Source organism: Thermobia domestica, chromosome 10 (genome assembly GCF_964235325.1).
Source record: "Thermobia domestica chromosome 10, izTheDome1.hap1.1, whole genome shotgun sequence".
NCBI classification, from domain to species: Eukaryota; Metazoa; Arthropoda; class Insecta; order Zygentoma; family Lepismatidae; genus Thermobia; species Thermobia domestica.
Window position 1 is genome coordinate 90,960,994 of NC_137463.1, and position 121,896 is coordinate 91,082,889.

General features: G+C 35.4%; 2 protein-coding genes across 3 annotated transcripts in view; both read left to right on the plus strand.

The window, feature by feature from the left end:
- LOC145662559 (galactose mutarotase) overlaps positions 1–22,484 on the plus strand; it is a 46,378-nt gene extending 23,894 nt beyond the window's left edge. For both annotated transcript variants that reach the window (XM_081728239.1, XM_081728241.1), the window contains exons 5-7: positions 9,638–9,785; positions 12,872–13,052; positions 17,245–22,484. In XM_081728239.1, the coding sequence (XP_081584365.1) occupies positions 9,638–9,785; positions 12,872–13,052; positions 17,245–17,325 (410 nt within the window). In that variant the 3' untranslated portion in view covers positions 17,326–22,484. The remainder of the gene's footprint in view (positions 1–9,637; positions 9,786–12,871; positions 13,053–17,244) is intronic.
- Positions 22,485–67,029: 44,545 nt separating this feature from the next.
- Positions 67,030–121,656, plus strand: LOC145662028 (uncharacterized). The gene is made up of 4 exons (XM_081727364.1): positions 67,030–67,184; positions 96,407–96,476; positions 110,354–110,594; positions 120,749–121,656. The coding sequence occupies exons 2-4, from the start codon at positions 96,425–96,427 to the stop codon at positions 120,879–120,881; spliced, it is 426 nt and encodes a 141-aa protein (XP_081583490.1). The 5' UTR covers positions 67,030–67,184; positions 96,407–96,424; the 3' UTR covers positions 120,882–121,656.
- Positions 121,657–121,896: the final 240 nt, after the last annotated feature.

Here is a 121,896-nt window from a genome sequence, read left to right on the forward strand (position 1 = left end):
TACCATTACATAAAGTGTATTTGCAGCCAAGATACTCGAAAGCTTCATCTACTTCTAAATTCCTTATATAACTATTGCCCAGCTTAAAGTTACAACCATCAATAATCCACGATTTTCTATGTGGCTTAATACCAAATGACAAACATTTATCCACAGCAATTTTCATATCAAGTTTGTCTAAAAACTCACATACGAGTTGTAACATCTCCGCAAGTTCATGCTGCGAATTAGCAACTAGCAATGCGTCATCGGCATATGCGAGTAGAGGAATACGGGCATTTTGAAAACTAAACCCCATCTGCTTTATATCCAATTGCCTTATAACACTGTCTAATACCAAATTGAATAACAATGGACTAAGTGGGTCCCCCTGACGAACACCGCGCTTAATCTGAATATTAACATTAAAATTACTCAATTCAGTTTGATTATTTTCATATAAATTAGCAACAGTGTTTACATAATTTGCTGGTATAGCTCTATTTCTCAAGGCATCTATTATTGCTTGGTGTGGAATTGTATCAAAAGCCTTGGAAATATCTAATAAACAACCATAAACAGGTTTAACAGTTTTTCCCAACTTCAACACAGTATCCAACATGAAGCAGTTAACAAGAGTTGAATTACCTGGTATAAATCCTTTTTGAGCATTATGTATATGGATAACTGATCTTAACCTGGTATCAATAATTCCAGTTAGAATTCTACATAACACTGAAGAAATTGTCAACGGACGCCAGTTAGTTACCTTAGTTAAGTCTTTACCAGTTTTAGGAATGAGTACAGTTTTGTTCTGTTTCCAACTCATTGGGACATATCCTGAGGTTAAAATTAAATTATACAATTTTACCAGCACATACATAACCTCCTCTCTATCGATATCTTTTTTACTAATTTTATCTAATCCAGGTGATGATCCAGATGGAACACTTTTAATTCGTTTCTTAACTTCTTGGAAAGTAATAGGTTGTTTTAGTTTGTCCTTTTCCTCGTCGGTTAACTCTTGTTCAACCATTGTTAACCTGCTCCTACCTGATTTGCCCCATAAATCATGATATAGTTTACGAACTTCCTCTGACTCTAAAGTAACATTTTCCTGTTCAAATATATCTCTATCGTCAAACACAAATTTAGCCAATTTACAGGGATCTTTACTGTACATGTTCTGTAAATTGGCATACTTATGCTGAGCATTATACCTATATGTTTTACCTGTATTTCTTTTTTCCTTTTTATTTTCCTTATTTCCCACCATTGCCTTTCCCATATATGCATTTAACCGTTTCAAAACCTCTTCGATTTTCTCCACAAAATCAATCCCTGTCTTATCCCAAATACTAGCAATAATTCTATCTATCTCCTGAATTTCCTTATTACAGGCATTAATATACAATGAGTCACAATACTCCCTAATACTCAGTAAATCTGTGTCATCCAATCTTACAACCTCATTAATAACAGCAACTTGTCTTTCCTTATCATCTACACATAACACTTCATTCACAATCTGTTCTAGTTGTTGTGTTAAAATTAGGCTATCATTACAAACACCTTCACATAAATTATCATTTCCTACAATTTCTTTATCTAAAGATAAAGTTACTTCTGTCAGTGTTGCAACACTATTGTAATCTTTACCCTCAGCTATTTTTTGATCGTTAATTTTATTTTCTAATTCTTTAACCCTTTTTTCGTAAAATATGATTTGATCTTTCAATTCCAATAACGATTTAGTACACTTTTCTATTTCATTTTCTTTCTCTTTAACTATGTCTGTAATTCTTTTCTGATAGTTATTATCAATACCAACCCTTTCTTGTTCAAGCCCGATAATCCTGCTTTTTAGTTTTTGGTTGCTAATTTTAATTATGGAAATTTCTTTATCTTTATTTTCTATCTCCTTTTGAGCAGACTCATTTACCGCACACATTTCATTAATCCATGCTTTCTCTTTGTCAATCATCATATCCTTGTTAATAATTTCCCTTTGCATATTTTCTACCTCAATTTGTAGCAATTCAATTTGATTTTCTAATATTTCTATTTTATTCTCTTTCTCATTTTCAAAATCACTTAGTTGTTTATTAACATCATTTACAGTTTTCTCCCTCAATACATTTTCAGTATTAATCATAATCTGCTGTAATAAGCTAACCAGGAGACTATGTAAAGAAATGTTATCATCTGCAATAGGACTACCCTTCAAACTTTCAAGTTCTTTAGTTAATTTTGCCTTAGTTAAAGCATAGTCATGATCAAACCACCTATCCGTGTTAACACCAGTCTCACATGTTTCTTTCCTACTCAAACTGACTGCATCTACATGATAATTATCTATAAAAACATTGTCATTTTGAGAATCAGTAAATTCTATTTCCTCATATGTTTCGGAACCCAATTCTGAATAAGTTTTATCCTGTGAAATAACTTCCCTCGGCAGTTTTCCTTGCATTACTAATCTATACTTTTTGTTTCTAATATCCTCTAAGGTTCTTAATGGAAAATAAGTATGAATTATTTCATTGATGTTTTGTTTCCCTATATTTTCTCGAGCAATTTTCACAAATTGATCAATCTCAGTGACACTCCAGTTTCGTCGTTTCGAATTAAGCCTTTTTAACCTTTCTTTTTCAATCTTTTCTTTTTGCCACTCATTTGGGTGTTTCTTGACCTTGTGAGTTGCAAGGCCACCTAACTTGTCGAATGTTTGCTCACACCACGGGCATGCATGATCTCCTATAGGTTTAGGACCTGTACATTTCGGTTGATGACAATCTGCTGAGTGTGTCTTATAGAATATAGCTTTACATGATTTACATTGTAGCGCAAATTCATTAATATGCCTTTCTTCTAAATGTTTATAGAAATTCTTTTTTTCATGAAAAACTGCTCTGGGATGTAGCTCACATTCAAAAATATCAACAGGAAAGGCAATCAACATTTTATCTTTCTGCGACTTTGCCATTCTATCATTATTACTACTACTAGCCATCATAATCATAAAAATAATAATATACCAATATTCCTTACACTTCATAATAACCCACTATTCCAGTATATACACCAAACTAAAAAACAAAAATCTAAAATTAAAACAATAAACAATCAAACCAGTTATCAATTAACCATTTGCATACCACTATATCAAAATAAAAACATTAAACATACCTTACACAAACAAGCAATTTAATCGGAATTCAAAATTTCTATTGTTGACTATTTATCTTATTTTATTTTATTACTCCTTCCTGTCCGTAAGTAGGTGTATAATTAGGTATCTACTGGATATTCCCCAACAATCTACTGTCTATATAACCAAAACCTACAGCACACCTCTTTGCATTGCAATATTTATATTGTTCAATATTCCGTAAATATTCCCAGTATCTCCGCAGAATATTCTATGCACTAATTGAATGTCCTCAAGTCAGTATGGAAGTTCTAAACAGAAACGATGTGGCAACCTTGTGTAGCAACTTGCAACGTTTACCCATAAAGTCTCACTCCCATGATTCTTTGCCAGCTGCACGTGCTTGGATGGAAAGGCATAAACCGATACTGTTTATTTCTTTATTTAACAGAATCTTGATTTTACTAAATAATCCTTCTATTTAACTCATTTTAAACTAAACCATTGAATATTCATAATTAATCGGCTAAAATGTCACAGTTTATTAATCCACTAAGTACCTATTTAAGCCGAGCAATTCGTATTGTTTATATATAACTATTTCCAGACCAATGACTGTTGTTTATGTACATAGAACGACGCCATATGGAAAAAGTAAATTTAATGTTTATTGCCAAAGTAGTAACACTAGTACTTACGTGATAGTATATTATTAACGTATCATGCACTATTATCACTTTAATAACGTTTTGAATATACACAGCACTAATACACACTAATATTCACTTTATCCTTTAAATAAACTTTGTTCCTCCGTGTTCACTCACAAACCACCATGGCGCAACGTTTACTTTTATGTACAAAATGTACTAAATTAAATATATATGTATTGTTTAAATAATATATCATCACTAAACAAATTATGAACCATAGACACAGCTGGGTCGACATAAATCCAGTATCTTCTATATATCCATTCCACCTTCCACAATCACTAGCCGTTAACATAGCAAAGTCCAGAGCTCCGAACAGACACGTCCGTCCAATCCAAGAACTGAGAAGTAAGCTGAGTCGTAGAATAACCTTTTGTGTTAAAGGATTCCGAAATACAGATATGTTACTAGAAATAATTGCAATCCCCACTCCCCTTTCTTCTTATCTCTTTTCTTCCCTTTTAGGACAAATCGACGGTACTTTGCAGCTACCTCGTATCTCAAAAACAAAGCACTACTTTACAAAAGAAAGAAAAGTTTGAAAAAGTTGGAAATTAGTTGAAAGTCAGCGACTTTTCTTATGGAGAAGCCAATTACAATAACAAACTGACCTCTCCATAAAAAAAAAAAAAAAAATAAAATAAAAAAAGTCGCTGACTTTTAACTAATCTCCAAGTTTTTCAAACGTTTTATTTCTTCTTTTGTCAAGTTGTGTTCTTTTGAGATCTGTCACCACGGCATGGCGCGTCCTCAGGTTGCGGATCGAGGAGAAGGCCTCTAGATATAGAGGTTAGCTGCGAATATACTGAATAAGCAGTCGCGGACAGACGACTAGGAGTGGTCCTCCAGCTTGGGGGTTTGGGTAAGGCTAACACCCTCATCCTGTAAAAAAAGGTACTTGTTCAGAAACATTCACAAAAGCCTCGGACAAGGACTGATAACTTGGCACGACATCAGCAAAAGAAAATGGACATGAGATTTGGAACATGGAATATTAGAAGTCTTTATAGGGCAGGCGCGTTAAAATCTGTAACGAGTGAGTTAGAGAAATACAGGATGGACTTAGTAGGAGTTCAGGAAGTTAGGTGGGAAGGAAATGGATCTGAGAATTCCGGAAATTTTACGTTCTTTTACGGGGAAGGAAATAAAAATCACCAGTTAGGAACAGGGTTTTTCGTTCACAAACGAATATTACCAGCAATTAAACGGGTTGAATTTGTTACTGACAGACTTTCTTTTATTACTCTTAAGGGACGGTGGTGTGATATTATTGTTTTAAATGTACATGCTCCAACTGAAGATAAGGGTGACGATATAAAAGATAGTTTTTACGAAGAAGTGGAACGGATATTTGACCAACTCCCGCGATACCATATGAAGATTCTATTAGGGGATTTCAATGCGAAGGTAGGACGAGAGGATATTTTCAAACCGATTATAGGGAACGAAAGTTTGCATAAGGAAAGTAATGACAACGGTGTTAGACTCGTGAACTTTGCAACATCCAAAAACCTAATCGTGAAGAGTACAAAATTCCCACATCGCGACGTTCATAAATACACTTGGACATCACCAGACGGAAAAACACATAATCAAATTGATCACGTTTTAGTAGATAGAAGAAGACAATCTAGCATAATTGACGTCCGGTCGTTTAGAGGGGCTGATTGTGACACTGATCACTACCTGGTAGCAGCGATAATACGGGAGAGATTATCGTTGAATAAAGGTAATATTCAATGTCCGAAAACGGAGAGATTTAATTTAAAGAAATTAGAAGAGAGCCAGGTAAGAGAGGAATACCAGATTGAAGTTTCGAATAGATTCGCGGTTTTAGAAGACTCGGAGTGCACTAGTGTTGAGGATACTTGGATTGAAATTAGAGATAGTATTAAAAGTTCAGCAATAGAAAAATTGGGACACGCGGAAATACGTAGGAACAAACCATGGTTCGACCAAGAATGCATTAAACTAGCAGAGAAGAGAAAACAGGCAAAATTACGGTGGCTACAAAATCCGAATGAAACAACTACACAAAATTTCGCAGATATCAGGCGGGAAACTTCCAAAACTTTTAGAACAAAGAAACGGGATTTTTTGAAAGCTAAAATTAAGGAACTTGAAGATAATAGTAAAAATAAAAATATTCGGGACATGTATAAGGGGATCAGCGAATTTAAGAAAGGCTATCAACCTCGTGCTTGTATATTAAAGAAATCTGACGGAACAGTTCTCACCGATACGGATAGCCTCTTAAATAGATGGAAAGATTTCTTTGACGATTTGCTGAACACGCAGCCAAAAACTAATGTGCGTTGAGAAAAGGAGATACACACCGCAGAACCGTATATTCCAGAACCCAATCGAATAGAAGTGGAAGCCGCTATAAAGAAATTGAAGAAACACAAATCTCCGGGTGTAGATGAAATTCCGGCTGAGTTAATTTTAGCTGGAGGCGAAAAATTGTGGAACAAGATACACAAACTCATTCTACTTATCTGGAACAAGGAAGAATTGCCACAAGAGTGGAAAGAATCAATCATTGTTCCAATTCACAAGAAAGGCGACAAAACTGACTGTAATAATTATCGAGGCATTTCTCTTCTGTCAACATCCTATAAAATCCTTTCAAATATTCTGTTAGCAAGATTGACCCTATACGCAGATGAAATTATTGGAGATTATCAGTGCGGATTTAGACGAAATCGATCAACTATCGACCAAATATTTACCATTCGCCAAATACTCGAAAAGAAGTGGGAATACAATACCCCGGTACATCAACTATTTATTGATTTTAGAAAGGCGTACGACTCGGTTAGGAGAGAAACATTATACAACGTTCTTACAGAACTTGGAATACCGAGAAAGCTAATTAGATTAATTAAGATATGTTTAAGTGAATCCCAAAGTAAAGTCCGGGTAGGAAAATTTTTGTCCACGAGCTTCCACGTCGAAAATGGCCTGAAACAAGGAGATGCGTTGTCGCCATTATTATTTAACTTTGTGCTGGAATACGCCATAAGGAAAATCAAAGATAGCAACCAGGGCCTAGAGTTGAACGGCATTCACCAGGTTATGGCATATGCTGATGATGTAAATTTAATAGGGGATGATAGGAGAACAGTAGAAATAAATGCAGAGATCTTATTAAACGCTTGCAGGGACATGGGTTTAGAAGTAAATGCAGGGAAAACTAAATACATGGAAGTGCGTCGGGACCGTAATACGGCAAATTGTGGAGGCGTTAAAATATTAAATAATGCTTTTGATAAAGTGGATACTTTCAAATATTTAGGATCAATATTAACAGACGAAAATCATATTCACGAAGAAATTAAATGTCGACTAAAAGCAGGGAATTCGTGTTACTATTCGGTTCAAAATCTCTTGTCGTCGCGAATTCTGTCGAGGAATTTGAAGCTTAAAATATATAAAACGATAATCATGCCTGTTGTTCTGTATGGTTGTGAAACATGGTCGCTTACTCTGAGGGAAGAACATAGACTGAAAGTATTTGAGAACAGGATCCTGAGAAGAATATTCGGACCCAAGAGGAACGAGAATGGGGAATGGCGGAAGCTTCATAACGAGGAACTACATAGTTTATACGGTTTACCCAACATTGTTAGGGTCGTCAAGTCTAGGAGGCTTAGGTGGGCAGGTCATGTAGCTAGAATGGAAGAAAGTAGAAACGCTTTCAAAGTCTTGACTGGTAGACCCATAGGAAAACGACCAATAGGAAGACCTAGGCGCAGATGGGAGGACAATATTAAGATGGATCTCGCAGAGATAGGAATACAAAGTAGAAACTGGATGCAATTAGCTAAGGATAGAAGTCAGTGGAGAGCTTTTGTGAACGCGGCACTGAACCTCCGGGTTCCATAGGCCATAGAGTTAGTTAGTTAGTTAGTTAGTTAGTTAGTTAGCTGCGAAGTACCGTCAAAATGTTAAAAAAAAAAAAAAAAAACCGCTGAAACACGTGTTTAATTACTTGAAATATAAAGTCAAAATACCGAATTTCAAGTCTAAGGAAGATACGGTCATCTTATTTATAATAAATATAATCCCACTCCTTTATTTCCTGTCTACCCTATTTTCTTCCTTTCTAGGTCTCAATAATCAAAAAATGCTGAAACATGTGTCTTATTAATTTAAATTACAAATCTAAATACCAAATCTCGTGCCTCTAATCATATAAGATTCCGAGTTGTGGACTTTTATTATATTAATAATCCCCACTTATTTTTCCTTCTCACCCTATTTTCTGTCGTTGTAAATCAAATATAAGAAAACACCGAAACATGTTTCTTGCTATTTTAAATGAGAAGTCCAGACACCGTGTCTCTTATTATAATGTATTGCCTACCCATTTTCTTCCGTTCTAGGTTAAATATCAAAAAACGTTGAAACACTTACTTAACTATTTTAAGTAAAAAGTCTGTATACCAAATTTCATGTCTCTAATCTTTCAGGAATTTGGAGATATTGACATTTTAATTTATTAATTGCTACCACTATTTCCCCCTTCTCCGTCGAATTTCCAAAAATCCTTCCTTAGTGATATCCTATGTACTATCTCAAAATTCGAAGCTTGCAGCTTAATCGGTTTGACTTGGAAGTTGATTAGTCAATCACTCTCTCACTCGGAACTTTTTATATATATAACATTGTTTCTTAAGGACTGGATTGGTTTGAATTTAAGTTTAACACCCCATTCAGTAGCATGGCTATAGTGAGGCGTGGACCTACAGCTTAAAGTGGGATCCGAACCATGTGAGCTCCCACCAGTTCGCTCGACTGGGTTAAAGTGGGTACTAGAAATTCTTAGGGGACTGCGCCAAACCGTTATGTTGTAATATCGTACTTGGAGAGTTCTTAACTTTGTGGCAATCCACTGTGCACCATATAATATATATATAATCTGTTTGTACAAATTCACACGTATTATAAACCGAATAAGAGTATATGCATACATTTTATGACACTTTATGCGGTTCTGTTCATAACAATTTTTTAGGTTCTTTTCATTTGTGGAGCACAGTGAAATAGATATACAAAATGGTTAAGCACTGGAATTCGTTTTTCAGTCTCTTAACAAAAAACCTATTCGACGTGCTCATTCTTGTCATTTTAATTAAGTTTTGAGAGTGTTCTAGTGAAGTGTTTGCCTCTTCGTTTCGGGGTAATATTCAAAGAATCTGGTTACGTTTCATGTTATGATGCCGTTTTCTGTCAAATCGGGATGGATTCTATCATGTTGAAGATACCAGAGAAATTTCTTTCCAGTTGATGTTTTGTTAGTGAGCGAGGATTTTAGAATTGTTTTCGTGCAGAATTTGCCTTGACCGTCGCGTTATTCATCTGAAGAATATGTACAATCATGTTGATGTTTAGTCATCGATTTAGAAGAGATTTCGGAAGATATTGAACCAAGGCTTACTGGATTGCATTCATTAGTTAGGGGTAGGATCCAATAATGATCTCGTGTTTCTGCAGTAATATACTACGAGTTTCGTAAATCCTTATGGCAATATAGTTTTAAGTTTTATAAGAAAGGAATAGAAATCCAGTGCTTTTTTTTTCCCCCTTTCTTTCTACGGCAGCTTACATCGGATAATAGTATAGTCTCTGAGTAGAGGTGGGAATTTAAAGAAAATGACTATTTTATTTTCACCTCAAAGGCTAAGTTGGGTTTCCAGCATGTTCTAAAATTTCGTCCACTGTTGTAGTGTAAGCCATATTTATTTTGATTGTGTATGTGTGATGCATGTATATATTAATTTTCTTACAGGTGAATTAAAGTCTGTAGGTGATACAGTGTATGACCTTCGGATCCCTAGGAACATCTGTGATATTTTACCATTAACCCCGGACAATGGGTTTGATACAAACTTTTGCATCAATGCAGGTTGTGAAGGAGGGAATAGTTTTGTAGCCAGGTGTGTATTTTAGTTTATCTTGATCATTTCAGGGATCGGAATATGATGTTTGAAATATACTTTGTGGATTTTGTTAGTAACGACAATCAAAATTTAAGTTTCTTATATTACACTGTACTTGATTCATCCTAAGTGTGCAAAAGCATCACGAAAAGATTCTACACGTTTTACTATTTATTTATTTATTTATTTTTTCATCTTGTAAAGGTACAAAGTGTATATTAAAGATTAGATTTATCTAGCTTTTAAAATAAATGAATAATCTAAATTTCATTTGGTTTAGAAGAACAAAAATGGAGCACAGCGTCAACTTCTATTATTTTTTATTTATTTAACTATTTACTGTAAATACAAAATAAATAGATGTTCGAACGCGATAACAATTTTACTCCAGTAATTTAGTGTAAATTGTTGTCAGTTGTTTTGCCTCATCTGTAACTTCATTAAATGTAAACACTTTCGGCTTATATCTTAAGCATGAAATATATCTGATTGCGAAAGAATTAAATGCAGAGTCTTTTTTAGTTCGAAAACCCAGGAACTCGATAAAAGTTCGAATTATTCGAAAATATACACTGTTAAATATACCTTCTAAAATTAGGCGAACGAGACTACAGTATCTACGTAAAAGTCTGTAGATTTCACCTTTAAGGGAGCATATTATTTGCGTGATACAATACTGGAAACCAACAAACAACATTTACTCACACATAAATATAGCTACACGTACAACGGAAAATACACTTAAGTCCAGTACCACATACACTGAATTAATACGCAGAATCACATATAGAAGTAACAGTCTTAATTATTTGTTCTCACTTAAGCAATTCCGTGATCTTCGTTTGTTTTTACACGATCAAAAAAAAAAAAAAAAAAATCTCTGATTTAATTTTTTGCATGAAATACGTTATTACTTGCATTTGATTGACATTTAATAGACTTATTGTAAATTTCCAACCGTTTGGGAAGCTTCAGATACGGTTGCATACGCTGTTTCTTTACTTAATTTCCAATCTGGCCTTCATCATCTTAATCATCATGTAGATTGCACTTTTGTGTCACTCTTCCTTACGGCTGTTTCTTGATAACTGAAACCAGTTGAAACTGTTCTCTTCTGTTTGCAATCAGTCCAACACTAAATATTCTTGTACTGTATATATTAATTCGAATTATCCAAACAGGCGGTTTAAAAGTTTGATTTACTCTCAATTTTTATCATTGTTTTGAATGATAGTTTCGAAGGCGAAGACTTTTGTTCGAATTATCGAAGTTGGAATTAATGATAGTCCACTGTATATTTTCCTAACACACCATTGTTTTTATCGTTACAGCTTGTTAGTATTATTCAATGACGGTCAGTGATAATAGTGTAATAATAATAATATTAATAAGTTGATGTTTAATATTTGCGTTCTTTGAATTAAATGATAATATTTTGTAATTGGTATAAAAGATCAGATCAGTGACGTACAGTTCTTTGTAAGAAGCATGTAGAATGGTACAGATTTAGAAAAGGCTAAAAAGATCGCTTTTCTTGTTCATTGAAACCGAAAGAGCATTTCTCAAATTGCAAAAGTGATGTACGCAGTCGTGAGTCCTCAGATGCTTTCAGAATACATGACAAGTTCACAGTGTTACGAAACCAAGCAATCTGCTGCTGGAGCTGTTTTCTATCGTATAAGTAATACTGCTCTACACACTACCATGCATCTTAAACAAAATTGATAAACTAGAGCGGTGGAGACAGTCACGATGATACGGCGGTGAACCACGTTGCAAGAGACTCTAGTAAACGGAAGAGTTGAAAGTTAGAAAGTGAGAACGTGCTACTAGAGATCGAACTCAAGTCTCCTGCTTACTATGTAGGAGCGTTAACGACTATATTACTTCATCCTTCCCGAGACAAAGAGCTCCTTCGTGGCTAAGCGGTTAGCGTACGCGCCTATGGCGTGGGAGACCCGGGCTCGATTCCCGGCGGGAGCTCATGTGGTTCGGATTCCACGTTAATCAGTAGGTCCACGTCTCATATAGCCTCGCTGCTGAACGGGACGTTAAACTCAAAGAACCAACCTTCCCGAGACAAAGTTGCACGTTCTCACTTTCGAGGTCGAGGTTCAGCTAGCTAACTTAGGTAATTATTTCGCTTATTTAATATTTTTACGTTATTTTAGAAATAACTATTTTCTTAGTTTGACGTCCTATGATGGTGCACTGAGGCAAAGAGAGATATTGATGATGGAGAGAGATGGATGATAATGGTAGAATAACAAAAATGGGCGTAAAGGCGAGAACCCCGAGAAAATTCACGCACATGGTATTTGTTCACCACAAAACTCATGTGACGGAAGCTGGAATTGAACCAGGAATCCCACGCGCCAGCGGTGAGCACTCTACCACTGAGTCACCGCAGCCCCTTTTCCTTTCATGTCAGAAGTGAAATTTTATTATTGGATTACTGCGGCCGCCATTGTTTAATAATTATTTTTAATATCCTTTCTAGGACGTTACTTCTGTCATAATCTTAGTTGAAATAATAAAGTATTTGATCGTTCATATGGCTACTGTGTAGTAAAATGATAAATATGTCGTACTTTAGTGTTTGTAATTTTAGTTCATTGCGTTGTACATAAGCAGCTATCTTTTACTAACGATTTATTGAATTTTATTTGGCCGAACCAGAGCCATGTCCTAAATTTTGGCTCATCAATTGAGCTGATGGAATATTCTTTTATTTATCTTGTATTTTCATAATTGATAATTTCTTTATTCGTGGTAATTTTGAACCTCTACGGTTTCACCTAGTTTTCTTTTTCTTTTTTTTCTTTTAACATTTTGTTTCTTTTGTTTCATCTTTTAATACTTACTATTTGTAATTTTAACATTTTATTTCTAGTCATTTAAGCTTTTAAATGTTGTTTCATCCCAATAAACCGAGTTAATATTGTGACTTATGGCGTATAGCGTGCAGGGTAAATGTCCCATTATGAAACCTCTATTAATCTCTGCAATTAGTGAACCAATTATTTTAGCTTTAAACAAATGTAAATGCTAATTTGATATTTCCTTCTCTTTCAATTGTTTAGAGTTGTTCATCCAGGAACTGGAAGAGTCCTTGAAATGTACTCTAATCAACCAGGTGTTCAATTTTATACAAGTAATTTCTTGCCAGAGGACGATTCGCTTCGAGGGAAAAGTGGCGTTTGCTATAAGAAACATGGAGCATTTTGTTTAGAAACACAAAACTATCCAAATGCAGTGAATCAGGTAAAAATATTTATTTAAAAATTCAGTAACTTAAGTGAACAGGATTAGTTCTTAATAATTATGATAAATTTCGACTGTTAATGTCTCGTAAGAATGTTCCTTTAAAATTCTCGTGAAATTGGGTACTTAAAATACTATATTTCATAGAAGACAATATTGTTTGTGTCAGGATTTTATTTAAGTCAGAGAAACACAGAAAGGGAGAAGCCACTTAGATCGATTTTTGTTAAAGCAGAAAATACAAAATTAAACTTGTATCGAGGAAATTTAGACAAAATATGATTTTCTTTATTACATAATTCAGTTGTACAGTCAGAAACAATATTAAGTATAGGTTAAAAGTATAATAAATGATAGTTCCAACCTATACATAATAATGTTCCTGAGTACACAAATACGAAAATTCAACACAGCTGAGAGCACTAAAAAGCCAAGCACTCATTTCCCACACATTTTGTCTCGTATTCTGTAACATAGACCCATACTTATTTTTAAAAAGTTTGCATGAATCATTGTACTCCCTTTTAATTGCTACCTTTTCATCTTAACAAGACTAGATCCAAAATATAAAATTTCAGATAAACAGTAATGTAGAAAAGATTAGTTTCTTTTTCCCTATTATATTGAGTACTATCAGGTTAACCTAGGAGTGTTCAACCTTATAACTGATTTTCTGCGGCCCACATGTTGTACAAAGTCAATTAAAACATATAACATGTGGGAAGGAACAGAAAAGAAAATTGTAACTGAACAGCTCAGTTAAATTTAAAGCCTATTCTGCGATGTAAAAGAGACATGTTGCTCTAGCATGATCACATGTACGAGTAATCCATTTTATGTAAATGTTACAGAGAAAATGAAATGAAATTTTTGAGTTTTACGTCCCACGGTTATGCCGGTTAGGCTAAAGGAGACGGTGATGATGAGTAATGAATGAAATGGTGGAATGAAGAAAGTGGGAGGAAACGAGAGAACCCCAAGAAAACCCACGCATACAGTGTTTGTCCACCACAAAGTTCACTTGGCGGGGACTGGGATCGAACCCGGGACCCCAAGTACCAGAGGTGAACGCTCTACCACTGAGTCACCGCGGCCCACAATGTTACAGAGATTTTAAATGTATATTTGATGGAGAACTGCGACCCGCGAAACCTCTTTCAATTTTATTTTTATTTATTATTATTATTATTATTATTATTATTATTATTATTATTATTATTATTATTATTATTATTATTATTATTATTATTATTATTATCTAAGAGCAAAAGATTGGACTTTATAGGCTAACATAAATTCACAAATATTGGTGATGGTTTGGTTTTTAATGATCCACTTAAATAATAAAATGATCAGTACGCATTTGTATTATAAAATGTTTAGGTTTTATTGGTATGCATGGTTTCGGTTAGAGTAGATAAGATTCTCAAAGGCATTAACTTTAAATACAGCTCTTGGATTCATAGACGAACTCGTGATTTTAAGTCTCAATGTATAGTATTTGCATGATAGTAATGAAAAAAGGACACTAAAAACATCCTATAAAGGTACTCTTAGTCTTCAAAACTGAGGTTTCATCATATTAGTGTAGAAAAAGTTCAGAAAAAAAAAGAATATTGAAAGAAAAAAGCAAATGATGTATCACAGTCAATTATCTGGAATATTATCTTTTTAGTTTGAACTTATGTGTTGTTCCATAGAAAGGAGAGAAGCCAAATTTTGATAGAAGAAACTGTTATGGTGAATATAGAAAGTAGACGCTAGCAAAGTAGAGTAATACCGTAGATAAAGAGGGCCAAATGGAAAATCAAAAATATTACGAGAAAAGTAGACAATAGTAGACTATAGTGCACGGGTAGCCAGCGCATCGATTGGGAAGTTGTGACAGGACGCCCATGGTGGTCTATATCGTACAGTCTGCATCGATCACAGTTATTGTTTTACTATTTCCTCTAGCGGGCTAGTGAACAAATAAGTACACTATCAGTGATTTCTGAAATGAAGAGTAGCCCTGAAGCCTAGGTTGATCATTCCTGCTACAATGTAATAGAAATAGAATGAAGAGTGAAAGTAAAGCTTTAAGCAAAGAGGTAGGCATTTTGAAAGCATTCAAAATGGTCGATTGTGACATGTGACCTTACTTTTTTGTCATATTGTTCTTTGTCTTAACGTTTTCCCCACACTCTCATGATGAAACTTCACTATTGAACACTAAATTCCTTTTTGGTCCTAACTATATCACGTAAGTATTTTTTCGTAACAATGTGAATGTAAAGTATAGAATTTAATTCCTATCAGATCATTAAGGAAGGGCAACGTTCAGTGCAATTATATTTGCCATAAGACAGAGGGTTGCAATTTGAGAACCACAATATCGGAAAAACATCATCAGTACTTCAAAATGTTTCTCTCTATAAATTGGTCTGCAGGAAATTATTAAATGAATTACAGACGATATTCTCACTCTTATTCCCTATAGGCTAAAGGAGACGAATAATTACTAAAGAATCTGTGAAATGAGATTGTGGGAGGAAACAGGAGAATCCAGATAACCTCACAGACACGATATTATCTACCACAATTCACATTCCCCGGGATCGAACCATGGACCTTTCTCCAACCAGAGATTATTCTTTACCACTGAATCACGGTAGTGTCAGTAACATGTTATACCTAGCGTTTTCATAATTACTGTCAGAGGTTTGGAAATGAAATACAAACACAATGTTGACGATATATTAATATCATTTAGCAAGATGATACATGGAAGTGTGGAGCATTTAGAGCCAATCAGTTTTCAAAATGTCCACCTTGAGCCTGGATGCAGGCCCGAAGTCTGGCAGGCCACACGTCAGTGGAATTATGAACAATGTCTACGGGAAATGGCAGGCTGCCCTGACCAGGGCGGGCTTAAGGGAGTCCACTTTAGGGTATCCCTTCTTGCATGCCATGGATTGAAGCACTAACAACAGTTTGTAGTTGAGCGGGTTCAGATCCGGGCTGTTAAAGGGCTAGTCTGGTATGAAGATAGTCTGGGACGTTGGCCAGTAGCCACTTCTTTGTTAGCTATACCTTGTACGCGGAAGAAGAATCCTGTTGGAAAGTCCACTGTTAGTTGAGAAACATAGTGGTACTCAACGGTTTCACAGTGGACTCTAACATTCTGGTCTGGTACACGGTAGCCGATGTCTTCACTCCTTGTTCCCAAAAATGAAGGTGTATTGTGCTATTGAAGCTCACATCCCACCACACCGTGGCTGATGCTGGGTGATGGAACTTCTGCGCCCTGGAAACATGTTGAGCAGCTTGCACATATCATTTTGAGCAGTAAAAAACTACGGAACTGTGAACAACTTTTCGCCGGAAAAGAGAGTTGTCCTGTGTCCATTTTCTGCGTAACGCTTGAGGAGACATTTGGCCTCCACTACTCTCTCCTGACGTAACGTATCAGTCGAGAAGTGACCTATATGTTGCATAGGCTGAGTACCAGGTCCTGATTGAGCACTCGTGACATGGGTGGTCTCGAAATAAGACATCATTGATTGAATCCGGACGGGATCTCGCCAAATCCTTGCAGCAACTGCTTTAACTACCCGTAGTGTCCTCACTGTGTATGGTTGCCACTACACTGTCGGTCATTGATACTTATCATTTCATTATGACGCTGGATAGTGCGGTAGACAAATTGTTCACTGATTTACAGGAGTTTCGGAGTGACGAAGATTCGTGGTGGTGGTGGCATGCCCACCTTGTATAGCGCTATGACTGCAACATGACTCTTGTACTCGCCTTACTCCATCGTTACACGTCCCTATTGCCACGCGTCTCACCATGGAATTAACGGCTTAGGGATCACTTTGTCAATGATACCCAGATGGCAGCACACAAACAAACTGCGATCAAAATCTCTGACAATATTTATGAAATTACTGCTTAGTTAACAAAGTGAGATATTGCTACGTAAAACGCTAATCATCGAAGTTTTAAGTCTCAAAATAAAATATGATCTATATACTTTTAGTCAAAGGAGGGAAGGGGAAATTACGTGTAACCACCATTGTGAATTTCAGCTGTTTAAGATGGACTATTAAGTGTTAGCCAGTATTAAATTTACTATTAAGTGAATAATAGCTTACTATTCGCTATTACGGTAATTAGATAACTATTATGTGGATTTCTTTTATACTTTCAGCCAAACTTCCCTAACAGTATCTTGAATCCAGGAAGTGTGTATACGCATACTGTAATTTATCGATTCGGAGTGCAGAACTAATACATTTAAATCGGTTATTAATATTGTTACAGGTAGTAGAGAGTGCCTTTATCAACTGTAAGTAACTAAGGATTTTTAAAAAAATGCTAAATGTATGACATGTGATAAATGATCGTCAGCAAAATAATATATATGATATGATATGTTATTTAATTATACCGGTGATAGTTAAATGGTAGTATTATTTAATATGAATTTATATGGGGAATATATAATATGTAGTTTACAGTGACATAATATTTTAATAATTCTAGCATGCTGGGAGAAATTTAGCTAAATCAGAAAGCAGCATTTTGTAGGCAATATATATATATATATATATATATATATATATATATATATATATGTTGTTGACGGAGCGATAATAAACTTTTGGAATGAGAAATAACAGATCAGCGATTTCATCTTTTTGACCCCATACCAAAAAGAATAAATAAAATAGACTGTATATATATATATATATATATATATATACACATGCCAAGCATGCTGGTGTTATTATCTATTTATTGTTATATTCAACATACTAGTGTGTAGTAAAATAAAGGAATTTACATTCCAACCAACATGTAATAACGAAAACTTTGGATCTTTTTCCAGTTAATTGTATGAATTTGTAAAATACTAATTTTGTAACAGTATTTATTTCATAATAAATTGGATGTTTTTGAGTCAGGTATAGCATAAGGTTGTGTTCTAAAAGTTATCTTTGTAGCTCGTGTGTACATGCACGAAAAAATCTTAAAATATTCATAATTATATTTTTTATTTGTTATTTTTTTAAAGAAAACGCTATTATCGCATTATGTAACAGAATTCTTCATTTTTACAGTTGCAATAAGTGAGAATCATGTAATAAAAGTAGCTTTCAAAGTAAAGTGTAGATATAGACGCGAAGACGTAACAGATTTTCTTTTAATCATACACATGATACATATGACACTGTACAGGCGTTACAATACCAGATAGTGTTAGAACTGATGCTCACCAATACTGCGATATTAAGATAATTATGCTAGTAGAATTGTCAGTTTATCGAAATCTTCGGCGAAAAAGCGTTCAGTTTCTTATTTTATCGATTGTTGTGTGATATTTCGCATGTCCTGATGTAAGTGAACCGACGTATCCTTACCTTCTTCTTTGTCGATTGAAAGATACGAATCTACTAAGAGTGTTTGATTTGATTTGATTTTCAGTTTAGCATCCCTTTCAGCAGCGAGGCTATATGAGATGTGAACCTACAGCTTAATGTGGGTTCCGAGCCACATGAGCTCCCGCCGGGAATCAAACCCGTCTACTAAGGGTGTATAGGATTTGGTTATGAATGTACTGTCCTAGCCATTTGTCGTCTTTTAGCACAAATTCGTGATCCTTTTCGCATTTGTTTATTTTACATACTCTGATTCTGGTACACTGATTAACTTGCACAATAGTGTTGCATCTTAGCGACGTCTACAATAACGCGCTTTTTTTAAAACCGTCTGTTAGCACAATTGCCAGCGTTAATTTTCATTTAAAGATACCTTATTGTTTACTTCGAGAAACTTCCTTTTTATCGCTAAAACATGTTGTGAAGTTGTTCTTTAGCTTTAACAGTATATTTTCTTATTTTCACATAAGCTGTTTTGTTACTAAGGCCTGTTGATTAGCATTAATCTAATATATGCAAGAATAATGTCAGTTTATTAAATATATAAATGATTTAATTAGTGAGTTTCTCTAAATATATTTTTAAACATCACTTGTCGTAATATTGTCGTTATTCAGAAGGTGTCATAATTTTTTGTCGATATCGTTGAAAATCGCATACCCATTATCATAATTGATTTATAATAACTTATTGTGTACAAAGTTGGGCGAAGCAGATTGATTTTGTTCTTCAAAGATAACTGTGATTAGCAATATTTCGAAAATAATTTCCTTGATAATAATCCAATTTTCTTCTTTTTTCGTCATTTTAATTTCTTTTCAATGCTTGTAAAATTTACTGGATTATGGGCTTTATGTAGAGTCGTTCTGACGCATGATTAGTGCCATATTAAAGAGTTCAATTAACGTATGTTTCCTGTAGTAGTCAGGCCTTTAGTATGACGCTAATCATACGTCAAAACGACTCTGCATAAGGCCTTCTATTTTTAGGGTTGAATGAAAGTGTTTCATTTTTATTGATAAGTCAGGAAAGCATGAATATATTTATTCCTATATATAAATTAATAAAACAAACATGAATTAGTAAATTGCGTTTTGCGTTAGCATCATCAAGGGGGTAATATACATCACATCTGCGTTCCAGTGATCTTTATGTAGCTTACGCTGCTACAAAATTGAAAACCTATAGACTCGCAAGGAGTTACTACTAGTGTCACCTGTACACCGTATGCTATTAGCATGAAAATTACATGATTTTTGTGGTAGCATTATTCCCTGTTAAAGTGGAATTTTACTTTCCGAATTGCCTTATTGTAAATGTCACTATACGTAGCAATTGAACGCTTGTATAAAAATCGTGTCCATTTTGAAAATGAACTTTGGTGTGGTTATGGATGCTTTTAACACTGAAATGCCTGTTAGTTCACGTTTTTAGAGATTTCATAATTAAGACTTATATGTAATTGTGACTTATGGAATTTTATGTACTCACATTTTGCAGTGTGTAAAAATGGGTGTGTTGGTCTGTATGTTGTGCTGGTTTCAACATGGCTAATAGTGGATATTTTTATGTAATTAATTAATAACGTACCGTATTATAGGTAATAATGAATGACTAAGAAACAAAGTATGCAATTAACTGAAATGAGTAAATCTTTGCTGTGAAATTTGATGTATACGAAAATAAATATTTAATACTGTTACTGCTGTCAATGTAGTGTGAATTAGTACACTATTCCAGGCTTGTCTTTTAAGATTAGCGGTCTCGTGTCTATTTTCTTTTCAAGTGACATCTATATTCAATCTAGTCAGAACATGACTTCGATGTAAACTAAAATGTTAAATTTATTTCCGCCATATTTTTTTTATTTCATTTACATTGTGTAATCCACTATCGATGTAAGCCAGAAGTATTGAATTTTCACAAGCAAGACACTGCTATCAATGTGTATAAGTGTAATCAAATATCTATACAAACAGCTCAAATAAATTATTTATACATAGCAGTTCAAAATGTAACTTTACGAAATGTACTCTCAAAGACTCACATATTTATATCAGGGACTTTTTAAAAAATATTGTTGTTATATTTATTAAGTTTAATGTTGATTAACTGCTTTATATTTCCAGTATTTAAAGTGCATACTACACTTTATCGTATTGAAACAAAGGAAAATGCAATCGGGAAAGTGGAATTAACAGGAGAAACAGTACTAATTGCTTCATGGGAGGTTAAACTTCAAATAAGCACATAAACACTTGGTATGTATTACATTTTTTTAAAGAAAAGTATTGAGATCTATTGGGACTGAGATGCTTTGTAAACCAAATGATTTCATCAAAACGAGGGATCATTTATTTCTCTGTGGTATAGATGGAAACTATGGTCTCACGGAATATCCCATGTATACATAGGACTTGCCTACCTCTTTAGGAAGAAGTCAAAGAGCGTCTTTATTATTGTTGGTTTAAGTGAGTAAAAAATGTGTTAAAAGTGACTAGTGACTGATTCTTTAGTTAATCGTATTATAACTGATCTTTAAAATAGGAAAATTTCGTTTCAAATGGGAATCTGCGATAGACTTACAAACTGTAGGGATTCTATATTGAAATCGGAAGTTATAGAGCAACTATGTCCCGTTTTAATAGTGAGTTGAGTTGATTGTGAGTTTAGCATCCCTTTCAGCAGTGAGGCTATATGAGATATGGACCTACTGATTAACGTGCAATCCGAACCACTTGATCTCCCGCCAAAAATCGAACCCGGATTTCCCACGTCAAAGACGCGTACGCTACCCACGTAGTCACGAAGGAGCTCCCGTTCTAATAGAGGGATAAGAGCGTAGTCTATTCTTGGAACGGAGATGAACCTATTTAAATATACATAAAATCTTTCTCGCTACTCTTGCTGGGGGCGCGGTGGCGCAGTGGTAGAGCGTTCAACTCCGGTGTTTGGGGTCCCTGGTTCGATCTCAGCTCACGCCATGTGGACTTTGTGGTGGACAAATATCGTGCTCGTGGGTTTTCTCGGGGTTCTCCCGTTTCCTCCCATTTTCTTCATTCCACCATTTCATTCATTTCTCATCATCACCGTCTCCTTTAGCCTAACCGGCACACCCGTGGGACGTAAAACTGAAAGATTTCATTTCATTTTCATTTTCTACTCTTGTTATTTTCGCTTTGACAGTGGTCTGCAAATAAACGTACAGAGAATGAAGTCGTTCCGAAAGATTTCTCATACGTACGTATAGCATAATTTGGAAGTTTAGAAAAAAGCTCTGAATCCCATGAATGCATTTGTTCACCACGATGAAAGTAAGAACTGCTATTAGTGCTGTATTAAGTACAGTTTTATAACGACAGAAAGCTTTCCGAGTTTTAAACACCATTCGGTAATTCCGGTATTACTGGAAGGAATATTTAACTCCTGTGTAATTCCATTTTCCTTGTTTGCATCTTAGCTATAACAGGGAAATGAAGGACCATGCGTATTTGTGTGTCTTCCTGTGTGAGAACAGATTCTTAGAGATGTAATACTTTCTTTTATAGAGAAAGTAAAATTTAAAAATCAATTAATAAATAAATAATACAACTATTTTTAGGTGATATTTCAAATCATTTGCATCTTCAATGTAATTTTCTAACGTTAATGATTATAATAAATATGAAATCTTGTTTGTGGTTCAAACTTTGAACATGACAAATAAAAACTTTTGTAAAGCTTTAGTATTTTGTAAGTGCAATGTGTGTTTGCTATAGTACAGAGAACAATGAAATTTTGTCTACTAATTACTACATCTACAGAGAACAATGTTATAATTATTTTGTTCACTACTTTACGTTATATATATATATATATCATTATGTTATTTTTCTATGGTTATTTCATAGTATATGATATTTGTTCAATACAAGGTTTGGTGATTACTTTGTTACTTTTTCGTAGTGTTATCTTGTTGCTTTTAGTTAAATTTGTATAAATAAAGAGATTAATATATATATACACATTATATCCTGTTTAACTATACTTCCGGGTTAACCGAATCATTTAAAAACAGCCTTTACTCGTGCGCGACTTTTATTTAAAAACATCCAACAATATGTACAATATTTATTTTGGTCTGACATTTATTTATCCAAGGTCGTTGTTACGATGTGTCAGCTGTATTCATCCATTCCCCATCCCAGTCTGTTTTTAGAGAACATACTGTATTGTAAAAGTCAAGAAACACCTGCCAGTTGAGATTTATACACATATATATATACTGTATACTGTATACAGTAATACTGTATATCAAAAACCTTTATTGCGGTTTAACCGGATTTTCGTTCAACCGAAGCACCACTGTTCTGTCAAATTCAATTAAACAGGACTCTAGGTTATAAATTTTTGGCTGATATGAATGAAGTGTTGTATTGCTTGTCTTCGGTTACTTCGATTGTTTAAAGGGTAGCTAAAAGTCTCAGAATAAGTAAGTAGTCATGAATGCTATATCCCGTATTAAGTAGTAGTACATCAGGATGGCTACCCATCTGGAAAACCGGGAAGACATGGAAAAGTCAGGGAATTTACAAACATCGCGAAAAGTCATGGAATTTTGAAAGTAACCGGGAATTTCTGCTTCGATGAAAATATGAGTATTTACTATCTTCCTAGCCATTTAGCCTGTTTTCATTCAAAATCCTTTCGGTCTCTGGGGACTTCGCCCCCAGACCCTCATTCGGCTACAGTTAGGGTTGCAAATACATATATTAATATCCTAGCTGAATGTAGCTACGCTGGACACACGAACAATTACAAACTGCCGCTCGAGTCAACTCTAAAGTTTAATCTGTTTTTGCCACAATCTTCGAAAACATTTTAAATTCTGTCACTAACCAAATTCACCAAAACAGTTTTTGGTTTTAAACCGGCTCGTTTTTCTACCAAAAAACGGTTTGGTTTTCTATTAAAAATTGGCTTCAGTTACAAACGCAACAGTTTTTTTTTTTAATTCGAAACAATTTTCTCTGAAAATCGGAACTGTTTTATAATCTTTCCGTTTTTTAAAAAATCTCTGCCGGTTCTTTTAAAAACCGAAAACCCGTTATTTCTTTTCGCATCAGTAGTATGGAATACCACACAAGATAGTGGGTGATCCGGGAACCCTCGTCCGTAAACGGCGTTTTATGCTTTATTTATTTATTTATTTATTTTTACAAATTTTAGCCTTTATATTCCCCCATCACTTCAATGACTTGCTCAAGCAACTTTTGTTTTGCTTAAAGACTTTCCAACGAGAAAGGGGCAAGCGCTTTTAAACAGGTTTTACATCATACTGTAAATAACAATAAAATACATTTTTTAAAAAATGCAGTGTACTGAAAATAAGAAGAACATAGGCTATTAACTTTCACAGTTTTAAAATTTGCTAGATATAACTTTGCCAAAAATAATAATGCAGGAATTAAAAAAAAAACAACTTTCGGGGGTGTATAGTCCCGGATCCCTCCCTGGTCACATTACTGCTACAAAAATTAACGTGGTTTAAATTTTTGTTATACTACATCTTTCGTAAACCTCTCAAGATTAGGAGATATCTCATAAATTATAGATGAAAATAAGAAGAAATTAGTGCATAAATTCTGTACATAAATCTACAAAACAATCCGAGATGAGACGAAAACCAATCTTTCGATAATCGAGACGAGATGAGGAAACCTTATTTCTCGTCTCGTGAGCAACACTATTTGGACAGGTTGGAGATTGTCACTATTCATCTAGCGACCCCGAAAACTATGAGTATGACATTAATTAATCTTAGTGAATTTGAACATTTTAATTTTCATCTCTACTATGTCGATGGGGGTTAAGCTTAGACTTGAACAGCTTCGGGTGAGTTACTATTCATCCCAGTGACCCCCAAACTATGGATTCGACATTAATATCACTCGCTTTCGATTATTTTTACATATCATTCCGCTACGAACTCGTCATATACTAAAAGCGTGCCCTCCCATTAAAAAGGGAATTAATAAGTACGCCAGGAACTTTTACTTAGGGCTGAACCTATTAGGGGGATCTTCAAAATAAAAGGGGGTGTATTCACAAAGCAATATATTCTATGAGCATATCTATTTTGTCAATTGTCTTCATCGAAACTCAGAAACAATGAAATCATATGTTTTACAAAACCAAATATGAGAATGTGTTTACTTCGTATTTTGAAGGGTAATAAATAAATCAGCAAACCTAACACTTTTTTAAATTGATGCAATAAACATATGATACTGATTGATAGAATTGGATTTGAAGATAGAATTGGATTCCTTTTTTATCAAGGGGTGTGTAAGAAAATTGAATGTTAGAAGGGTGTAGAATCTGAAGGGAATTATCAAAAACTCTAAAATTGCTAGGCTGTCTGCTTATTATTATTATTATTATTATTATTATTATTATTATTATTATTATTATTATTATTAAAGCCGAATTTCAGCTTTCTAAGTTGAGCGGCTAGTGAGATACTCATTCTTTTTCTTACAAAAATTCGGCTTCCTCCCCACTTCTCCTTGGTATACTATTATAATCAAAGTGATATGATAACAATCGCAATTGGCATTGAAGTCTAATACAAATCGAAAATCTTTCCATTCTGCTTTGCCGTTTGGCCATACATAAAATTGGATTACACACAGTATTAAGTTATTTAATTAAAGATACTGTTATAATTTACTTGTACAGAAAGTGACTTGTGTCATTCACTCCCCACTTGTTCTATGAATAGAGACAACCGTAACCTTGTTATACGAGACTATTTGCACATGTCTTTAATCTTTTCTGACAGAAAAGTGCACATTTTCTACTGGCTACACCATGGGCGCTCGAAGGTGGGGGCAGGGTGGGGCCCGGGCCCCCTCTGGCTCACGAAAATGTATACTTAATATAGCAAACAACGAATATTAAATACCAGACGCAATATATCAACCTTGGAGATGGGGCCCCCCTCTAGAAAATTTTCTTCGGGCGCCCCCTGCGCTACACCGGTTTGACGCGTCTGACGTACTTCCGTTTTATAATCTTCCTAGGGTGAAACAAAAAATAGTAGAAGCATCCGTCAGATTCTTGAAGTAATCTTTGTAATGAGTCGCAAATTGTTTGAGTTCGTGTGACAGGCTTTCTTTACACACGCCCGTATTTTCTGCTTATGTTTTCAGAGCTCTATCTGGTAATTCATTTTTCTCTATTTGTTCAAATCTCTTTGGGTCCAAACAGGCACAATCTTTCATTAAATTTTCACTTGGAATAAACCTCTCCTCAACACTTGTAAAAGCGTGTCACAAATTCTGTATAAGGTTTCTACTTGGAACTTCGTCCACTGGTCTTCTTCTCAGTGTGACCACCGCTAGTACTTTCGTACTAGATCTAGTTGCTTTTATAATAATTTAGTGTTCCAGCACGTTCACCAACAAATCTAGTACTTTTCTCCTTTTCTTTTTTCATAAATACATTTGGAAGAGAAAAAGGAATCTCATGAAAATTTGGCAACGTACGAAAATTTCACAGTTCCTGGTAACTTTTTCTATTTTTTTTTTTTTTTCCAGCAGTGGTATTTGCAAGAGCGGAAGCGGGACCTAGGTGCCGTCCGATCGCCTCCTCCAACGAGAATGAATTCTGGTAGTTGTTCCTTGCTTGATAATTCATAGGGCTCGGGAAACGGGAAGATAGACCTAGTGCTCCTTTATGAATTGCGGCAAGTGCTTTCGGGTCGAGTGTTAGGGTAGGGAGAAGAAAATTAACCATTTAGCACTATTTACAATCTTGAAAGGCGATCCGTTTAAAGAATAGGCCATTAAGGAATTAAAACTCAATTTTATCAATAAACCCATTTTATGATATTTCTTGTTTTCTCCTGACATACTCTATATTTGTCATATTTGTATTACCTTAGTGGCTTTACAGAGTTATAATACGACAATTAAGCAGTGATTCCGCCAGAATTTTTAGTTTGGGGTTGTGAAGTAAAAATTGGGAGGGTGTAAATGGTTTGCACAGTTTGTTGTATCGAATTTTCACTGTAAAAAAAATTCAAATTCAAATTGGGGGTTCTTTCAAGAATGTGGGGGCCACTTCCCCACCCACATGGAAAGGGAAGCTGCCGGAAACCTTCTAGTAAGATATTAATATCATAAATGTCATAAACAGGGTGAAACGGGAGCAGATAAAATTTTATTACTGGTACCCCCTCTCCCCAGATCTAGTACTTTTTCTTCTGCATGGGTTAGTACGAAATATTTTTGCTGGGTAGTCACACTGAGTAGGTTCTACACTGAGAAAACAATTGCTTGGCCGACCTCGGACCGTAATAACGCCGGAAAATGTGGCGCGTGTGAGAACGTCTATCCACCAAACTCCAAAGCGTTCAGCGCTTAAACAGGTCGGCGAGGCAATTTGTTTTTCTTAGTGTACAGTCTGTTGCTCTGAAGTTTTATATCCAACTTTGATTTTTTTTTCTTTTTTTTAATAATCCAGAACAGAATCATGTCGGCGAAGACGGAACCGAATGCGAAAGGCCCGTTGAGTAGTAATGACAGAACCACCATTCAACGTTCATAGGTTTCCTTAACAAAATTTCCCTCGACGGACAAAATTTTCCCTTTTCTTATCAAATGTTTCCTAGTTTGTTGAGTGTTCAATTCCTATGACAGAAGTTATGTGATAAGATTAACTTAGCTATATTAATGGAAGTGTCAACAACATATGTTTCATTCATTTGCTTTTTGCTTCTGTTTTTTTTTTTTTTTTTTTCATTCATTTTTTTAACGATACCCAGCCAACAGCGGGCAATGAACATACACAAACTCAAGGTTGTAAACGAGCTTAGCTCAGCTCAAACTCAGAGTTTAAAAAATGAGATAACTCACTCTCAAAACTCAGCTTTTTAAAAGGAACGATCAACTCAGGCTCTTTTTTTTTTTTTGTCTGAACTAAACTCAAAAAAAAAAAAAATCGTTCTGATCATTTCATAACTAAAAATATTTTCAATGAATGTAGATTGAGAATGGTCCGGATTGCAATTGGAAATATTGAGGTTTACAAAGAAAGAATAGTATCAAAGGAAATCATTTATACAAGCAGTGAAGCTGTGATTACAGTAATAAGATACGGTAAGAATGACCTCCATAAAAGCACTCTATACATTTTATGTACCCTACACCTCATAAGTACTTGTCTGAAGTATTGTAAAGCTCTGCGAATTCGACGCCTTTATATTATGCCACTTGGTTGCCTTTGCTCCGTCAGCCCTTGTACAGCCAACCACAAAAGTAACCCCCCCCCCGTAAGCGCTCTAATTCCATTACTTTGGTCCAGGTCTTTTGCAGTTGTCAAAACGCCTAAACAGATGCAACCCAACTTACACGTAACTTTGCTCGGCACTGACAGCAATTGGTACAACTGAGTCAAGTCTGTATGGAAGTAAAATGGTGAGTAGATGACGCATGAAAGATTTCTCCATTCTGAGATTAATCTTTCTGGTTCGGAGCGTGTTGTCCAATGAACATCATATGTTAATTTCAATATTGTTGTGCATGTAGTGTATTTTTCATTATATATTGTATGTTCAAAGATATAGAAACACTGATCACATATGAATCAGAAAATGCTTGAAAGTAGCTGAAAATATCAAATCTAGAACAACTACTGGAAATAACTTTGTAAATAATTGCCTCCATTGAGAGATCTTCTCCAATTCTCCTCATTCCAACATCTTTTTCCTTCTGGAGGAGAGAAGATCTTGCATGTCACACTGAGTATGCATTTCAATTGAAATTGAAACACAAACAATTGAAAAAGTTTCAGCCTCGCCGGGATTCGAAGCCGGGTTCATCAAATAGAACTTCAATGAGCTAACTACTCACCCACCGCGCCATTTAAACTTACACTCAAACTAATACCTAGCTAAAGTCGTTTCATGGTAAAATATAAACAAGATACTCAAATATAACAAACAAATATAAACAAAATAAAAATATAAACAAGAAAATATAAGCAATTTGTGTGTCTTAATGACTTACTCGAGATTTCCTTGTTTAACTCAAAAACAAATTATATACACGTTACTCAATGAAGAAAATATCACGAAATGTTCTTCAGTTGAGCCTACGTCATCGGCAGAGCCGTAACTTGTGGGGGGGGGGCAACTTTGCCCCAGAGAAGCTCCCCACCGTTCGAGGGGCCCCACTTTTAGACAAAATTTTCTTACTCCATATACGATAGGAACGTGAAATTAGAAACGAAGCATCAAATCGGGTCGCTACATTACATAAACAAAATAGCACACAAAAGGTAAATAGAACAAAAATGAGTCGTGGACCCAATTGAGTAATATTTATTCGTATGGTTTTGAGATTTATCACAATATTGCCATGTATGTAATGGGCCCAGGTAGTAACTAACGGAACCGCAGACCTTCCCGTGCGGGAGGGCCCACAGGCTCCGGTGGGCTCATAAAGATTAAGAGAAATTTGGAGAGGGGGGCCCAATAATTAGAAATACAACTTTTTCTAGGGGCCCAAATAAGCTTATTAATGCTTGCCCCCCCAGAAAAGAGTTGAGTTGATTTTGAGTTTAACGTCTCGTTCAGCAGCGAGGCTATACGATACGTGGACCTATTGATTAACGTGAAATCCTAACAACATGAGCTCCTGCCGGGAATTGAACCCGGGTCTCCCACGCCAAAGGTCCCCCAGAAAAGAATCTAAGTTACGGCGCTGGTCATCAGTTGCAGGGATGGTTCCGACTTACATTACATTTCGTCTTTAATATAACTTCTAATTTCCAAAGAAGAAAAGACGACAGAAATTATTTTCACATTCTTTAAGTTGTATCAAGACGTGTAGAAATAGACAGTTCTACGTTTATGTTCCATAACTACACTCTGTAAAGAAAAAATAGCGACACTCGCTCGGATATAGTTTTCACAACATACAATAACCAATATGAGTTTTTACATGAATTACTGAAAATATCACAAAGCATATTCTTAGTGAGCAGTTCATTCTTATTACTTGCGCCGCCGTTTCAGGTTTTTTTATATGCATATAATGAATGTATATGCATATATTAGTAGCTATGTGTGTTTTCAGCAAAACCGGCTGTGGGAAGAATTATACATAAAAGTATGAAAAATCAACAATAAGAGCACAAAACAAAAAACGTAATTTCTTAAGAGTAAGACATATTGTGTACGAACATTGAGAGGTACAATACATCAAACTAAATTTCGCATGTGGACCACGGGCTTTAGGACTTGCAAGGGAATCGTCGAGGCCTTTTGGTGACAAGGCTATTGCAGAATGCAACCTTGATTTCATGCAATCACTCCCGGATTATGTGTTCCGTGAGTTCCATTCTATCCGAGATAGTTGTCTATTGAGTCTTCTGTTCATATCGACCCAAACTTTAGAATTGGATCAATGTCAGGTGAGTTTGGAGGCCATATGAGTCTTTGAATAGTCATATTCTTGCACCACGTATTAACGATTTTCGTTCACTGACATGAAGCATTAACGTTCTGGAAAATGAAGTAGTTCATATCTTCTTCAGGAAAGTTATCTTTAGCTGTTTGAAGAATTTTACGTACCAGAATTTGAAGACATTTTTGTACATCAAATGACTCTTTACATATATCCATTGTTCTGACGTCTTTGACAGTGAAGCAAGCCCATACCATCACTCAGTAACTGAATGTTTGCATCTCTTAGCCAAATCCGTATCAAGTTTGTCGCTCATTTCGTATCCACAACTTCACACCACTATCGTTTCCAACTATTCTAAACCTTTTTCAACGGAGAAAACAACATGCTTTCAGTTATCATAAGTCCAAGTAGCACATAGCCTCACAAACGTACGTGTTGAAGTCTTCAGTGTTTTTGTTAGTTTCGACTTTCCAGGCGGTTTTCTCTTCGTAATATCCTCCTCATACAGTTAAGACAATACAGTCGTACGCCTGACTGCAGTTCCAAGATCAAAACGATTTTTGGGGAAGCCATTCCTTTATTCTGCATTGCCATTGATTTTATTTGGCGATCAGCTCTGGGTGATGCTTTCTGTTTTCTATTACATTGTTGACGAGGGGATGATTTCTTATACTATTTTTGCTTCTGAATTACTCTTTCTGCCGTCGAATGGTAAATTCTGAGTATTCTAGCCATCTCCCTTAGAGATGTAACTTAGCTGTGCAAAGCAAGAAGTATGTCTTGTTCACGTGACGACAAGTCACATTTCTTACCAATCATACTTGTTTTCAGTTCACATGTAGCAACAATTTCATACAAAACAACGCTGCACAACAACAATATTGTCTCTTCAAAGCATAGAATAATCACAAAGTGCTAATTACCTGGGCTTACACATCACAAATGCAATGCAGAATTCTCACCCCAATAATTTACGAGACGCTCTCAGGTGCCATCTGGAAGGAATATTACTGATACATAAATAATTAGCAAGCGCTATTGTATACCATAGGTGTCACAGATAATGGAAAGGAATTATCACACTCATAATTTCCTTCTATTCCTCTTCTACCCGGCTGCAACTATGGTTTTCTGTGTAAGGTACCTTGAGAATTGAGGTGTCGCTATTTTTTCTTTACAGAGTGTACTAGTTTATTTTCTTATATTCATATGAGGAGTTTGTGGCAAATTGAGGCCATAATGATCATGATGCTGCTGATCATGAGGCGCAAACCACTAGGGATTCGAATTCCTCTGAAGAGCAAGGTCGGAATTTTAATTGTCCTCAGTATTTCTGTGTTCGTGTTCCTGTAGTGTTTGGAATACGTCGAAAGGAGATGAGGTAGATACCAGTGGCGAATAATACTCCGGTTGGGGAGATTTGTTTAAAAAAAAAATGTGAAAGCAGGAAACTCATTGCAGCTACCTGGGTTCAAATCCCGTCGTGGTAATTATTAATGTGTAGTGTATTTTTCATTATATACTGTATGTTCAAAGATATAGAAACACTGATCACATATGAATCAGAAAATGCTTGAAAGTAGCTGAAAATATCAAATCTAGAACCGCTACTGGAAATAACTTTGTAAATAATTGCCTCCATTGAGAGACCTTCTCCAATTCTCCTCATTGCAACATCTTTTTCCTTCTGGAGGAGAGAAGATCTTGCATGTCACACTGAGTATGCATTTAAATTGAAATAGAAACACTTGAAAAAGTTTCAGCCTCGCCGGGATTCGAAGCCGGGTCCATCAAATAGAACTTCAATGCGCTAACCACTCACCCACCGCGACATTTAAACTTCCACCCAAACTAATACCTAGCTAAAGTCTTTTCATGGTAAAACATAAACAAGATACTCAAATATAACAAACAAATATAAACAAAATAAAAATATAAACAAGAAAATATAAGTAATTTATGTGTCTTAATGACTTACTCGAGATTTCCTTGTTTAACTCAAAAACAAGTTATATACACGTTGCTCAATGAAGAAAATATCACGAAACGTTTTCCAAGTTGAGGCTACGCCATCGGCAGAGCCATAACTTATGGGGGGCAGAGGGCACCTGCCCCCTCCCCAGAGAAGCTCCCCGCCGTTCGAGGGGCCCCATTTTCAGACAAAATTTTCTTACTCCATATACGATAGGAACATGAAATTAGAAATGAAGCATCAAATAGGGTCGCCACATTACATAAACAAAACAGCACACAAAAGGTAAATAGAACAAAAATGAGTCGTGTACCCATTTCAGTAAAAATATGCATACTATTAGCGGCTCTAGAAATAATATTTATTCGTATGGCATTGAGATTTATCAATATTGTCTTCTTAATACTTTTGGCATGTACGGAATGGGCCCAGGTAGTAACTAACGGAACCGCAGACCTTCCCGTGCGGGAGGGCCCACAGGCTCTGGTGCCCCCATAAAGATTAAGAGAAAATTGGAAAGAGGGGGCCCAAGAATTAGAAAAACAACTTTTCCTATGAGGGCCAAAATAAGCTTAGTCATACTTGCACCCCCAGAAAAAATCTAAGTTACAGCGCTGGTCATCGGTTGCAGGGATTGTCCCGATTTATTTACATTTCGTCTTTACCACAACTTCTAATTTCCAAAGAAGAAAAGACGACAAAATTATTTTCACATTCTTTAAATTGTATCAACACGTGTAGAAATAGACAGTTCTATGTTTATGTTTCATAACTACTAGTTTATTTTCTTATGTTCATATGAGGAATTTGTGGCAAATTGAGGCCACATGATCATGAGGCTGCTGATCATGAGGCTCAATCCACTAGGGATTCGAATTCCTCTGAAGAGCAAGGTCGGAATTTTAATTGTCCCCAGTATTTCTGTGTTCATGTTCTTGTAGTGTTTGGAATACGTCGAAAGGAGATGAGGTACCAGTGGCGAACAATACTCCGGTTGGGGGATTTGTTTTTAAAAAATTTTGAAAGCAGGAAACTCTCATTGCAGCTACCTGGGTTCAAATCCCGTCGTGGTAATTATTAATTTTTCTGAATGGGAAGATAATGTTTATGTAATTGTTGTTCTAATTATGTCCTTGATTATTATTATTATTATTATTATTATTATTATTATTATTATTATTATTATTATTATTATTATTATTATTATTATTATTATTATTATTATTACCACAGAATGAAAGAAAAAGTAACATAGTCGAAGGTAGTCGAAGGAACAGAAAAGATATGGAGTATGTCAGATGTATGTAAGATGTCTATTATTACGTTTATGGATTTACAGATAGAATTATCATTTTATGACAACAAGAAATGGAATATAAAGATTTGTTAGCTGATAACAGTCATGCATTTTGTTTCGCCCTTCTTCTAAGTAGAAAGGAGAGGTGACATCTGAAATAGGATAATTCTCGTGACTAGCGATTCCTATTATTAGTTCGATCACTATTAGCAATTTGTGCACAGCTACGAACAATTCCCTTGGAACTCATTTTTGGCCCATACTACAGCAGTAAGGACGTGTTTAGCCCTTATGTGTTCATCAATTCTTGTCCAAACACGTTACTTGCTAGACAGTTACGAAGGTTGATATAGATGACGTAATTTTGTGTTATTGGCGTTTCACCTGTGAAGGAAGATGTCCCATTCTAGACCCCTTAAAATTAAATATTTTTCATGTTAGTATACATCAGAAGTATCAGCTTTGTAGATTGTAAAAATTTACTGAATTGTCACACCCGGAATCGGTCTCGCGTCCTTAACATTAGGAAACTAACGCTGAAGCCAGTACTCTAAGGCAACACTGTTCTGGGAGAAGGAAAAATGGAGCTGTAGTGAATTCAGTAATTACACACTTTTACGATTCCAGTGTAATAATGCTGAAACTTTCTGATTGCAGTCGTGATAAAATAGTAAATTATTATGCATAGTCCAGAAAAGTCAACTTTAAATTGACAACTCATATGTACGGAGGCGCTGCCATATGCTCTCGCCTCGGGCCCTGATTTTTCACGGCACGGCATTGGACAGATACTTATATTGATTGGAATCTGGTGTTTCAGGGCACTGGATTATTCTTTTAAAGTTAATTCATTTAACGAACCTCTCTGCTCACTGCATTGTAGACAGCATCTTCTGACGCGACAAAGCGCCAATGAACCACAAAATTACTCCACCAAAATATGTTTAATCGCCTCTATGTGTGATTTGATTACATTAAGGTGAGTCTAGAAACACTAGAAGAAAGTACCATAAAATTACCCCTTAGGAGGTTCGAAAAACCAACCTTATGATTACTGGGCGGGTGTTTTTCCGACTTCGCCACGGAGACAATGAAGGAGACATTGCTTGTAAAGGGATAAATCGTTGAGATCGTTTTAATCTGGTCAATCAGAGTGCTCTTTTAACCGTATCCATGAGATGATAACTGTTTGGGATAAGATAAAATGCGTTCGCCATGTAATTTTATAACAAAATGAAGCGTATCTATTTATTTATTTCATAGTTCTTCCATACTCACTTTCTAATGATTGACGACAGTTGCCATCTAAATTCATACAATTATCGCACACAAGATTTTTCACTTCATGATGTTGAGGCAGAGGTTATTCTTGATCCCCGGAGCTCACTTTAGGAACAATTCGTCAGGAAAAAATAATATATAATAATAACCGCATGTACATGACTGGCGATAGTTCGTGTTGATCCCTTCGCGATGCTCCGCGACGAATCGAAGGAGCGCGGACCAAAACGAAGTCCTCGCTGCGACGCGGTGGGAACTTCAACACCCCGACGCGAGATATCTGTTTCGACTCGACGAAACCCTGCCGGCAGTGGGACACCGTCTCGTCTCTATATTGACGATCGACGTTTACCCGCAATTGGGCCACTAGGTGTTGGCGACGTTTACGGCATGGGGTAGGTTTATTTTCATATAGCCTCGCTGCTGAAAGGGACGTTAACCCATTATCAGCCATTGCCCCTTTTTTGGGACGGTTCTTTTTTACTATTTTTGAAAGGGTTTGGAAAGATATTCTTCAAATATTTCATTTCCTTTCATTTGTTTACAGTCTCTTTTGCATGATAAAGAAGTTACTTGCAAACTTTTAATAATACGATGGCCAAGATATAGCGCCACGATATGTCGAATTTGGATTTTTCAGCTGTGCAAACTTTTTTCCGTTTTCGCGTAATATTTGTACCGCATATTCAATGAAATAACGTTTGTTCTATGACAACATGTATCTCAAAGTAATATGATCGTCTGTTATGCAACATAAGTGCATTTAGTTAAATTTCTCATTTATTTATTTCAAGCGTCCCAAAATTGGGACATTGGCTGGTCACGATAGTATTGTTTCCTATGTGAGTTATAGTTTAGTCTTATCCAATATTGGTAATTCTAAAGATATTATTAGATGTTGATGGTAAGTTACGAAGGTTGTATTTCGTAGAACACTGACATTGTATAAGCCTGCCCTCACAGTGCGGAAATTGTAAATTTATTAGAAAAGTAAGATAGTGATGAGATCGACCCCTGCCCTTTGATGAACAGCAATCAGATGGAGAAAGAAACATAACGTGGTTTAATGGACCATAGATTTGATAAAGAAAATGAAATTCTCATTGTGAAACGGAATCATAATGGAGATGAACTAACAAATGCATAAAGATAAGTGCAATATAAGTGTACAAACTCCTTTAGGATAACAATAAAGTAATTTAGAATTACGTGTATGTAAAACAAATAAGTGTGCAAATGTGTATTCATTTGGAACAATTTCATAAATTTCCCAATTTCAAGGACGTTTGTGAAATACAAATATAAAATGCTTACGTATTCTGCCATTGTCCCAAAAATGGGACGGGTTGTATTTCCTGAACTATATCGGCTATTTCTATTTTAACATTAATTTTGCGTCTTTATATCTCACACAGTTATGACTAAACACATTTTATGACATTAACAACGATACAAGAGTTTTGGCGGGTAATGGGTTAAACTCAAAATCAACTCAACAAAAAATACAGTTCTTCGCATCATATATCCATATATGCTTACCATGCGCTTTTATAATAATTGCTAAAAGCTTGTTTATTATATGTAGCGCTTAGAGCACAGGACAATGAAGCCATTAAGTTGTGAGAAAAATAGACATAAAATTTGTAATGTAAGCTTCTGTATGTTGGTCTATGTACCTTGATTTGGGAGTTCCAAATTTCATCCGCTTTTAAACTGAGAAGTATCGATAATTCAAGAAAGAAATAATCAGACCATGATAATTTAGTTGAAATTCATCGTAAGTTTGCCCATGACAAACACTTCACTATTTTATATCGTAAAGGTCAGATCCATCATTATTGTAACAGAGCGGTGCTTGAGGGATTGACCGTAGAAATTCAAACTCCGATTAGTTAGAATTTGAGAACCTGGTTTTATTACAAGTATATACTCTTTAGTCGGTAGAAAAAAGGACGTGGATCAAGTGTCAGAGTTGATGACGATGTGTTTTGGTGGGTCAGTGGTTTATGGTGGGTGGTAGGTCGGAGTGGGTCATGGTAGGTAGTGGGTCAGAGAGGGCCAAGTTGGGTGGTGGATCATGGGTCAGAGTGGGTCGCGGTGGGTGGTGGGTCAAGTTTTCATTGACCTACGCCATCTCTGATGAAATCTGTAAAACCAAACCAAACAAAGAGCAATACTGCTACACAAAACGCTCAACATCTTAGCTATTCATTTCAAACTATTGCATGATCCGAATAACTCTAGTATATCCACAAACCATCATTTTACCGAAATACATGACTTTTCTGACAACCTGATATTTGAAATGTTAATACGCAAAGTTCATTGATCTCATCACTTATTCACTTATTCTCTTATGATCATCACTACCTTTAGGGTACTTCTCGTAGATATGGAAAGGTGAAATGTAGTATCCAGGCTTGGTGTAGCGTGCAAGTAAACCAATGAAAAGCAACCCAAACCCCCTGAAGTGGAACGTGTTGATTATTCAACAAAAAGACTTGAAATCCAATCAGAAAATTCATAAGATATAAAATATGTAGCCAAGTCTCGACTTTGCAATAATAATAATAATAATAATAATAATAATAATAATAATAATAATAATAATAATAATAATAATAATAATAATAATAATAATAATAATAAAGAAATAACAGAATTACAAAATCAATTACGTAAACAATACCTTCCTATTAAGAAAAATGATTGCCACGACGACGGGCCGTAACTTGTGGGGGCAGGGGGCACTGCCCCTCACACCCAGGGAAGCTCCCCGCCGTTCAAGAAGTTCCCATTTTAAGACAAAATTGTCTTACTCCATATACGATACGAAAATGAAATTATAAGTGAAGCATCAAACAGGTTCACTACATTACATAAACAGAACAGCACACTAAAGGTAAATAAAACAATAATGAGTCGTGGGCCCATTTCCGTAAAAAAATGTCTACTATTAGGAGCACTAGAAATAATATATATTCGTATATTATTGTCAGATTTGTCAATATTTTCCCCTTAATGAATTTGTCGTCTATGGAACGGGCCCAGAGGCGTAACTAACAACCCCGCAGACCTTGGTGTGCGGGAGATTCCAAGAATTTCAGATATCCTCTGATCTTATTGGCCGAAAAAATAGGACATCAAGAGTCATGACCTACATATAGCGTAAATTAAGGCAAACTGCTATCGGCTCTCGTGGGCGAGTGCTCTAGTACAACGTTCTAGTAATGAAAATACGTTTTGGCGTGGGTTCAAACCTTGCAGAAGGATTTATTAAATTTTCATAACACTTTTTTCATTAAAATAAGATTGCAAATTTACTATACGGATCCATAGTAAAAGTAATAATAATAATAATAATAATAATAATAATAATAATAATAATAATAATAATAATAATAATTATTATTATTATTATTATTATTATTATTATTATTATTATTATTATTATTATTATAAGTAGAAGTAGTAGTAGCATCATTGATAATAATTATATTGTTTATGTAGGATACTTGAAGAAAGTACTTGAAACTACACACAGCATTTGGCTGGATTTTCTTCGTTTTGACTCGACCGGAATCGAAACTCGAGTCAAATTCGAGTCAGGTTGGAGGAAATTTTTGGAGTTGAGTTCTCGAGTCGAGCTCAAAGAAGTCTTTTTTGAGTCGAGTCGAGTTTGAGTGAAAACTCGCTCGAACTCGCTCGTGCCCATCCCTAAAATTATTCTTTACCTTCTAGTTTCCAAAGAAGAAAAGTGTGAGAGCAGAGAACTGCCATTACAGTCACCCGGGTTCGAATCCCGGTGTGGCATTATTTTTTCTTGATTGGAAGGTATTGTTTAATTAATTGTTATTGTAATTCTGTTATTCCTTTATTATTATTATTATTATTATTATTATTATTATTATTATTATTATTATTATTATTATTATTATTATTATTATTATTATTATTATTATTATTATTATTATTATTGCAAAGTCTAGACTTGGCTACATATTTTATGAATTTTCTGATTGGATTTCACGTGTTTTTGTTGAATAAACAACACACTACATTGAAGGGGACTTGGTGGAGGGAAATATCATCCTATTGCCTTTTATTTGTTTACTTGCATGCTACACGAAGCCTGGATACTACATTTCACCTTCCTATATATACATGAAGTACCATAAAGGTTTTGATGATCATAAAAGAGTAAGGTTCGATAAATTAATTAACTTTAAAAAAATAAGCCAGTACCCTTAAACACCAGATTCCATTCAATATAAGTATCTATCCAATGCCGTGCCGTGAAAAATCAGGGCCCGAGATGAGAGCACATGGGAGCGCCTCCGTACATATGAGTTGTCAATTTAAAGTTGACTTCTCTGGCCTATTCTTTCTGCATAATACTTTACTATTTTATCATGTCTGAAATCAGAGAGTTTCAGCATTACTACACTGGAATAATTACTGAATTCACTACATCTCGATTTTTTCCTTCTCCCAGAACAGTGATTTCTTAGAGTTGTGGTCTCAGCGTTAGTTTCATAATGTTAGGGATGCGAATTCGATTCCGAGTGTGACTGTTCAGTAAATTTTTACAATCTACAAAACTGATACTTCTGATGGATACTAACATGAAAAATATTAAATTTCTCTGGGTTTAAGAGTTGAGACGACCTCCTTCACAGATGAAATGCCAACAACACAAAAATTCGTCATCCGTATCAACTTCATTCGTAACCGTCTGGCAAGTAACGTGTTTGGACAAGAATTGATGAATACATAAGGGCTAAACACGTCCTTACTGCTGTAGTATGGGCCAAAAATGAGTTCCAAGGAATTGTTCGTAGCTGTGCACAAACTGCAAATTGTGATCGAACTTACAACGCTAGTCACGGGAATGATCCTATTTAAGAAGTCAACTCACTTTTCTACTTAGAAGAAGGGCGAAACAAAATGCATGACTGTTATCAGCTAACAAATCTTTATATTCCATTTCTTGTTGTCATAAAATGATAATTCTATCTGTAAATCCATAAACGTAATAATATTATTGCGTTCATGTGTAAACCTAAGAAACATCTGACATACTCTATATCTTTTCTGTTCCTTCAACTACCTTCGAGTATGTTACTTTTTCTTTCATTCTGTGATAATAATAATAATAATAACAACAACAACAACAACAACAATAATAATAATAATAATAATAATAATAATAATAATAATAATAATAATAATAATCAAGGACATAATTAGAACAGCAATTACATAAATATTATCTTCCCATTCAGAAAAATTAATAATTACCACGACGGGATTTGAACCCAGGTAGCTGCAATGAGAGTTTCCTGCTTTCAAAATTTTTTAAAAACAAATCCCCCAACCGGAGTATTGTTCGCCACTGGTACCTCATCTCCTTTCGACGTATTCCAAACACTACAAGAACATGAACACAGAAATACTGGGGACAATTAAAATTCCGACCTTGCTCTTCAGAGGAATTCGAATCCCTAGTGGATTGCACCTCATGATCATGTGGCCTCAATTTGCCACAAATTCCTCATATGAACATAAGAAAATAAACTAGTAGTTATGAAACATAAACATAGAACTGTCTATTTCTACACGTGTTGATACAATTTAAAGAATGTGAAAATAATTTTGTCGTCTTTTCTTCTTTGGAAATTAGAAGTTGTGGTAAAGACGAAATGTAAATAAATCGGGACAATCCCTGCAACCGATGACCAGCGCTGTAACTTAGATTTTTTCTGGGGGTGCAAGTATGACTAAGCTTATTTTGGCCCCCATAGGAAAAGTTGTTTTTCTAATTCTTGGGCCCCCTCTTTCCAATTTTCTCTTAATCTTTATGGGGGCACCAGAGCCTGTGGGCCCTCCCGCACGGGAAGGTCTGCGGTTCCGTTAGTTACTACCTGGGCCCATTCCGTACATGACAAAATTATTAAGAAGACAATATTGATAAATCTCAATGCCATACGAATAAATATTATTTCTAGAGCCGCTAATACAAGGTTGTCCCATAAGTTCGTAAACACATGCAAAAACTTGAAATTTTATGCAATTGTTAAATGTTTTGTGTGTTTATATCGTGATAGAGATGCTCTTCATTTGTGTATTCCAGATGGCAATTGATAAAATGTAGCTGCGAGTTTTGATTCGCTACTGCTGGAAGCGAGGACTCAAACCAGAAAAGCTGCAAAAGAGATTTGTGCTGCCGAAGGTGAAGGAGCAATTGCATATGCTGCGATCTCAGTGGTACAAGCGTTTCGAGTCAGGCAACATGAGTCTTGAAGATAAACCTCTTTCCGGACGACCGTTAAACTTGGATGATGGAGACTTACAAACCGGGTTAGACATTGCGCCTTCAGCGACCACTCGGGAATTGGCTGCTGAGCTTCGAGTTGGCAAATCGACAGTTCATCGACACTTGAAGCAACTTGATTTTGTTCACAAAAAGCCGCGCCAAGACCGCACGAACTCACCGAAGAACAAGCCAACAAACGAGTTGAAATTTGCCGTCAATTGCTCAGTAATTCATTGGACGACCGTTTTTGGAAGCGTACTGTGACATCGGACGAGAAATGGGTCTATCTGGTCCAACACAATCGACACAAGCGATGGGTTAAGAAAGAGCAAAAAACACCCTCAGTTCCAAAACAAGATCGCTTCGGCAAGAAAGTCATGTTGTGCGTGTGGTGGAACTTTGAAGGAATCGTGCATTTTGAGTTGGTTCCGAATGGTCAATGCCAAACTATACTGTCAGCAACTGGAGCGGGTCTACGACAAGTTGAAGCAAAAGTACCCGACTCTGATCAACCGAAAGTGCGCGTTCATGCAGCAGGACAATGCAAAGCCATACACCGCCAGGAAGACCAAAGACAAGTTTGTAGAGCTGGGCGGCGTTGAAGTTTTGCCACATCCGGCAGACAGTCGGGACTGTGCTCCATCAGATTACGGCATTTTCCGCTCAATGCAACACTTTCTGAAGGGCCGCCGATTCAAATCATTTGATGAAGTCGCGGAAGCGTGTTAACAATTCTTTAATTCGAAGTCGGCTGAATGGTACTTTGACCAGATCCGAATGCTTGCAGTTCGATGGCAGAAAATCTTAGAACATGATGGTCTTTATTTTGAGGAATAATGCTTGGTATGTAAATACTTGGGGAATAAAATGTCAATTGTTAGCAAGTGTTTACGAACTTTTGGGACAACCTTGTAGTATGCATATTTTTACTGAAATGGGTACATGACTCATTTTTGTTCTATTAACCTTTTGTGTGCTGTTTTGTTTATGTAATGTGGCGACCCTATTTGATGCTTCATTTCTAATTTCATGTTCCTATCGTATATGGAGTAAGAAAATTTTGTCTGAAAATGGGGCCCCTCGAACGGCGGGGAGCTTCCCTGGGGAAGGGGGCAGGTGCCCTCTGCCCCCCATAAGTTATGGCTCTGCCGATGGCGTAGCCTCAACTTGGAAAACGTTTCGTGATATTTTCTTCATTGAGCAACGTGTATATAACTTGTTTTTGAGTTAAACAAGGAAATCTCGAGTAAGTTATTAAGACACAAAAATTAGTTATATTTTCTTGTTTATATTTTTATTTTATTTATATTTGTTTGTTATATTTGAGTATCTTGTTTATGTTTTACCATGAAAAGACTTTAGCTAGGTATTAGTTTGGGTGGAAGTTTAAATGTCGCGGTGGGTGAGTGGTTAGCGCATTGAAGTTCTATTTGATGGACCCGGCTTCGAATCCCGGCGAGGCTGAAACTTTTTCAAGTGTTTCTATTTCAATTGAAATGCATACTCAGTGTGACATGTAAGATCTTCTCTCCTTCAGAAGGAAAAAGATGTTGCAATGAGGAGAATTGGAGAAGGTCTCTCAATGGAGGCAATTATTTACAAAGTTATTTCCAGTAGCGGTTCTAGATTTGATATTTTCAGCTACTTTCAAGCATTTTCTGATTCATATGTGATCAGTGTTTCTATATCTTTGAACATACAATATATAATGAAAAATACACTACATACACAACAATATTGAAATTAATATATGATATTCATTGGACAATACGCTCCGAATCAGAGAGATTGATCTCAGAATGGAGAAATGTTTCGTGCTACAGACTTGACTCAGTGCTACCAACTGCTGTCAGTGCCGAGCAAAATTACGTGTAAGTTGGGTTGCATCTGTCTAGGCGTTCTGACAACTGGAAAAGACCTGGACTCCAAGTAATGGAATTCGAGCGCTTAGGGGCGGATTACTTTTGTGGCTGGGTGTACCTCCCTGTTGGGTATGAAGTAACTATCCTTGCCCAACATGTTTAGCGAAATGGCTGTCTGCTAACAGAATAAATGTATTTGAAGTATGAAAAGATTTGGTTGCCCCAAAATAAACATGATTTTGAAGTTATATTTTGTATTCTGGACAGTTCTTAATCTGTACGAAAAGATTAAACCTGTCTACATTATGTAAGTTTCAAGTACCATAATAAATGATTTAAAAATCGATAATCTATATGAAGTTACTTCGTATCAGTTGGTCTCAGTAAACGTTGCTTCACCATTTTTAATTTTTAAATGTTTTTCTTAAATACCATTACCATATACATTGGCATATGTCTATCTCTCTCTCTCTCTCTCTCTCTCTCTCTCTCTCTCTCTCTATCTATCTATCTATCTATCTATCTATCTATCTATATATATATATATATATATATATATATATATATATATATATATATATAGATAGATAGATAGATAGATAGATAGATAGATAGATAGATAAGTGGCCAAATTGGAGGGTGCACCCCCCCTTTGTTGTAAATATACTCTATCTAAAACGAAAAGCTAGCAGTGATAATAGCAACACTTTCGAAACTTTCTGCCGTCATGTTTCCGTTTGGGGCTTGAAAGAGAGCAGAGTTTTGCAAAAGTAATAATTTAAGCAGTACCGTCATTTCAGATTTGGCTTGGGGGGGGGGGGAAGACCCATTGATATAAGTGAAATTTCGCGTTTTTCACTGACTTACTATTACTATATTGATAAAATCTATATACATCTCAAACTAAGGGGGGGCAACTGCCCCTTCCTGCCTCCCTAAATGACGCCCCTGAGTTTAAGTCGGTTTTCTGAAAGTTGAAGAGAAAGAAAATGAAATATTTTAGTTTAATGTCTCACGAATATGCCCGTTAGACTAAGGGAGGACGATGATTAAAGCAAGTGAATGATAATGGAAGGATTAATGGAATGAGAAAGTGAGAGGAAACGGGAGTATCCCTAGAAAACCCACGGACACGATGTTGTCCACCACAAGCTTATTTGTCCGGAGATAGAACCAGGGACCCCACGCACCAGAAGTAAGCTTTCCACCACAGAGCCACCGTGCCCCCTGTTGAAGGAAAAGGATTCACGAAGCAAAACAGTATTCCTCATTCACACGACAGAAGACTAAAGCATCAACAAAGAATTTAAATTTAATTCAAATATTCATGTAGTTATTGGTGCACCGCCTCTGGATCCTGCCCTACATATATTGTGATGCTATGACTACAAACATATATTATGTTGTTCGATGGCAATTTATAATGAATTTAAATTGAATATGTTCATATATATATATATATATATATATATATATATATATATATATATATATATATATATATATATATATATATATATATATATATATATATATATATACCCTCCATTCCAAAAGAAACCGAACGTTTTAAAAAAACAAAAAAGCAATGTACATTTTGGAACAAATCATTTTTATTAATCAATGTATTCCCCTTCTGCATCGATACACATATTTGCACGCTCCAACAAGTTGTCAAACGACTTCTCCATGTCCTTTATTGGAATGGTCTTTAGGACGGCGGTCGTCGCCTTCTCAATGGCATCAATCGATGCGTGATGCTGTTTCGGGAACAGATAGAAATCGCACGGAGCGAGATCTGGTGAATAGGGTGGATGATGCAACCGAATAATGTGATTTTTGACCAACAATTCAGTTACAAGTCGCGAACGATGTGATGGTGCATTATCGTCCAAAAGAGTCCAACTGCCGATTTCGCGATATTCGGGCCGAATACGAAGAATTCTTGCCAGCAAACGCTTCATGACGCCTAAGTAAAACTCTCCAGTGACTGTCTGGCCGGGCTGAACAAATTCTTTGTGGATAATTCCTTTTGAATCGTAAAAACAAATCAGCATCACCTTAACTTTTGACTTCACCAAGCGACTTTTTTTGGGTGTTCCTTCATCCGGCGCTCTCCATTCAGCACTTTGCCGCTTTGTTTCGGGCTCATATTCAAAACACCACGTCTCGTCACCAGTTACAATCGATTTCAAGAAGTTTCGATCCTGCCGAGCACTTTTAACGATGTCTTTGCAATGCGCAATTCGATCAACTTTTTGGTCTTCGGTGAGTTTCTGTGGTACAAACCGCGAATCAACCTTCTTAAGACCCAAAACTTCGGTCAAAATGCGGTATGCGGTTGTTTGAGGAATGCCTAATTCCATTTGAATAACTTTCACCGACGATTTTTTGTTATGTTTGATGAATTTACGCACTTTTTCGATGTTTTCTTCCGATAATCCGGTTCTGGGACGGCCTGATCTTTCGTCATCATCCAGCGTCTCTCTACCCGATTTGAATCGCCTGAACCACTCGTAAACTTGTGTACGGGATAGACACTCATCACCATATGCATTTTGTAGCATTTGGTGCGTTTCACTAAAAGTTTTACCCAGTTTAACACAAAACTCAATTGCAACTCGTTGTTTGAAACTCATTTTCCGACCGATGTACACAACACACTGACAGTTGAAACGCAATAACTTTGTTGCCGTGCATCCAAATGTCATGACATTTATACCAGTTGTCAATGAGGGACTACGCCATCTACCGGTAGAATATTACAACAGATGGCACTAGTGGTACTATTTGTTTTCAAAAGTTCGGTTTCTTTTGGAATGGAGGATATATATATATATATATATATATATATATATATATATATATATATATATATATATATATATATATATATATATATATTACAAGGTTTATTCCAGTCAATTTGTGAGTGGCAGTCATTTTTGTTGAGCACTGCGTGCTAATAAGCAACTTTGCACACGTTAGCCTAAACTTATATATCTTAGGACTGGGCTATTCAAAAGCATCGCAAAAAAAAAAAAAAAAAAAAAAAAATCTTCAGCACTTTTTCTTCTTTAATTTTGCCTCTTAGCCTGAGAATCCTAATAGGTGAAGATTACTCACTAAATTTAGTATCGAAATTTAACAAATTTTACTTTTTAGATCCAAAGTTTGTGATGAAGAGGTGAAATATAAAAGTTCAGTTTTTATTATAATTTCATATGGTACTATAACTAAAGTACACTGATAAAATTTTTCCTACAATTTTTACGATTTTTTTTTATTTGAAGTTTTGTAACTTTGCAATGTTTGAAGAAATTTCAACTGTGATATTTGACTGTGAATGAAGCTATAAATTTTCAAAAGTTCTACGGAAAACGTTTCTATGGTACACTCAACCATTTATTTTTGAACTAAATACTTAACAACATGAATCATAGAATATTGTTTTAATTTATTGTTTCTATTTTAACGTTAAATGAGTTTACAACATTCATTTTTTTTTTAAAATAAAGTTAATTTTGAAAATTAAATAAAATAGATCACAATAACAAAATATATATGGGTTGTTTGCAAATAGATTGGCCTTTTGAAGTCTTTCAATAGTAGGTTAAAAAATTGTTTTTAAAAATGAGTTCTTTTCGAGAGACATATTATTTATAAGTATATCAATCTGGTAATCGGTATTTTTTACATAGTTCGTAATGATTTAATATATTTTGAGAGGAAAGATGAATAGAAATGTCATTCTCCTGGGTGTCCCTATGTACAATTATTACTAATAACTCTTGTATATTTTCTTTTGATGTCAATTCTATTTCATAAATTTCACATACAATATTTGAAATATATGGCACTTTTTCAATTCAAAAAGAGAAAGCAAAAAAACTATTTTCATAATAGTTTCTATAACATCAAACTCTGTCCTTAATATTTCTGTCATTCTCCTGGGTGATTTCTCTTCTCTTTCAAGATCACATTTGATTACATGTACAAAATCGTAAGAGTTCATTTTTATACAGATAGTACCTTCTATATCTGTGATATTGGCAACACTGTTCAACCTGCGTGTTGCGTCAGCCAGTTTCTGAGTAAGTGTACTGCGAAGTAGGTGTGTGATTCTTTGCAGCATTTCCAGTCATTCTTCTGGTAAGTCATTTTAGTTTGTTTTTTACAATATATAAATTAATTAGCTTTCTTGAGAGAGACAAAACATATATGTTTAAAATGAGTACATCATTTCATGTAACAGGTAAATACGATGTAAGATTTTAACGAAATGTTACCGAAATGCCATTCTCCTGTCATAATTACGCAGTCATTCTCCTGGCATTTTCGTGCCAGGAGAATGACCGACTAGCCAGGAGAATGGCAACTGCTACGTGATCAGGAGTCAGAGCACCCAGACGTTACTTATAAGGAATCTGAAGTGGACTTCCTTGTCACTTGCAGATGGCGAGAAAGAAGCAAAGTAATGAAGAGCGTCTTCGGAAAAAAAGGGAAGCTGAACGTCGAAGATATGAGAGACTGAAGCAAAAAGCTGCGGAGTGTCCTTCCTTCGCTGCAGAATTGAAAGAAAAGTCCAGAATGAAGTACCAAAGAAGACGAAAGAAAGGACAGGTTAAACTCATCAAAGAAATGTCAGAAAGGGAAAAGCGAATGAAGAGAAAACAGTGGCGTCAAAACACAGCAAGAATGAGACAAAGGCGGAGAGTAGCAACTAATACGACTATTTCTTGTGATATTATCCCACCAGACAGCGCTTCGGAACGGAAGGATGTTCCACATTCCCCAGAAATTGTAGCAGAAATTATAAAGACAACAGAACAGGAGAAAAAGAAAGTGAGAAGAGAAAAAAATCGCGAGTTGAGAGTAAAAGATGAAGTGATTAAATGTCTGAAGAGAAAGTTAGATAAATACAAGAAACGGCTGCAAAGATTGAAAACTAAATCTTCTAGGGAAATTAGCTCAAACAAAGAATCATTTTTAACTCCAAGAAAGAAAGTAGGAAAGCTCATAGCTTCAAGAAATAAAAGTGAAATAAGAAAAGGACTTCTCTTTGGTGAAGTTATTAATCAACAGTTAACACAATCAGTTGAGACAATGAAGGGTGGGGGTTCGGAGAGAAAAAAACGAATGTTACACTTAATAACCAGAGGAAAAATATTAAAAAAGTATCGGATGTTGTGCGCAGCTAGATTTCTGAAGAGAGGGCGCGTAAAAATATTAGAGGCAGAAAATACCAGAGTGCGCAAGACAGCTACTCTGAAGCTTCAACAGGATATCATCTCGTTTTACGAGCAAGACAATGTCAGTAGAATATTCCCAGGAAAAAAGGATTATGTCAGTTCTAAGTGTGGAAAGCATCAACGAAGAGTATTGGAAGATAACATGACCACCTTATATATAAAGTATTTGAGAGATAACCCGGGAAGGAAATATATTAGCTATAGCACGTTTACCCGGTACCGGCCAAAATGGGTGACGAAAATGACTATCGGTGAAAGAGAGATGTGCAAATGTGTGAAGCATTCAAATATGGAAATGTTAATCAAAGCTATCTATGCATATGGCTGTTTAGATGTGTCAAAACCAGACTCGGTGTTAGAAATAATTTGCTGTGACTCGCAAGAGGAACAATGTTTATTAAGAGAATGTGAAAGATGCAACAAGAAAACAATCATTTTCAAGGAATTTGATGATCATGAAGCCGAATATTCAAAGTGGATCACAAAAACTGAAAATTATACAGATAGCAATGGATCGGTCAAATCGGTGAAAAAAGTTGTTAAAGAAAAAATAAATACGACAGTTTCAAAAATAGCAAATGAGTTAATAGAAACAGTAGATGAATTTTCGAAGCATGTGGCTCGAGTAAGACACCAACAAAATAGTTTGAGATTGCAAAAAGAGACCATAACTCAAAGAGAAGCAATAATTCACATGGATTTTAGTGAGAATTATGCGTGTAAATATTCAGAAGAAATACAGTCATTTAACTTTGGAGGATCAAGACAACAAGTGGCAATGCACACGGTGGTCGTTTATACCCGCGACAAAAATGAGTCTAACATTAATATACGAAGTTTTTGTACTCTGTCCAGTAACCTTCTACATGGAGTACCTGCGATTTGGGCCCATCTTCAACCAGTGATGAAAAAACTGCCTCCGACTATAGATATAATCCATTTCTGGAGTGACAGCCCTGTTACTCAATATAGGAATAACTTGATGTTTAGTGTTTTGTGCAGTGATTTTTTTGAAATGTACCCAAACATATCTAAAGCCACCTGGAACTATCATGAAGCTGGTCATGGTAAAGGCGCACCAGATGGCATTGGAGGCACGTGCAAACGAGTGGCAGACAACCTAGTAGCACAGGGTAAGGATATTGCAAACTCAGCAGCTTTAGTCAAGTGTTTAAAAGAGAGCATGCAAAGTGTAATCATTGAAGAGATATCATCGGATGATATTAAACAAATGCAGCGTAAATTATCCAGGAGAAAGGTAAAAAAAATTAAAGGAACCATGTCTGTACATCAAGTGGTCACTGAAAAGGACACAAGTAACAGACGATTACTCAGAATGAGAATGCTGTCTTGTTTTGATTGTACAGGCTATTGTTATCACTATGAATTAGGCCAGTACTCTAATTCTCAAATTCCAACCAAAGAGAAACTCAGAGTTGAAGACATTTATAGTAGTGATGATGATGCATCTTGTGCGAACGTTGCTACTTCGGGACGCATTAAAGAGGGAACATTTATTCGCGTTAATATAACGGGTAGGAAAAGGTCATTTCAGTACATTGCACTGTGTAGAAGTAATGTGAAGGATGGTGAAGTGAATATTGAGTATCTTATTCAATGTGATAAAGACACGAGACTATGGAAGAGGAACCTCAATGGTATTACTTACAGTTGTAATGTTCATGCAGTTACTGAAGTTCTTCCACAACCAGAAATTATTGTAAAAGGACAGCGTGAGTTCTATAAATTTTAAGTATAGAATAGTAAAAAAGTACTCTGTGTAAGTTCTTTTAAATTTAATAATACATTTACTTCTTTAGTATTGTAAAAGCTAATGATCGGTCTCTTACATTTATTATTGAATACCGACAAAAGTCACACTCTTTTAGATAAGATCTTGTTTTATAGAAGTTATGTGAAAAATATATCAATTGCATTAAATTTATACTTTCCAACAAACAAAGCTTGTATGATGAAACGGTATGTTTATTTTCAGACTTCTTGTCTTATAGCCGTCGAGTTTCAAATTAGAATTTGTGCCATAGGCTATATTCTTTAAGCTAGCATGTTGCTGTTCCTAGTTTCGCACATAGAAATGTGAATTTAAATTAGATTGAACGACTGTGATGTTACTGTTATATATCATTTTCTAAAACATGCAATATATTATATACGTTTGTATGCATCTTGTAATTAAAACTAGGTATTATGTCATACATATCGCTTTATTATTTTATGTTCCCCATATTTTTATATAATAATATAATTTTAAACTTTTTTCACGCTCTGACTCCTTAGTTTTTAACTATAGTTAAAGATTATCCTTGTATTAACGCTTAAGGTTATGTGAGTCTCTGGCTGCCAGTTATAAACATAAAATTTAAAAAATTATGTCATTCTCCTGGCTTCGCTGTCATTCTCCTGATGCATGGATTTTCCTTTTTGCTGTAAAAATTGTGAAATTCTTAATAAATGAGTTGGCCTCGACCATGAACGGTTTATTTTTTTAGTGCGTATGATGAGTGCTAATTATGAGAATGATATTTTAATTATTTAAGTTTCGCCGTTTTTAGTCTCCAAAAAGCCAATTTATTTGCAAATGACCCATATATAAAGTATTAAAAGAAGTTAAAAATTAATAGAGCATTGGAAAATATGAAACTGCTTATGATAATTGAATTAAGAATAAGTACGCACTATCATTATAAACTTTTCAGATGGAAATGGCAGCCAATATAAAATCAAACATTTTCAACCACTACTTTGATTTTGAATCCGTTAGAATCTCTATAGCTATAGATTTTTCCATCATCACCATAGATTTTTCTCTCCTATCGACTCTCGAAAGTAAAAAACGGATTTCCGACTAATGCATAATTTATTTTTTTCAATAATAATAATAATTCAATTCAGAAGACGTTAAAAGTTCAATTTACACTGGAAACAAAAGAAAATGAAAAATGTCAAACATCATGTCCCACTACTTACATAGTGTTATTACATGGAGAAATTCAAAAATTAAATGATATTTTAAAATACCAAGATGATTTTTATATTTAAAAGAATATGATGAATTCCGCCAACTAAACAAATATCACTTGAAGTAGATGCACTTTCAGTTGCCTCGAGCTATTTCTAGCGCTAACCTCCCTAACCTGTATCATTTGTTTAATGATAAATTAGTATTTAAAATATCTTCTCAAAGATTGCACAACAGCAAACGTACAAATGGACAATAGTTTGTGAAAATAGCAATATCCGGTGTTGAGCGTGGAATAGAGCGTGTTTTACGCTCAAACTCACCTATATTTCGAGTTAAACTCAACTCAACGCTCACATGTTCAAAACGAGTTAGCTCATGATAAATCTCACGAAAAAGGAGCGCGCTCTACTGAGCTAGCTCAAATGAGCGCGCTCATTTACAACCCTGCACAAACTATTGCTATTGTATTGATTTATTTCTGAAGAAAAAAAAAAAGAAAAGAAAAGAAAGAAAGAAAGAAAAATTTAAGCACTTACATTGGTCAGTCAGCGCGAAAATTTCCCTGAATTTTCACGTTTTAATCGAAAAATCCCCTTCTTCCCTTTCTGCTAAATATCCCTCAATACGAACACTGCCAGCATTAAGAATATACGTATTCCTGGACAACAGATGCACGATGCTCACCGAACCACGTCACTACTTAAAATGGCAGGTATACCGCTATCGATCGATACCCCTCCGCTACCGTATCCCCAACAGCTCACACAGCACCCTCTCCAAATACGGGAGGTATTTTTTAGGGATGCGCACGAGACGAGACGAGACAGAATTTTCCTGACAAAATTCGAGTCGAGACACAGATCTTCTAATAGAAAAATATACATTTTTCGAGTCGAGACATCACTATTACAGCACATTTTGGAGTCGAGACAGCCTCAAATCTTGTCTCGTGCGCATCCCTAGTCTTTTTGCCGGACCCTGTACAATGCACAGTATTGCTAGCAATAATAAATCTTTAAGTTTCACGTCCCACGGTTATGCCGGTTAGGCTAAAGAAGACGGTGATGATGAGAAATGAATGAAATTGTGGAATAAAGAAAGTGGGAGGAAACGGGAGAACCCCGAGAAATCCCACGAGCACGGTGTTTGCCTACCACAAAGTCCACACGGCGCGAACTGGGATCGAACCAGGGATCCCAAGCACCGGGTGAACGCTCTACCACTGAGCCACCGTGCCCCCACTAGCAATAATAATAAAAAACTTTATTAATAATAACAATAATAATAAATAATAATTTAGCATTTTGTGCAACTAAAGTTAAGATTTTAAAATTGCACCTATTAGTTATATATGAGTATTTTAAAATGTGAAAGTAAGAGCTCATAGTTAAATTTCTTCCACTTATTAACTACCCAGGCATCTTTCGGGAATTTGCCGGGCCTGAGAAGATGCCAATTGATTGTATAAAGGCCCTCAGCGCCCATGGCCTGCAAATTACAAAGGGGAAAGGAACCTGAGGAAGATACCATTAAGGTAATCAACCGTCAAAGCTTCCTTTTCATAGAGGGTCTTGTTCCGGGGCGCTGCTCCCCTTCCCTCCGTTGCCCCTAAGTAATCTTAACAGCCAAGTTAACAAACTACCATATTTACGTAAATTCATGGTAGTTCTTGTTTATATGCTGTTCCCTCATTCCTAGTAACGTTTTTGTCCTCAACGCCACTAGAAAAAAAAAAAGTGGGGAGCACTTACCTGTGTGAACTACGTATAACCACACCGCACAAATAAAAGAAACTGATTTCTTAGTAACTGTTTGATTGTTATTTAAAGTTAATTATGAAGTAACAATGAACTTAAACAGTATAGAGATGTTTAACTAATGACATTTTTCATTTTAGTGTGTCTAATTTTTAATTTAAATAAATTTGATTGTTAATATACAGCATAGTTTTGATATGTGTAAGTTGTATTAGGAAATCCATTTTTTGTAATTAGTTATAGTCCATTGTAATTAGGTAAAATAGTAGAAGAAATTACAAAGTTCTAAAATTTTGGATAAACATGTCTTGGCCTCAAGGAAATGAAAGCCAAGAAGTTCCCACCATAAGCAGGCAGCTTCCCCCTAGATCCCTGAAATTTCGAAAAAGTCCAACCTAAAAATGTATCTTGCGTGTAAACCAAGCTATAAGTATGATTTATGTTTTTAAACATATAGGGAATTATGTTTTATATGCAGTTATTACATTAGATTTAAGCTTATATCTGGCATAGTTCTCCTGTAAAAACATACGAGGTTTCTTTTATTTTTATTTATTTATTTATTATTATTATTATTATTATTATTATTATTATTATTATTATTATTATTATTATTATTATTATTATTATTATTATTATTATTATTTGTGGTAAACAAATGTAGGTAAGAAGGTGCGGAGCGGTTTGATGCATGTATGTAGGTGATCCTATTGCACATTTTTTTTCAGTCTCTGGAAAACCGCCAATGAGTAAGGAGGTATAAGTGAGAGGCGTTGGATGTAGTTTTAAGCAAAATATGGAAAACTTGAACAACTGGAAAACTTGAACAACTCTTTTGCATTTAGCGGTGGCTCAGTGGTAGAGCGTTCACCTCTCGTGCATGGGGTCCCTGGTTCAAACCCTGCTCCCGCCAAGTGAACTTTATGGTGGACAAACACTGTGTACGTGGGTTTCCTCGGGGTTCTTCCGTTACCACTTTCTTCATTCCACCATTTCACTTTCTCATTATCACCGTCTCCTTTAGCCTAGCCGGCATAACCGTGGGACGTAAAACTCAAAATTTCATTTCATTTCTTTTATTTTGCATTTAATTGTGTGTTAGTCATAGACAGTGTGACCACCGCTAGTTCTTTCGTACTAGATCTAGTACCTTTTATATTTTATTGTTCTAGTATGTTCACCAACAAATCTAGTACTTTTCACCTCCTCTTCTTTTCTCGTAAATACAGTTGGGAGAGAAAAAGGAATTTCATGAAAATTTGGCAATGTACGAAAATTACTGTTCCTGGTAACTTCTTTCTGTCTGTTTTCTTTCTTCAACAGTAGTATTTACAAGAGCGGAAGTGGGACATAGGTGTCATCCGGTCGCCTCCTCCAACTGGAAGGAACTCTGGCAGTGGTTATGGATTCCGTCAGGATTTTTAGTTTGAGCAGGGGTGCCCACAAGGGGGGGCTATGACGCAAACTGCGTCATTGAAATATTTGGGGGGGTTAAAAATCTATATAAATATGTTTGAGAGGGTGTAAAAATTAATCGAAAAGTTTTTTTTTTCATGGAAGAACACCTACGGATAGACATTTGAGGGGGGGTGCGTCATGAACATGAGGGGGGGTGGACACCACTGGTTTGGGGGTGTAAAGTCAAAATAGAGAGGATGTACACTCATGTCCAAAATGATTGTCGCATATCTATAACTGTCTTCTTGTAAGAATATAATTTGATAATGACTTTGCAGGGTATTTTTAATACTGATACTATGTGTATAATCGGGAAATGTATATTTGTGGGAAATTTCATAGGAAAAGAATTATAAATACAAAAATTAGATTGAGTAAAATAAAATGTTGCTAAACGGACAAGAAAGTTTTATTTTGTTTTATTATTCTTATTTACTGCTCTTTTGACATGAAATTTGCCACATACATGTCTTTGCCGATTATGCACATACTAACATTATAAGAATGCCATGCAAATTCGTTATCAAATTATTTTTCGACAATAACATATTTATAGACATGCGACAATAATTTTGGACATGAGTGTAAGTGGTTTGCACGGTTTGTATCCAATTTTGACTATATAAAAAAAATTAAAGTTGGGGGTTCTTTCAAAGATATGGGGGTCGCTCCCCCACCCACAGGGGAGGGGGAGCAGCCGGAAACCTTCTAATAAGACATGAATATCGTAAAATGTTATAAATAGGGTTAAATGGAAGCAGATAAAATTTTAGTAGTTTCCCCAGACCTAGTACTTTTTTTTTCTGCATGGGTTAGTACGAAATATTTTTGCTGGTGGTCACACTGCTCCTTCTTGCAAAGACGAGTCTTCATTAGATCAGTTTTAATCAAAAAGCGCTTTTTTACGCCGAATCCTTTTCGTTGCAAAATCAGCATCCAACCTGAGATGAAGTTCGTTTTCATCCCATTCTCTGTTAAAATTTTCCGAGAACATTTTAACGTTTCCACTCAGGTGAGAAAATTTCTCTCTGAGCGACTTTAAATTTGTTGCTAGTGTTTGCACCATTTCCCATGCAGTTAAGTAGTTCATCTTTGGAGACAGTTGATTCGAAGTTAGTGTTGTAAACTCAAATAGCCCTATGTAAAGAGCTTCTGTCATTAGAGTTTTGAATTTCAACCATTCGCTCTGGCTGTATTTCCATCAAAGTCACTGGATGTACTTATTCCCTACAGTACACTAACCGTACGTACTTCTTGATATCATAAACAGGATCTTCGTTTTCTTACAGAACACGGCTGAAAGAGATTTACGTTTCGCCTACCATCGTATTACCCCAAGTAGTATTGGAAAATTTCATGAAAAGTTCAAACTTGAAAAGTTCGCGCGAAAGTTCGCCGAAAGTTCGGCTCATTTTTTAAAATTGTCCATTTAAAAAATCCCTGTAAAATTACAAACATTTTGGTATATAACATGGCTATATTAAGAATCGAAGTAAATTTATTTTAGTTTTTTTCTCTTTCTAATAGTACATAATTTTCACATTTTTTCAAAAGACGTTAAGGAGCGTTACAAGCATGTATTTCAAATTTCAAGCCTATATCATAAAACAGTATGTTTTCGACAGAAACCTTCAATGTTACATGATGCTGACAACCGAAAACTTAAATTTGACTTGCACAAACAAGTTTATATCATAAACTCACGCATTACCAATACAAAATTAATCATTTTATTTAATATTTTTTTCTTTGTGGAAAGCACTGATTCAGTTACAATAATGTGCTTTACGTGTTTATCCATATCATGTATAATGTCAATATGTGTCAGTCCATCTTGTATCATTATGGTGCAAATAACTATACTGTACACCACATAGCTAGCTCACAGTCATCACACTATGTTCAGAATAAGTTATTATAAAAATGAGTGTCGCTAATTAGTAAATAAAAGAAAGCGAAAGTTCAGGAAAAGTTGCTTATGAAAAGTTCGGAAACGAACTTTCGAAAATGAAAGTTCGTCTGAAAAGTTCGCTCATTTACATATCTAACCCCAAGCTTCTGAACCCTTTTCACTATTTCGTGACCCGTATATTCCTTTTTATTTGTTTCCATCCAAACCGACACTCGCAAATGGTAATCTCGAATGAAAGTTTCAGTAGACTGAAGTAAGCCAAATAAATTTTTTGCCTCTTCGCAGCACAGTGTTGCATCACTGACAACAAGGTTAAGGACATGTGCCATACAATGAATATACACCACTCTAGAATTTTTCTGTTTTAGTAAGGCTTGTAAACCATTATATTTGAGCCTAGTATCAAAAGCCGCCTTTTTTTTTTTTTTTTTTTTTTTTTACCGAAATTGAGTTATAAATCACTTGTTATATGTTTCATCTAAAGGAATTCCATGGAAACAGAATTTTGTTTAAAGCCTTTCTCACAATCAAGAACAGTCTTTTAAACATCTGCCTTTACGTGCAATGTAATCATACTTTCAACATGACTGAGAAACATGTTTCATACTTACCTTTTCGTGGAGGGTAGAAGGGGAGAAAATAAAATTGCACCTGTCAACTCTGTACTAGTTTGCTTGCTCTACACGATGAAGGTGGGAGGAAAATCCTGCTTTTCATTGAAAAAGTCTGATTTATATTGTTTCAAGGATGAGAGGACTCTGTAGTAGATTTTTAAAGCTTTGTTTGCGACGCTGATACATAAATTTTTTGAAGGGAAAAATTAAATACTTTTTAATGCATTTTACAATTTCGAAATTTAATAATATCTCATATATGTTTTCATACATGCCTTTTTTCTTTTAAGCATCCAGGTAACAAATGTACGGCATATTCTTGAATTCCATTTTAAACTGCTTTACTTCGGAAATATTACTGTAAAAACAAGCATGTAAAGTCACAGACAATGTGTGCTAGACCCATAATTAAAATAAATAATTATAAAATACGTACCAATAATTTTATAATTAGAACGCGTGAATGCGCGAATAATCAAATTTAAAGCTTAGAACACTCACGAGTTGTATTCGGCCCCCACTAGACTTACGGAATTTCACGCATTTTTCGGAGCTTCCTTGTGGACATATGGTAAGTAAGCGAATCTTCGTCTGGAACAAGAGGGCTCCAATTCTGATAGAAGCACGATTCAAATTCTACGTTAAACTGTTGGTCTGAGAGCGTTTGCACACGTCCCCGGCAATCCCGGTTCCGGTTCGACAATGCCGGCGATGGAATCGGTGGCAATGTAATCAAATGGTAGCTTGCACACGCTTCCCGATCCGGCAAAAAAGCCGGTGGAACTCCCAGGACCGGCAAATGCAGTCGGTCTAGTCGCCGACAATGTCGGTGTGGGCTCCGGCTCCGGCTCCGGTTTTGTCGGCGGCAATGCTTTCTTATGCGTGGATGCACACGCAGCCATTAATGCCGGAGCCGGCTTGCTGATAGGTTTCTTTATTCTAGCTACAGTGAGTGAGTGGCAAGGCGTTGTGTATTCTTGTTTCTTTTTCTGTATTTGGATTTTTTGTTTACTTCAGTATCTTCTGTTATTTTCTTTTTTTCACATCTCTTCAATATATAATAAAGAATGAAATAATCAAAATGGCTGTGAGGTACCACAAATATAGCGGCTTGCTATTTACATAAATTCTTAGCAATTCTTATCTTGTTTGAAATTCAGATCTTGTTTGAAATTCAGATCTTGTTTGAATTACCCAACTACGGCAACGCGGAAAGTGAGTTTCACTGATGTATGTATGTATATTAATTTGTTATCTTTTACAGCCGAAACTTAAACGATTTAAACAAAGGGGTCGTTGGATTCGTTTTGATAGAGAATATATCTTAGCATATATGAAGTCATAATAAAAAAAGCAACATGGCAGAAATGAACAAAATGGACATATGAAGAAATTATGAATCTAGGATAGTTGCCCAGTATTTATCCTGTCAATTATGCAACCTAGCATGTAGGGTATGAATAACCTTCATAATAAGAAAACAAGGGTTTAAATCTTCATCATAATCGAAGAAGTAGGCATTCCCAAGCATAACAAAGGTTGTAAATAAAATTAAAGTAAACACAACTACAGAAAGAACTGAAAAAGCACAAACAGAACAAGAAAATTTCCAGTCTTGTGGTTGCATGCTGCTTTACCCTATAGATCATAATAAAAATATTCGTGTACTCTGTCTAGTCTGGCATTTGTTCCATAGAACGATTGTAGGCTAAGTGAATAGACAACCGCAATGCTGCCTTTTCAGAACCTATTATTATTATTATTATTATTATTACACGGACGTACACAGGGGGTGGGTCCTGGGGGTCCGGACCCCACCAAAATTTCGACTTTTGTGTAAATTTAGCCTAATTTCAGGGGCAATTTTAGGAATTTTAATAGAAAATACCCTCATATTAAGTTTGGACCCCCCGAAATAAATTCCTGCGTACGCTACTGTATTATTATTATTATTATTATTATTATTATTATTATTATTATTATTATTATTATTATTATTATTATTATTATTATTATTATTATTATTATTATTAATGGCAGAACACTTATGGATAATAATAATAATAATAATAATAATAATAATAATATCACTTAACTTATTGCAAATGCCAATATTTCCACTGGTGGAATGCAGGATCTCATTTATGTATATTGGCGCTGAATATGATTACTAATTCGTTGTACTAAGAAATCGAACGTTTTGTTTAGACATGCGAAAGTAATTAAAAATTTCGAATCATATTTCCGCAGCTTTTCATATAATGTATAAAACGAACCTTCCACATGCACTGTCAACAATGAATGGATCTAAATCTTTCCAGTGCTGCTTTGTTTCCTCTTTCTTCGCCGTAAGTACCGCAAGGCAACGAAGATATCGTTTGTTTATTGCTGGACTCATGTTCTCTCCTTCACATTCAAACTCAAGTACTTCTCGGCACCGGCATTACCGGGATGTGTGTGCAAAGGAGCACCGGCACCGACATTGCCGGAGGCGGATCCGGTTTTGTCGGCTGTGTGTGCGAAGCAGCCCCGGTTTCGGTTCCGACATTGTCGGTGCCGGAGCCGGGGACGTGTGCAAACGCTTTTAGTGTTGAACATGAATGATCGAATGAATCACCCATTAACTTTAGAAACGATCGAAATTGAATGTATACTGGAATTTAAATGCATCATGAAAGTACAACCGTGTCCCTATTTTAGAGGTTGATAAATATTACTATATAAATATAGTAGACCTCCGACAATTCGGCCCAATATGGCAGAAGGGCAGACCAGATATAAAAAAGTCAGTAAGGCTGGAGTTCTATATTCATTTCTTGCTTCACGCATACCATTAAGAACACATGTTTTATACTGAAATCCGCTCTTTTTCGTTCTTTCTGACTTCTTAGTAGAGGCCTGCTTATTATGTAGGTACTCTACTGTACTTTTAAAAATGTATTACAGAAAAAGTAAGTCCAACAATAAAAAATATTTTATACATTGTCAGATAAATATTATGTCTAACTTAATTGCAGAAATCATAAAATAATCCACACTATACGTAGATTTATATATTAAAATGCTAGCTTTATATGTTTGTGGTCATATGTTTGTCTCCAATTCTTTCGACAATGAGATTTCGAAAACCATAAATGCTAGAAACGTGCTGCTTTTGCTTATCGATTCCAAATTTTGTGTAGATTGTTCAGTTGTAATTGAACATTTTAAAAATAGCCGTTATTTCTTTATTACAATTTTTAGGGGTACACTGGAAGTGTTGAAATTTTAAAAAAATAAAGTATCATATCCTGGGACTTATATATTCCAACACCACATTTTTGTATATGGGGTTAGTATATCTCTCTGGTGTTTGTTTCATGGCCTGATAATGAAAAACGAAGAATAACCATTTCTCCAGTCTGAGATGAATTTTTATTATTTGGAGTGTTTTGCCCAATGAACACCATATATCACTGACATTATAATTAATTGTGTGTATAATGAAGTTGCTTATTATATACTGCATGCAAGAAGAGAGAAAACACTGAGCATACATGAATTAGAAACTCCAACCGGAAGTAGGTCCAAATCTTGCAATCGGTGCGAGGTATTGAAAAAAAAATCGAAAAAATCCCCCTTCATGGTACCCCTTGCCGATTTTTATCTCTAAGGTTTTCACTTGTGTCTGTAAAGGAACATGTACAGATGTTGTGAGGAATGACAAGGAGATTCATGCTCATATGTGAATGATGCGCTGTATAGAGAGCGTAGGCTCACCTTGTACAATATTGAAATAAACAAAACATTTACGTAAAACATACGGCTAATTTTTAAATGAAAGGTACGAGCTATCACATTAAACTTTATCGCTCCAATTCCTTAAGCTACATGCAGTGCTACAGTTATTATTAAAACATTTTCCTGTGAAATACGAATAAAATTAAAAGACATTCTCGAAAAACTTCACCGACCATCCCCAAAAGTAAACTACCCTTTGAATACTTTTCCATAATAGCCCAGTAAATAAAGGACCAAAAAGGGTGTCGAGCTGAAATAATTTAGAAAAAGCTGAAATTTTCAGGATTTGTTTTAAAAGTCCCCTAAAATCCCGTGTGCGCTTCATCCCCAAAATGGCGACCAAAGATGGCGGCCGTCCGGAATGCGTATGTCTCCCGATTTTACCTTGTAACTCTGAGACTATTTAAGATATTCCAATTGTGTAAAAGCACTTTTGTTCTAGAAGCTCTAATCTATAACTTTACTTAATACTTCTTTCTCGTAAAGTTTGACACAAAGCCACCATTTTCCATTAAAGTATAAAGTGATACATTTTGAAAGTCCTGTTCTTGGATTGGTTGTAGAAAATCTCCAAAACCGTTAGGAATTCGCAAACAATGCTCGGAATAGTTTAGATTGAACATTTAATCAGCTTTGTTTTTAAAAAAAGAATCATCTAAATCGGAATACAATTAGTCGAGAAATTCGATGTTTTTAATTAAAAGTAGTTGGATAAAGATTAATCGCTATTAGTCCAGCACCTAAAGTTTCGAAATTCGTAGTTGTGCAGGATTTATGGCACTCATGCCTTGGATTCCAAACTGAAATTTCAAAACTGTCATAAAACCTATGTGAATTTCATACCAAAATGGCGACCAAAGAGGACACTTGTCCGACATGCCCCCCCCCGCCCCCCCGCCCCCCAAAAAAAACTAACAGCTAGAAAAGGGATTATTATATTTTAATTCTGTAAAAAGCACTTTTATTATGAAAAATAAAAGCCTTATTCCGTAAATTTTGTTAAGAGTAATATAATTTTAAGTACATTAAAAACAGTGGCGTCTCGTTGTTATGCAAGCGGTGGTGCACACGGAATAACTAAGTTTGGTTGTATATTCATAAGGATACCAAATTATCAATTTGCATTGAGTCTACTTGTAGATACACAACCCAAGTTACAGTTTTGTAGTGTGCCTCACTGATTACATACCAACGAGCCGCCATTGTTGAAAATTAAGTATTCGTTTTTACATCTCATTTGAACTCCCTTGTACAGTAGATTCTTCATTGTAAATAGTCAAATAGGGAGTAAAAAGTTTTAAAAATATGTATTACACCTACCTTCTTTAATACATGAAAATTTCATGGTCTTCAGAGTCGTCAGGAATTTGAACAAATATTTCCCCGACAATTGAAAGAGAATTTGGAACAAGTCAGTCCTGCCTTTCTATATTCACATTTGCTGTCACAGTCTTTCTGCGTTCTTATCTTACATGGGCAAGATACAAGGTTCAGCAGATTGTCAGGAGCAGTTTTAATTTTATTGCACTGGAAGCATTTTACCTTCTATTAATTGCCACTGGAAACAATTTACCTTCTATTAATTGCCACCCCCATTTTGTTGGGTTCAAATCATTCCCCAATCATTGCTGTGCTTGAAGGTAAACACATACACTGTGTTGAGAGGCAGCAGCACTTGTAAGAGGGAAATTTGCCAAATTGAATTTTGAGGATAGTTTTCTAGTCATTATCCTGTTGTAGGCTTATATCGAAGTTCTCAAAAGAAATTTGATTGTGTTCTCCATACAACCGCGTAACCAATTTTTCTCCTATTTTAATGACTGTTTCGGGATCAAATTGGGTTGGTGGAAGACTGTGACCGCTTTAGATAGTTCTTGCTACTTCTGAAGAATTTTGATGGCAGCCTTTGTTGAAAAAAGATGATGATGTGTTACACCCTGTGATAGCATGAAGACACCCTGTGAAAGATGTCCTTCAGTGACTCTAGTTTCCTTTGGATGTTGCCAATGTGGAAGCATTTCTGTTCAATTTTGTTTGTTTTCGGCCTCATAAAATATACTGTAGTGTCTGGAATTGTTCGAGCAATTAAGATGGCCAATAAGTCAGAATCAGTTCCTACTACTACAGCAACAAAAGTGTTTTATTTACTTAGATTAATAGCTGTGCTGACAATCAGAGCATCTGCATCTCCTTCAGCTTCGTACACTGTAATGGTTGAAGAAATCAATCAAACGTCTTTTATTTTCAGAGTTCAGTAAAAAGGGTGCTTGCTCAGTAGTTACTTTCGTATTTTCATCAAATGCGATTGTAGAGACATCTTTGACATTGCTCTTCTCTGTCGTTCAACATTTTTGGTGTTATTGCCTGTTGCATAGCCATCAAAAACTGCAGCTCTGTACGGTGAAATGTGTTTCTGTATATATCGTACATATTTTTCAGAAGTATTTGCATATGTGTTAATATCGGACAAACAACCGCACGAAGTAAGAAACCACCGTCTACAACGTAACTCAAATCTGATAGTTTTCATACAGGGTTCTATAGGTCCTACAATGTCCACAAGTACAGATTTTCTAGTTTTTCTAATTGAAATTTCATCAAACAAGGAGGGAGGATAAAGTGCTAGTTCATATTTTAAAAAATCATGCATCTATTCATATGATTGCAATACCGCAGCAATTCAGCTGAACAATGAAAGTAAGTTGATGCTAATAACTTCCTTCCTAATATTAATTGTATTGCTTGTCGCAGACACACAACCTTCTCTTTTCTTTTTAGAACTACGCTACCAAAGGTTTTACCTATCATTTGAGATAGTGGTTTTGACCCTATCTCATTCGCTCTTTCTTAACATGTATACCACAGTATTTTGCGCATACAACAAGCCCCAAAGTTCTTCAATTAAAGTAGACTACCAGATAATATGTACAACGACACCTAAGTATGATATTAGAAGGTGAAATCCCCCCAGTCTGACAACTACTTTAGCTAAATCACTATCTTGTTGAGCAGATGTTTTATTTCCACTGCCTTCCAATACAGAAGCTGTTCAAAAGTAACGATACAAGAATCCTATCCCGCCTTCTTGCTTTCGTCACAAGTAAATAGAAAGGAAGTGTAAATTGTACAGAAATTTGATGATTTCCAGTTGAGGAAAGGAACTGCAGTTATACTGCTCATTTCAAACTGCCGGTGGTCATAGTGATAGTGTGCATGAAACCATTCCACCCTGGCTTAGATGAATCTTTTATGAGGTCCATGAGAAGTCAAAACTTCATCTGTGAAAATTAGCATATTGGAGATTTTGTACTCTCATATTTTCTGCCGGTATTGAACTCTTTATTTCAATATTTAAAAATTCATTGTTTGTTGGTTTGTTATAAAATTTAATATTCCTTCTAGCAAGAGCGGATACCATAACTGCTGAAGGCAGTGCAGCACGTTCTATACGTAAATCTTGTCTATTTATTTTAGGTGTGCATATTTTAGTCCCACCCATACTGTGGAAAGTACCGTGACCATCTAATGTTCTCGCTGCATTATCAAAAACAAACTGAATCAAATTTTGAGAATGATCGGTTTGGATTGGAATAATAGAACACATTCTAGAATATTCATATCTTCTTACTTCAGCGTAGCTGGCTGACATTCCAAAACTACCATATGCAAGTATATCTATCTATATATTGACGAAATCCATAGTATCGCAAACAGTAAACTCCAATTGCTAGATGGATTGGTGATATAAACGTACGAGGCCGACACATTGAAATAATTGAATGGCAGATCATGATATGCATCCGAGATAACATATTTGAATCATCTTCCTTACTTCTAGTTACATTTTCAACAAAAAATTTTAATAATTGTGGATCCTCGGGAGTAACTTTTTCCAATGAAGGAATGCTTCTTTCTAGGTAGACGCGATACGAATGCATTAGTGATGCTTCTATTTTTAGATATAATCTGCTTTTCTTTTCTTGCGATAAAAAGGCAGGGGTTTGCTGTTTACTTTCATACCACTATGAATCACATTAGCTTAAAATTTATGTATGTTTAGAATATAATAATATATAGACTACTAGCTGTTACGCCAATGATGTTAAGAGTGAGTCTACTGAATATATATATATATATATATATATATATATATATATATATATATATATATATATATATATATATATATATATATATATATATATACTTTATTTCTGCTACTAAAAAGAAAAAAAAGGAGATTTAAAGGAACATAGCATGGACAATTGGGTGACAAGAAAGCAGCTCTGTCCACCTATAGTTTTCAAAAATGTCGAATTTCTCGTCTAATTGTATTCCGATTTGGATGATTCTTTTTTTTTAAACAAAGCTAATTAAATGTTTAATCTAAACTATTCCGAGCATGTTTGCGAATTCCTAACGGTTTTGGAGATTTTCTACAACCAATCCAAGAGCAGGACTTTCAAAATGTATCACTTTATACTTTAATGGAAAATGGTGGCTTTGTGTCAAACTTTACGAGAAAGAAGTATTAAGTAAAGTCATAGATTAGAGCTTCTAGAACAAAAGTGCTTTTACAGAATTGGAATATCTTAAATAGTCTCAGAGTTACAAGCTAAAATCGAAAGACATGCGCATTCCGGACGGCCGCCATCTTTGGCCACCATTTTGAGGATGAAGCGCACACGGGATTTTAGGGGACTTTTGATATTTCATTTAAGATGACATGAAACACAAATCCTGAAATTTTCAGCTTTTTCTAAATTATTTCAGATCGCGGTCCTTTATTTACTGGGCTAAAGAAATAACTGATGCTATATATTAAGGTTTCAACGTAATACTTGTTTATAAAATAATAACAAAATTGCATGAGTGGTATTTTCTATAACTGTAAAATAAAATCTCACCCTAAGAGTAAACTATTTCTTGTTGATATTCTCATGGAAGTGATTTATGCGACATTATAAGAATTTTTATTATTTTTTTTAAAGTGCAATTTCATTCCTATTCGAAGATGAGCGGACCGCAGAAGGTAACGCCTTCTTTTGAGCCATGAGCATCAATTTACTTGTAGGTCTATTTGAAACTGGGTATCAGGATTTTATTTATTTATTACATTTTTATTTACGCGTACATAAGGAGGTTTCAGCATGACATGCAATGTAAATGATGAAGTGAAGTGTACGTAACAGAACATAAAGAACGTACGATGTTAATTGCAACGAGGGTGTTAATGTTTGAGAACAGCTGTAAATATTTATTAACATAAGAATAATAACGGAATAGTTATTTATGAAATACGACCAAATCGCTATGCGACATGACACATGAGGTAGGCCTATCCCAGATTGTCGGGTTATTAATGAAATATGTATTTATGAAGTATGAAAAACGTTACCTGAGCTGTTTCTGAGAAAATCATCCAAAAGAAAACTAATCCTAGGAATAAACTGCAACTTCTCGATTTTTCCCAGAGAAACGGCTTATACTACATAATGGAGTTACCTGTATTTCTGGAAAAGTGATTTATGAAATATAAACAAAATCGTTAGAAGTGTTTTTGAGAAAATCGTATTTTTTTAATCTTTACTCTTACATAAACTAACTCTATTTTTAGGGATAGAAGAAAATAAAAAAACTGTAGGATCACATAAAAATCTTAAGTTTAAAATTTGTATGAGATACATTGAACGGTATAGACTCTAGGTGACTTTATATTAAGGAGAACAGTCTGTAAAAATAAAACCTTAAATTTGTTTTGCTGTTCATTAAGAAATAGTTATACAGATGTGCAAAGCTAAGCCTAAAAGAGTCAAAACTTACTTTATATTTTTTCTGTAGGTCCTTAAGAGATCAGAGATGACTGCTTCTCCTTGACGAAGTCTCGCTTTTTATGACGGCGTTGAAAGTCGAATAGATCGTTCAAAAGAAAGTCATTTTACTACTACTACTACTACTTAAAAAACTAGGCGTCATAGTCAAGAGTGTATTGTATACGAAAAATGAAGATAGTTAACTTTTCATCACTAGTTTCTTTGTGTCATTCGTTTCTAATTACACCGTCAGTTGGTTTTGTGTGGCAGGGGAGGAAGAGGGCCCAAAACCAATTTCACCGCCATTGCCGATGCGACTTCCTTCTTGTAGAACACTGGAGATAATGTTATCAATATAATGGATATAATGGTTTTCCGTACCTTTTAACTTTGGGAAGACGTAGCTGTTTTTCCGGTTCATGTCATTTTTTTTTCCTGCGAGTGAATCCAAAATGGAAACCAATATTAACAATATTATCAATCATAATTCAGGGGTGCCCACAGAGGGGGGCTATGACGCAAACTGCGTCATTGAAATATTTGGGGGGTGGTAAAAATCTATATAAATATGTTCGAGGGGGTGTAAAAATAAATCGAAAGAAGATTTTTCATAGAAGAACACCTACGGATAAACAATTGAGGGGAGGTGCGTCACGGACATAAGTGGGGGTGGGCACCACTGCATAATTTGAGAGTATTCGGCGTAATCAGTTGAGCAACGTGAGGAAGAGAAGCAAGACAACCCTAAATGGTTGTTTTTCGAGTGAAATATGACGTCACTGTGTTTGTAAACAGCTCCTATCTATAACCAACAACAGCACATCTCACACTGATAGAAGTCATTAAAACACGTGGAGCATGTAACGGTGCTGCAGTGGCAGTGACATATTAAAAGGCAGAAGAAGCACATTTAGCGTGGAACTTCTTATTCCAGAAATACTAAGGGTAGCTAACAGGTACGATTATATATTAGCCTTTTATTTGAAGAACATATAGGCAATGGTGGTGATTTAATTTTTTCCTTAGGGAAAGGGGAGGGGGAAACTTTCATTACATAGAAGGCAAAAGTAGTACAGCGGACTAGTGTTGTAAAGGCCTGGGAAAAAACGGAAATTATGGGTTAAAAAACAGTTTTTTACTGTTATTTTCCCGAGCTTGGAAAAAACGGAAAAACTGGGAAAAATTGAAATTTTCGAATATTTTACTACATTATGCTTTTAAAATGAAAACTATTTTATATTAACTAGTTTACAGTTAAGATCATTGAGTAGTTATGTTTCTTGTATTAGAATAGGAAAAATTTGTGTCAACAAATATATGTGCACCACTCCTTTAAAGTTAGCACTGTGATAGAATGGAGTTATGGCTACAAAATATACTAAAATATAATCCTAGTTAGATTAATTAATATAGACGCATTTAAATTATCTTAACTAATCTTAGAAAGTTCACCGTTTAATGGCATTGAAGTGTTAAAATAACAGGGCCAGTATAATTTTATTACTAACAGTATGTTAAAATCAAATATATATTTTATGGAGATAAGTATCTTCATTGTGCTGTGTAAAATTTCCGGAAATTTTGAACCTATTAGAAAAAAATATATTGTTCGGTCGCCTGGTGCTAATCTTATTTGGTATGGCGTGTCTGCAGCGTATTTCGCTAGCAGGAAAAAAAAAATACTTAAAGCAACAGTTTTTAATTTTACCTTTTAATTTTCTGATTTCTAATAAAAATCCCTCTTCATTGTTGTATATTTTTCAAACAACTCAAAAAGAGAGATGATCTTATTTACATATGCACACATACACAGCACAAGTGCATAAATTTGAGCAGCGACATGTATTACAGAATTTAACATGTGAAACTTCCGTTCGTTATTATTAAAGACTAGTAGAATACCCGTTCTTCACATGGGGGGAATACGTTTCATTTTTTTGAATAAGGGGCACCAAAACTGTCACCAATGAACTTAGGGACCCCAAAAACTATGAATTCGACATAGTATAAGCAATTTTCAATTACTTTTACATGTCACCCTCCCCCTTTACGAGTACTAATGGGGACTGAATTTGGATTTAAACGGTATCAAAAGTGTTACGGTTCATCTCAGCCACCTCGAAAACTATGGATTCAACACTAATATCGACCATTTTCGATCATTTTTATATATCCCTTAAGAGATCTTGCGTTTTTGGGCTATTTTTTAGACTTTCAGTCAAGCAGCTACTGCATCGTCACTATTTATCCTAGGATCATGGTTCATACCTCATTCTCTTCAGAATAGAGCTGGCTTTCAAATGGTACCACTTGCATGCTCATACCATATACCAGAAGCGGGAAAAAATGTCAAAGTGAAAATTTCGGAGGGAAATTTTTTTTGTCGAACTTTGGCCCCCTGTGTGAACGTAGCCATCTAAAAAATCTGAGAAATAGTACTTGATATACTGAATGTGTGTGCCAAATTTCAAGTTTCTATCTTGAATAGTAAGGGCGGGAGAAATTTTATCAAAAATTCCCACAATGCCCCAAATTACCACAAAACACTATGATCTCAGGGAAAAAATCCCTAATTACCCTAGGGTCATGTGTCGCCCATATTATCTTCTGAATAGAACTGCCTTTCAGGCGGTACCATTCACATGTCTCCATCATGCATCTAAGGCGGGAAATTCCAGAAAAAAGGGATTTTTTGGTCTAAATTTCCCTTTTTCAACTTTTAGCCCCTCTGGAACCCCCCCTGTTTTAACGCAGAAATCTGAAAAAATCTGTTAAATACTACTCGGTGGACTGAATGTTTGTGCACAATTTTAATCTTCTAGGTGCAAAAGTAAGCCCACCAAAAAAAAATATACCGACCATGTCCCATTTTTCCCTATATAAAAGTATATTTTTCAAAAAATCCCTGAGACGTCCCTAATTACCCTAGGATAATGATTCGACCCTCATTCTCTTCAGAATGGAACAGCCTTTCAGACGGTATGACTCACGTGTCCCCATCATGTATGTGAGGCGGGAAAATCCTGAAAAACGGGATTTTGGGGGTAAAAATATCCCGTTTTTTAACACTTTGCCCCTCTGTTTCCCCCTTGTTTTAACACTGACATCGAAACAAAAAATCTGGTAAATACTACTCGGTGGACTGAATGTTTGTGCAAAATTTCAATCTTCTACGTGAAAAAATAAGCCCGCCAAAAATAATGAACATAGGCTTCATAAGGGAAAATTTCTATTTCAAAATTATGACGTCATCACCTCCTATGTCTGGACGCAGGACGGTCTGAAACCATACGTAATGTCTTCTACAATGTCTCTGGACTTGAAAAACAAAACAAACAAAAAAAAAAACCGGACGAAAAAGCTCAAATAGAAGAGAAATAACGCAATGTACCATGAAAAATGCGTATGGTACAAAATGTACCATAAGATCCCCAAAGGGATATCCACCCCTTCTCCCTCCCCCAAGTTACGGTGCTGAATTTGGATTTAAACAGCATCGGAAGTGTTAATGTACATCTCAGGACACCAAAACCTATGGATTCAACACTAATATCGGTCATTTTCCATATTTATATATCTTCCCACTCCCAACTTACGGGGATAAATTTGGACTTAAACGGCATCGAAAATGTCACTGTTCATCTCAGCAACCCCAAAAACTATGGATTTGACACTAATATCGGCCATTTTCAGTAATTTTTATATATCTCTTCCTACCCAAGTTGCGGGCCTGAATTTGGATTTAAACGGCATCGTAAGTGTTACAGTTCATCACAGCAACCCCAAAAACTATGAATTCGACACTATCAGTCAGTTTTGATCATTTGTATATATATAACATTAAAAAAAAAAAAAACCCTCGAAACTCGTTGCATGTAAGATAGTGGGACTACAGCTGTAGGATGGTCGTAGTTAGAACCGTATACACGGGAGAAAGGGGGCAAACACCACCGCTCATTACTCTATCCTAGGCATATCGAAAATGCTTTAAACATTACATAACTTTGAGTTTTGCTTTCCAGTCATTTAAATGACATAAAGACCATGCTGCCAAAATGTCCGAGAACTTAATTTTGTAAAGCAAACATACAAGGTTTTAATTTCCACAGTTTAGGAATTATCCTGGAAAACCCCTGTTTATAATTTTCTTGTTTTATTGCAACTATTCGTGTAAGCAATGGTTTATATCAAGTTTGTTCTAAAACTGAGGTTAAAATGTTCAAATTGGAAGAGATTAGGAGCAGGAATTTCAGAATAGGAACTGGCAAGGTCATGAAAGAGAAAAAGCATCAGATTAAACCAAAGAATTGTATCAAGATATAAAGTAATGTAAAATTGGAATTTAGAGTTTCCTTCAGCATCGAGGCTACATGAGATATTTATCTACAGTTTAACATGGAATCAGAACCATCATAGTGCGTTCAAAGTTTTTTTTTATTGGTCTCCACCGAAAATCGAATTTTGGACTCCTTGTAAAGATGTGCGGTAACCAGTAGATCATAAAATAATGCATAATTTTAGAGTTGATTAATTAAACTTTAATGTCCCTTTACAGTACCGAGAATATTTAATACAAAATCTATTGCTTGACGTAGGATCTGAATCATTATTCAGGTTTCATCCAAGGCTTGTTATATCCAATAGGGACTGAATCCGCAAACATATGTACAGACAACACGACCGTTAGTAACTTAGCTACGAAAAGTATCCGACCTACACTAGTTCTATAGTTAAGAACGTACTGAAAATAAATAAATAAATAGAAAAATGCTAGGCAGATATAACTTATACTTTTTTATTAATTTCACACAATTTATTGGATCAAAAGATCCAGTATATTTCAATCAAGAATTTTCTTGTAGGCCTTATATCTGGAGAACTACATATAGTGTAGCCAAACCCAAACTATCACTTAATTCAGTATGATGTGCTTATTCTGTAGAAAATACGAAAACTCAATTTAGTGAACGTTTAAAAATTTTGTACTCCATGATCCAAAAACTAATTATTAACCAAGATCGCAGTCTTTTGATGCATTTTTGATCATTCCTAAGATTCTTGGCCAAGATCGCAATCTTTTGGATCATTCCTAAAGTTCTTCTTTCGAAACCTCACCTTCGAGACCGAGACCGATACAATGATTTTCGACTCGAGACAAGACTGACTAACTGAGACCACTATTTGTCGACTGAGACGAAATCGAGATTATATTAAGTCCCGTCTCGTCTCGATACCATCCCTATTTGTGAAGTAAGATGTGTAAACAAATATAGATGGAAATAGCATGGAGAAAGGATCGTTCAATTTGCCATTTTAATAGGAATCGTAACCCTTAACATTTTAAAAGGGAATCGAAGAAAAAGATACAGTGAAAAGAATGTTGTCACTTTTGATTCTGAGCACCACATCTCTGGAATATTACGTATTTTCATCCCTGGTAAAGTCTCTGCTCAAACTTCATATTCTCCTTCACCCTGTCCGCTGTACGAAAATGTAGGTCCTATGAAAATGTCATTACTATTACAGTATTTAAGAAATATGGTGAAAGATTAGCATTCATTTTTCTTTCTCTCTTTTCTTCTTTTCGTGTTTCTTCTTTTCTTATTTTTTCTCTCTTCGTGTGGGAGCTTAGCACTACCCAGAGTCGACGCCCTTCCTAAAGTCATTATTGCACACAGGGATAGATTTAACGAAGAACCATTGGTCCTCTCAAATACCTTCTTATTAACTTCCTCTTAAAAGGAAAGTAATGTAAGTGACCTTCTACCAGCTGATAAGGCATAACTTATATGTATACATGTTTGTGTTTTGTTTACGTGTTTCCCAATAACTCCTGTTACAAAAATAAATAAATAAATAAACTCTTCAGATGTTCCATTTAAAACTTCCGTGAAGACAGCGTCACTCACATGAACATTAAATTAGTGCTGACGATATCGCATAGAAAGAAAATTAGTGCTTTTAGCCGAAAGTCAGAATTCCACATTCTTTGTGGATGTTGAGCTATCTTTACCTGAAGACAGCCCCACTTACTTTTGATAACTGAGCACTTAGTTTGGAAAATATCTCAAAAATTCTTGCTAAATCAGTGCTGACGACATTGCAGAGAAAAAAATGTGCGGTTTATTTCAGCATAAAAATAACGGATCAATTGTTTTTCTTTGCTGATGTCACTATTAGAGATTTTGTACATATTTTGACTTTCTGCTTAGAGAACTGATTTCTTTTTATATAGGCTCAGTAATAGAGCATTCACCTCTGTTGCATGGGGTCTGGGTTCGATCCCAGCTCGCGCCAAGAGAACCGGAAGTAGTTTTCTCGAGGTTCTCTCGTTTCCTCCCACTTTCTTAATTCCACCATTTCATTCCTTTCTCATTATCCTGTCTCCTTTAGCCTAGCCGACATAATCGTGGGACATAAAACTTAGTTTCCCTTTTCTTTTTTCTTTTTATATGATATCGTCAGTACTAATTTATGGTATACTTTTCTTTATTAGTGCTACATTATTAAAAGTAGATGAGCCTCTTTTCACGTGAAGATAGGCTCACCCATAAAGAATGTGGCATATTGGATTTCTGGTAAAAGCACTAATTTTCATTCTATGAAATATCGTCAGCAACAATGTTTGCTGTATGTTTTACAATTTACAACTCGTGCTCATGTGGGTGGCACTGTCTTCACGGGGGTTCATTTAAAGTTTTCGAATTAGAAATATTATTTAAAGCTTAAGTTGGTCAAATATAAAAGAATACAATAAATTCAGTCTAAATAAAATTGAAGCTTTGCACATGTGTATAATGTAATTAAAAGAATAATTTATTTTCCGAAGGTTGGGTTTAATCAACAACGAAACATATACAATCTATATATCACTTGATTCAGCTTGACAAAACAAATTCATCGATACCGATTTTGATTACTTCCGATTTACGGAGCCTAATTTAGTTACCGGAGGTGGGGTATAATCAGCAACAAGACATATATCAGTTGATTCAGCTTGACAAAAGAAATCGACAACGTTTGGGAGGTGATTCCTGACACCAAGATAAGGCGAAAAGTACAGACCAACCTGGGTGCACAAATGCTTCTTTTCGAAGTAATAGGCTACCGAAAATCTGAAAAAAAAAAAAAGAATTTTAAAGGCCCATAACTCCAAAACTATGGGACCTACCGTAGTCGGTTCAAGACTTCACTTAGGAACTAGTATATGCTCTATGCAAATAGTCAAGTTTCAGAGTCCTGTGGTATTCCCGCAACATTTTTTTTATAGAGGTAGTTGGTAAGTACTTCAAATTACATGCCCGTAGCCAAATTCCCTCTATAAAAAGTGTTGCGTGAGTACCTTAGGATTTGGAAACGTGTATTTTTGAATAGCGCACATGTTAGTTCTTAAGTGAAGTCATTATCCGAGTACGGTAGGTCCTATAGTTTTGGAGCTATGAACCTTTAAAGTTCACTTTTTTATTTTTATTTTGGGCAGCCCATAGCTCCGAAAGGAAGGAAGCATTTGTGCATCCGGGTTGGTCTATACTTTTCGTCTTATCTTGGCGTCAGGAATCACCTCCCAAACGTTGTCGGTGTTGATATATAGTGTTGAAATAACCTATAGACCTAAGCTCCCTCGTATCTAAACGATTAGCATATGTGCCTTTGGCGTGGTAGCAGTGTTCCACACGTCTGTCAAAGGCTGTCAGAAGTCAGAACCTCAGGTGGTGGAGAGAGGAGACGTGTTCCTCAAAATATCTTATACACAAGACAAAATAAATTAAGGCTGAAAGTACTCGCAAAGAAGGAGTAAAGAAATAGGAAGAACAATTCAATGTTATGCTTGTTGTAGTTATACGTACTACAACGTATAGTACATGAAACATGATATTTTAAAGCTACTATGTAAAAGATTATATGATTTCGCTAATCTCAAAATTTTATTCTATTTTATTTCTTCCATAAAGAAAATTCATTTTTATCCTTAATTATTTTAATAATATATAACTTTCATATAGCTAATAATACAAAATATACTACTACATTCCAACTGATATATCATTCGTTTCTTTTAAATTGAAATGAAATCTCAGTTAACGTCCCACGATTATGCCCTTTAGGCTAAGGGAGACAAGGATTAAGGCAAGTGAATGATGTTACAGAATTGGAATGAGAATGTGGAAGGAACGGAAGAGGCCCAAGAAAACCTACGGATACGTGTTGTCCACCACAAATTCACTGAGAAAAATCCATTATCCGGACAGCGGTATATTGTACAAATACAAGGATTCGTTATGTTTACTAAGGAAATCTGTACGGAGCGTACTTTATCCATATACTACATAGGTACTGCCTTTTACCCGCTTAGATATTACATCATGTCTCTGCAGGATGTCTGATATCTAACAATCTTCTGTATTTTACATACGTATACGTATGTTAAATACTTCAGCTATACGTTATATACGTCCATCTGTGTGTAAGATCCAGACCGCCTATAGACACTCTTTCTTTCGCCATGGCTGACGTCATTGAACTACCGTCTTTTGCTTGCGAAACGAGGTTGTTTACAAACGGAACAGAAGAGAGGAAGGAAACCTGGGAAGCCTGGGTAAGTACAATAGTTAACTATTACTTTAGTTAAATATTCCCATTAATTATATATTCTTTTAGTGTAACTTGCTTTAATATAGTACTAAGTAAGTAATGTAGTTTATGACTACAATTCTTACTATTGTAACTCGTAAATGATTGAGGAGAATGGAATGGGTGAATCTGAATTTTGAAAAAACTTTGAATATTAATGTTTTGAAACATATTATGTTTCAAGGTAGCAAAATGAATGTTATGTGTTTATTCATTCCATTTTATATGTGACGATTTATTACTTGGTGCAGATTTACTAGAGGACTGCTTAACATAATTGCTAATAAACCGTTTTCAGCGCGGAAATTTCCTTGTGTAGTGAAGATTTAGGATTTAGATTTCTGGGCTTTCGGCATCAATGGCCTTGTTACCCCATATGAGGGATGACTTTCCTCGGCGAGTACACTATCCGGGGAAAGGAAGGGAAGAAAGGATTGGGGAAGGAAGAAAACGGCCTGGGACCTATATGTTAGGTACCACTCCGGCATTTGCCTGCTGTGAATGAGGAAAACCCAAGGAAACCTCATTCAGGATGGCTGGACTTAAAATCTTTTGATACTTTTTCGACCGAGTTCTCCCCCGGGATCGAACCCGGAACCGTTCGCACCGAAGGCGAGAGCGCTAGCGACTACCCTACGCGGGGCCACTTGTGTAGTCTAGAAAACTCATTTTTACTAGGATATTTGCAAAATTTTTTTTTTCTTTTAGTTTAACGCCCCATGATTGTACATCAATGTAAGAGAGAAGGTGACAATGAGATACATGATAATGGTGGAATCAAGAAAATGTAAGGAAACTGGAAAGTCTTAAGAATAACCACACCTACAGTGTTCACCAAAAGACTATTTGTCGGGAGCAGGAATCGAACCAGGGACCTAACGCGTCAGAGGTAAGCGCTCTACTACAAAGCTTTCTTTTGTTTAAAGAACTTGTTTACATTGAAATATATATATTTTACGAAGATACTAACATATTTTACAGCCTCACTGAAATTAAAAAAAAAAAAAAGTAGTCAGGGAGAGTTTACTTGTCAGATTTTTATTTTTTAATTTAATTTATTTTTATTTTTATTTATTTTTGCTTTGTTATGTTCCCTAGTTAATTAATGTTTGGGTTACTGAAAATTAAAACCTTTTTAGTATTATTGTTATGTCATCACTTGGGAACCAAAAAAGTTAGATTTTTTTTCTTGTGTTTTCATATAGGAAGTTGGTAAGTTTGTGCCTTAGCATTGGTTTGGTTTCTAGAACGTAATTGAAGGTCATGTTGAGTTGAGTCTTGGCGGGTTTAGAGTTCGTGAAGTGTCAGGCACTGCTTGTGCCCCTGTCTTCTGTCTGTGATGTTTCCTGGCTTTGGGCTGTGAGGTATTTATGTTGAGGAGTACCAACGCAGGCCGCGTGATATACAGGTAGCTTCAACAGCTACGAGTGCCAGATGTTCATCTTTCGTTACGGCGTGACTAATGCAGTATAGTACTAGGTTCAAATTCTATGGGTGGTAAAAATGGTCGTGGTGTGGTAAGAAATACAACGTAATTGTTATTAGTTTATTAGTGTTTCTTCATAGTATAGTTTCACTATTTCTAGAAGGAATTAAGTATTAACGAAGTAATAAATAAGCAAAAGCACATTTTGATTGGCGTTAACTATTTCTCATACTCCATTGAGAATGTTTTGATCCTCAGTTGCGCAAACATCCAGTGTGCGTTTTTTTGTTTGCTTACACTGCCTTATAGATGAGCTCCCTCGTGGCTAAGTGGTTAGTGAACACGCCTTTGGCGTGGGACACCCGGGTTCGATTCCCGGCCGGGGGCCGCGGTGGCTCAGTGGTAGAAGGTTCACCTCTGGTGCTTGGGGTCCCGGGTTCGATCCCAGCCCCGCCAAGTGAACCTTGTGGTGGACAAACACCGTGTGCGTGGGTTTTCTCGGGGTTCTCCCGTTTCCTCCCACTTTCTTCATTCCACTATTTAATTCATTACTCATCACCGTCTCCATTAGCCTAACCATCATAACCGTAGGACATAAAACTCAAAGATTTCATTTCATTTTTTCGATTCCCGGCCGGAGCTTATGTGGTTCGGATTCCACGTTAATCTGTAGGTCCACGTCTCATACAGCCTTGCTGCTGAAAGGAACGTTAAAATCAAATCAGCACTGTTTTACAGATGCAATTGTTCGATTCCGAGTTCGAATGAAGCTTTTTACGGGCAGGGGGCGACTTTTATATATACAATCCAAGGATTTTAGTTATTAGTCAGTGATGCAATATATAGACCTATATATATTACAAAATTGAAAGTGACTATGTTTGTGACTCTTAATCTCTTAAGAGCTGCGGTGGCTCAGTGGTAGAGCGTTCACCTCCGGTACTTGGGGTCCCGGGTTCGATCCCAGCCCCCGTCAAATGAACTTTGTGATGGACAAACACCTTGTGCGTGGGTTTCCTCGGGGTTCTCCCGTTTCCTTCCACTTTCTTCATTCCACCTTTCATTCATTGCTTATCATCAGCGTCTCCTTTAGCCTAACCGGCATAACTGTGGGACGTAAAACTCAAAGGTTTCATTTCATTTTTTCTTAATCTCTTTGGAATCTTGTACTTAGGTTCACAGCGGAAGCGACGAAATAACTCGACTCATCCATTGTAGCTCTCTTCGCAACCAGTTTCCAAAATGTTGGCAATAAGTTTGCGAAACGGGATATGACGACTCCAATTTTGGGTGAAAAGTCGCTATAAAAAATAATAGAGAAATTCATTGTCTATAAGCATTGTTTTAAAGTTGTAGATGTAAACTAAACAATATGTTCTACTCACTGGCGCAAATCCGTGGGGGGGGGGGATGACGGATACATGTCCCCTCCAATCTTGGAACTGAGGGGGACTTCTCCCCAATAATCCGATTTGAAATGTGTTTTTTGGGAGAAATTTGATTATTTTTGTCCGATTGCTACAAAGGAACGTGAGATAAAATAGATGTCCCCCAGAATAAGCCTCAAATCTGCAGCCTCCCAACGCTGAAAACAACTCTGATCCTCCACAACATTGTTTTTCAACTTCATAAGTATTTTGGACATCGTCAAAAAAAAGTATGGTAACGGTCTTACCCCCCCCCCCTCCCAATGTTGAAGACAGATTTGCGCCGCTGGTTCTACTCACATCTTTGTAAATAGGGCGCAACCAATCCTTTAATTCAGGGATCATTTTTTTGTAAAAGAAAAAGTGCAGAATAATTAAAAGACCCCAAAGGACAAATATAACAAACATCTTCTTCGCCTTTATTCACGCAATCTATAGCTAATCTTGTTGCTATCGGTAATGATGTATTACGTGTGTTTCTCAACGGAAACTCTGCGAACTAAAGGACATCAAGTTTGTAGTTGTTCTTCGTTAGAGGGCAAGGGTAACATAACAATGCAGGATTGTGGGGCAGTGAGTATGCTGTATTTCCAAACTCTTCATCAGTTGCGCTGATTAAAACAAACAAACAGAAAAAAAGAACGTAAAAACTGTTTTGAACTAATAATGCTTCTCTACAGATGAACATTTTGTTTGGAGCAGAAAGTCGCTAAATGTGTAAGTAGGTAAATCGTCATTTAAAAATCACCCAAAAAAGTCTCCAATCGGAAAAAAATATTTTTTGTCGCTATCGTAGGGCGACCATACGTCCCGTTTTGACCGGGACAGTCCCGTTTTAGTGGCGTGTCCCGGTCATCCCGTCAGTAGATGGAAAAAGTAGTATTCGTCCCGTTCTATGTAAATGAAAGAAGTAAATAACAAACCCAGTATCTTTACTCCTTTTAAAAGTATTAATAATTAATAATAACAAAGAGGCAAAAATTGAACTGAAATTCCCTATATTAAACATACTCTATAGTTCGCAGTACTGCTCGAAAGGCAGCAGAGGTTTTAGCAGTTGGTTGTGTGTTGAACAAATTTCAACGTGTCTTTCCTTTTTCATAAGTACCCGTTCTGTAACAAAGAGAGAGAGGAGGAAATCTGATATCAAGGCACTGATAAGAACAAAGGTAGATCTAAAAGTCTAGGGTTGCAAGAACCTGTCCCGTTTTTAACTGAAAATTTTATGGTCAACCTACGCTATCGTTGAGGTCGAATTCCCCTTATTTAGCGACTTTACCCAAAATTGGCAACATTGACCCCCACCGAACAACCAGGGTTGAATTCAGGGGGTAGCCCGGGGGGAATCTCCCCCCCGAAGAAAATTCATCCCCCCCGGAGAAACTCCCAAAATTTCAGTCACAAAATGTAGAAATTACTTCACCCAATTATTTGCTTTTCTGTCCGTGTACATGCAGACGAAATCCGATCTCTCAATATACATATAAATGACGCAGACCCATTCTATATAAATGTTAACATGTAACATCTAAGATAGAATACCAAATAGTGAATAAAACTTGTATTTCTTAACGCTATGACTGAGTTTGGCAGAACATGAAATTGTTAACTGTTGAAGAAAGGTTTGTATTTTAGTAGGTACTATACTCTCGCCCTATATTATATATTAGTAGGTAGCACTAGCACAGGTTGAGATACGAAAGGAAAGATAGGGAAGATCTTTCGATCATTCCATATAATCTCTCATGTCAGCAGACTTCAGTTCTTGAAAATATACAGTTCCTACATTATTTGAAATAGGGCGCCTAAATCCCATTTCTCGCATCGGAAGTAACAGACGTAAATGTGTTTTACGATTGTTAAAGTAAACACATCTTTCTTTAATTAAAAATAATTCAGTTAAAGGGTGAGATTCAGTGGGCGTCATTTAGAGGGATCAGGGAGGAACAGTTATCCCTCCTTGATTAGAGACTTGTATAGAATTTATCAATATGATAATAGTATATAAGTGAAAGATTGCTATTGAAGGTGGCCAAGATCCTGCTCAGTGCCGTTCCATGGGGGAGGGGCAAGCGGGGCGACGGCCCCGGGCGCCGAAGTAAGGGGTGAAAAATTCGGGAGGGAAAAAGAAAAAAGAAGGAAAGAAAAACAGAGGAATGAAATACATGTGGACATATATAAAATGAAAGGAAAAAAGTAATGAAAAGTGCTCAAAATCAAGGAAAAGCAGGGTTTACTTTTTAAAATTTTCCCACCTTTGGCGGCTGGTCTGTCGACCTCACTCATATATACGGGGATGCCGTCGTATACTCTCGCGCCAAGCGCTGATTTTCCACGACACGGCACTAATCCTACTGAAGATTTCGTCAACTAAACTATTGATGTATATGCAGTGAAGAAACCAAGGCTAATATGTTTGATTTAGAATCAGAAGTGTGAGAAAGAATGATAACTTTTTATTAAGATATTCCTAAGTATGTTTGTTTTAGGAGAAAAAATATTTCAGTTAATTTAAATCTTTTTAAAAATTTTTACATTAGTAACAAACAGTAATTACTGAATATAGGAAATAATAAAAATAGTTACTGTAAATAGCAGTTAAAGTTTAGTCTAAACTATTTTTGCCAGTCTTTATTTAATGTTTTAGATGAAATCAAACGATTGTTTTCTTAAAATTATAATCTCATTGAATATTTATCAGCAATTAGTCTCAATATTAGGTAAGATGTGTATGTGAATGGAATTGTTAAATATGCTGCTTTCTTGAAAAAAATACAGAAAAATAACCCTCCCCCGAGCAGTTGACATTCCCCCCCGGGTGTAAATGTCTGAATTCAACACTGCGAACAACACCCCGTTATCTTTAGCCTAGCCAGCATAATAGTGGGACGTAAAACTTAAAGATTTCATTTCGAACAACACTCCCAGAAACCTATTGTTATACCATTCCCAAAACACCCTTTTGTACAGTTCTCCCTATTCGAAAAAAAAAATTGTAAATAGCAGTGTTCATATATAAATATGGAACTCGATTTCCCTGAATTTTCCAGGTTTTCCAGGTATTAATTTTTCAATTTCCAGGTCTAGTGGAAGAAACTAATAGTACGAGAACACATAAATTTTAAGAATACTATATTTATATATTTGAGAATGGCCACCCTTCTCCCCAATGAACGATTGCAATTAAATATTGAGTCACAAGAAAATAAATAATTAAAATAAATAAAATTTAAGTTGAAAAATATGAAGTTGAGAAACCTACTAAGGGAATTATATAATACTTTTGTTCCATACTTGAATACATTCAAAATATACAAAAATATTGGCTTGGGGAAGAAAAAAGGGCCCGCGAGATTTTAACTGATTCTTATAGTACTCGACAACAGAAATAAATTACTGAAAGAATTTTCAAAATCGGCGCAGGTAAACATGCAGAAAATCGCATTTTCATGTACCGGTTCAAAATGGGGAAGAAAAGACGACCGCGAGATTTTAATTGATTCTTGTAGTACTCGTCGAGAGAAATCGATTAGTGAAGGAATTTTCAAAATCGGCGCAGGCAAACATAGAGAAAATCTCATTTTCATTTTCCGGTTCAAAGTGGGGAAGAAAAAAGGGCCGCAAGATTTTAACTGATTCTTGTAATACTCGACGAGAGAAATCGATTAGTGAAGGAATTTTCAAAATCGGCGCAGGCAAACATGGAGAAAATGGCATTTTCATGTACCCGTTCAAAATGGGGAAGGAAAAAGGTTCCGCGAGATTTTAACTGATTCTTGTAGTACTCGTCGAGAGAAATCGATTAGTGAAGGAATTTTCAAAATCGGCGCAGGCAAACATAGAGAAAATCTCATTTTCATTTTCCGGTTCAAAGTGGGGAAGAAAAAAGGGCCGCAAGATTTTAACTGATTCTTGTAATACTCGACGAGAGAAATCGACTAGTGAAGGAATTGTCAAAATCGGCGCAGGCAAGCATGAAGAAAATGGCATTTTCATGTATCAGTTCAAAATGGGGAAGAAAAAAGGGCCCGCGAGATTTTAACTGTTTCTTGTAGTACTCGACGAGAGAAATCGATTAGTGAAGGAATTTTCAAAATCGGCGCAGGCAAACATGGAGAAAATGGCATTTTCATGTACCGGTTCAAAATGGGGAAGGAAAAAGGTTCCGCGAGTTTGAACCGCTACGATGTATGTTCACGAATGTCCCCGTCTTCTCAAATTTAGTTAATTACTGTGACACTGAAACATGTGACACAGAGTCACATTGTGGATGACTGCAATCGGCAACCACTGCACATATACTCCTCCCGCCCCACAGTTTGATTATTTCGATCCATTCCTCACGTGCTAACGGCATGGTTCAACATCTGCAAGAAAGAGGTAAATGTAACGTTCAATTGGCAATAGCTTTTCACCAAATTAAGCTGCATGAAATCTGATTGCATATTTGACATACTGAGAAAATTCTAGTCCGTGGCCATATGTATCACATATCCCATCAATTCATAAAAATTTTGAACACAAAATTACGGTCGTCCGTGTGACGTACTCCCAAAAGGCCTAATATGTATCACCCACCTCACATTCAATGAAACCACATCCGTGTAGAATTTAGAAAGGAACTTCTTATGATGTATACAGGATGTCTCAAACGTTCCCTGACATAGGATAACTCTGTTATTATCAGAGTTACAACAAAATGTAAGAGGAAAAACATCTCGAAATATGACGTTTTCAATCTAAAGTGAACACTTTTTAAAAAAAAATCGGACGAGATGTTTGTGCTGTATACTCTTTATGCACCCAATTTTAAATGAAAATGCAACGTTGTCATTTACCTGGACCCACAACATAAGTGAATGAAGTTACTGTTTGAAACGGGGGCTGGCCATCGACATGTTAGCGTAAAAGACAGTAACTTCACTCACTTACGTTGTGGGTCCAGGTAAATGGCAATGTTGCATTTTCATTTCACATTGGACGCATAGCGAGTGTACAGCGCAAACGGGTCATCCGATTTTAAAAATTCCTTCACTTTAGAATGAAAACATTATATTTGGAGACGCTTTCCAAAGTAGTATAATTTAGTTTGTTTAAATTTACAATTTAATACAAGTAGATTCGGATTTATATGCGTAGGATTTTGTATGCATCTAACTAATGAATTCTTTATTTTCATGCTTAACTTAGTGACTTGGCTTTGGACTGCAACTGATTATTGTAACCCATTATTGCTTGAGAAGAAACAAGATATCCGAATCTTCATTTGGAGAAATCAAACGTCTATTGGAAAGCTGGGGATTACAATCATTAATTTCTACATTTCAAGGTGCGTAAATTATATATTCTGTGTTTGTTGTTAAATTACTATTACTATTATTGGGTTTAGAATCAATCAAGCACTTCATGATATTTTATGGGGATCAAGATGGGTGCCGGATAGATAAGTATTTGAGCGTCAGGCTCTTATTTCTTTTCAATTTAATATTTAATCAATGATTATTTTTCTCCCTCATTATTCCACCAAATCGTATTCCAAGATCATATATCCATTTTTGATCGATATATCCATATTTTTGATCTCTTTCATATTTCTATATTTTCGATTTTTGATATTGTTTATATTTCGATATTGCTGTATTTTTCGATATTTCGAACAAGTTTCGATAGTTTGTCAATATCGATTATCTATATCTAAATTCGGATATCCCAAAGCCCTATCGAACCCCCTCCGAAATGAAGTTTTTGGCTATGGACCTGATTAGGGATGCGCACGAGACAAGACGAGACAGAATTTTTGTTACGAAATTCGAGACGAGATAGAGCTCTTCCAATAGAAACGGATCCAGTTTTCGAGACGAGACATAACTTTCGCGGCACCTTTTCGAGAGGAGACAATCTCAAATCTTTTCTCTTGCGCATCCCTACACTTGATCATGAGGTATCAAAAAAAAAAAAAAAAGTTAATGAGAAATACCGGTAACATGTAAATACAATATAGGTAGCTAAAACATTTTTGTTTTCATTCTTCAGTAATGCATTATTATTAATCTCAGGGGGGCGCGGTGGCTCAGTGGTAGAGTGTTAACCTCCGGTGTTTGGGGTCCCTGGTTCGATCCCAACTCGCGCCGTGTGGACTTTGTAGTGGACAAACACCGTGCTCGTGGGTTTTCTCGGGGTTCTCCCGTTTCCTCCCACTTTCTTCATTCCACCATTTCACTCATTTCTCATTATCTCCGTCTCCTGTAGCCTAACCGGCATAATCGTGGGACGTTAAACTTAAAGATTTCATTTTTTATTAATCTCTGTATTTTATAGTGTATTCTCAAGCTTAAGGTGATGTATAATTAAATTTTGAATTCAGTTAACTTATTTTGTTTCTCAGATTGTTTTTAAAATGTATGTACAAACGTTTATTTTCATTCTTGAGAGTTTAAAGTGACGTATAGTTATTAAACATAGTATTTAATATTGTACTCTTAACGTGGAAGTGATATACAGTTAACTTTTGAATTCAGTTGACATTTTTCTCTCTGAAATTGCTTTAAAAAGTATGTAAAAACGTTTTTATTTTATTTCTTGAGTGCTAAAAGTGATGCAAAGTTATTAAGCTTACTACTTTATATTGTATTCTTAACCCTAAACTGATACACAGTGCGTTTTTGAATAAATTATGTCAAGTTATTTGAGTAACGAACACTGGTAGAAAATCCTGACTACTACTGGAACATTTTGATTTTAAGGTGACGACTACTGGTGCAAGGATTTTAAAATATTGTTTTTCCTCCAACGGCTACTCCTTTTTTAATTCTAACTACATGGTCATTATAGGAAGGATCAGTGAGTCTTTCCAACTATGGTACAGCTCCGACAGATTCACGATGCTCAGAGAAGAGACAAAATAGTATGTTTTCAACCTTAAAGTGAGAACCACTGGCGTTTTTACCCTGCTATGCAAAAGTAAGTGAGTACTCCAATGGAGTTCCAATGCGGTACTTAATTTCTGCGTTTTAGATATATGGAAATACATGTCTCTAAAATGTAAAGAACTGATTTTTTTTTTTTTTTTTTTTTACTGAAAACTGCAACTCGGTAAGCCTTATGGATACCGAGGTATGGGAAAATAAACTATAGGTATGTGGGGCTTGCATACTTGACGCTACAATTCGGAAATTGAATTAAAATATGACGAACGGCTATCAAGATGTTGTCAAATAAAGGGAGGACCAACACAGTTAAGGGGTTTTCGTGTTAGATGCTAAAATTTCCGAAATCGGTCATGGAAAGTTAATAAACACCAGTAGCAATTTCATCTTAAAGTAATTAGATATCTTCATGGGGTGTTAGAACATCATGGAGTCTACCAAAATTAAATTTTAAAAGCTTTTGAAAATATAATCTGACATTTGTAAACAGTATTTGAAATATGTATTTACCCAAAACTTCCAGCTAGTACATCTAACATCTGGAGAAACACTGTGAAATAAAAGCTTGAAATTTCGGAAACAATTATTGGTCGCAACAAAATTAAATAAGATGGTACTTCTATGGGTTAAATCAGTACCTCAGTACAATTTCGATCGAAAGATTAGTTCAGTCCTAGGTTTTCTTCAGGCAATTCCAAGGGTTCATCGAGCTGTGCAAAAGAATGAAAATTCGCTGTCAATATCTAAGATAGTAAATAAGATATAAGGAATTATATATTTTATGACGTGAAAATAGAGATCTTTATGGATTTGTACTTTTGGGTCTTTCCTAAAAGAAAAAAATTCAGAAAACTACTGTATATACCTTAATAGACAATTCAGTGGGCGGGGACACAGTAGCTTAGTGGTAGGGTATTTAACTAATCTTTTTTTTTTTTTGCAGAAACTATTGGAGTATTCACTTAACCCATAGAAATACGATCATACTTAACTCCCTATTTAATTTTAAAATTAAATAAAAGGAAATATTTCAGTGTAGCGACCCACGATTATGCATTTTAGTCTCAGGGAGATTATGATTAAAGCAAGTGAATGTTGTTGACAGAATTGATGGAATGCAAAGGTGGGAGGAGAGTACCCCGAGAAAACCCACGAATACGATGTCCACTACAAACTGACTTGGCCGTGGATCGAACCAAGAACCCAATACACCAGAGGTAAGCACTCTACCACTAAGCCACTGTGCCCCCGCCCATTTAATTGTCTATTAAGGTATATACGGTTGTTTTCTGAAATTTCTTCTTCTTACGGCAAATACTCAAAAGTACAAATCCATGTGGGTCTCTATTTTTACGACGTCATAAAATACATAATTCCTTATATCTCGCTTGCTATATTAGATATTGACAAAAAATGTTCACTTTATTTCAGAGCCCGATGAACGCTTGGAATTGTCCAAAGAAAATTTAGAGCTGAATTAATCTTTCGATCGAAATTGTACTGACGAGTCTGAGGTTCTCACTTAACCCATATAAGTACCATCTTATTTAACTTTTGTTAGGATCAATAATTGTTTTCTGAAATTTCAAGATCTAATACGCTTTTATTGTATGGTGTCTCTCTAGCTGCTAGATGTACTAGCTGGAACTTTTAGGTAAATACATATTTCTAATACTCTTTACAAATGTCAAAATATATTTTACAAAACTTTTAAAATTTAATCTTGGTAGACCCCATGATGTTCTTAAACTCCATGGAAATACCTAATTATTTTAAGATGAAATTGCTACTGATGCTTATTAACTTTACATGACCGGTTTCGGAAATTTTACCACCTAACACGAAAACCCCATAACTATATGGATCCTCCCTTTATTTGACAATATCTTGATAGTCATATTTTAATTAATTTTCTAAATTGTACTGTCTAATATGCAAGCTCCACGTACCTATGGTGTCGCTTTTTATTTCACCATATTTCGGTAACTGTTAGGCGTACCGACTTGCGGTTTCGGTAAACACACACCTCTAACGTTCTTTAAAACGTTATTAAGACATATTTTAGAATATTTAGAAATGAGAGTTCTGGGAATATCATGGTACCCGAAAACCCCCATCAGGGCGTGTGTGTAGTGTATTTAATTGAAACTACTTTTGAGGTTGTTGTAAGCCCTCGTAATTACGTTTCCGAAACTGCACCATCTAGTACGCAAACTCCACAGTTCTGTAGTGTCGCTCTTTATTTTCCCATATCTCGATATCCATAAGGCTTACCGAGTTGAGGTTTTCGGTAAACAGATGTCAGTTCCTTACATTTTAGAGACATATATTTTCATATATCTAAAAAATACAGACATTAGGTACCCCATGGTAGCCCGAACACCATTGAGGTACCCACTTACTTTTGAATGGTAATACATTTTGAGTTGTTGTTCAGCATCAATAAACACTTCATAGTTTTTCTACGTGCAACCCAAAAGTCCATACCTGACCTAACAGATTTTGTCCATTTAATCTCAAAAATGTTAAGATACTTTGTATTGTTAAGTACAACCAAATTAAGCACACTGAATATAACATTTTAAATATTTTCTGATTTTTGTTGCAGGTATTTCGTGCATCAAACCAGGATTCTGCTTGAAAGACAGTCAAAAGAAGCAGTGTAGGTTGTGGCTAAAAGTACGCCCTTTCTGAAGACAGACTCAGTTGTACTTACATTATTTTGTACGAATATATAACCCTAATAAAGATACTGTACTACAAATTATTTCTTTCTTCCATAAATTATAATAAAATATTATCTCTGTTTAAAGAAAATGATTGTTAATGTTAAGTCATTTTAATTCTTTTTCTCTGTAATAAGAACATTATCCCTAGCAATATTTTTTATCTTTGTGCTATTGCGATTGGATGAAGTAAAATTCTATACGAAGCACTATTATTTCAGACATGCATTAATAACTAATGTATTGTTCTGTATGTAAGACAATGTGTATACTGAACATGTCTAGCGAAGGTGTTGTTTTAATACAGAATCTATAACTCAGCTTTTCAGTAGTCAACTTTATTGGGAATCCAAAGAAAGAAGTTAAAAAAAAAAAAAATGTTGGACTTACCAGCGTGTGTGTGTTCGAATTCTGGACTAATCCAAATTATCCAGAGAAATCATTATATATTTCTTTGTTGCTATTTCAGATGTATCCTTTATCCAAGTCGTATGAAACGGAGACTTCATACATCGCTATACTTTGTATGAACTATGTTCCGTATTTACTTAATCACTTTGTAACTTTCTCTAGTGTTGACAAGGCCGCAGGTGTCAATCGAATAGTTTAGTGTTTCACTCATGTCACCTTGTGACTAAGGTACGTCCTGTCGGTATATATATGGTACTGGGTTCAATTAGCGATAAAATACATTTTTAGCGTTAAACAAATGCAAAAATCTATACGAAATGAGATACCGTGATCTCTGACTTACGGATAACACCAAGCAACTAATGGTACTGAGTGTGATTGAGTTTACTAATTACTATTTGGCTAAAATCAGTGTTCCTTTATCTATAGTTCTTTTCGTGCTTTGAATTGCAAAGTTTGAAATAACCGTTTTAAATTATTGTGTATATATATCTTCCGAGTAATTCTGAGAATCATTGCTCTTTCTTTAAGCAATGTATGAGACTGTTAAATTGCTCTTTCCTTAAAATGTTGCACTAAGAAGGATGCATCCAGGAAAGTCCAAATTTGCAGAATGTCTATAGCAGGGAAGAATAAATATGTTTAGTCGATGGCTGCACAACGCCTCCGCTGTCACCACGTTGTCACACAGCGAATACAGCGAACGTTTAAGAGTATTCTGCACTTACTATTAGGTATCGGCCTGGGAACTTTGGCGCATCTACCCAGTCTCCTTCTTGGTGTTTCATTTTTAATGGCGAGTACTGAGTAGGAATAATATTGTAAGCGAATGCGTTTCCGGCTGACACCACACTTTTAATTATTGCGACATTTAAAAAAAAAAAAACTGTTAATTAAAATGTACAGAGAAGTTATTTCTGGAAAATTCTATTCAGGCCTCTTGTGGTAACAACTGCACTTTAGTAGAAGATACTATTAAGGAAAAGAATGAGGTAAAATAATCTTTATATCGTACAAGCAATGGATGATAACAGCTTAATAAATGATTGTACGTAAATCTTGTTTGAGTTTGAATATAGGATTGTATAAGGCTGTGCATTTTGCATTATTATTGAGGTGCTGCAACTAACTAACTGCAAACCATATGATAAATTCTTACAGTAATATATCACATATTGATTTACTCTGTATGGAAACGAAAATAGTTTAATATATGGTTAACCTCCTTTGTGCCAGGGGCGGATCCAGAGGGGGGCGATCGGGGCGATCGCCCCCCCCCCCCACAAGAGGAAACTTTCTTATTTTATATATAAATAAACCCATCCATAACAAGTTTGGAGCTCTTAAAAGTAGCAGTATTACCGCCGACCGCCCCCCCCAGAAGTCCGTCCTGGATCCGCCCCTGCTTTGTGCCCATAATTTTAAAATTAACGCTTGTGTCACTTTTCAACACTTGACTTTGCAGTAGCTTTCCAACGAATTAGCAGGAAGCCCAAACTTATAGGACACCCTGCAGGTAAATACATTTCTTTGGACAGTTTCACTGCTCCAAACTAAGATTTGAAAAGTGTAGTATTGTTAATTTTATTATTATTGGCACAAAGGAGATCAACCATATTTTAAGCTATTTTTGTTTTCATACAGAGTAAAACAATATTTGACAACATTACAGTAAGAATGTATCATGCACTTTGCAGTATGTTGCAGCACTTTAATAATGGTGCACTATACGTACACTCTAGATCCTGCATATGTCCGATCCATACATTACAAGAAGGCAATACGTATTCGATACAGGTAAAATCTGTATATTTCATATGGACAACCTATTAGCTATATACATCCAATCTATACATTACATATGGCCAACCTGTACGCGACATACGTAATCTATATGCTGCATGCAGACAGTCTGTAAGCTACATATATGCACTCTGTATGGTGCATACGGATATTCTGTATGCTGTATCTGGACAAGCTGTGTGCGACATAAGGAAAATCTGTATAATACATACGTACAATACGTATACTGTATGTAGTCGTACGTATGGGGCACAAGTACAATATAGATGCTGTCTCGGGGTTGAACGCAAGAAACATACGTACAGAACGTATATTGCATACTTCTTGAAATCATGCTCCGTCCTGATAGTCAGTGTATGTCGTCATTATTAACCCACATGCTACATACGACCCTGACGTCACAAAGCTAGATATTACCTCCGTATATACTTGTTACTGCAGATAACGTCACACGAATGACGTCATTGCACTTGTGCAGACAGTACGTATAATACATACTTTTTCAGCTATACGTTTGCTGCAGGATGTTATATACGGTTGTACGTTAAGTCCAGAAACTACAGGAATTACGAATGTAACCTACGTTTTTAAGTATGCCACCTACATTTTTTTTTCTCAGTGTTCACTTGGCCGGGAATCAAACTAGGGACCCACACACCAAAAGTAAGCGCTTTACCACTACGCCACCATAACCTCCAATTTATTTATTTTCTTTATCTATTTACTTATTCTATATAAGAACATTCAACCTTCATCTGTTGATCATCTATATTTTGCACCAATGAGCAAATATCAATCATAAGTATCATTAATAGGTAGAAAAGACGCAAAGGTGTAGTTTTATTTTGTGACAGGCGCGCACCTAGAATTCTTTTTTTGGGAGGGGGGGTTCAAAGTTTTTTTTTTTTTTTTTTTTTTTTTTTTTTTTTTTTTTTTTGCGGGATTCAATATTACAAAATATTACGTCTATGCAGTAAAGAACCAGTGTTATTCTACATCTGAAAATACGATAAGTAATTTGTTATGTATTATCTATCACAAAAGAGAATGCATGTTTTTCGCGGGATATCTGGTCCCTTGAAGCGATGGAAGATATAAGAAAATCAGTTCGCTTAACAATGTAATTGACCTAATTTCTAAAGCTGTGGATCCTGGTAAAAATAAAATATATTACGTTTGCAAATGCAATTTACACAATAAATAACACAAATTGTGTAACAAGCTGAGAAAACAGAGAAATTGTTATATGTAAGACAACAAAAACAAAAATCACAAGCTGTATGTTTAAAGTTTATAGCAAAAAGCAGTATACGAATATATGGCATGGTGGGTAACGTTACCTACCAATCAGCTGATCCGTGTTTGAATCTCCATCAAGTACACTTTTCTTCTTTCTTTTGTCGAAGGAACAACTATTTAATATAGTATTAGAGTTTTATATATGGTTTCACTCTGTTAGATTTTTCTTATTTTTCCTCAGATATATAAGGCTACAAGTACGATTCTAGATCAAAAGCAAGACTGTTCTAGATTCCTTTCCATTAATGAAACTAATTATACACGTAATTGAAACGAAAGTAAGAAGTGTCTACCAACTGATTCAACCGGAATTTGTGTCTCAGTCCGTCCGTCTGTCTGTTTCACCACAACTCACGTAAAACTTATTCGATTTTAAGTAAACTTGATACATGCATCTCTCTCATCTTTGAAAATAAGTATATTATTTGATGTTGCAAGAATCTATCAAAAATAAGAGAGTAAAAGAAAATAAAATCCATTTTATTCTGCAAGTTTACACATACAGAAAACCATTTCTGGTAGGGACTACGTAACATGACTTGAATTCGTTAAAAGGTATAGTGCATACTTTCTTTAGGGTAACCCAATCATCCCCAATGGTTGCCGTTGAAATCGATGAATGAATAGTTGGTGAAAGAACTCTCGAAACTTCGGTCTCGAGACTTCGAAGTTTCATTGAGACACTTCATACCATTAGTAGCACGATCAATAATATCACCTTTTTGAGCAGTAATCAAATCTAAAGATCCAAAGGTAAACAAACGTCTCGTTTTAGCTGTTGTCATGTTTTGTTTGTTCTCAAACGGCGCTCCTAAATGTCCCGTTCTAAGCAAAAATGAACATTGTGTCCCGTAACTGTTGTTTAAAATGCAAAAGATGAGAGCAATTATACACTGCCTCGTTAAAATGATTGTGTATACAGATATTTTTCGTAATAATATTCATTGGGAATATTTAGGTCAGTAGCCCTCTCCGCTGGCCCTGTAACTAACGCATTTGAGTTTGGTGTACGCGGCCCCGGGTTCAATTATCGGGAACAACACAAAAACTTAACTTAATTTTACAATCATTCACTCTTATTAATCAGACTGAAATCTAGACCAGTCTTCGCTTCTTAATTCATATAGTATGTTCATTTACTCAAGAGCTTGCGTGAACACCGAAATTTGACAGGGAATCGAATTTTAGAAGTAATGCATTCCAGGGGCATGTATGTTCGCTAATCTTCCAAACATATGAGAAAACCTGCTTAAAATAAAAATACATAAGAATAACGATGTTTATTATATAGAAATATAAAGGCGATGGAATCACAAAAGATTTAATTTTATTGTGCAAAGACATCTTAAGTTACAGTAGAGCGTCGATTATCCGAAGTAATTGGGGGACATGGGTGTTCGGAAAACTGGTTTGTTCGGATAATCGAACTGTACATGTTTATTTGCCAAAAAGAAGTACTGTACAGTAAATTTATTCATAAAAAGAAGTGTGCTGATTGTTGAAACACAGCAACTGGTGGCTTGGCCGGTCAGCAGCGCCTTATGAAGGCCCCATTAGAAGCAATGTTCCGCCAGCGGTGGCTCAGTGCGGCGACTACTGTGGGAAACTTGGTTTGGGAGTGAGGGGGATGATGGACGGTAGGGTGGGAGAGTAATAGGTACGAGCGAGTACACAGTTCGGTTAAGCGGTCGTTCGGTTGACCGACGTTCGGATAATTGACGCTCTACTGTATATCACAAAGGTGATATAAGGATTCCTTGCGACTCATACGGCTGGAGACTATACAAACGCAGCATGCATGACCCATAACAGACAAATCAGGACTATATCACAAACGTGAGGCACAGTAAAATTCTCTTGGCAAGGACTGAGGATTTCAATGGAAGTATGTAGTTGCTAGAACTTTCCAATCAACATAATCCCTACATTCACCTGGTGACAGTATTGGAAACCAATTACAACATAGACCAAGATTGCTTCCCTTTAGAGGAAGTTTGGGTATTATGGAATAATCGAGTAATATGGAATACCTCATTATCTCGCCTGTGATGTGTTGCTTCCAAGCAGAGAGCAAAGAAACTACTACCTCACGTTCCCATGATGCTGTACAGTTAGTCTCCTTGTGATTGTGACATTCGATGTGTTGGTAGACGTAAAAATCTGATTTCTTATTCGTGAAAACTTTTACAGGTAAGTGTTTTACAACCTGTATATTCTTATTGAAATGTAATAAAACAATTCTTCGTTTACTATGATGTTGGATATACAGAGTGGTAGTTTGATAAGCGTCATTATCCTACACGCCTTCGAATGCGTTTAACAGCTCTTTCGTTTCCAAGGTGGCGTGGAGGGCAATATGGAATACCCGCAAGAAAAGCATGGTATTCCGTATTCCGTATGGTATTCCGATTACAAAAATATCTATCGGTATTGGGCAATTCAACATACATTTATGATGACAACAATGCTAAGTGTATTTTTTATTACAGCAAATTTTCTGATGATATAAGGGGTGGGCTTGGGTCCAGTGTTCATGTTTAATGTGAGCACACAATGACTGTGCCGATCCTGAAGGAGAGTATTATATTTATGACATTTGCAAGTAATCACATTCAGTTATGGCCTGGCATTCAGCATTTTCATATATTGTCACTGTATTCATTGTATTTTCAACAGAAAACTTATTTTCTTTTCTATATAACATTTGTATTCCATATTACCCGACTATTTCATATTACCCTCCAAAGTGGTTTCTTTACAAATTATAAATTTTCCCACCCCTGTAACGAAACTTTAGCGAAACAAAAATGGTATTCCATAATACCCGAACTTCCTCTACTTGAATAAAGTGAGGAAAGTAGCTGGTAGGACGATATTCGAGATACTACTCCTACATTTAGCTACTATTAACGAATATCTCAGAAATATAAAGTGGAAGACCCAAATCCGCGTGTCATTCGAGTGGTGAACCAAATCTTTACTTGCATTTACATTGCATTTCAAGTAGATAAGAATGTTTTTCACATGAGTTTGTATGTTAGAAATACTTATGTGTATATCGAATAACGTTTGCTTCTTATTTAAATGACATTAGTACTCTCGAATTACTGGAAACGACATGTTTAAAGTAACATTAAGTTGGTTCTATAATGTTGAAGAAAGTTTACATGAATCTCCCAACGTTTATTTCATCTCGATAAGATAATTAGGATTCTCTGTATTCTTTTTTTTTATCTCAATTTGATTAATGTAATTTGTCATGATGGTAACCCCTATCTGATATGCAACGGGAGAAACGCTTGTTGTGCCTTCATATTGAACCAAATTTTGGAACAAGGAGTGTCTATGCTGTTTCATATATATATATATATATATATATATATATATATATATATATATATATATATATATATATATATATATATATACCGAGTATATGAAAAGTCTGGGGAAATAAGTCAACTCCGTTATGAGTAAAAATTCGGAAAAATGGAAACGGAGAGATGTTTTTCGATCTATTTTTTCAATTGCACAATGTGTTTGGGCTTCATACTAGTAAGGCACCCTACCTTGCTTTAATGAAAAAGCAACATTTCTACTTCAGCAAGCTGTTCGAACGGGACGTAAGAGACGCAAAAGTGACAAAGGGAACTTGCACATTTTTTGTGTAAAGGAACATTGAACCCTCCAATCTGAATCCCAAAATGATGTATTGTTAGTATGATGAGAGGGCCTAAGGGAACAGCCAGCTGGACTGGCATCGTTGCTTTTTTATTTAACATATGGCGCTTTACCAATGTGGAACCCAAAGGGCACACATGATTGGGACAACTTTCCTGTCTTTCATTCTTTAAGAGTCTTCATCCCGGCAAAATTAAAATACCGCTAATTTTACAATAATTATGTGATATCTTCAAATAGATAAAAGATAATCAAAATGTGGAACAAGAGCGCCCTAGAAATATTATTTTACATGAGATACCGCTATCACGACTCACTTATATGCTTTCGATTTCGAGCCATTTGGAAAATCGGCATTTATTTTCGCGTTTCTAAACTGCTGAAAACGGAAAGCCACTAGGTGACTTGTGATAACGGTACCTCACACAAAATAATATTGTCTAGGGCGCTCTTGTTCCATATTTCAATTATCTTTTATCTATTTGAAGATATCACATAATTACTGTAAAATTAGCGGTATTTTAATTTCGCCGGGATGAAGACTCTTAAGGAGATTGGTTTACAAAAACCTTCTTTTATATATACACTTAACATATCCGTCCGGGAGACAAAAAATATCGAGAATTATAAGATCATTCATCATCAAGTCTGGTCATAAGGTAGAGGATCAAAAGTTAGGAATTGGGATGGTTTGGACCATATATTATATTGAAAGATACGGTTTTCTGCAATCGATTAACGGTCCCAAAAATGCATTACGGCTCCATCCTTAGACCTTTGCTAAAACTGCAAGTTGTTGAAATTCACTACAACCTCTGCTTTAAATACTGATCTACATAAAACAAAAAGATAATAGATAGCGAGAAGGTTTTTTTTTTTTTTTAATCGACTGAACGTTCTAAGAATAGGTATTATCTTCTACCTTAGCCGTCCATTTAAGCTGTAATTGACTCAGATCAATCTCTTCTGGTTTTAACATTGATTACCAAAGAACAAAAACTGTAATAGATAGCAAGAAATGTTTTTTTTTTTTTTGGTAATCAATTAAGCGTCCCAGAAATATATTCCATCTCCACTCTAATTTTTGTATTAAAACCGGAAACGTCATAAATCAACACCTCCGATTTTAACGTTCATCACCATAGAATTAAAACTGGAACAGATAATGAGAAGAGGTTTTCTGCGTAATCAATTAAGCGTCCCAAGAATATATTCCATTTTCACTCTAATCTCTTTACTAGAACCGGAAGTGACATTAATCACCCACTTCTGGTTTTAACGTTAATCACTATAGAGTGAAAACGGTAACAGGTACGGAGAGGCGGTTTTCTCCAATGAATTAAGCATCCCAAGAATCTGTTCAATCTCTACTAAAATCAGAAGTGGTATATTTATTTGAGAGTCATTTCCCATTTCAATAATAATTGAAAAATATGACACACACAAAAGAGAACCCCTTCATTTTCTGTAACAATGCTACTTGTTCGTATCTTTACTCATAACGGAGTTGGGCTATGTTCCCGGACTTTTGATATTCCCGGTATTGCAAAATTGTTGTCTTGTCCATCCCTGGCTTTCGAGATCTAGACGTAATTTTGGTTGCATAAGTAACAACATTCCTGCCTTCAAATGTATTGATCTATATCCACAGAAGAGCCAGAAACTTCTGCTCATCTTTATTATACCTCTCACTGAGGAATAGGCATTTTGCTTGACACTCAGTATCTAGCTATAGTAGTAAAATACACCTACTGAGCGCATCTCCTTTCTCTTTATTATTTTTGTTATTAAAATAAACAATGATTGGAAGTTTGTAAACACTCTGTTGTCGTTTCTTTCTCATTCTAGATTTTTGTTTTCCTGAGGATGACTCCATGGTCTTTCACTTCTCTACTCTTCTTGTTCCTCATGCCATTTGGTAAGTTTTCAGATAAACTGAAGTTGATTACGAGTGACTTGTACACAAACTTAATCAAAATGGTGAAGGAACTTGGATAAATAACAAGGCATTCTCGCAACATGAGATTTACCGGAATGTACCTATCGTAACAGGTGATCTACCCTATATTCGCTTTTGATTATGAGTATAAATTACCTGATTCGTACACTGATGTGATTTGCGAATGTGTAAGTTAACATAAGCAGTGAACAGAGAAAACACTTGAATAAAATCGAGTAAATATAAAAACACGGGAACAATGCAGTAAAATAAATTATTTGTGTCAGTTGCTTTGAAATAGAAATACCAGTATAAATTAAGTCATTTGAAGGAATAACAAAGTAATACATTACTACATATACTGCTTCCCACTTACTGACCATTAACTGAAAGTTTAGACGACGCTAAGACATTTTATAAGACTGTAAAATGTGTCATAACAGATTACTGAATGGAAACTAAATACAATATTATAGATTTAGGTTTTAATTTCTTAAACTTTCGTATTATATTATATTTCAGTTATGTTCTTATATTTACTATATCAGTGGCTAATCATAAAAGCATTCTCATTGGATCTAAAGATCCAATATATGTAAATCAAAAATTCTCTTGTATGCATTGGTGTAAGTAGGTTATTTTCCTGGAGGGGACCATGGCCCCTTAGTTTTGAAAATTGGAAGAATCTTTTAGAAGACCTTGTTATGTTTATATATATATATATATATATATATATATATATATATATATATATATATATATATATATATATATATATATATAATCTCTTCAAGTTATTTAGTTCTCCGACACTGTCATGTAACAGTTCAATGAAAATCTATTACACCAGAAATTTGCTTAAAATTGTATATTTCCCAGGGTGAAAAAAATTTTTAAAAAATCATTTTTGTTGATTTTCTATTTAAATTGATTTTTTGGATTTAAATCAAATCTTTCTTCTCGCATAATACAAGTCGCGAACTGAAGAAAAAGCGTTTGAAATTAGTATTAAATGCTAATTATGCCGTTTAAGTGAAAGTATTGGGGTTGAATTTTGAATTATCCCCAATCGTTAACCTATATCAATCCCAAACAATATTTCTTAACCCTTTTAAATTATGGCTCTTTTTAAAGATAAATTATAGACTTCCAGTCAAGCAGCTACAGCATCATCCCTATTTATTTTAGGATCATGGTACATACATCACTCTCTTTAGAATAGAACAGCTTTTGAAACGGCAAATCACGAAAAAAGGTATTTTCTGTTATTTTTTTTTTTAAATTTACCTCTGTGGACCCCTCCCCTTGTTTTAAGACAGAGATCTGAAATAAATCTGAAAAATACTGAGGGGTGCACTAAGTAAATGTGCAAAATTTCAATCTTGTATGTGGAAAAGTAAGCCTGCGAAAAATAATATTCCCCAAATACAGCAGATTCCCGTATAAAACAGGATCTCAGGTAAGTTTCCTGAGACATCCCTATTTATCCTAGGAGCATAGTACGTATATAATTTTCTACAGAATAGAACAGCCTTTCAAACGGTACCATTCATATGTCTCCATCTGATGCGGGAAAATCACGAAAAAAGCTGTTTTTGTTAAAAATATCCTTTTTTAAAGCATTTTTGTCCCTCTGGACCCCCCTATTTCCACGCAGAGATATAAAAAGATCTGAAAATTATTAAGGGGTGCACTGAACGACTGTGCAAAATTTCAGTCTTCTGAATGCAAAATGTAACCCGCCAAATAATAATAATAATAATAATACGCATAACAAAAATATCTTTTTAAATTTATGACGTCATCACACACTATGCTCAACGCAGAAATGCGTGAAAGCATATGTAACATATTCTAAAATGCCTCCAGCCTTGAAGAAAACGAAGTAAAAATCATTATTGGTACTTTTTTAATCGAATAATGAAGATTCTACCCTATCATCTAAAAATAAGGTGATATAATTTAAAAGATTAATCATTAACGAAAAAGTACAGCAACGTTTATCAAAATGACACTTTATTTCACAAAAGTTACTGATATTTAGCAGGGGCCTATTTTTAAAAACTCAGAACTAGCTTGCGGCATGATATACATAAATTTCACCTAAAGTTATAAAATTAGCAAAAAAAAAAAAAAAAAAAAAAAAAAAGGAGAGTGGATAGCACCTCTCTAAATACGCTCTATTATCTGGGAACAAACAAACAGACACGCACAAAATAAATTTCGTCTTAAATGTCGATGGTGATTTCTCCGTTGGAATACTTAACGATTTTAAAACCCAAACCCAATGTTATGAAAAGAAAGCAGGATTGCTCTGTTACCTGTTCAAAATGGGATTTTCCCTAGTCATCCTCTGCATGACACTTGTTTTCATACTATACTGTACATTTGAGTCTCATTGTACATTGTATTATGATTATTAACTTCCATAATCGAAATAACAGAACAGAAACGGGATTTTACTTATTATCACTTTAAATTAATTTATTTCTGAATCGATTTAAATCAACGATTTTTGTTTTAAAAAATCAAGTGATTTAAATCTTGATTTAAATCGTGATTTAAATCAGAGTGAATTAAATCAATCCACCCTGATATTTCCTATATTCTGTTGCTACTAAATAACTACCTAAAATCTGCTCCAATTATGAAGTTTCTATTACTGTTTTACTTCTGCAATTCTGAGCGAAAGTACATTATTTGTAAACGTTAACTATCATGTTCTGTTTACTCTTACATCTAATAGAAATACAAACAAACATACAAGCAATGACAATTTCAAATCATAACTTTTTAAAAATCAGTCTTGGGCTAATATTTATTCATTTCTGCATTTAAAATAAAGCGTAAAATCTTTTCATTTTAAGATTTACAATAAATCGTTGTCGTTTACTAGTGGTGCAGCTTAATTACACAAATCTTTGCGAACAAAGAAATATATATAATCATATTTTATACACAAAGCATTTTTACTTAAAAAAAAAATCCATCCGATCTGGACCGCATGCAATCTTAGTAACTTCACAGACATTTGTGCACTTTCTTAATAAAACTATATTTGCTATAAGAGAGAAATTATTAATGTGGCTTAAATATTTGATCTTACACTATATCTGTATTCTTTCCTTATAAAAGCAATCTAGTTCTTTAATTTTTTCCCGTGAGTATAGGTAAAGTAGGAGAAGTCGTGCGTTCCAGGGACATAATGTAGCAGGGGACATGACACCCCCCTTCTAAATTTTGTACCAATTTTGCCTTCTTATCACTGAATTCTTCATTTGGGCAACACAAAGTAATTGCGTATAGAAAGAAACAAGGGAACTGGAAGGCAATATATGTTTCTTGTATATCAAAGTTTTTTTTTCTGTTGAATTTGGAGTTTTCCTTGCTACGCATAAGTGGAAGTAATAAGTAAATGTTCCAGCATACTTAAGATCCCTATATATTGCTCATACATTCTGATGACTTTAATTTATTATGTACTCCTTTTGTTAAATTTATTTTTATTTATAAATAGGGCTATCCAAGTATCAAGGGACACGAATTTTCATGTACCAAGGGACAATACTTTGCATATGATGATAGCTATTTCATGTAGCTCTAATAAACTTATGAGTTCGTACTTTTTAAAATCAATATACCTAGATCCATACTCATTGCATGCTATCTCATTAAATAATGTGATGAAACTGAAATATTATTTATTTTAGGCTTATATAACATTATAATCCTTGTATTTACAAAGTTACTTGTCAATGCAAAAATTCTCATTCCATTGAGAATGAGGAAGCAAGCTATGGTTGCTGCATGGTTCTCCCTAGGTACGATAATTTAAGTCCCTTGGTACATGCCCCCTTCCAAGAGACGACATGACTTGCTCTGTTAAAATTGCTCTGGCTTTTGTTATTGATGCGATACCCATGTAACTTTTACAGTTTGAAACTAAAATATCAGGTTATCAGGAGCATATTTTTTCTTTAGCATAGCATAAATATACTCACTTTTCAAAAGCAAACCACAAAAAGTGTTAATGGGGTGCATGACTTCCGCTACTTGGAAATTATTTATCGTTTACTCGGATGCAGAATAACGTCGTGTCTGTGTCTCGCAATATTGTACCCCTCCGACACCCTGCACAAAAATGTCTGGGCGCGCACCTGGTTACAGTTTATACCTTAAGAATGTAACCACACTCTTCACTTCATAAATAATAATAATAATAATAATAATAATAATAATAATAATAATAATAATAATAATAATAATAATAATAATAATAATAATAATAAGGAAAGCAACTAACGAAATTGAATAGTGACTTTTGAATGAGTGTTATAAGCATGTATGTAGAAGACAACAATCGATTGAGTTTAGCAGTTCAAGAATTCGGTTCCTTCTTTCTTCCCTTTCTGTTGTTTTTTTAGTGTACCTGAATAATTTGCTCCGAGAATCTTAACTATTCAAACATTACTATACTACAAAATAATAACAATAAGACTGACAATAATAACAATAAGAAAAAACTACTACGCCAATAATGTTAATTACTTGAACAATACAAAAATAATTTACATTAATGAAGCTATCAAATAAAAAACGCATATAGCCCAAGTTGAGAGGTTTCTATACTGTCCACTATAGTGCTCTCAACGGGTCGGATCGGGTCGGGTTGAAGATCGACCCGACCCGACCCGTGACCCGAATTGACTGACCCGACCCGACCCGACTGACCCGAACTGTGATCCGATCTGATTGACCTGACCCGATAACCCGACCCGAGCTGGCCCGGTTGACCCGACCCGACAACCCGACCCGAATAACCCGACCCGACAACCCGACCCGAGCTGACCCGATTGACCCGACCCGACAACCCGACCCGAGCTGACCCGATTGACCCGACCCGACAACCCGACCCGAGCTGACCCGATTGACCCGTCCCGACAACCTGACCCGAATAACCCGACCCGAGCTGACCCGACTGACCCGACCCGAGTAGCCTGACCCGACAACCCGACCCGAACTGACCCGACTGACCCGACCCTACAACCCGATCCGAGTTGACCCGACCCGACCCGTTTGAGAGCACTCTGGTCACGACACTGGGTGAACGCCAAAATGCACTCACATTGGGAACCTAGTTTTAAAAGCATAATTTTAGAAAATAAAGCATAATTTAAAATATATAGCACAATTCTTGGAAAATTCTCTTTAACTGAAAGTTTAACATACTGTGTTAATATTTTTTAAAGCCAATATTTACAATGCTAAATCATTGAGAACATAACAATGCAACAATGAAAAGCTTATTTTCATTTCTGTAAACTTTCCGGTGCAATCCTTTGATGTGGAGAAAAGAAAGTAAAAGAAGAAATGTTTCCGCCAACAATGAATAGTATGCAAGAACTCCATACTATATTGTTACAGTGACGACGCCAGCTTTAAGTTCTTAGGAGGGCAAAGGAGGGGTAGATACATTTTCGGGGGGCGGCTATTTGCCATACCAAAAATGACATATTTATTACGTTTGACTTATTTTACATTACATTGTGTATTTCGTTGCTGTTTTTATGTTAGATCTATATGATTATAAATTAAACTTATTTCAAATAAAATTTGTAACTAACAAATAAGTAACGTCTGCACATGAAATATTTTTCAATGAAACTTTTGAAGCCTAAACATAAATTGAATTACTTTCGCGTATGCTACAAGTAACACATTCGTCTATATGCTACTCTCTCTCTCTCTCTCTCTCTCTCTCTCTATATATATATATATATATATATATATATATATATATATATATATATGTAGAGAGAGAGAGAGAGAGAGAGAGAGAGAGAGAGACTGAATTTACAAGGAGCTGCTGAAAATGTCGTAGTCCAATCCAGAAGGAGTGTAGGTACTAGGTAGAAAAATGAAACCGTACTTTAGAAAAACATATCTCTGTATGTACAAATATAAATTTTCATATTAATAATGAAATTCTTATTGTTTCTCAGGCCTCTGAAGTGATTGTGTGTGCCCAAACAGATAATTTCACGAACATCCAGATCCTTACTGTTATAACATTTTTGTTCCACCAAGGAAAGTCACCGAAGTAAATTAATTAGGAAATCAGTGAAACACCACGGGACTCTCCTCCGTTATATATAGTGTTGAAGAAGTAATTGGCTTAGTATAAACGTAGCAATTTCTCAACAAATTATGCTTTACATCCAGGATGCAATGACTCTTCCTGGAATCATGGATGCAATTTGTGACATTATTCTTGAAAATTGCAGCATTTCAGCCAGTGGTGGATATAGCCCGGGGCCGGAGGGCCTAGGCCACCCAGTTTTTGTGTGACAAAAATAATTTAAGCTATTTATATTTATTATAGTCTGAGGTCTGCACCCCGCTTTCTCAGTTTTTACCTTCTCAGCAAAACTTGTGTCAGGGATTCTGGGCATTTCTTTGGAACTCGTCGGTAGCATAATTCAGAATGGCTTGGGTATGCGCAAGTTCTCGGCATAATGGGTTCCCAAAATATATGTCAGGAGAATAAAAGGGTAACGGCATTAAGAGAAGTATTCTTCCAATTTGACCGTAATGCTGATCAATTTCGCTGACGAATAGTAACCATAGATGAAATATGGTTGTACCACTATGATCCTGAATCGGAACAACAGTCAATGGAGTAATAGCACTCATTTCTCCATCGCCCCAAGAAGTTCAAGACACAGAAGTAGGTTGAGAAACTGTTTGGAACATTCTTCTGGTATAAGTATGGAGTGGTAGACTACCTCCTCAATGGTCAGATATTTAATCCAGAATCTCTACATTACTTACAAAACTGAAAGAAAAATTCAAAGTTCAACGCTGCGGAAAATGAAAAGAAAGGAATTCTGTTCCTTCAGGAGAATACACCTGTCCATCAAGCCCCTGCGAACATAACTGACATTGCATAATCTAGGATTTCAATGTCTAGATCATCATTCTTATTCCGCAGATTTAGCTCCGTCTAACTATTACGTGTACTTATTTCCCAAACTTAAATAACACTTGAAAGATGCCATTTTAGATCTGATAGGGGTAGTGCTACGAACAGTGGTGCGAGGAAATCTAGATTTTTTTAACTTTTCTGCAAAAGCTGGAGCACTGTACAAGGTAGTATATTGACTCTCGGGGGAAGAGAAGAAGAAGTAAAACTTCACCAATCCACGTGCACTCCTTCTGGGTTGGGCTACGAATTTTTCAGCAGTTCCTAGTCAATATGGTAGACGTCACGTCAGTACTTTGAAACAAAATAAGTAAAGGAGCACTAGTATAAACCAATTACTAACTAAAGATCAGCACTCTGACAATTCATTTTATTGGGAATCAATTTCATTCCATAATTTTATTATTATCATTTGCAGGAAGGGAAAACACAACTCTTTTTATCTCCTTCAAAAAATTAAGCCCTGGCAAACTAAGCTGTTATAAGCACATCCTCTGAATATTGGAAGCCGAGAATAATGTTTCAGAAAAAAGAAGTTTTAAATAAAACAAAATATGAAACTGAAAACTTCAAACCTGGACAAATACAAACAAGTTACGTAACTGGTTTTACCTTTCTTTTGTTTCCAATCGAAGTTGATCCAATGAGAAGGAAACAAGTCGACCAAATCTACTATTGTTCGCTAGGCACAATTATTAAAAATCATAAGAAAGAAGTATAACTAAAATTTACCTCAAAAGGGGCTAAATTAGAAAACAGAAATATGCGTGCATATCCAGACGCTCAAAGAAGAAAGCTTGAGGATTAATCTGCCACATAGTAAATTCATGGAAAGTAGACTACAATTTGTCAATGAGATTGGTTATGATCCTGATATATAATAGTACATGAAGAATGTTTAAAGATTGTACGAGTCTGGGGGGGCGGCAGTCTAGGCGGCAGTCAGGGTGGCAGAAGTAGCTACTACGGGGGCGCTCGCCCCCTTGCCCCCCTCTGGCGTCATCACTGTATTGTTATGTTTACTTTTTGAACTTAAGCACTTTCTGTACTTCGGTGGCATCTTTTACTTTCCCTTTCTGTATATATGTACCTGTAAGGCGCACACAAATGATAGAAAAAATTTATTCGAGCAAAGCACACCTCTTTAAAATGAATTAAGTAGAAAGTTCATTAAATATGAGAGAAACTAGTTGCAAAAAAAATCAATAAATAGATCAAGATATTTAGAATATTTGATGTACAATAAATATACATTATACACGATTAATGTAAAATAATCATTGAAATTAACAATAAAGCATAATTTTAAAAAAGCATAATTAAACAAGAAATAAAGCATAATGTGGGTTGCTCTAACAATTAAGTTGTATGAAGACGAGAAGAAAACGAAAGCTGATTCCTTAACGAATTTCGTTGATCATCTTTGTGTCTACAAAAACGCATTCCTAAAAACCTACAAGCTAGATATCATCTCTGTGATTATATCAGTTTCTAGTGCTACATGTGAAAGGTCATTCTCTTCTTTGAAAATATTAAAGACTTGTATACGCAAGTCAATGACTCATGATAGGTTGAAAAACTTAGTGTTACTTTATATTGAGAAGAAAATTGCTAAATCGTTAGATCTTTAACAAGTTGTGGATATGTTTGCTGCTGCCCACACGAATAGAAAGATCCTCTTCAAGTAGACACATGAACCTATAAGTTATTTTCTTTACCTGTAAAAGTGTATTTGTTTCCACTTAAGTCAACCAGCTACACATATTTTAAACGCCATGATTAAATAACTATTTACTTATATTAGAAATCAATTGCATTAATGAATCCTAGTTGTTTGATGTACTAAATTCTTATATTTTCACTGTTTTCCAAAGAGTAAAATCATGAACAATAAAGATGCAAACATTCACCTTGAATACACACACACACACACACACACACACACACACACACACACACACACACACACACACACACACACACACACACACATTGGAGATGTCCCCCTCAAAATCCTCTTGGGCACTTCATTGCCCCCCTGAAAAAAACTCTAGCTACGCTACTGGACACCATGCACCAGAGATGAATTCTCTACCACTGAGCCACCGCGGCCCTGCTTGGGCTTGGTCGTCCATATCCAATCTCTCTTTTGGCGTTGCTTAAACAACTTCTAGTTTTGTTCTAAATCCAGACTCCATATTGGCGTAGATATTAATATTACAGTCGATTGGTAAAATCAATCTTCCACATTTAAAAATTAAAGTACACACAAGTAGAAAAATAAGCATTTATCATAAAAACACTAGCTGCAAGTGTTCAAAATAGATTTATGGTTTCTATAAAATCAATTGAAAATTGCTATTTTTAATTAGGCAGCTAGTGAAAAACAGCAGCTTTCGACTCCAGCCGAGTTTAAACTCAACCTAAACTCAGTTGACCAAAGTGAACTGACCCGACTGACCCGACCCGACAACCCGACCCGATAACCCGACCCGAGCTGACCCGATTGACCCGACCCGAGCTGACCCGATTGACCCGACCCGAATAACCCGACCCGACAACCCGACCCAAGTTGACCCGATTGACCAGACCCGACAACCCGACCCGATTAGCCTGACCCTACAACCCGACCCGAGCTGACCCGACTGACCCGACCCGATAACCCGACCCGAGTTGACCTGACCCGACCCGACCCGAGCTGACCCGACCCGTTTGAGAGCACTAGTCCACTATCACATTGGTCCAGGGATTTTACTACATCCAGGCACCAGAACATATTTTTTTTTAATCGATAGGCCAACGAGTATAGACATTATTAAATATATCGAATGCAAGCATCACTAAAATTGTTATGTAAAAATTGAGGTAAATTAATAATATTTTCGTCTAGTAGAAAATTCTGCAGGGGCCAGCTTTGTTTCTTGGGGGCCAGCCCCCCTTTATTTCCGCCTTTGCTTGTACGCCTTATACCTGGAGAACTACACACAGTGTAGCCAAACTATTACAAACTGTGCAAATATGTTAACATATTTTGAGTTTAACCCAATGAATAAGATACAAAAGAAAAACTGAAAAATGTAAATTTCGTGAGTAATGTTGTTTTGAAGCTTGAACGAGTTTAAATTGTTGCCAAAAATCTTAATTAGGAGAAAAGTATAAATGTGAATTTTTTAAAAGTAGTCTGTTAATGTAAAATGAAAGAAAACTAATTGTTATAATTGCATTGTGCTGCTGATTTTTGAAAGATATGTTAAGACTTCCAAGTTCTTGAAGATCTGCACCGTCTTCAAGTCGAGATGCTATGAGGAAATGGCGATTTAAGAAATCAGTAAATACAAAAGTTGTTATTTTAAGTTGCTCTAGTCTAGGTTGATAAATATTAGGTTTTTTCTTTGCATTGTGTGATAGAAATATAAATGAAATGGGTGGCTATGCAATGATGCTTTTCCAGAGGATTAAAATAAAAGTGGTCTGGTTTAGCGTTATAATATAGAATGAACAGAATATGTAAGAGACTAGCAATACCCTGAATTAGATTGAAAGAGAGCGATATAATACATGGTATCAAGATTTGGCAGAAGCAGAAATTAATAGCGTAAAAATCTAAAACTTGCTTTGTGAATTTGTCGGTCTTATAACGATAGATGCTACTGTGCAGCCGCCACTTGTCAGCTCAAAAGCTCAGATAACATGCAAATAAAACATGATATTGGGGATGACAGAACTGACAAGTTGCGCCCAGAATTTTGTACATGGTAGAGCGTAAAATACGGGATCTGACCTGGGTTGCATTTGAATGAAACTAAACATTTTACAAAATGAAACTGATTGTGATGTTGAAAGTGTAGAAATTGGTGAGAAAGGAAATAATTGTTAGTATAGGTTAATCTACTCGTAGTTACTTGCAGGTTTCGGTGTTCCTTTCCTCATGGTTCCATTGGTGGATCGACGCTGGGTCTTCTTGATTTCTCCTTTGAGGTAGACGATGAAGCGGATTGAAGTTAAGGTCCAGGGCGACTCAAACAGAGAAGCCAATGTACCTGCGATGATTAACTCAACCGAGATTGAAATTGATTTTAAAAAAGACGAGACATTGTTATTAACAATTAAACAACGTTAAAGATAGTAAATGCTCTCAAATAGTGCTCTCAAACGGGTCGGGTCAGGTCAACTCGGGTCAGCTCGAATCGGGTTACGGGTCGGGTCGGGTCAACTCGGATCGGGTTGTCGGGTCGGGTCAGTCGGGTGTCAGCTCGGGTCGGGTTGTCGGGTCGGGTCAGCTCGGGTCGGGTTATCGGGTCGGGTCAGTTCACTTTGGTCAACTGAGTTTAGGTTGAGCTTAAACTCGGCTGGAGTTGAAAGCTGCTGTTTTTCACTAGCTGCCTAATTAAAAATAGCAATTTTCAATTGATTTATAGAAGCCATAAATCTATTTTGAAAACCTGCAGCTAGTGTTTTTATGGTAAATGCTTATTTTTGTGCTTGTGTGTACTTTAATTTTTAAATGTGGAAGATTGATTTTACCAATCGACTGTAATATTAATATAGAGTCTGGATGGAGTCAATATGGAGTCTGGATTTAGAACAAAACTAGAAGTTGTTTAAGCAAGGCCAAAAGAAAGATTGGATATGGACGACCAAGCCCAAGCAGGGCCGCGGTAGCTCAGTGGTAGAGAATTCATCTCTGGTGGACGGTGTCCATGGTTCGATCCCAGCTTGTGTTAAGTGGGCTTTGTGGTGGAGAAATGCCGCGTAGTGGGTTTTCTCGAGGTTCTCCTGTTTCCTCCCACTTTCTTCATTCCATCATTGCATTCATTTCTCATGGTCACCATATCCCTTAGCCTCGGTGCAGAATCGAGGGACCTTAAACTGAATATTTCATTTTATTTCACCAAGCCCAAGAACATCGATACAAGAATAAGATAAACATTAGATATGCAAGACGAAGTGTATAGTAATCTTCCTCTTGGCCTTGTTTTGGTGATCACGAAGTAGCGATGAGCATATTTTCTTGCTTTCCGTATAGTATGAAAGACCATAATCAAAATCACACTTGTCTTCATTTGTACCGATGAGGCGAGCATTCTTGGCTCTTGTATAGCATGAAAGATCACCAAGACTACGAAATGCAGGATCAAGACTTGACTGTGCAAGACAAAGAATAAGACGCAGTATTGATGACCAAGACCAAGTGTACGAATTGTTTGAATTTCATTTGTTGGGCTGAAAGTGATGAAATAAAATTAGTACTTTATAATTAATTATCATACTGTATTTTTAAATTTTAAATTACAAAATTCATATTATGTATCTTCTTACTTGCAACTATATATACTGTAAAATACGTTTTAATTACCGAGAAAGAAAAATCAAAGTGGCGCGGGTCCCGGAATCATAAGAACCTATTTTGGAATGAAAGTTGAAGGGTTGGAAAAAATCACAGGTGTTCTCCCGTTTCCTCAACCCTTATCATTGTAGTTAAACGATTTCCTTTTGTCTCCGCCAAGAGACTCTTGCTACTGCCTTCCGAGAAGACCCCCTGCCGTCCGAGCAGGTGAGAACACTGACCTTGAAAAAAAAATTCGTCACATAGAACTAAAGCAAGAAAAAATAAATTTCTCCCACGTCGAACACTGGTGTCAGTTATAAAAAGAAATAACCAAACCTCAAAAGTGCCAAATATTCATTAAGATGCATATACAAATTCCCCGCTTGATCTAGCTAGTGGTTAACGTGTAAGACTTCGGTACACGTGGTCCGGGCTTAAATTCCCAATGGGAGTGCATTTTGGCGTTCACCCAGTGTCGTGACCATAGTGCTCTCAAACGGTCGGGTCAGCTCGGGTCGGATTACGGATCGGGTCGGGTTAGTCGGGTCAGCTCGGGTCGGGTTGTCGGGTTGTCGGGTCAGCTCGGTCGGGTTTTCGGGTCAGGTTAATCGGATCGGATCACGGGTCGGGTCGGTCAATTCGGGTCACGGGTAGAGTCGGTCTTCAACCCGACCCGACCCGTTGAGAGCACTACTCTCAAAGCTAGAGCTAGGAATAACTTCTAGAAACCCAAAATCATAGTTCGCGATGTTACATATTGCTTGGGTCAAAATCAAACCTCGACTCCCCCTTCCAAAACTTTTTCAATAGTTTTTGCTTAACGTCCCTTCCGGGTTATTTCCTGGTTCATCGACAATTTCTTCCGTGACGTTGAAAAGTGACATAGATTAACCATATGAAATGTGATGACAGGAATGCGGACAGGTGAAATAATGTGTTGTTTTATTAAGAAATTACTTATGTAAGAATAAGACGACAGACAGTAGAAAAACTTCTTTGTCTGTAAAGTAAATGAACTGAGAAAGAAAGAATAGAAATGTGATTTCAACATTAACCAAAAATGATGCTTTTCATTGATTGAATTTAAAATAAAATGTCCCAATGTTCGAAATAAAATAACTTATAATGTATGCGAATACATTACATTTTCATATATTTTCACAGTACTATTTGACGAAAATGCGTTTGGCGATTTTGCGGAAAGCGACAATTAACTTCACCGACCTAGAAGAAGAGATGTTAGACAGTGGTGTGTTTGATTTGAGAAACGTGTCTTGGACACAATCTAGTGCGAAAATATCTATATTGAGTATGAAGATAGTAAGTAGATTTTTGTCAAAGTGGTCCTTCTTCAGGTGATATTATTGAAACCTTGACCTTGATTATTATTGATTATTTCTTTTTCCAATACAAGTTTCTGATGTCTCAGAATCAGGTGTGTGCATGTATGTGTGTCTGTATTTAAATTAAAGAGTATATTTACAATTTTGAAAATCGAATTTGCTTCAATTTATACTCAGGAATTCTTTTCTTTCTTTACGACAGTTCTAACTCTTCATGACTACAGCTACAGAGTGAAGAGAGATTTTTGTTCATCTAGCGATAGAGCCTGCTTTCTATTTTCCTGCTGCCCAAGTGAACACACATGTTGTGGACTAGATTATTGCTGTCCACCTGACTCCAATTGTTGTGATGCGGTATCAAAATGCTGTCCATCTGGCACCATTTGTTGTACCGATGGATGCTGTGACAAATTTTATTTTTGCTGCTCTCTAGGTTGTTGTAGGTAAGTGAACGACGAAGTTGATTTAAAATACAATCGTTCTTTAATGAAAGAAGCAATAATGCTTAATGTTCCGTCTATCAAACATACAGATAATAAAAATAAATGGAAATACATTAATTATATGCAATTTACTAAACCAATATCGTATTGGATTATCGTAAAAAGAGAGTGCGAGCAAAACACCCGGCTGTTTATTTCTCATTTCACTTATATAATCGTTCAGTAATTTGAGACAGTATGTAATTAAAGCGTATAAAACATGGTTAAGGACCTAGCCAGGATTCTCGTATATTTACTAGATTCAAACGTGTTTGATTCTTTCACTAGTCACCTTTTCACTGCGAAACTTTAGTATTTTCTGCTCTTCCTTTGTTATAATAATTTGGAATATGAGTTCTATTTCAGTACTGATTTATAGAATTGGAAAATGGATACAGTTTTTAACAAATCTCCACTCTGAAACATGAGACACATATGGAATAAATGGTGGGAAAAGTATAATTCAAAGTTTCAGTTATTTATTTGTTGCAGTACTTCAATCCTGGCCATATTTTTACAGATCCTTTCCTCAACATTTCTAAATATACGAGATACATCGATCAGTATAAAAACAGTTAAAAGTATGCTTTGTTTGGATATAAATATAGATTACAGTTATGCAGAATATGTAGACTTAGCACAATGAAAATGCATATGTTGAGATTGGGTTAACACTGTTATTAGTCGTCAGTATTGCCAGATCTCCATCTTGAAAAGTCGCTATTGTGCCATCAAAATTCCACTATATACTCTTACTGAAATTCCACTATTTTCCGCTACATTATATAAAATTAAACTTTAATAGTAAAAAAAATGCTGTTAACAAAACTTCAAAATATTTCACACGTTAATAATAGACCTAAATTCTAAATGGAAAGCCCGATTTAGTACTTCACTAAATTTTATGAATAAAAAAAAATCAGTCTTATTTGAATTAATTAGAGATGCAAAAAAGCCGGCTTTTTTGAATCGATGGTTTTTTTCACATAAAAAGCCGGCTTTTTTGGGAAAAAAAACGAGAATTTTGGAAATTTTGGCTTTTTTCAACTTCATGATTTTTCTATCTAAATAGCTTTCTTATAGTATATTCTATAGTTAGATAAGAATTCCATGACCTGAATGTGATATTTCGCTCTGAAATTCACCATCAAGATAGATGGAGCACGTGTTTTACGAATTAAAGCTAACATGAAGAATGTAGTATTTGAGGGTAATTTTAGAGGCTATTTAACTTTATTTTAACTTTTGAGTTATCGACATCTTTTTTCTTCTCTAGATCATTTTAGTTTGTCATCCGTGTTTCATTTCTAAGAGCTTTTAGTACTCTAGCTTCTAGCGCAAAAGTTAAACTTGCCCGTTTTTCTATTTATCTGTCAAAGCGTACGTTTTTCAATATATCCGTCAAGCCGTACTTCCATATTTCTGTTATACTGTAGCTGTGAAGTGATTTAGCAATAATTTTCCGGACACAACCTTGAATAACAATTTATACAAATAATCAGTAGCGGATTTAGAAAAGTACTTTAGGAGGGTTTTTTCTGATTGTTTCGTTTCCTAAAAAGTCCTCATTTTATTTGGGAAGTGCTTGAAGTTTATGAGTACAGGCATAATATTTCGTTTCGTTTATATGTTTAGCAATAATCTTCCGGATACAACTTTAAAAATCATTTTATACTGAGAATCAGTGGCGGATTTAGAAAAGTATTTTGGGAAGGGTTTCTTACTAATGTTTAGTTTTTTTAAACATTCGTAATTTTTATTTGACGGGAGCTTAAAGTTTATGAGTAAAGGCATAAATAATAGATATTTCGTTTGTTGCAGACATTCCGTAACTTTGGGGAACGGGCTTCAGTCCGAAAGACCGCCCCCCTAACCTTCGCAAAACCGTCACTGCTGGTAATTAGTAATAATAACGATTTAAAAACAATAAGAAAGGAAGTCGCCCAACTCACAGTACACGCACTATTTCTACATTCACAGATGGAATGAAGAAAAGCTTTGTCAGAATGGTCGAATGCTGGTTGAATCCCGGACTTCCCGATAGAAGCGCAAAAAATAATCACTCAGTCATGTTTGTTGTGGAGTTGTATTTAGCTTAACTTAAATATATTCCGTAGTTTTTTTTTTTGGGGGGGGGGGGTTCCGTAATGATATGTTGAATCCCTCTTGTTAAAAATTCAGAAAACTTGAGGATTGGGTAAACTGTGATGGTGGTTCTATAAAACTTAACTGTAGAATTTCAAAAATATACAGAACCAAAAGCTCTAGATGTGCAGCCTTTAAGTGTATCATATAAATCTAAGTATTTCTCTTATGTTTTATTTTAATTTTATTTTGTTTCAAAAAGAGGGTATGGAATATTTTGAAGTAAAAATACTACATACTATTTTGCTAGTTATTTGTGTATTCTTTAAAAAGAAGTGTTTACTTTTAGGGTTGGCTGGTTTACACCAACTTTTTTTTTTTTTAATAACTGGTTTAAACCACAAAAATAAAAAGAATGAAAAATGCGAATCGTGTGAACTTCATGGTAACGTTTCCAGATATCAAACCACCTGCAATAGTTTTATTTCCCTTTCACCTTTTAATCAAGGTGTCCCATGTTCTCGAACCACAAACCTTCTTTCATGCGTAACCCAAGTAGCGGTTCGGATGTCAGTTTAAGCGAAAGTCTTCTCCTTGATAACCTCGGTATTTCGTAAGGATGTTAAGCCTAAATATACGAAACAAACCAAATTGTATATTTCTGCATGCCTAAATGCGTGTTGTTTTATAAAGAAGCCAATATTGCTTAAATATATTGATAGAAATTGGCAAATTTATCGATTGCCTACGTAGCTTCCAACATTAGCTTGGATTGGACTTTCAATGATATCTACGTACCGGTACTAAATTTGTAATTTAATACCTCAGTTTTAGCGTACTGATTATGGTACGTTGACCTTTAAATTTTACATGCAAAGCAATAACAGGATTTTCCCGTTATTGTCTTACATTTCAAGTAATGACGGGATTTTCCCAATGGCTAGGGCGGGAGATTCTCAACTTAAGAAATTTACTGACCACACTTCTTTAAGCTTATGGGAGTTCTTCCGGCATAACCCCGCTGTTGCATAATAACATCAAGGCGAAACAAACTTATTTCTGTGAATATGTAATATAAATACATAAAGGAAAAAATCTAAGTCAAAAAAGCCTGGTTTAAACCAAAAAAGCCTTGTTTAAACATCCCCCCAAAAAAACGGGTTTTTGGCATTTTCAAAAACAACCACGGTTCTTGCCAACTCTGCTTACTTTTGTATATAGGAGGTTAAAAAATTCTTATTATATAAATTGGTTAATCCTGTGGAATTCATAATGTAAATATGTTGAAGAAAAATTGTTTGAAATATTTTTTTTCGAAATTCATAGTTTATTTTCGAGGTTTTATATTATTATCAGCATCAACCACTAATTAAATGATTTTTTGTGTTATAGAGAAGCGATACAAAGTCTGTTTTATCAATTTAAAGCAGTATTTTGAAAAAAAGCCCAAAATTTCCCAAGCAAAAAAGCAAAGCAGAAAAAACCGAGTTTTTTTCCAAAAAAGCCGGTTTTTTTCCGAGCCCTTGCATCTCTAGAATTAATACTATTAAAGTAAAATTCACAGTGAATGCTTATCATTCTTTTATTATAATGTTATATTATATTTTATTATAATGTTATATTATATTATATTACATATTAACATTGTGTAAAATCAGTTGCAATTGTAAATATTTTTTTCTTTAGAATAGACGGAATGAAAGGAAAGGGATACTCGCCTGTTTATTTCAAGAATGACATAACTCAAAATTTCTAACTTTTCAGGAGAAGCGTTTGAAAGTTTCGAAACGCAATGCAAACAAATGGGCGCAAGAAGGACACAAAGTGCTCTCTAGTGCCGAGTTTTGGAAGCACATCTGTGAAATTTTTACCAGAGACAGACATCAAGATTAGCTATAATTTTCTGTCCATAAGTCAATAAGGGCGATTTTTGAGTTATGTCGCTCTTGAAATAAACAAGCGAATGTTTTATTTGTTACTACATACAATAACTTCTAAATTATAATATAAGAATAATTACAATAATGTCACTTGGTAACAAATTATACAAAGATTAGCTTGCAAATAATGTTGATACATGTATCAAATATAAAATTTATAAAATGTTTCGTTACAATTAACTTCAAGAAAAAAAGTATTTTTCCGTTTAATTCTATTTTTAATTTCTCTTCCCAAGAAACTACTATGAAATACTATTTAACTGTATATAAAATTCTATACTTTTGTCTCAACAGTACTTCTACCTTACAACAAGTGGACCCTCTCTTCCCAAAACAATACTTTGGTTAAGGCCTGAACAAACATTAAACGCACAAGACAGATTACGTCCAGCAGTTAATCCTTAACTTCAGAGTCATGATCTACCTCTACACTAGACTGATAAATTGGCACATCCTGTTCGTTAGAACTGTACATGAATTGATTAAATTTTGTCACATGCTTTCTAATCGAACATAAAGTTTTCTAACCTAATTTGTTCGCTTCTATCGAGCTATGGAGGAAAACTGGAAGTTTTAAGATAGGTTTTCAAAAGTCGCTACCTTTTCTGTATTTTTCGTCCGTCACCGCTTTGTCGCCAGGGCAAAGAAAAGCCGCTACGCATAGAGGAATTCCGCTACGGTTGGCAACACTGTTACTCGTACACCTCATAACTAATAGTTTCATCTCTATAGAGTATGAAATGATACATGAGTAAAATCCACCGAATGATACTTCGGATGGGATGCGAAAAATTAGAAGTGACCCTTGGTCTACTTCTGTAAATGGCATTCTTTAAAATAGGCATATATGTGTCTTTCATTATTCTGTAACGTAAATGAAAGTATTGTGAATTCATTTAATAACTGATTCCACTTGAGGATGATACCATCTACGAATGTTTAACAAAGCCTTTCCGTCAAATTTCTCCAAGAAAAAAATAACATATACATTACAATGTCAATTGTGTCACAAGATTATTGGAAACCTCAAGTATTTACCACGCAACGTGTTAAATGTTCAAGATAAAATAGGTCAATATCCGACCACGTGGTAAACCCATGGTAAAACTAATATTTTAGCAATTTCTTACCCTTAGAACAGGGACCACCTAAATTTACAGAGTTATGTACGCGAGTCCTAGAAAATAGTTAACTAATTTAGTTTTTTTTAATAATTCCCAAATTTAAGAAATGGACCAACACACCCCTCCCAAATTTTGAAAAGAAAGCATCAATGTACCTACAATATGTCCCATGAAAGGGAATAGACTTCTGCTCTCAACCATATAACCATATAACGTGATAAAATCTTATCAAAGAGGATAAATTAAACCAAAAATCTCCGAATTTTTAATTTACACATCTTTTTGCCAGGACAAAAGTTCGTTCGTATTATGAAGAGTTCTGTTATTGTGAAATGTCCGGTAATGAAAGTTTCATTGTATATGCGCAGTGGCGTATTTACGATTTTGTTTCGGAGGGGCTTTGCTAACTTTATTCCTGGAAATGTGAAAATTCTGGAAGATATTTCATTTACTTTTACGCTTTTTAAATTAATTATTAATCGTCAAAAATTTTGACTCAGCATCTGTACCTCTTAGATCAACGATACACAGAAATTTCTCTCGAACTTCAAAAGAAACTGGGTCAACATAACTCACACACAAAGACTCACTCTGATTTTAATATTCGTTGATTCATCCGCCACCTCCCTAACACAACTTAAAAGTTCTGTAGCTGTATTTCTACTTAAAAATATAGAGCGTTTCCTTTGAAATTGAACCCATTTCTCAAGCTGACTTATTTTTTAATAAAATCCTCTGAACTAAGGGTTCATACTTACTCGTGTGAGATATTTCTTCCTTGGCCAAAAAATCCACACTTTGAATGAAAGTACGTAAAGCCTGTCGATTCACTTTTTTTCGTTTTCACTTTGTTGAATTACAAGAGTGGATAGGAGTTTCAAGTCTTTGAAGTCTATCATTCTCCATTAAAACGGATTTTGCATGCTTTTCTGAGTAGGAATGTTTTTCTAATTTTTCAGTGTTTCCTGTTGCCTTTCGAAAGTTAGTGAATGGTACGGTAATAAATACTCCATCTGCTTTTTTATAGAACTTCTAATCATTCCTTAAGTGCTCTTCACAAAGTTTACAGAAAGCATCACCTTGTGCATGATCAAAATATAGCCAACTACTTTCCCACTTTCTTTGATATTTCAATTCCCGTTCAACGTCACACTTACTTGAAGATGGCTTCGACTCAATATGACCGCTCACTGATGTCTTAGAAGAAACAACTAGAATTGATTCTGCACTGTCAACTTCTCCGCGAATGTTGCCGCTTGGAGAACATGGGTCACATTCAACACGTCATCATTTATTTATAAAAGATAATATCGGTTGTTTTGACATTTTAGCAAGATGAAATGTCAACTGTTTCATACATGTGTTGCCTCTTCAAAATATACACCACAACATCACACACACAGATAGGACTAATCAAACACTTACACCATCTCCCAATTCAAAACAAATTCGAATCATACAATTGCGATACGCTACAATCAGTAGACAATGACAGGTTGGCCATTGGCTCATCTCAAGCTTAGGTTGCTACTCGATAGATCAAAGTCTTATTTTATTTTCAACACCCTTACGTCTTCTTCTTTGTTTGTATATACAATATAATAATAGTATAGAATGAATTAAGTGAAGTAATTCTTTAGTAATCATATTTTTCTTTTTAATTTAAAAATATTTATCTACTAAGCCCAAATAGACAATAAGTTCTCACCAAATAATTATAAGGAGAGGCCTCAAGCACCTTGGGGGAAATTTATAGCTCCGAGGAGAATTCCACCCTGGTCACTCCCTGTAATCATCACTGTTTGTGAATAAGGACGCTCATACGAAAGATATAGATTGCACTTAAATTTAGTGTTCCTTTCAGCAGTGAGGCTATATCAAATATGGATCTACAGCTTAAAGTGGTATTCGAAGCAAATGAGCTCCCTCCGGGGATGGAATCCGGGTCTCCCGCGACAAAAGCACGTACGCTAGTCATATAGTCACCAAGGAGCACTGTCAAAGATTTGTAGATTATATCGGAAACGAAGACTAAAGTTTTTTTTTTTTTTTTTTAAATACCAACAGATGAATACATATTAGGTGCAGTACGGCTGTGCATATTTCTTTTTAAATAAAGATTCATATTCTACTTAATGTTTTCTTCAAGAGCAAATATTGGTACAGATTCATATTAATAATACATTCTTCTTCAAATGTATTCGTGACATTTATAAAGTTCCTGTTAAAGTGATAAAAGAAATATTTTGAATTGAAGTAAGTTATAAGTAATAAACTTCTGCTCAGAGGGCAATAGAAGCGAGGAAGGACATTTGAGCTTCTGAAAACCCTTTTATGGACAAGGTTTGAAAATCTGTTGCATATACAGGCCGCTAATGGACTATTCCGACAAAGTGTAGATGATTCCTCACATGAAAATAAGAAGAAAAAAAAAAAAACATGTGTATTTGTGAAGAAAATTGCATAATTTCAAAGCTAGAGGCGTTCAAAAGCATGGGAAACTACATTGCAATTCGCACTATTCCGAATACGGGAAACCGGTGAGAGACGATCCATATCAGGATGAAGGAAGTCAAACATACGCAATCCAAAAATACATATTTCAGGAATGTGCAATATGTGCGTATGTGTTTTACAAAACATAATTCCCAGACATGCTCTCAACAGAATTCTCAGATTTGCTCTGACTTAAAGATGAACCCATGGTAGGCAAAAGGTAAGCCCTGACAACAGTGAACAGTAATACGTCGACTGGAAGTTGGAATTGTTAGGGACCAACAGCTCAACGGTTCCTCGTATTCTGAATAATGCTGGGGCGATAGTTTCACGATATATTCCACATTTTTCACACGTGTAAGCGTGAAGATTTTTACACATTTTACAAGTATAAGCGAAAGCGTATTCTCGATGACAAGCCTAATAGACTCCGTATTGTGGTATGGAGATGAAACCATGTTATAATCTCCTTAGGAGACGGAACAATCCAATCATGGCTTCCTAGCTTGTAATGATTTCATAGCAATACCACTCCATTTTATCTAATGGCAAGGGCTTTGAATCAAATTTCGCATCTGCATCAAACGAGTGGTTGTGCATCAGAGTTGCTACCTACTACTGTCTAATTCAGGAATTTATCTGAATCGCCATGTATTTTATTAACAAAAGACGTGAAATGCGAACGAGAAAAATAATGATAAAAGTGACAAAAAAGAAATGAACATTGTAAATCAATGAGAGAAGAGTACAAAATATATACTGTACAAGAGAAAGGTAGAATGTGTTACGAAATGTAGTTTTAATTTAACTATCACATGCCACACGCACATAAAAAAAAATGATACTAGTTCAGCATGATTCTAAAAGGAAATTTCACAAAAAACGAAAGAAATTAAAAGGAAATTAAAAAAAATATTCTATCAATTCGGTAATGTCGTGTCTTATTACATAGTTTTTCTTCTTTCACTTGATTTTTCTATAAATACATTAAAAATAATCACAAAGAGAGTATATATTATACACAATATATAGAACTCATGCAATAATAATTAAACTTGGCTTAAGATAGATTTTAATAAACTTAGTACGCGTATTAAACATTTTCCAGTTCTCGAGGTAAGAATCATAGAAGTTAGGATTTGGACTTACTATTATTTCTTACAGTTACATTTTGAGATGAAGATGGTATCTTCTGTTACGTTAATCTTTTGTATATTTGCATTGTCTAAGTTTCGCAACACAAAATCATTAATTGCTATTTAGAACAAGAATTAGGGAGAAATTCATGGAACAAACGAGTTAAACGTTAGTGATGAATAGAGATGCAAGGGCTCGAGGAAAACGGCTTTTTCCTTGAAAAAAGCTAAAACCTCAATTGTTTGCGTTTGAGATTTCCTTTCTTTTAAAAAAATATTTCAATTTTAGTCGAGATAACACTACACTTCACTTCTGTTTTTCCTTATAATACGAAAGAAACATTTAATTACTAGATTCTGAAGAGAAAATTTAGAAAAAAATCAAGAATTAAAAAAATATTCATTCGATTAAATAGAGGACATGTATGGGCTTTCCAGTTCCAACGAATTGTTTACACTTATTAGGTTAACATTCAAAGACAAAAATTGTAGATAACAATTTAAAAGGGTTAGCAATAACTGTTCTGGAAGTGTACAAAAATCTCAAAATTGTTCAAAAATATCAAAGATTGTTCAAAAATATTGACACGATATAACAATACAGAAAGAACAAATTTTGTAAATAATAATGTTAAAAGTAGTATCATATTCAAAATACCCCATTTCTTGTTTTAATTTTGTAAACTAAATTAGTCTCTAAAGCTCAGGATAAAATGTTTTCTGAACGGAGAACAAGGTGTAAGGAAGATTCAGTATCAAAACAAAATGGTTTTGAATCTGTTTCTTGTTTCTAATAGTTTTCTTTGCCTGCCAAATTGAATTTTGGTAATCATTAAAACACATAATTTGCATCAACATGTATATCTTTCAGGTACTCGACAAAATGTTTAGACAACCAAAGGGATATATGAGTTGCATAATTTGTACTTGCAAGTTGCAAGTATAATGCCAGTTTGAAAACCAATCAAGGCAAATAGCCCCGGACTGAACATAGAACTCACAGTTATTGTACATTGTTAACTCACTTTCTTAACTGTAGAATCCACTACAGGGAAACAAAGTGGTACCTGAACAAGAAAGTCATAAAAAAAGTCAAAATAGGAAAATTTTCATTTTCTTCCAAAAAGCTTGCTCTATAAAGACGTTCCAAAAAAGCCGACTTGTTTGCATCCCTAGTGATGAGTGATAATCTGGAACGTAGCATTAGCAGCACGAGTGTCGTAACTTGGTCTAAACCAACTTTGTCTATTATCTTGCATTTTTCTTTTGTTTACTTATGAAATGCGTTCAATTTGCTTACATAATATTACTGCATACTATTATCTATTTTTCAGCTACGCTATAATAATCGTCCCAATTATCATCGCAATAAAATTCATTCTTGTGTTCATCGTCTACAGAAGGTGCAAAGCGAGAAAAGCTGCCTCTACTCCTGGAGTGGTACATGTAACACCTGGTGAGCAATGAACACCTGATTCTCGCGAATCAACTTCAACATTCAATACATTCTTGATTGAGGAAGAACACTCAGAAGTAATCAAACAACCGATCTCACTATCACGAAGAAAGAAAATCGTGAAAATAGTTTGAATTACATTCATTTAATAATACCAAATATCAGTCAATATATCTCTGAGCAACAATTTCCAATAAAACTTGAACATTTTTGTGTTCATATACATAAATGTCTATTTTCGACGAATTGTGGAAGTATTTTGTATTTTTTAAAAAAGAAATGCCAATGTATCTTTATCATGATTATGACTGATATGACAGAATTTTTATATAAATCATTCTCGAATAAGTGACAATCTTTGGGAGCAGTGGCGTGAAGTGGGATATTGATAACTTATCTGCTGCTCATACAATATAAACAATCAATGTTCAAACTGCTATATTATGAAAATATCTTATCGTTAGCAGTACGTATTTGCAATTTTAAAGTAATAATAGGGGAAGATGCTGTACCTTGGGACACTCTTTTTAAAATCTCCGATTTCTCAATAATGATTAGTCCAGGCAGGTACCTAAAAGCATGGTAAAGTGCAATAGTCCTTTGGGCATTTATTTAGAAAAAGTAAAAGTTTGCTTTTTTATGTTGTTACTACAATACTCTTGTTTTCTAAGACACTGCTAAATGTCCAAAGAGACATTGTGTCCCAAGGTACAGTATCTTCCCCTAAATGTGGTAAAAACATTGAAAACTTACTGTATAATTGTTTTAAAAACAAATAAATAAAAACTTTGTAGTGATGTTCTCAGTTACTTGTACTGCGGTTCAATTCAGATTACACTGTCATAAACTCTGGCTTTGTCTTCAGATTTTCTCAGTAATGTTTCCACTATTACCATGAGGGACACTCCACTTATTCTATTATGCCTTCGTGTGTTCGATTTGTACGTGTGGACCTACAGTTTAAAGTGATACCGGAATCACTATATTGACTTCGATTTACTCCCATCGGGAGTCAAACCCAGATCG

Excerpts from the sequence above, each read along its gene's own strand:
- LOC145662028 (XM_081727364.1), top strand. The coding sequence starts at position 96,425 with ATGACTCCATGGTCTTTCACTTCTCTACTCTTCTTGTTCCTCATGCCA. Across the intron at positions 96,477-110,353 it reads CTTGTTCCTCATGCCATTTG|TTCTAACTCTTCATGACTAC; the intron begins GTAAGTTTTCAG and ends TCTTTACGACAG. Across the intron at positions 110,595-120,748 it reads TGCTCTCTAGGTTGTTGTAG|CTACGCTATAATAATCGTCC; the intron begins GTAAGTGAACGA and ends TCTATTTTTCAG.